Source organism: Budorcas taxicolor, chromosome 4 (genome assembly GCF_023091745.1).
Source record: "Budorcas taxicolor isolate Tak-1 chromosome 4, Takin1.1, whole genome shotgun sequence".
In the NCBI taxonomy this organism is placed as follows: Eukaryota; Metazoa; Chordata; class Mammalia; order Artiodactyla; family Bovidae; genus Budorcas; species Budorcas taxicolor.
Window position 1 is genome coordinate 16327409 of NC_068913.1, and position 144179 is coordinate 16471587.

General features: G+C 40.7%; 1 protein-coding gene across 1 annotated transcript; it reads left to right on the plus strand.

The window, feature by feature from the left end:
* The first annotated feature begins 4906 nt into the window (after nt 1-4906).
* Nucleotides 4907-92733, plus strand: SDHAF3 (succinate dehydrogenase complex assembly factor 3). Its single transcript, XM_052639122.1, has 2 exons — nt 4907-5135; nt 92396-92733. The coding sequence occupies exons 1-2, from the start codon at nt 4962-4964 to the stop codon at nt 92597-92599; spliced, it is 378 nt and encodes a 125-aa protein (XP_052495082.1). The 5' UTR covers nt 4907-4961; the 3' UTR covers nt 92600-92733.
* The last annotated feature ends 51446 nt before the right edge of the window (nt 92734-144179 follow it).

Below are 144179 nucleotides of genomic sequence, written 5' to 3' on the forward strand. Positions count from 1 at the left end.
TGCCTTCCTCCAGGGGATCTTCCGACCCAAGGATCGAACCTAGGTCTCGCAAATTGCAGGGAGATTCTTTACCATCTGAGCCACCAGGGAAGCCCTATCTGCTTCTACTTTTGCAAAAAAATTTGGAGGGGAGTGGGTACAAAACATGATTAGACTAACAGTTGAAACCTGAGAATTAATTAGCCTAACCCCACTTTGACACATGAGAAAATCTAGGCCCAGAGTGGTTGAGTGGCTTGCCACGTAACACAGAGGAAAACAATACATGGAGGAAGGATAAGGAAAGGCTTGCATGAAGTGTACTTATCTGGATTAGTGGCCAGGAACAGAACTCAGATCTTAGTTTTAGTTCATGGCTATTTTGACCACAAAAGGAAAACTGGTCAGCCTAAACTGGAAGGTGAAAGAAACAGAAAATTTTGTCCTCAAAACAAAACTCACTGTCCAGCCCACCATAAAAAATAAAGGTCATATACCATTATTCTCACTGTTATTCTGGATTTTTCTCAAGTCCTAACCACACCATTACGCCTTGGCTTCTCTCTTACCCATCATTTGCCATTTTTGAGCATTGATTGCCCAAAGCTTTCTGGACCTTTTCTGCTCCCTTTATGCTGAATTAATTCTTTTATTTTTTTTTTTATTAATTTATTGGCAGAATTTCCCCCACATTTTTATAAGAGCTTTGGCTCGGATACAAGTATTTATTATACATGTACTTTAACCCCAAAGGAAACCAGAAAAAAAGTAAACTGGAACAATAAATTAATTTTTAATTTACAGGGATATTAGGAGATGAAGTATGGTTAGAAAAAATTTCCTGAAGTAAAATAACCATGCTGCCATTCAGTCCTTGCCATGAATGTGGTTTGTCAAAAAACCAAATTAAATCCATTAAAAAAAAATTCTGTGCTCTTTTAAACAAATATTTTTCCAAAATTTAAGCAAAAGGAAAAAGTCCATTCAAGGTAATAAATGTTAGAGTGCTTACTATTTGTAAGGCACTGCTGCCGTGTGGGGCCTGAAAAGAATACTAAAATGAGTACACCCTTGCCTTTGGAAGAGAGATGTGCGTCTTTTTGTCTTTCAAAAGTCTTTGCATAAACAAAAGTCTGGAATCTGGGAGGGAATCACACAAATTTCCCCCCACTCTTGCCCCTTCATCACCAGCAGGTCATTTAAGTCACTGACACAGGCAGAGTCACAAAATCCCTGCCCTCCTGGAATTTGTAATCTACTGGGGCAAGGGGGAGGGCAGGCAATAAACAAACAAGTGAAATATGTAAGTGTTACAGAGAAAAATAGGGCTTCCCTGGTGGCTCAGTGGTATGAATCTGCCTGCAATGCAGGAGACTGGGGTTCGATCCCTGGGTCGGGAAGATCCCCTGGAGGGGAGGGCATGGCAACCCACTCCAGTATTCTTGCCTGGAGCATCCCCAAGGACAGAGGAGCCTGATGGGCTACAGTTGAACACGACTGAAGTGGCTTAGCAGCAGCAGCAGCATAAAGAAAAATAAAGCCGAGAGGGGCTTAGAGAGTTTTTTGCATGATGTGGTAGCAATATTAAATATAGTTGCCAGGGAGGGTCTCATCAGAACTCGACCTGAAGTAATGAGCTTGTTAGCAGAAGACGATAGAGACCGTTTCTCCTGTGGACTTCACTTCCTGGTAGGGACGAAAAGAAGAAACTAAGGTCTTACCTGTTGCAAGGAAGTTTATTAACCATAAGGAGAGAAAGACCAGGTGGCAAAGAGTTGGATACCACTGAGCAACTTGGGCACACCCAAAGGAGAGAACAACTCAAGAGAGAAGTGGGCCACACCAAGGGGGGGCAAATGGCCCCAGAGGTCTGGAGTCCAGGTTTTAAGGCAGTCATTTGCATAATCCAGAGGCGGTCATTGATTGACAGCCTTGATTGACAACTGCAGGTTATATAAAAAGATGTGCTAGCTACCACGAATGTCCCATAAAGGTCATAATTAGATGTATGTATTCATGGAATACTTATGAGCAGTTAAAGAGTCCAGTGGCCGCCAAAGGTTACTTTAGTACAGGATAGTGTGAGGTGAGCACATGTGCCAAAGCAGGGAAAGTCCCGGCAGTCTCTGGTGAGTTTTTTTTTTTTTTTTACTGGGCCCCTCATGTGGCAAGAGTGGTAAAGAACCTGCCTGCCAGTGCAGGAGAGGTAAGAGACGCAGGTTCAATCCCTGGGTGGGGAAGATCCCCTGGAGGAGGGCACGGCAACCCACTCCAGTATTCTTGCCTGGAGAATCCCACAGACAAAGGAGCCTGGTGTGCTACAGTTCGTGGGGTCACAAGGAGTGGGACACTGAAGCTACTTAGGATGCTTGACTATTTTTGGAGAACTGGTGGGGGCCTAGAAGGGGCCAGGCTGGTAAATGGCTTGGTGAAATTAGGCGGCTGCTGCTGCTGTGAAGTCACTTCAGTCATGTACGACTCTGTGTGACTCCATAGACGGCAGCCCACCAGGCTCCCTTGTCCCTGGGATTCTCCAGGCAAGAACCCTGGAGTGGGTTGCCATTTCTTCTCCAATGCATGAAAGTGAAAAGTGAAAATGAAGTCACCCAGGTGTGTCCCACTCTCAGCGAGCCCCTGGACTGCACCCTACCAGGCTCCTCCATCCATGGGATTTTCCAGGCAAGAGTACTGGAGTGTGCTGCCATTGCCTTCTCTGATTAGGCAGCTATTAGACTACTAATTGAAGGCGCCGGTTCTCTGCCGCCCAGCTAACTTCCTGCCTATCAAGTTGAATGAAGTAAAGGTGCTTGCCAAGAAGATACCTGTGGCAGAATGTTCCAAGCAGGCGAAAGAGCAAATATCAAGACACTCAGTTGGAATTATGCCTGGACTGTTCAAAGATGAATTGGAGGTGTAAAGACTGTGTGGCTGGAATTGGCCGACTAGGGAGAGAGCAGCAGGAGAAAATTTAGAGAGCTAAGAAATGCAGAGACTTGAGGTTTTACTCTGATGAGAAGCCACTAGAGGATTTTGGTGAGCAGAGGAGTGACATGATTTTTTTTCTTTAACTTAGAAATAATGTAATAAAAAGCTGTGTGAAAAGGTGTGGTCAGAGTGATGGGAACCAGAAAGGGACAGTCAGGTACTACCCGTAGCAGAGGCCATTACCATTTAGGTGGGTTATGACCAAAGATCCAACCAGTCCATCCTAAAGGAAATCAGTCCTGACTATTTATTGGAAGGACTGATGCTGAAGCTGAAACTCCAATACTTTGGCCACCTGATGCAAAGAATTGACTCATTGGAAAAGACCCTGATGCTGGGAAAGATTGAAAGCAGGAGAAGGGGATGACAGAGGATGAGATGGTTGGATAGCATCACCAACTCGATGGACATGAGTTTGAGCAAGCTCCAGGAGTTGGTGATGGACAGGGAAGCCTGGCATGCTGCGGTCCATGGGGTCACAAAGAGTCAGACATGACTGAGCAGCTGAACTGAACTGACTGATGACCAAAGTTGATCATGGGAGAAGCAGAAACACAAAAAGCTACTATCCCCATCCAATAAACAGAGACGATAGTGGTGGAGGGACTAGTGAGAAGTGATCAAATTCTGCATACATTTTGTTGGGGGAGCCATCAGAGTTTGTTGAAGGACCAAACATGTGATGGGACAGAAAGAACGAGGCCAAATTGCTGCCAACTTTCATTGGTCACACTCTATCGCCTTTGTAAAAGGTTAAGATTAGTGTACGTCCCAATTCTACATTTTCCTCTCAGACTATTTAATCATAATCTCCAGTTTCATGGCCTTGGAAACCATACATTTAAAAGGTTCCCTAATGATTCTTCTTCAGCCAACCCGACTTCAGCTAAGGGTTGCTACCTGCTGGCTCAGGTTTCACTTGAGTTACAGGAAAGAATCCACTCCTTCGGGGCACAAATTAGGAGCACAACACTGTGCAAGGTACCTAGGTGGTTGGGCTTGTGGATGAAGAGATTCATCTCATTGCCTGAAGGCAGGAACACTCTGCTGCTGCTGCTAAGTCGCTTCAGTCGTGTCCGACTCTGTGCGACCCCAGAGACTGCAGCCCACCGGGCTCCCCCGTCCCTGGGATTCTCCAGGCAAGAACACTGGAGTGGGTTGCCATTTCCTTCTCCAATGCATGAAAGTGAAAAGTGAAAGTGAAGTCGCTCAGTCGTGTCCGACTCCTAGTGACCCCATGGACTGCAGCCCACCAGGCTCCTCCGTCCATTGGATTTTCCAGGCAAGAGTACTGGAGTGGGGTGCCATTGCCTTCTCCGCAAGAACACTCTAAGACATCTTGAAGGTGAAAGTGAAGGTGAAGTCGCTCAGTCGTGTCCGACTCTTTGCGACCCTGTGGACTGTAGCCTACCAGGCTCCTCCGTCCATGGGATTCTCCAGGCAAGAATACTGGAGTGGGTTGCCATTTCCTTCTCCAGGGGATCTTCCCGACCCAGGGATCGAACCCAGGTCTCCCTCATTGGAGGCAGAGTCTTTAACCTGTGAGCCACCAGGGAAGCCCTCTAAGAGATCTTAAATGGCTTGAACTTAGGCATGGGAGGCTTCCTGGAGGAGCCCGATTTTGACGACGGCTTTTAGAGAAAGGCGTAAGATTAATGGACAAGATGATGGCGTGTAACTGAGGTCAGGTAACTGACAAGCGGTCCAGGTCAGACTCTTGGTGGAGGACCCCCTCGGCCCGGGACTCAGTCCTAGAGTGGTAGCATCCCAAGCTCTCCGCGAAAGCCACGCCCCATTGGAAGGAGGACCGGCCCGTATCCCGCCTGCCGCTCCCGCTCGTGTTTCAGGAAGGTCCTCATATTAGAACGGACCAAACCGGATGAAGGTCGCGTGCCGTCTTCCGCTTGTGTTCGGGTTACTTATATCCGGCTTGAAAAGAGAGGCAAGCGGGTGCTGACCTTCTGCGCAGGCGCGGCCTGGGGTCCACGCGCGGCGTTATGTCTGCCCCGCACGTCTCGCGTGTCCGGGCCTTGTATCGGCGCATTTTGCTGCTGCACCGGGTTCTGCCCCCAGACCTCAAAGACCTTGGCGACCAGTACGTGAAGGACGAATTTAGGAGACACAAGACCGCCGGTTCTAAAGAGGCCGAGCGATTCCTGCAGGAATGGGAGGCAAGTAACTCTGGTTTTCATCGCCCCAGACCTTTGGGGTCCCTCAGAGGTGTCCCGGTTTGTAGTTAGGAGAGACCACCTGACCTGGCTGGTCTCCTGGGCCCCACGCAAGCTCGGACGGAGCGGCAGCCTGTTCCGTTTGAACTGAACAGCGCAGAGCCGTTTAAACAATACCTCCCAAAGTTACATGCAAGCCGGTCTCTATCCCACGGGTCCTCGCCTCAGCACATCCCGTACACCAGCGCGTCAAACTCAGTTGACTTTTGCCTGGCGCTGGAGGGGTGAGGATGGAGGTTACAGAATTGACCAAGTCACCGTTAAGTTTTTAAAGAGCTTCCCGTTTGGCAGTTTTTTGGCCCCTCCAGTGCCTTGCACTTAGCAAGCGCCTGTTGATAATAGTTTTCTCCTTACTAGTTTTCAGAGTTTTAGAGGCTTGTTTCTATAATCACCATTTTAAAAAATCCCAGTGCTCTTTGTTGGGTCTTAATATTCTCATATTATGTCATGACTGATAACAGAAATGGGAAAAGCCTGGGGTTTATTACAAGCGGTGGGCAAAAATGCTCGTCAGAGTTAAGTTAGGTGAAAGCTGGTTTCTTCGTAATCATGTACTTCGTTTCACGTAGTCACGTTTTTTTAATTTGCATCATTGCACTAGATCTTAAGCAGAGGCATTAGCTCCTTTGATTTCCCTTCCTTTTTCTGAGTGAAGTCAGAAGATATTCAGAGTATATATTTTTAAGTAACTGGGTTTTTTTTGCCATGCTGGGTCTTCGTTGCTGCGCGGGTGTTTCTGTAGTTGTGGCCAGCGAGAGCTACTCTCTAGTTGCAGTGCGTCGGCTTGATTGCTGTGGCTTCTCTTGTCGCGGAGCTCGGGCTCTAGGCACGCGGGCTTGGTAGTTGCCCGCAGGTGGGGTCAATAGTTCCGGCTCCTGGGCTCTATCTAGAGCACAGGCTCAGTGGTTGTGGCCCACGGGCTTAGATGCTCCCTGGCATGTGGGATCTTACCCAATCAGAGATTGAACCGTGTCTCCTGTATTAGTTGGCGGATTCTTTACCACTGAGCCACCAGGGAAGCCCCCAGAGTATTTAGAGTATTTCGTGGGGTTGGGAGCCATGCAGGATTACCCCCAGATATGATTTCCAAATAGCAGGAAAGGAATGGAATTGACAATTAAAGGGACAGGTATTTGAAAGCACGTAGTGGTGTTGGTTGAAGAACCGAGTTAAGCAATTTCTTACCCTAAAAAGTTGATGACTACAGAAACTACTGAAGGCTGTTTAAAAAAAAATGCCCAAAGGATGAATATTAGGGTGAACACAGAACTTTTTAACTGAGTCGCAGAATTTTTTATTGTACAAGCCTCATTGATGCTTTCAAGAAGGACATTTAGAACGAGGGTGAAATGTAGAATTTGCCTAAAAAGTATATTTATTAGATGCAATAAGGTCGCCTAGAGCCAGGGAAGTTGAATCTTTGTAAATGCAGACTGCTTTCTTTTAATATGGTAACTTGATCTTGAAGTCAGAAGAACTGGATTCAAATTAAAGTACTGGCATTTATTAAATGTTATATCACTTTTCCTAGTTTTATTATCTCATCTGCAGAATAATAACAGTATTTACAATATGCACCTCTAAATTAGGGCCTCCCAAGTGGCTCAGTGGTTAAAAAAAAAACAGCAACCCACCTGCCAGTGCATGAGAGATGAACTGGATACCTGGGTGGGGAAGATCCCCTAGAAGAGGAAATGGCAACCTCCAGTATTCTTGTCTGGAGAACGCCGTGGACAGAGGAGCCTGGCGGGCTACAGTACATCGCGTTGTAAAGACTGGGACCCGACTGAGCACACACTCACACAGCTCTAAATTAGTGTATGTAAATGTAAGTGACATCTTTTAAGCTAGATCAGTTTGTGGCAGGACCAGGAGTTTAGCTCTATGTTGGAAAGAAATAAGGGCGTTTTGGGAGATCCTAAAAACGAAACTTTTTAGGGAAAGAATAGGAACCCAGAATATCATAGGCTGAAAGTGAAAGTTGCTCAGAAGTGTGGACTCTTTGCAACCACATGAACTATACAGTCTGGGGAATTCTCCAGGCCAGTGCACTGGAGTTGATAGCCTTTCCCCTGTTCAGCAGATCTTCCCAACCCAGGGATCAAACGGGGGTCTCCTGCATTGCAGGTGGATGTTCTTCTGTTTTTTGTGTTTTTTTTTTTTTAACCAACTGAGCTATCAGGGAAGCCCGATAATAGCCTAGAGACATTAATAAGAATAGACATTTTTAAAAAACTGAAGTAAAAAAAACACCACTGTTGATCAACCCATTAGACTTGGTGTCAGGTATTCAGCTTTAAAAAAAAAATTATTCCAGTGCTGTGTGACATTTGGTCTCTGGGATTCTTTCACACACTTCTAAAATTACTTATGAACTTGAATTTGTTTTACTTTAAAGAGCAAAGTTGCATGTGGGTACTAAAGAGAAAGGGGGAGGATCAGGAATGATAGGGGGCTCAGTATTGGCAGGAGAGTTCTCTATTCCCTTTTGTGATCCCAGAAAAATGTTATAAATATTAGGATGAGTTCAACTGGGCAAATTTCTATTCACGGACCGTTTGAGGGATGGTAAGAGGAAAGTATTTCATTTTATCTTAAGGATAAAAATGTAAATGCATATTTGCAAAGTAGTGAATTTATGTTAATTCCTTACCATAAAAGAAAAAAATGTTAAGTTCAGGAAAATATTTTGGGATTCTATGAAGAATGATAACTGGTTAGTAAAATACCCATTGTAATCTTACTCCCAAGTCTTTTAAGAGACAACTCTATAAAGAGTGGAATTGGGGTTGGGTGGATCAGGCGGGGTTCTTACTTATTACGGAACTTTAAAAATTCTAACTCTGCTCAGTTTTGCAGAATACCTCCCATTTTTCTTTCTGTGCTGACCCAGTTGCAGAGAGAACAACTTTTTACCACTTATTTTCTTGGAAATCAGAATAAGCACTGAAAATTAAATAGCAAGTATGACATGTTTGTGTTAGAATGTGAGACATTTCTCAGGAACAGCTTTGAAAAGTGCATTTAATTTTTCATTTTTTGGGCCCTACTTACTGCTTTCTTGCCTGGTTTCAGTTGTTTTCCTTAAGTAGCTGCTTTGTTCTGTGTCTCTGGGCAAGGCTGATAGTGAAAGTTTCTGGAAAAAGCAAAAATTCTTCAGCGTTCTTTAGTTATTGATCACTTACTGCGAGGCAGAGTGCTAGCATTGTGGGACACAAAAATGAATAATACATGTATTTCACGTTTATGGTGTCCAAGTTTCAAGTTAATAGACATTTATAGTATGGAAGGGTGTTTGTTAAAATGCTGTGGGACCAAAGAAGGAATGGAAATCGAGGCCACATGTAATGTATGAGAGGACATTTGGGCAAGTCAGAGTTGCCTTGTCAAGAAAAAGACCCTGGGAAAGGGGAAATAAAACATATGCAGAGGTATTGAGGTAAGAAACAGTGAAAGTTTTTCCAGGATCTGCAGTGATCAGAATTTAGTGTATTATATGGGAGATTAGAAAGTGATTAAAGCTAAAGAGATGACAAGAAACAGGATATTTTTCTAAGGATTTTATGTCTTTATTTTGAGTCATTGAAAGATTTTAAGCAGTGGTGATGAAAATGACTCAAGTTATATTCTAGAAAGATCATTTCAACAGGAGTAGAAAGGAATGATTGAAGAATTAAGCCAGATTGAAAGCAGGGAGAGCTTTTAGGAGAGATGCAGTGATCCCAAATATGAGTAGGAAAAAAGTTCGCTTGAGTTTTTCTGTAAGATTTTAAAAAAAACAGAAGGTTTTACAGAACTTTATATATATATAAACCCTAATATATATAATATATATAATGTAACTATATATTTATATATAAACTATTCATTTATATATTATATTTTATTTAGATACTGTTATATAATATATAAATATATTTGTAAACAGTTAATTTATATTAAATTAATATAAATACAATATAAATAATATAACAAATTAATTTAAATATATACTTTATATATGATATAAAATGTTCAATTTATATTGATAAATTAATATAAATATTAATACATATTAATTTATGTGTATAATATATATATAAATATATGTTCTATATAAATACATATATAAGATATATATATATAATGTAACTAACAACCCTAATATATTTAACTGAACCAAGACAGAGCTGTTGAGGATGGAGAGTATGGATTTTTGTGTTACTCTTTCTACAGTAGACTAGAACTTGAGTTGGTGACCAATACAAGATTAGTTAGAGGGGAGGAAACAGAATGGATAACTCTTAAGTTTTGGAATATGATACCAGTAGCCAGAATAGGGGTGTGTGTGTGTGTGTGTACAGAAGGAGCAGTGGCAGATGAGTTCAGTATCGTTCATTTTTGTGTTAAAAATTCTGATGGGACAGCCAAGTGACAATGTTCTGAAATATTCCTCTGATACTCAGGTGACAGATTGTGAGTGGAGAGAGCGAGTTAACGTTTATTATTTGTCGTCGGTCGGTAGGCCAACGATGTGAACGCAAGTGCCCGGACTGGAAGGTGGGCAGAGACAGGCCAGTGCCGGTGAAGAGGATGGAGGCGCTGGTGCAGTGCTGGGTGCGCGCCTTCCCTTTCCCTGTATTCTGTTGTTCCTAGCTACTTCTGCAAAGCAACGTTCTCTTTCCTTTCCTGGTTACCTGCTTTTGTGATGGTTTACTGGATGATGGTTGATTGAATGGTGATGTGTTACACGTGTGTTTTCCACATTAAGCTTTACCATTTTAAAAATTTAGCTGGGCTGTGGTCCTTAACTAATGGTTGAAAAAGGGTTAAAGGAGAGGATTTGGAACAGTATATCCTTGGAATATAAAATGTTTCTGTTTTCAATTTCTGAACCATTTGGAAGTTTTTAAGATATTGTTTGTTTAGAGAAATAACTTTTAATTGGTGTCATGAGATGTGTTATAACAGTACTTATGAAGTAGCTAAAGATGTTTTTAAAAAATAATAGTTTGATCAACATTGCATATATTATCGACTTTATATTATATTATTGGAACATAGAGGTATGTCTTTTTATTTAAGTGATTTTAAATGTATTTGAATTTATAGATTTAAAATAATGATAATAGCATGATAATGTTAATATGCTAGTGGTTATGGTTCTAAAACAAGACTTTATGTGTTTGTAGAGGTGTGTGTATCTGTATACCACACAGAGTTAAGAATTTGAAAGTTTTGCCTAGAATTTAAAGATTTTGTATGCATAATATTAATCTTACTGGTTTACTTATGACATAATTATGTTTTACAGTTGCTTAGTAAGAGCAAACGTCTGAAATTTTACATAGGGAGAGTATTATAATTGATTGAAAGGACTTCAGTAAATTTTTTTTTCAGTTAATGCACTTAAGCTTTTTTGAAAAACCAAAGTATGTATGCGTGTAGTTAAAAAAACTAAGTTGTGTAGAAGGGCTTATAATAAATACCTATATTCTTTTTTATTCCTTAATTTATCTCTTCTGGGGACAGTTTTTATTTTACTTTGGTATCTTGTTTTCAGTTTTCCAATATCTTGTGAATTTTGGTTATCTGTCCAAATTTATAAGTAAAGCAATAATAAACTAAGAACTCTGCATAGAGTGAGGTGTGGTGATTAGAAAGTTAACATTTATTTATTCTTGGAGAATAATTTTTTGAATTACAGAGTTTCGGTTAATCTCCCTTGCGTTTGCTTCTGACTCCTCCTCCTCTTTACCTCCCTGGTGTTCGCGTTCAGTTGATTCTAGCAGTTTGGCTGTATCCTCAGATCTTTTCTGTTTGAAGCTGTGACTGCTTTTATTGAGGCTATTTTATTAATTACACTCCTCCACCTGGTTTCCATCTTGAGAAATTTATTGAACTCTGGCTTCTAATGGCTCCTTTCTTAATTATTATGGATTGCTCCTTTAAAAGTGTCTTTATTATCAGATCAGTGGAATTTTGGAAGGGTGAAGAAGAAATAAGCTGCTGTGATTTCTCTAGTCTGCCGTCTCGAATGGGGCTCCTTAGATTTTTCATTTTAAAGATGAAGAAACTAAGGCTTGTAGAAGTGAAATGACCTGTGTGCTAGAACACAACTAGTTGCAATGAAAACCTTGTGTTCTTAGCGCATGATCATGTTATTTTTGAAATGTTTCCAAAAAACTCTTCAACTTTTGTTTAATATAGAATGATTACATATTTTTTTCTTTGAATTTTTCTTACAATTTATTTGTATATTTGGTTTGTTTTCCATTTTGGGTATTTTTCTTAAGGGACAGGGAAGTTTCTTAAAATTAGATTTCTATCAAATACACCTCTAGCTTAATAGGGAAATGTTTAGGTAATAATTTAATGTTTATTAACCCAGGGTGCTAACTGGGACACATCTCTCTCTCAAAGATTGTTTTCATTAACAAAATGAGGATGGAAGTTACTGCAGTGCCAGACAAATGTCTCCTGTGGGATTTTTGGGAATTTTCTTTGGACTTCAGTTGTCTTAGTAGGGGAAGTAATATTTTACCCTTGAGATTAAGGATGGACCGAGTTCTCTTTTACCTAAGATATGATTATATTACGAGATGAGTTAAAACTATATCAAATGGCTTAACCTACTTTACACTTCTCATCGGCACCACTGATTTTTCTCTTTACTCTTTTAGTTTCAAGGCTTTGTATTGCTATAGTGATAGAATGGATAATAGAGACGAAATATATTTTATTTGTCTTTGTAATAGTTACCATTAACATAAAATTACTAATTCCTGAATTAAAAAATAAAAAGGCAAATGAAATATATTTGGGATTAATGTGATAGATGATTGATAGCATTAGTATAAGAAGAGCTTGGATTAGGAAAACACTGGTAGCTTTAATAAAGGAATGGGCAAAAGGGACTCTAATAAGAGGTTGTTCTGATTTATATACAAATTTAACTGCTGTGCTTAATGTGTATGGTAATAGTGAAGACTTTAAAGCATTGTGGTATCCAGTGATGGGAGAAGAATGAAATTATAACATAGCTATATGATGGATGGGTTAGTATGGAGCTCTTAGTAGCGGTGCTTTAGAAGAATTAATGCTGTAGAAAACTGCTCATGATACAATTAAACATAAACAGTGTTTATCTTTGGGTGATAGGATTAAGGATAATTATAATTTTCTTCCTAGTATCTCAAAATTCCAGATCATGTGCTACTTTAGTAATTATAGGAAAGCCAATAAATGTGATTTTTTAAAAAATGCAGTTGAATATGCTCATTGTTTCTGTTTCTGATTATATCACAAAGCACAGGCAATCTCATTCAGTGAGTCAACCAGCACATTATAAATATATTTTGTAATTTTACCCTTAAATTATTTAGGGTAAACTTAGACTTCTTCATGTTTAATGAATCTCAGTGATATATTTTATTATTTCTTGCTGAGCATTGTAAAATTAAACAATCAAATGTGTAGACTTTTAGTATTGTAAATAACCACTGAAATAAGACAAGAGAAGAAATGAAAGGCATCCAGATTGAAAAGAAAAAAATAAAACTGCCTTTATTTACAGGTGATAAGATTATGTAGACAATTTGATGTAATCTACAAAGAATCTTCTGGAATTTAGTAAGTCAGTTTAGCAATGTTGTATGGTAACATGACTAATATATAAGAATTAACTGTACTTTTTTATACTAGCAGTGAAAACTTGGAAAATAAAATTTTAAAATACCATTTACCATAAAAAACTATGAAATATGAAGGGAAACTTCAGATAAAGGATGTACACTGCAAACCTGTACACTGAAAACTATAAACTGTTACTGGAAAAGAATAAATATGTGTGGATTAAAAATTAAACTTTAGTTATTACTCTTTTTTCCCTAACCACCAGAAGATATATTAAGAATTTAGAACCTTTAGAGCTGTAAATTGAGATTAGAAAAGAGTCAGCAGGGCTATCTACCTGGTATAGTGTTAAGTCTTTTTAAGCAACGTGAAGAATCTTCTCATGTTAATTTCTTAGCGATCATGTTTAAATAGTGATAATTCTCCAATAACTTAATTTGATCAAAATTGTTACTTAGAAATCCATTTTAATTTTTCACCTTTTCTTTTTCTACTATTGTAGAAAGTTGCATGAAGGCTGACAGTGTATTATAACTGGCAGAGGAGATTGGTTAATTGTTAGTTTGTCTTCTGGCAGGTCAGACAGAGGATGGAAGGTGGCTTGGGAGACAGTAGGCTTAGGATGGTGATTCTAGACAGATTTGTGCCACCTGGGCTTGTCAGCATAAACCTGGGTAATTGATCTTGTAGATTTGGAATTTGACGTTTATCAGTATACCCAGAGATGGTAACATATTCACACTAACTTCAGTTCAGTTGCTCAGTCGTGTCTGACTCTGTGACCCCATGGACTGCAGCATGTCCGGCCTCCCTGTCCATCACCAACTCCCAGAGTTTACTCAAACTCATGTCAGTCGAGTAGGTGAAGCCATCCAACCATCTCATCCTCTGTCGTCCCCTTCTCCTCTTGCCTTCAGTCTTTCCCAGCACCAGGGTCTTTTCCACTGAATCAGTTTTTCGCATTAGGTGGCCAAAGTATTGGAATTTCAGCTTCAGCATTAGTCCTTCCAATGAATATTCAGGACTGATCTTCTTTAGGATGGACTGGTTGGATCTCCTTGCAGTCCAAGGGACTCTCAAGAGTCTTCTCCAACACCACAGTTCAAAAGCACCAATTCTTTGGCACTCAGCTTTCTTTATAGTCCAACTTTCACATCCATACATGACTACTGGAAAAACCATAGCTTTGACTAGACAGACATTTGTTGACAAAGTAATGTCTCTGCTTTTTAGTATGCTGTCTAGGTTGGTCATAACTTATCTTCCAAGGAGCAAGTGTTTCTTAATTTCATGGCTGCAGTCACCATCTGCACTGATTTTGGAGCCCCCCAAAATAGTCTGTCACTGTTTCCATTGTTTCCCCATCTATTTGCCATGAAGTAATGGGACCAGATGTCATGATCTTAGTTTTCTGAATGTTGAGTTTTAAGCCAACTTTTTCACTCTCCTCTTTCGCTTTCATCAAGAGGCTCTTTAGTTCTTCTTTGCCTTCTGCCATAAAGGTGATGTCATTTGCATATCTGAGGATATTGATATTTCTCCTGGCAGTCTTGATTCCAGCTTGTGCTTCATTCAGCCCAGTGTTTCTCATGATGTACTCTGTGTATAAGTCAAATAAGCAGGGTGACAATATACAGCCTTGACGTACTCCTTTTCCTATTTGGAACCAGTCTGTTGTTCCATGTCCAGTTCTAACTGTTGCTTCCTGACCTGCATATAGATTTCTCAGGAGGCTGGTCAGATGGTCTGGTATTCGTGTCTCTTTAAGAATTCTCCATAGTTTGTTATGATCCACACAGCCAAAGGCTTTGGCATAGTCACTAAAGCAGAAATAGATGTTTTTCTGGAACTCTCTTGCTTTCTCTGTGATCCAGTGGATGTTGGCAGTTTGATCTCTGGTTCCTCTGCCTCTTCTAAATCCAGCTTGAACATCTGGAAGTTCACGGTTCATGTACTATTGAAGCCTGGCTTGGAAAATTTTGACCATTACTTTGCTAGCATATGAGTTGAGCTCAACTGTGTGGTAGTTTGAGCATTCTTTGGCATTGCCTTTCTTTGGGATTGGAATGAAAACTGACCTTTTCCAGTCCTGTGGCCACTGCTGAGTTTTCCAAATTTGCTGGCATATTGAGTGCAGCACTTTCACAGCATCATCTTTCAGGATTTGAAATAGCTCAACTGGAATTCCATCACCTCCACTAGCTTTGTTCGTAGTGATGCTTCCTGAGGCCCAGTTGACTTCACATTCCAGGATGTCTGGTTCTAGGTGAGTGATCACACCATTGTGTTTATCTGGGTTGTGAAGATCTTTTTTGTACAGTTCTTCCATGTATTCTTGCCACCTCTTCTTAATATCTTCTGCTTCTGTTTGGTCCATACCATTTCTGTCCTTTATCACACTAACTAAATTTATATAATACTGAACTGTATGGTAGAATACTGATTTCTCTGGGTAGGGGAATGGGCTGGTGAAGCCCAGGAGTCAGAATATTTATATTTAGATCTAGGGACACTTCTTTCAGAGGTTCCTCAGAATTTAGAATTTTTAGATTTTAGAAAGGTAAGGAGTGTGATTGGATTGTAAGAAACACTCCAGTGGGATCTGGAGTGGCACCCTATAATCAAGTACATTCATATTTCTGCTTAAGCTTTTGACTTTTCATATTAAGTGGAGTAAATAAAAGCTGCATGGCCATTTAGGGCAGGATTTGCCACCAGATGAGTTCTAAAAGGAGCTTTTGTATTTTGAAACTTCTTTGACTTCAGAATTGTGAGTCAGGGATGGTGGACCTCTGTTCAGCTTTCTGGGAAACTGAATTAGTGTTTAGAAGGTTGCCTGGTAAACATGGAATTAAAATAATGGGAAGCAAGTCCGCATGAGAGATTGCTCACCAGGCGTCACTGTGCTTGTAGTAGAAAACATCCATTTAGTTTACAGCGGAAAACATTGTGGGACCTCCTGCAGGACTCCCCTTTTCTCCTGGACAGTGCAGAACACATATTTAGGAAGTTTGCCCCCTCTTTTTACTTTATTTTAAGCACCTTTTTCTTCTATCAAAGCATTATTATTATTATTAGTGTGTGTTAATAGATTAAGCTACCTGATGTGTCTTCGGGGCCTGAGAGAATTCAGGTATTTCCCACTGCATGTTGATTTAATTAGCTCAGTTCCCAAGGGAGGATCATATTTATCTTATTTACAAGTCTTTGGTCTTCTTTGGTCCTGAATCAGTAGAACTTGAAGCATTTCAACATAAATTGAATTTTGGCTTTCAAGCACTAAAATATTTTTGCTTTATCTGAATAGATTTTAAACATGTACACGGTCTTTTTTTTTTTCTTCTTAAAAAAAAAAAACACATTATAACCATACAAAAAAGTGACTATTGTTTGCTGTATGGTTAAGTTGCAAAGGATTCTGGACTTTGCTTTAGTGACGCTTTGGTGAAGACGTAGCTGTCCACAGTTTGTTTAAAACTATTCCATTGAATGAAAAAATCGCGCACTTCTCATAGGAACTTCTCCCTTTTCAAACTAAGATTAGTAGCTTATCACATGGCAAATACATACATGTATGTATGTGTTTATATATATGTATATATAAACAACTGCAGCAACATCAGCACACAGCATCAGTGGGTACAGCTTCACAGCACATGCCCAAAGCTCTGACACCTCCCAAAGGCACCTTGTTCACTGCCTCACACTTCCCAACCTGGCTGGCTGAGTTACTTATTCTGTAAGGTACAGATATGTGCAGGATAATGCAGGATTTCTAGCCAGTAACCGTATTTAACACCATTTAACACCATTCAGAAACACCATGAGGGTTCCTAGGTGGCGCTAGTGGTAAAGAGCTCACCTGCCAGTGCAGGAGACAAGAAGCATTCCCTGGGTGGGGCAGATCCCCTGGAGGAGGGCATGGCAACCCACTCCAGTATTCTTGCCTTGCCTGGAGAATCCCATGGACCGAGGAGCCTGGCGGGCTACAGTCCATAGGGTTGCAAAGAGTTGAACAAAAGTGAGGTAACATAGCACACATGCAAAAATATCACAAACATTTAAATGCCTTTACAAAGCTAGTATAAGCAAGATGCACAGAGTGAGCAAAACTTCTTATTTTAAAATGTTTGGAAATATGTGCAATTTTGATACAGTTTCAGGCTGTTCATAACACCCTTGGCTACTTCATGTAAACTGCTTAAAATTTCCGGTGCACTTGTAGAAACTGCAGTAGGATCATAATCTAATTCAGTCTAATGCAGGCAGAGCCACCTCAGAGAGGTTTGTTATGGGGTTTTCCCGGCTCTGGAATTCTTGTGGCATTAGATGCTCAGTTTTATTTCCCTGGCCTTTTCCTAGCCCTCTCTTCCTCTTGTCCTCCGGTCATCCTCTTCATCTTTCTTTTTTTCAGGCAGCAGCTGTCTCTTTTGCACCATCAGATTTTCCTCAGTTGTTTAAATCTTTCTCCTTTTTCCTGTTTCTCCTCTGGCCTCACTGCCTTATTATTGGAAGGCTGCTTTTTTGCTGTCCAGTTATTCCGTGTCTGTCTGGTCTTCAGTGGAGGTACGGGGCTCGTGGGCGTGGCCTCAGGGTGGAGCATGGAACAGGGAATACACCCAGTAGTTGGCCACTTGGGAGCGTTAGGAGTCCTTCCTGCTTCCTTCAGTTGTTCCAAAATGCTCCATGTCTAGATCATCAGATTTGGATTTCCTTTTCCCAGACCTTGTCTTCCGTATCTCGGAGCACTTCTTTAGTTCAGTTCAGTCGCTCAGTCGTGTCCGACTCTTTGCAACCCCATGAACCGCAGCAGCCAGGCCTCCCTGTTCATCACCAACTCCCGGAGTTCACTCAGACTCACGTCCATCGAGTCCGTGATGCCATCCAGCCATCTCATCTTCGGTTGTCCCCTTCTCCTCCTGCTCCCAATCCCTCCCAGCATCACAGTCTTTTCCAATGAGTCAACTCTTCGCATGAGGTGGCCAAAGTACTGGAGTTTCAGCTTTAGCATCATTCCTTCCAAAGAACACCCAGGACTGATCTCCTTTAGAGTGGACTGATTGAATCTCCTTGCAGTCCAAGGGACTCTCGAGAGTCTCCTCAGAACACTGCAAAAGCAAAGCAACAGCTGCAGTGCGGATGGGATCCCTGGATATTTCTTCGTTTTGTACCTCTGGCTTGCCTGCGCAATGAAGGCAGAGAAGCCCCGTTGCTCTTTGGTTTCTTAGGTTACCTTTAGCCATATTGACTCATTGTTTGCTCGCCTCTGGATAAAATGTTAAAGAAGAATTGGGTAGTTTCTTGATGATTAGGATAGTCATGCACTTAGGCATTTACAAACTATAGTATGTGGGAGACGGAGAGGGTGGGATGATTTGGGAGACTGGCATTGAAACATGTATAATATCATATAAGAAACAAATCGCCAGTCTAGGTTCGATGCAGGATACAGGATGCTTGGGGCTGGTGCACTGGGATGACCCAGAGGGATGGTACGGGGAGGAAGAGGGAGGGGGTTCAGGATGGGGAACGCGTGTACACCCATGGCGGATTCATCTTGATGTATGGCAAAACCAATACAATAATGTAAAGTATTAGCCTCCAATTAAAATAAATAAATAAAAAAACTATAGTAAATATACCTTTCTGTGCCATTTTAAGCAGTTGTATTTAATCTTTTTGTGTCCCAGGCTAGATTAGTCAAGCAATTGAGACACAGTTTGTAATAATAACATATTGGAAGCTTGATACTTTTGTAACTACTTTTATGCTATGAGTACATTTCTGAAAAGTTGTTTATAAGTTGATTTTTAAAAATTTTAACTGTATTTTAAGTATACTGGCGGGAATAACTATTTAAAGAAATTCTTTTGTTAATCCTTTTGTAAAATGAATAATCAGCCCATAATTTCTTTCTCTGTGTAAACCTGCATTTGCCTACATCAAATTTCTTTTCAATAGGGTATGTCTACAAATGTCAAGACATATGTCTAAAAAGAAGAAAATTTAATTTCTGTTTGATGTGAAGAACAAAATTTGGATTTGGCACTTTTGATAAATGAGACATATCAGATTCTTTTAGTTCTTTTCTTTTCAACTAAGTGCTATCAAAATATGCTCAACACCTTTAATTAAGAGGTGGCAAAAAGTTCATATATTAAGATTGAACTGCAGTGTATTTTTAAACTATTTTCTTAAATAGTAATAGGGCTAGTATGAAGTTATATAAAGTTTAAAAAGTTATTTAGTAGTTTTGTCTTTTCTTAAAGCATAACTGGAATCACATCTTAATGATTCTTTTCCTTTAAAAATTTTGCTTTGTCTTAGTTACAGAAGATGTATTTGTTGGTTTTAATTATATTTGTTAGCTTTCTACTTAACTGTAGTTTGGTGATAATACTCAAAAGTTTATTGCTCTGCTTAATACTTGGATGGGAAATGGCCACCCACTCCAGTATTCTTGCCTGGAAAATCCCATGGACAGAGGAGCCTGGCCAGGCTACAGTCCACGGGGTCACAAAGAGTTGGACACAACTAAGCGACTTCACTTCACTGAAGTGTTATTAACCAGTATTAACCATAAACAGCTATTTAGTCCACAATGTAGCATAAATACAGTAGATTTATCATGAAAAAAAATGTAGTTGCCATTGTGTAATACTTTAACTGTGCTGTGGTTCAATAGACTTTTTCTTCAGGGCTGTCTGGAAGCCTAATTACCAGTTGTTACACTGTTTCTCTGGGAAAGTATATACAAATTAAACTCGAGAGTATTGGAAGCTTGACCCCATCTCCCAGACCCTCTGCACAGCCTATTGGATAGTCAGTCGAAAGAGAATCCTCTCCTGATTTTAGACGGGTACCGTTTGATTCCACGGAAAGTAAAGCCTTCCCTCCATAACTGAGGAAGAACACAGTGGGTTAGAGAACCCTTGGAGATGTTCTGGGACCCAGTACAGACATCTCCCAGCACACCAATAAATAAGGCCAAGCATTTGTTTGTTCTTGGCCTGAACAATTTGAGTGTCAGGGGTAATCTAGAAGACATTGGTAAGGACAAAAGCTGGAAAGCAGAGAAGCAGGAGCAGAGGCTTCAGCAACGAGTTCATGGAGAAACTGTTCCAAACGTTCGGTCTGGAATTGTCTGAGGATGTTGGTCACACTCTGCCAGGGGGAACTAGACAGAAGGAATTCAACCGAGTTTGTTTGTTCCCTCAGTCATTCAGTACCTACTGTTTTTCAGGGGATACAGAGGATTAGTGTGTGGTCAGTATATTTTAGGAGTTCGTAAGTCTGGTACAGGTCTGTATAAGATAGCATAAGGCTCATTGTATTCTAAAGAATAGTAGTTTAGAATGTTGGTCTTTTGGCATCGGGGCAAACTGATATGAGAACAGGAGGAAACTTCTCTTTCCCTTAGCCATCCAATTTATGATTATTAGATAGTTCTCTGCTCAGTATATCTACCTTGTCACTTGCTGTTCTTCATCTGACTGTGTTCTTTAGATTTTGAAGATCTTTTTATCTTTGAGTTTCTTTTTAAAATATAACTGTCCTGTGAGAAATTTCATTTTAAATTATTGTCAACTAATACTTTGATGATAAACAGTGACACTGATTAACATCTAACTCTTTACCATGTGACTCAGAGGTAAAGCCTCTGTCTGCAATGTGGGAGACCCAGGTTTGATCCCTGGGTCAGCAAGATCCCCTGGAGAAAGAAGTGGCAACCCACTCCAGTGCTCTTGCCTGGAAAATTCCATGGGCTACAATCCGTGGGGTCGCAAAGAGTCGGGCACAACTGAGTGACTTCACTTTCACGTACTGTGTGAACTTGGATAGTGAAGCCTCAGTTTCCTTACCAGTAAAATGAGAATACCAACAGTACTTACTTCAGAAGTTAAGGACTGAATCGGATAATAAATACATGCACAGTAGTTGCCTTGCGCATAGTAAGTTCTCAGTAAATGTTAGCTGTTTCAGCTCTAGTGTGTGGTAGGAAGGAGATTGCTAGGAAGAAATCTCAAAGGTACTGAAAACAAAGTTTGTAATTTCATTATTCTTAATTCTTCCTTCTCTCCTGTCTCCCATATCCAGTTAGTTGTCAAACCTGTTGAGTCCTTTTACAATATCAGAACTCTGACCTGTTGGCTCCATTTTCATTGCCTCTGGATGTTTGTAGTAATTTCATGAATAATTTTGCCTTTAGTCCCTTTTACCTAGCAGCTTGTAAAACACAACTTTGATCACATTATTACCCTTGTCAAAAGCCATCACTGTTCTCCTGTTGACATCTCTTTAACGTGGAGTTCAAAACTATGCAAAATCTGACTTGAGTATGTTTTTTCCTGCCGTACATCTCAAAATTCTTTGTCAGGTCTCCTCAGTTTCAGTCATATTCAACTGAGCGTTGTCTCTACATGTGGCCTTATGTTGTCTTGGCCTCACTGTTCATTCGGCCTAAAAGTTTTCCTGTCTTTTTCTGTATAGCCAAATCCAAAATGTCTTTCTAAACAGCTCCAGTCCTTTGCTATCAACTTTTCTTGATTAATTCTCCCAATTAAAAGCAAAATTCTGTATTTTGTCTTTGTTTTCTTGCTGTTTACAGTAAAAATGCTGTTTACAGTGTATTATGGTTATTTGCTGTACATCTTTTTCTTGTGTTAGTAGAGGGTAAATTCCTTGAGAACAGAAATGATGTTTTAACTATCTTTGTGTGCTTTAAAGCTCCTAGGACAGTATTTTGCTTATAACAGATGCTCAGTAGATCTTGTTTTCCTTCCTCCAAAAGAAAAAATGTAATTTTTCAGGTGAAGAACAACAACCTGTTGGATTAAAAACTTAACCATTCAAATATGTGAATTATAGTTTGTAAAATTAATAATTTAAGGAATTTTATCCTGATTACGGGAATTCTTAAGTTATATTTTGTAAATACATGAGAATTCAGTGTTATATTTCATAGCATACTAAGCTTATTCCAAGCACTTTAATCCGTGTTTTTATCTAGATATACTTTCAAGTCATCAGGCATATGAATGTATGAATAGCTGGTTCCTTTTAAAATATGTATATATATATGGGTTTTTTTTTTTTTTTTTGCTATGTGTAAAACTTGTATCAAGCATCTGTGGTTACTAATGATTCAAGATAAAGTAGCTTACTCTGTTTTTTTTTTTTCCCCCATTTAATATGGTGTTTTAAGTGCCTAAGGTTGGAGAAAGATAAGTAAAGAGTGAAAAATTTACGATCATAAACTGCGAGAGTCCTAGGATGGCCGTAATTGCGAAGAGTCTTGGAAACAGAAAAAGAGGCGGCGTGTCAGTCATGCAGTTTCCTTAAGCTACAGTGAACATCATCTTCTCTCCGGAAGAAGAGAGAAGATAGTAACAACTGTGCCTGGTCATTTTCACTAAGTTTTTCTAAGAATACTTATCTTGTTTACAAGTGGAGTCATTCTTACTGGTATTGACTGGAATACTCCAGTCAGATACAGGAATTTTTGTGTAACTGTAATTTCAAAAATTTCCACACGATGGCAGAAGATCCTTTTATCTAGAAACAATGAGTGAAAGTCAGAAAACTTTGTATTTCAACTTTATCTAAAACAGTATGTGTCTTTTCATATCTCTACTAGTAATTCTCATACTTGTATTATCTGATAGAGATATGTTATTGCCATTAAAACATTTTAAATGTCTTCACTGATTTAAAATTTTAAAAATAATTTTTTTCCCTGATTTCTTGTGTATAATTTTATTTTTGAAGGTTTCGTGGGTTTCCCCTGAATAGTGTTTTAAATACTTGTTTTTGTAAATGTCTTTTTTTCAGTAAGACACTTTGAGAAAATTGAGTGCAGTTATATACTCTTTATAGATAAATGTATGAAACTGAACACATGTACTTTTATTTGACTTTGTTTTAGAAATTAAGGAACTGACTCAGCATACATTCTTCTGTGTGAATGGCCGCCTCATGCTGTCTTGACTGTTTTGTTTTTTGCTCCCTTCTCCATCACTGTCAGGTCTTCTCTGAAATCATCCCTGTCTTAATTTAAGAAATTCATTCATTCTGGGGATGAATGGGGGTCCAGTGGTGAAGACGTTGTGCTTGAAATGCAGTGTTTGACTGGCTTCCCTGGTGGCTCAGACGGTAAAGAACCTGCCTGCAGTGCAGGAAACCCAGCTTCAGTCCCTGGGTTGGGAAGATCCCCTGGAGCAGGGAATGGCAACCCACTCCATTGTCATTTCCTTCTTTCATCATTTTCTCTCTCATCCCCTGGAGAAGGGAATGACAACCCGCTCCAGTGTCATTTTTTCCTGGAGAAAACCAGGGACAGGGGAGCCTGGCAGGCTACAGTTCATGGGGTCCCAAAGAGTCAGACAGGACTGAGTGAAAAACACTTTCAGTTTCACTTTGGGAACTAAGATCCTGTACATTGCACAGTGTGGCTAAAATTAAAAAAAATTCATTCATTCTATAAATGTTTATTAAATATTTGGTGTTTCATATACTGCCCTCAACATTAATAATTCATAGTTTTTAAAAAAGTCACCAGATATAATCCTCATTTTTTGGAGTTCACATCTTACAAGGCAGATAACTACCAATTAGATTACTGTGTTTGAGTTAATTTTTGTGATTCTTAGTAAAACAATTATTTTTTGGTTTAGTTGCTAAGTTGTGTCTGATTCTTTGCGGGCCCATGGACTGTAGCCCATCAGGCTTCTCTGTCTGTGGGATTCTCCAGGCAAGAATACTGGAGTGTGTTGCCGTGCCCTCCCCCAGGGGATCTTCCTGACCCAGGGATCGAACCCGCGTCTCCTTCTGCTTCTGCATTGCCGGCGGATTCTGTACCCGTTGAGCCAGCTGGGTAGCCACCTAAAACAATATACTTTGCTTAGAATTTTAAGGAGTATTCAGCTTTTACATAGATATGGTAAATTAATTGTGAAAGCATGAGTTAGATGAAATGATGACATGAGAAAGATCAAAGTAAAGATTTGGAAATTTTGTGAAAGCTTGCTGCTGCTGCTAAGTCGCTTCAGTCGTGTCCAACTCTGTGCGACCCCATAGACGGCAGCCCACCGGGCTCCCCCATCCCTGGGATTCTCCAGGCAAGAGTACTGGAGTGGGGTGCCATTGCCTTCTCCAATGCATGAAAGTGAAAAGTGAAAGTGAAGTCGCTCAGTCGTGTCCGACTCTTAGTGACCCCGTGGACTGCAGCCCACCGGGCTCCTCCATCCATGGGATTTTCCAGGCAAGAGTACTGGAGTGGGGTGCCATTGCCTTCTCCGTTTGTGAAAGCTTAGACCAAAGTGTTTTGTTTTTTGAACACTTGATGATAGATTATCTAGTTTGAAAAGTGAGGGGGGATTACATGGCATTTTTTGTTTTGGTTAGTAACTTTCTGTCCCCCACACCTTTTTTTAAATGATGTATATCAAGAAACTTCTATTTTTATTTTTTGGTGTTCATTAAACTTTATTTTTTATTGTAGTTGATCTGGCCTTTTTAATGTGCAGATGTTTTATATTTGAATTTGATTGTGTAATTTGTTAAAATTAGGACACAAGAGTTTAGAAATACTAAAATGAAATCATAAACATATCTGAAATGTTTATTTATTTACTTATAAATTTGGTTGATTGATGGAACTATAAAATAGTTTTTCATGAAAATTGTTCTCAAAAATAAGTTTTTAAAATATAAAAACTATATATATATATATATCTGTTTAAGGCCAAAAATAATTGCCTTTTATAATGACTATATAATCATTACAAAAAGTACATAAATAGAACAGTTACTCTTGGGATATATTACTTTCTTTTTAGCTGTTTTTTCCCATAATATTGTCAGGTTTTCCTGATTTTGCAATATGGTTTTATTTAAATTTTTTTCTTAAAATTGCCTGCCAGCTTTATCAGAGTTATATTTTAAAATGAATACATTTGAATTGTTGACTTCTTTAATTGAGAAAACCATCTTTCTGTAAGTGTTGAGATACCACAGGAGCTCAGGGCAAATTCTTCTTGATGAAGGATATTTTAGAATCAGTATTTTTTGTATTGGAATTGTGTAACTATTTAAGCCCCAGTATTTTGACAAGTACTTTTCAGTCTTCGTTTATGGTAGCTTTCAAATTTCTCAGGTGGTCCAGTCGTTAAGACTCTCCACTTGCACTGCAGTGGGCATGGGCTTGATCCCTGGTCAAGGAATTGAGATCCCATGTGCTGTGCAGCCTGGCCAAAAAAAAAAAAAAAGAGATTGTTGTATGTAGTAGCTTTCACAACAAAAAACATTTTTTGGCTGTGCCTTGTAGCATAACAGGATCTTGTTCCCTGACAAGGAATTGAACCCGTGCCCTCTGCAGTGGGAGCTCAGAGCCTTAACTACTGGACTGCCAGGGAGGTCAGGACAAATAATTTTATGAGACAAAACTTGTCAGGTAAATTGTCTTTTTTATTGGTTGTTTTGAATGTTTTGTCAAAGTCAGATGATCCAAAATCATATGCCTTTTACATTTTCATCCATTTTTGTGTGAATATTGTTCCATTGCTATGCCGTGTCTAACTCCTTGTGAGCCCACGCAGCATGCCAGGCTCCTCTGTTCTCCACTATCTCCTCGAGCTTGCTCAAATTCATGTCCATCAAGTCAGTGATGCTATCTTAACCGTCTCATCCTCTGCTGCCCCCTTCTCCTTTTGCCTTCGATCTCTCCTAGCATCAGGGTCTTTTCCTGTGAGTGGGCTCTTCACATCAGGTGACCAGAGTATTGGAGTTTCAGCTTCAGTATCAGTCCTTCCAATGAGTATTCAGGGTTGATTTCCTTGAGGATTGTCTGGTTTGATCTCCTTGCAGTCCAAGGGACTCTCAAGTCTTCTCCAACACCACAGATCAAAAGTGTCAGTTCTTTGGCACTCAACCTTCTTTCTGGTCTGACTCTCACATCTGTACATGACTACTGGAAAAACCATAGCTTTGACTATACGAACCTTGGACAGCAAAGTGATGTCTCTGCTTTTTCAAATGGTATCAATATAAATACATCCAACTATGAATATTGGCACTCCTTTAAAAGATTGTTCCTGTGAGTTGAGATACATAGGCAATGATAAAATTTCAAGGTTAAATCTTGTATACCATTTGTGCCCTTAAAATTTAATTTTATTGTTTCTTTCTTGCCTTTTAAATTTAATTGGAGGATAATTAATTTACAATATGGTGATGGATACATCAACATGAATTGGCCACAGGTATACATGTGTCTCCCCCCATCTTAAACCCCCTTCCACCTCCCTCCCCACCCTATCCCTCTGGGTTGTCCCAGACAACTGGCTTTGGGTGCCCTGCTTCTTGCATTGAACTTGCACTGGTCATCTGTTTTACATATGGTAATGTACATGTTTCAATGCTGTTCTCTCAAATCATCCCACCCTCCCCTTCTCCCACTGAGACCAAAAGTCCGTTCTTTTTTTAAAAAATTAATTTATTTAAATGAAACAAAGATGAATAGTTTTAATGATAAAAGGTACAATTCACAAAGAAGATAGACATCATAAACCATTAGACACTTCAACAACAAAGAAAGCAAAAATCAGAAGAAATATAAAGGAAAAGAAAAATATATAATCATAGACATATTGACATTTCTCTGAGAATATTTTATCAAGCTCAGAAAAAAAAAGAATAGGAGCATCTTGAATTTTGTCATTAACAATTTAAATTAATAGTTTTATATTTAATTTACATTAATCATATCCTACATAAATGTATGTAAAATTTTGTATCTCATACATTGTTATTAGATGTCCATAGGACATTTGGAAAAACTGGCAAAAAGATAAACATTACTAAATTTCAAAAAGTAGAGTTCTTTTTTTGGTGTGTGATTCAGTTATACTCATATTCTTTTCCTTTAAAAGTTATTACAAGATATTGACTGTAGTTCCCTGTTCTATACAGTAAACCTTTGTTGCATATCTATTTTTTTAAATTAGAAATCTAGCATTCTATTCATACTAAGTCACATAAGATAAAAATGTCATAAAGTTTTTAGTTAGGCAAGAATTTGTAAGTTGTCTAAAATATATATTTTATATGTATTATATATGTATACAAAAGCTTTTCTACTATGCTTGATAAAAGTTTGAGAAAGAACATTTCTAAAAAGGAGATGGAGAAATTGGAAAACATAAACTAAATGAAAAGGGAGCCCTGAATATGAAATAGAAAAAGTGAAACTAGATAAAAGTAAAAGATCCTCATATAGTCCAGTTGTTTTTAAACATGGCTGCTCATTAGAAATATATCTGGAGCTTTGACAAAAAAAAATAAAGCAGTACCTGGGCATTTGTATTTTTCAAAAAATTCTGAGATAATTCTGGTATGCATCTGGATTTTAAAAAGTCATTACAGGTTTTTATTAAATGGTAGTTTTGGTGATATAGAGGGCTTCCCTGATAGCTCAGTTGGTAAAGAATTCACCTGCAATGCAGGAGACCCTGGTTCAATTCGTGGGTTGGGAACATCCCCTGGAGAAGGGATAGGCTACCCACTCCAGTATTTTAGGGGTTCCCTGTGACTCAGCTGGTAAAGAATTGCCTGCAATGCAGGAGACCTGGGTTCAATCCCTGGGTTGGGAAGATCCTGTGGAGAAGGGAAAGGCTACCCACTCCAATATTCTGGCCTGGAGAATTCCATGGACTGTATAGTCCTTGGGGTTGCAAAGAGTCAGACATGACTGAGCAGCTTTTACTTTCACTTTCAATTTGGTGATACAGAATTCTATAATTTTTCTATTGACAGCAATCATGATACAGTAATAGTAACATAATCACAATAGTAAAAAAGACGTTTATCAGTTTTCACAATCAATAACCAGATGAAAAATAAAAGGTAATTACAAACAATATAAAGTAATTACAATGTGAGGGGTTAAGCAGAGTGATGTGGTAAGTGGAAGTGCATGCATGCATGTGTTTTCAGCCAGTCTGTGTCTTTTTAGTTGGTGCATTTAATCCATTTACATTTAAGGAAACTATATAATATATATGTCCAAGATATGTATGATCCTGTTACCGTTTTCTTAATTGTTTTGGGTTTATTTTCTGTAGGTAGGGCTCTTCATTTTCTTGTTGTCTGCCTAGAGAATTTCCTTAAGCATTCGTTGTAAAGCTGGTATGGTGGTGCTGAATTCTCTTAACTTTTGATCTTCCATCAAATCTGAAGGAGAGTTTTGCTGGCTGGAATATTCTTGGTTGTAGGTTCTTCCCTTTCAGCACTTAAAATATGTCATGCCATTCCCTTCTGGCATATAGAGTTTCAGTTTGAGAAATCAGCTGATAGCCTGATGGAATTTCCCTTGTATGTTATTTGCCGTTTTCCCCTTGTTGTTTTTAATTTTATCTCTGTCTTTAATTTTTGTCAGTTTGATTTCTGTGTGTCTGTGTGTTCCTCCTTGGGTTTATCCTTCCTGGGATTTTCTGGGCTTCCTGGACTTGGTTGACTGTTTCCTTTCCCATGTTTTCAGCTGTTATCTCTTCAAATGTTTTCTCAGTTCCTTTTTCTGTCTCTTCTCCTTCTGGGGCCCCTGTAATGCAAATATTCGTATGTTTAATGTTGTTCCAGAGGTCTCTTGGGCTGTCTTCATTTCTTTTCATTCTATTTTCTGTATTCTGTTCTGCAACAATGATTTCCACCATTCTGTCCTCCAGGTCATTTATCCGTGTTTCTGCCTCAGTTACTCTGCTGTGGATTTCTTCTAGTGTACTATTCATCTCTGCTTGTTCTTTAGTTCCTGTAGGTCTTTGGTGAACATTTCTTGCATTTTCTCAATCTTTGCCTTCATTCTTTTTCTAAGATCCTGAATCATATTCACTATCATTATTCTGATTTCTTTGTCTGGAAGATTGCTTATCTCCACTTCATTTAGTTTTTTTTCTGGGGTTTTATCTTGTCCCTTTTTCTGGGAGGTAACTTTCTGCTTTTTCATGCTGATTAATTTTCTGTAATGTGGTTTTGTTTTAGTTGCTGTGGGATTGTGGTTCCTGCTTCTTCTGTCTGCCCGCTGATGGAGGAAGCTAAGAGGCTTGTGTAAGCTTCCTGATGGGAGGGAGTGGTGGTGGAAAAAACTGGGAGTTGGCTCTGGTGGGCAGGGCCTTGCTCAGTTCAGTTCAGTTCAGTTCAGTCACTCAGTTGTGTCCTACTCTTTGCGACCCCATGAATCGCTGCACGCCAGGCCTCCCTGTCCATCAGCAACTCCGGGAGTTCACTCAGACTCACGTCCATCGAGTCCGTGATGCCATCCAGCCATCTCATCCTCTTGTCGTCCCCTTCTCCTCCTGCCCCCAATCCCTCCCAGCATCAGAGTCTTTTACAATGAGTCAACTCTTCACATGAGGTGGCCAAAGTACTGGAGTTTCAGCTTTAGCATCACTCCTTCCAAAGAAGTCCCAGGGCTGATCTCCTTCAGAGTGGACTGGTTGGATCTCCTTGCAGTCCAAGGGACTCTCAAGAGTCTTCTCCAACACCACAGTTCAAAAGCATCAATTCTTTGGCGCTCTGCCTTTTTCACAGTCCAACTCTCACATCCATACATGACCACAGGAAAAACCATAGCCTTGACTAAACGGACCTTAGTCAGCAAAGAAATGTCTCTGCTTTTGAATATGCTGTCTAGGTGGGTCATAACTTTTCTTCCAAGGAGTAAGCGTCTTTTAATTTCATGACTGCAATCACCATCTGCAGTGATTTTGGAGCCCCCCAAAAGAAAGTCTGACACTGTTTCCACTGTTTCCCCATCTATTTCCCATGAAGTGATGGGACCGGATGCCGTGATCTTCGTTTTCTGAATGTTGAGCTTTAAGCCAACTTTTTCACTCTCCTCTCTCACTTTCATCAAGAGGCTCTTTAGTTCCTCTTCACTTTCTGCCATAAGGGTGGTGTCATCTGCATATCTGAGGTTATTGATATTTCTCCCGGCAATCTTGATTCCAGCTTGTGTTTCTTCCAGTCCAGCATTTCTCATGATGTACTCTGCATAGAAGTTAAATAAGCAGGGTGACAATATACAGCCTTGACGTTCTCCTTTTCCTATTTGGAACCAGTCTGTAAAGCTTTCATCCAATTAGCTGCTGATTGGTGGGGTTGTGCTCTCTCCCTGGTAGTTTTTGGCCTGAGGTGGCTCATCGGTATGGTTGGGTTAATGGCGACCCATGGTGCTGCAGTCCATGGTTTTGCAAAGAGCTGGACAGGATTGAGTGAGTGAACAACAACAAGAGTGTTTACACCAAGGGTAAGTTTCTTAGACAGCTGCCGCCAGGCCCCCCCATCCCCCCACCCCCTGGAAGTCTTGTGATCAAATCCCTCTGGGCTTCACGGTCAGATTCCCTGGAGATTCCCATTTGGTTCTATCATGATTGTGCTCCTCCTGCCATCTCCCTGTGGCTTCCTCTTTGTCTTTGGACGTGGGATACTTTCTTTTGGTAGGTTCCAGTGTCCTGTCAGCGGTTGTTCAAGAGCTAGTGGTGATTTTGGTCTCTTGCAGAACAAGGTGAGTGCACATTCTTCTACTCCGCCATCTTGAACTGGAAGGAAAACCCCCAATTCTGTGCTTTACATCTGTGTCTCCTTTGCATGTAGAATTGCCGGTACCATTTATATGCATTCATATACTGTATTTGTCTTTCTAACTTACTTCACTCTGTATAATAGGCTCCAGGTTCATCCACCTTATTAGAACTGACTCAAATGCATCTCTTTTTATAGCTGAGTAATATTCCATTGTGTATATTCACCACAACTTCCTTATCCATTCATCTGCCAGTGGACATCTAGGCTGCTTCCATGTCCTGGCTATTGTAAATAGTGCTGCGGTGAACGTTGGGGCCGTGTTTCTCTTTCAGTTCTGATTTCCTCAGGGTATATGCCCAGCAGTGGGATTGCTGGGTTGTATGGCAGTTCTGTTCTCAGTTTTTCAAGGAGTCTGCACACCACTCTCCGTAGTGGCTGTACCAGTTTGCGTTTCCACCAGCTGTGTAAGAGGGTTCCCTCTTCTCCACACCCTTTCCAGCATTTATTGTTTATGGAGTTTTTGATGGTGGCCGTTCTGACCATTGTGAGATGATGCCTCAGTGTGGTTTTGGTTTGCAGTTATAATAATGAGTGGTGTTGAGCATCTTTCATGCGTTTATTAGCCCTCTGTGTGTGTTCTTTGGAGAAATGCCTGTTTAGGTCTTTGCCCACTCTTTGATTGGGTTGTTCATTTTTCTGGTATTGAGCTGCATGTATATTTTGGATTTTAATTCTTTGTCAGTTGTTTTATTTGCTGTTATTTTCTCCCATTCTGAGGGCTGTCTTTTCACCTTGCTTTAGTTTCCTTCATTGTGCAAAAGCTTCTTTCTTGTTTTTGTAGCAGTAAATTTCAGTCTTTCGGTTTATAAGCTTTACTTTTAAAAAATGCCATTTAAGAGTTAAAAGCTTAAGCTTTTTGCCTGTATCTCATATTTTAAGAATTTCTACTGATTTGAACAAATGCAACCAAAATGTAAGAAATCCCTTTACAAAAATTCAGTATCACTGTGGGACACTTAGGTTAATTTACAAATTAGTTTTTTAAAAGCTCCAGTGTTTCTAAAATTTGTTCATGATAGGCAGCACAGAGAGAAAGTTCCACAGCCATGCTGAATAATTGTGTTCAGTGTCAGCCTTGTCATTAACTTTTGTAGATTATTCTTTCTGTATAAAAAGAATTTTTTTTCAAATGTCAGTTTTGACAACAGATTTTTTTTTTAATAGTAGAATGCATAAATTTGACATAGCTATAAATTAGGAACAAAACACAGTCAATGCCAAGTACCTTCCTTCTCTAAGGGTCTCTAAATTTAATAATAATATTTCTTGTCATTCTGTTCTACCAAGATTTATATTCCTGTTACCACTTTAAAAACAAATAATTTTTCCTTTCATGCTGAACTTTTAAACAGAATTTATAGTAGCACTCAATAATGTCAGATGTGCCACCTTTAAGGATGAAATTTCTAATAGCTTTACTTTGATTCCATGAACTGGATAAAGAAATAAAGCGGTTATTCGATTCGGTGTAATTGCTTTTCTGTTTGAAGCATCTGGTATCACTGATACCAAGCTGATATCATTTAACTTTTGGCAAAGTTGTTGTTTTGTAAACAATTTCACAATTGCTTTATATTTAAGCATAAGATAATCTAGGATAAAAATGAGTAAAATTAATTTAGACGATTAGGGATTTGAGCTAATTGAGACAAATGCTCTTAGTATAATGTATAAACATTCTGTCTGTAGCTATGTGTGTTAGATTGTTTCCATGTACAGCCTTCTTAAAATAATTTAAAATATCTTTAAATAGATACTGGTGCCGAATCACTGAATTTGTATCGTCTGCTTTTCATGTGGTCAGTGATACTACAATAGTGTCTATGTTACATATTTATTATCAAATTATTTTAGAAATGGAAATTCCATACTTAATTTTTTATTTAAGATGCATTTTTAAACACTGGTGTCAAAAGTTTATGGCAAAATGAAAAAGCATTCAGTTCAGTCACTCAGTCGTATCCAACTCTTTGCAACCCCATGAAGTGCAGCACGCCAGGCCTCCCTGTCCATTACCAACTCCTGGAGTCCACCCAAACCCATGTCCATTGTGTCGGTGATGCCATCCAGCCATCTCATCCTCTGTCGTCCCCTTCTCTTCCTGCCCTCAATCTTTCCCAACATTAGGGTCTTTCCAAATGAGTCCGCTCTTCCCATCAGGTGGCCAAAGTATTGGAGTTTCAGCTTCAACATCAGTCCTTCCAATGAACACCCAGGACTGATCTCCTTAAGGATGGACTGGTTGGATCTCCTTGCAGTCCAAGGGACTCTCAAGAGTCTTCTCCAACACCACAGTTCAAAAGCATCAATTCTTCAGTGCTCAGCTTTCTTTATAGTCCAACTCTCATATCCATACATGACCACTGGAAAAACTATAGCCTTCGCTATATAGACCTTTGTTGGCAGAGTAATGTCTCTGCTTTTGAATATGCTGTCTAGGTAGGTCATAACTTTCCTGCCAAGGAGTAAGTGTCTTTTAATTTCATGGCTGCAGTCGCCATCTGCAGTGATTTTAGAGCCCAGAAAAATAAAGTCAGCCACTGTTTCCCTACCTATTTGCCCTGAAATGATGGAACTGGATGCCATCATCTTCGTTTTCTGAATGTTGAGCTTTAAGCCAACTTTTTCACTCTCCTCTTTCACTTTCATCAAGAGGCTCTTTAGTTCTTCTTCACTTTCTGCCCTAAGGGTGGTGTCACTGGCGTATCTGAGGTTATTGATATTTCTCCTGGAGATATGCAGGTCAGGAAGCAACAGTTAGAACTGGACATGGAACAACAGACTGGTTCCAAATAGGAAAAGGAGTACGTCAAGGTTGTATATTGTCACCCTGCTTATTTAAGTTATATGCAGAGTACATCATGAGAAACGCTGGACTGGAAGAAACACAAGCTGGAATCAAGATTGCCAGGAGAAACATCAATAACCTCAGATATGCAGATGACACCACCAGTATGGCAGAAAGTGAAGAGGAACTAAAAAGCCTCTTGATGAAAGTGAAAGAGGAGAGTGAAAAAGTTGGCTTAAAGCTCAACATTCAGAAAACGAAGATCATGGCATCCGGTCCCATCACTTCATGGGAAATAGATGGGGAAACAGTGGCTAACTTTATTATTTGGGGCTCCAAAATCACTGCAGATGGTGATTGCAGCCATGAAATAAAAAGACGCTGGCTCCTTGGAAGAAAAGTTATGACCAACCTAGATAGCATATTCAAAAGCAGAGATATTACTTTGTCAACAAAGGTCCGTCTAGTCAAGGCTGCGGTTTTTCCAGTGTGAGAGTTGGGCTGTAAAGAAAGCTGAGCGCCTAAGAACTGATGCTTTTGAACTGTGGTGTTGGAGAAGACTCTTGAGAGTCCCTTGGACTGCAAGGAGATCCAACCAGTCCATTCTAAAGGAGATCAGTCCTGGGTGTTCTTTCGAAGGAATGATGCTAAAGCTGAAACTCCAGTACTTTGGCCACCTCATGCGAAGAGTTGACTCATTGGAAAAGACTCTGATGCTGGGAGGGATTGGGGGCAGGAGGAGAAGGGGACGACAGAGGATGAGATGGCTGGATGGCATCACCGACTCAATGGACGTGAGTCTGAGTGAACTCCGGGAGATGGTGATGGACAGGGAGGCCTGGCGTGCTGCAGTTCATGGGGTCGCAAAGAGTCGGACATGACTGAGCGACTCAACTGAACTGGCAATCTTGATTCTAGTTTGTGCTTCTTCTAGCCCAGCGTTTCTCATGATGTACTCTGCATATAAGTTAAATAAGCAGGGTGACAATATACAGCCTTGATGTACTCCTTTCCCAATTTGGAACCAGTCTGTTGTTCCATGTCCAGTTCTAACTGTTGCCTCCTGACCTGCATACGGGTTTCTCAAGAGGGAGGTCAGGTGCTCTGGTATTCCTATCTCTTTCAGAATTTTCCAGTTTATTGTGATCCACACAGTCAAAGGCTTTGGCATAGTCAATCAAGCAGAAATAGATGTTTTTCTGGAAGTCTCTTGCTTTTTCAGTGATCTGGCGGATGCTGGCAATTTGCTCTCTGGTTCCTCTGCCTTTTCTAAAACCAGCTTGAACATCTGGAAGTTCATGGTTCACGTATTAGTGAAGCCTGGCTTGGAGAATTTTGAGCATCACTTTATTAGTGTGTGAGATGAGTGCAATTGTGCGGTAGTTTGAGCATTCTTTGGCATTGCCTTTCTTTGGGGTTGGAATGAAAACTGACCTTTTCCAGTCCTGTGGCCACTGCTGAGTTTTCCAAATTTGCTGGCATATTGAGTGCAGCACTTTCACAGCATCGTCTTTCAGGATTTGAAATGGCTCAACTGGAATTCCATCACCTCCCCTAGCTTTGTTCATAGTGATGCTTTCTAAGGCCCACTTGACTTCGCATTCCAGGATGTCTGGCTCTAGGTGAGTGTGAATGACCACACCATCGTTATTATCTGGGTCGTGAAGATCCTTTTTGTACAGTTCTTCTGTGTATTCTTGCCACTTTTTCTTAATATCTTCTGCTTCTGTTAGGTCCATTCCATTTCTGTCCTTTATTACCAGAAAAAGCATTACCAGACAACATACATAAGTAGTTGTAAACAGAGATTCGTGCTGTATGTTAAATGACAAAACTGCTCTGGTAGGATGGAACTCTGGTATACTTTTCCCTTACATATTTCACATGTACCTAACCTATAATTTCCCATATTTCCTGATGAGCCTGCAGAAATGCTGCTTTGTATTTGGCTGAAGCACAAACCGGAGGAGAACTGCCTGATAGATTAAGTATCTGGTGAGGGAAGTAGAGTCAAAAACTTATTTGACTGTTCTAGTCCAGACCAGAAGGAGTTGTATCTCTGGACCAGTGTACTTGCTTTTATTTGTTACATAGCTGGCCAAAGATACAAGCTCATGTCTTGTTAAAAATTGCTTACATATTTTTTATTTGACATATAATTGATTTAAGGTAACTGGTTTTATCAGTTCTTTAACTTTTGAGAGGAATCTTATCAAAATCACTGTTTACTAAAATATCTCTTCAGATTTTCTGTTACCTTTAAAATACTTTTTTACAGGACTGGGACCAGTCAGGAGGGGAAACCACCCAGGACTTCGAATAGGAAAGAGTAATATAAAGCATTAGTAATTACAACAGGGGATGGGCATAACAGAGGGATTGGCCAGGAAGAAGTGAAGAGACTAGGATCAACATAAATGGAACCACCACTCCCTTCAGGACTGAGAGTGGACGCAGCTGAGATCCAGACCTTGTTGGAGAGGGCACAGCCATGGTTGTCAGGATAGCAGAGAAGCTGCTGTGGTACCGTGCTGGCGGAACTTGCCAGAAATGAACACCTAGGCGTGCTAGGAAAGCGTTTACAGGGATGTGTCTCACCGCGGACATCTGAGGGGGCTGACTAGAGGAGTGTGGGTTGCTGGTTGCTCTTGGCCACTGGTACCGCAGGAGATGCGAGGGCCACAGGAGAGGGTCTGGAGAACACTGTGCTCCAGATAAGGAGCGAAATCTTCCTCCTGCGCTCTCAGCTGTGCCCCGTCCTGACTAAGCTCTTTGTTAAGCCTGCTGGTAAAGGAAACATAGTCAGAGGGCCCAAATTCATTTCACAGAGCTGCCTTTGGGTGAATTTGGAGCTGTGGCTATAAACTAATAACTGGCACAAAAACAAACACCCTTCTCATTGTGTTGTGCTCTAGTAAATTTTAGTTTCAGATTTCAATGTGAAGTTTGTAATGCCTTCTTCCGTTTTTTTATTTTTTTAAAATATTTTGGTCATAGTACTCGTTTTTATATCTACTCAATTCTGCATCAATATGTCTGTCTATTAAATTTAAAAAGTTATCCATACTATTTTTGAAGCTTAAAAATTATATTTTAACTTCACAAGTATTTTGACTTAATTACCAGTTAATAGATATCATATGTCATTCTGTCTTGCATAAAATATTCTAATATACCTTACATTGTTACCTATGAAAATACCACTTGAGCTGAACCAGTCCACTCACGCTAACTGGATTGGAGGCATGCTTGTGTTTAGTACTAGAAGTAATGGTTGTATTCCCCTCTCCTTAGTATAATGCAATAGTGATATCTTACACAAAGCAACTGTTACACTGAAATTGAAACAAAGTTGTATTTACTGGAAGATATTTTATGCAGGTTGTTTTTTCTAAAAACTTTATTTTGAATTCATTGTAGATTCATAGGAAGTTGCAAAGAAGTGTACAGAGGTCTTGACTTGTTTTTGCCTAGTGTTAACATTATGTATAACTTGCAGTACCATGCCAAAACCAAGTCACTGGCATTGTTCACAATCCAGAGAACTTATTCATATTTCCCTAGTTATAAATGCGCTTGTGTGTGTGTGTGTAGATCTATGCGATTTTAAATGGATAGGTAAGTATCACCACAGTGAAGATACAGATCTTCACCATCACTATAGGGCTTTTTTGTACTATCCCTTTGTAGCCACGTTTGTGAAAGTGAAAAGTGAAGTCGCTCATTTGTGCCTGACTCTTTGTGACCCCATGGACTGTAGCCTACCAGGCTCCTCTGTCGATGGGATTTTCCAGGCAATAGTACTGGAGTGGATTGCCATTTCCTTCTCCAGGGAATCTTCCCGACCCAGGGATTGAACCCAGGTCTCCCGCATTGTAGACAGACGCTTTACTGTCTGAGCCACCAGGGAAGTCACATTTACCCCATCCCTAATTTCTGGCCACTAATCTGGATTCCATTTTCATAATTTTGTTATTCAAAAATGTTATATAGATGGAATCCTGTAACTTTTTGAGGTTTATCTTTTTACTTCGCACAGTTCTCTTGAGGTTCATCCAAACTGCTTTGTTTATTGCCAGTTCTTTTTTATTGCTGAGTAATATTCCATGGTATAGCTGTACCACAGGTGGTTTAATCATTATTAAACCACTGTTCATTGAAAGACATTTAGGTAGTTTGCAGTTTTTAGCTATTCTGAGTAAAACTGTTATGAATACTTGTATATAAGCTCCTATATGAAATGTCTTGATTTTTCAGAGCTAAATCCCCAAGAAGACAATTGTTGGGATGTATGGTAAGTCTATTTGAAAGGAATTTCCAGGCTATATTCCAGAGTGACTACCATTTTATATCTCTACCTGCAATATATAATTGTCCAATTTCTCTATATCCCCATTAGTATCTATTGTCACTGTTTTTAATTTTAGCCATTTTGATAGGTGTGCGGTGATATCTCATTGTGTTTTAATTTGCAATTTCCTAGAGACTAAGATGGTGAATATCTTTTCATGTGCTTATCTGCCATTTGGTAAAATGTCTGTTCATGCCTTTTGCCCATTTTCTTTCTCTTGAGTTTTGAGAATTCTTTTTATATTCTAGTTCTAGGCTTTTGTCAGACACATGGGTTGTACATATTTCTTCTGTAGTATCTTTTTTTAAAATTGGGATATAGTTGCTTTACAATATTTTGTTAGTTTTTGCTGTACAGTGAAGTGAACCAGCTGTATGTATACATCTGTCCCCTCACTCTTAGACCTCCCTCCCACCCCCACTTCCATCCCACCCCTCTAGATCGGCACAGAGCGTGGAGCCGAGCTCCCTGCGCTGTGCAGCAGGTTCACACTAGCTCTCTGCTTTATCTGTCGCAGTGTATCTGTGTCAATCCCAATTGATGCCACCGCTTCCCCCTCACCTCCCAAGTCTACACATCTGTTCTCTACATCTGCATCTCTGTTCCTGCCCTGCAGATAGGTTCAACTGTAACGTTTTTCTAGATTCCACATACATGCATTAACGTACGATACTTGTTTTCTCTTTCTGACTTCACGCTCTATGACACACACTACGCTCATCCACCTCACTGCAACTCACCCAGTTTTGTTCCTTTTAAGGCTGAAGAATATTCCGTTGTGGACATGCACCACATCCTTATCCATCCATCTAACCAGTGGACGCTTCGATTGCCTCCACGTCCTGGCTGCTGGAATAGTGCTGCAGTGAACATTGGGATGCATGTCTTTTTGAATTATGGTTGTCTCTGGGTATATACCAGTAGTGGGATTGCTACAACATACAGAGTTCTATTTTTAGTTTTTAAGGAACCTCCATACGGTTTTCCATAGTGGCTGTATCAATTTATATCCCCAGCAATGGTGCAAATACTGCTGTGCTGAGTCTCTTCAGTCGTGTCCGACTCTTTGTGACCCTATGGACTGTAGCCCACCAGGCTCCTCTGTCTGTGGGATTCTCCAGGCACGCATACTGGAGTGGGTTGCCATGCCCTCCTCCAGGGGCTCTTCCCAATCCAGGGATGGAACCGGCATCTCTTATGTCTCCTGCATTGGCAAGTGGGCTCTTTACCACTGGCACCACCTGGGAAGCCCAGTAGTGCAAGAGAGTTCCCTATTCCCCTCTCCAGCATTTATTCATAAAACCTTTTTTCTGAACTCACCTCTAGATTGGAGGATAATTACTTCACAGCGTTGTGCGTCAGCGTGAATCGGCTGTGAGTGTACACATATGTCCTCTCTCTTGAGCCTCCCTCCCACCCTTCTGCACCACCTTTCTAGGTCACCTTTCTAGGTCATCCCAGAGCACCAAGCTGCGCTCCCTCGTTACGCAGCAGCCCCCCACTTGCTGCTGTTTTGCGCCGCAGTGTGTGTGTCAGTGCTGCTCGCTGTATCTGTCCCACCCTCTCCTTCCCCTGCTGCACCCGTGAGTCCATTCTCTACGTCTGCATCTCTGTGCATGCCCTGCAAGTAGGTTCATCAGTACCATTTTTCTAGATTCTACATATATGCGTTAGTACAAGGTATTTTTTTTTTTCTCTTTCTGACTTCACTCTGTATGACACACACTGGATTCATCCACCTCATTCCACCTGGCTCACTTTTGTTTCTTTGTATGACTAATATTCCGTTGTATATATGTACCACGACTTCTTTATCCATTCATCTGTTGATGGACATGTAGGTTGCTTCCATGTCCTGGCTGTTGTACATGGTGCTGCATTAAACACTGGAGTACATGTGTCTTTTTATGGTTTTTTCAGGGTATATGCCCAGAAGTCGAGTTGCTGGGTCATACGGTAATTTTATTCCTGTTTTTTAAAAGAATCTCCATACTGTTCTCCATAGTTGCTGTATCAATTTACATTCCCACCAGCAGTGCAAGAGGGTTCTCTTTTCTCTATATCCTCTCCAGCATTTATTGTTTGTAGATTTTTAAAAATAATTTTATTTATTTGGCTGTGCTGGGTCTTCGTTGCTTTAAGGCCATTCCCTAGTTGCGGTGAGCAGGGGCCACGCTATCCGTGGCGGCGAGCAGGGGCCACGCTATCCATGGCGGCGAGCAGGGGCCACGCTATCCATGGTGGCGAGCAGGGGCCACGCTATCCGTGGTACTTACGCTTCCTGTAGCGGTGGCCTCTTGTTGCGGAGCACAGGTTCTAGAGCATTTGGACTTCAATATCTGCGGGTCCCAGGCTCTGGAGCACAGGCTCAGTAGTTGTGGCTCACAGCTGAGCACACTGGCTTAGTGCCCTGTGGCGTGTGGGGTCTTCCAGCGATTGAATCTGAGTCTCCCTCAGTGGCAGGCAGGTTCTCTATCTCTGAGCCGCCAGGGAAGCCCTGTTGTTTGTAGATTTTTTGATAATGGCCTTTCTGACCAGCGTGAAGTGACACCTCACTGAGGTTTTGATTTGCACTTCTCTAAGAATGGGTGATGGTGAGTGTCTTTGCATGTTTGTTGGCCATATCTGTTCGTCCTCTTTGGAGAAATGTCTGTTTAGGTCTTCCACCCATGTTTTGATTTGGGTCGTTTTTCTGATATTGAGCTGCATGAACTGCTTGTATATTTTGGAGAGTAATCCTTTGTCAGTTGCGATTATTTTCTTCTATTCAGAGGGTTGTCCTTTCATCTTGTTTATGGTTTCCTTTGCTTTGCTAAAGCTTTCAAGTTTAATTAGGTCCTCTTTGTTTTTATTCTCTTTAGGAGATAGGTCAAAAAAGGTCTTGCTGTGATTTATGTCAGAGCTTTCTTCCTGTGTTTGCTGTAAGAGTTTTATAGTGTCCAGTTTCACATTCAGCCATTTGGAGTTTATCTTTGTGTATGGTGTTAGAAAATGTTCTGATTTCATTCTTTTACATGGAGCTGTCCAGTTTTACCAGCACCACTTATTGAAGAGACTCTTTTTTGCTCCACTGTATATTGTTGCCGCTTTTGCGATAGATTAGGTGACCATAGTTGTATGCATTCATCTGTGGGCTTTCTGTCCAGTTCCATTGATCCTGTATAGATCCTATACAGATCCTGTTCCATTGATATATATTTCTGTTTTTGTGCCAGTATAATACTGTCCTGATCACTGTAGCTTTGTTTGTAATACAGTCTGAAATCGGGAGCCTGATTCCTCCAGCTCCATTTTTCCTTCTCAAGATTGCTTTGGCTATTTGAGGCCTTTTGTGTTTCCATAGAAACTTTAAAAATGTTTTGTCCTAATTTTGTGGAAAATGCCGTTGGTAATTTGATAGGGATTCCATTCATTGAATCTGTAGATTGCTTTGGGTAGTATAGTCATTTTTACAGTTTTGATTCTGCCAATCCAAGAACATGGTTTATCTCTTCATCTAGTTGTGTGGTCTTTGATTTCTTTCATCAGTATCTTAAAGTTCTCTGGGTACAGGTCTTTTGCCTCCTTAGGTAGGTGTATTCCTAGGTATTTTTTTGTTTTTGTTGTGTTTGTACATGAGATTATTTCCTTAATTTCTTTTCCTGATCTTTCATTGTTAGTGTATAGGAATATAAGAGATTTCTGTGCAGTAATTTTGTATCTTGTAACTTTACCAAATTCATTGATTAACTCTAGCAGTTTTCTGGTGGTGCTTTTAGGATTTTCAGTGTATAGTGCCATGTCCTTTTACTTCTTTCCCAATTTGGATTCCTTTTATTTCTTTTGCTCCTCTGATTGCCATGGCTAGGACTTTCAAAACTATGTTAAATTATAGTGGCAAGCATGGACATCCTTGTGTTGTTCTTGATCTTAAATGCTTTCTGTTTCTCTTCATTCAGAATGATCTTTGCTGTGGGTTTGTCTTATATGGCTTTTACTCTGTTGAGATAGGTTCCTTTTAAGCTAACTTTCTGGAGAACTTTGATCATACATTGGTGTTGAGTTTTTGTCAAAAGCTTTTTCTGCGTCTATTGAGATGATCATATGGTTTTTATTCTTCAGTTTGTTAATATATCACATTGATTTGCATATGTTGAATCCCACTTGATCGTGGTGTATGATTTTTTAATGTGTTATTGGATTCTATTTGCTAGTATTTTGTTGAGGATTTTTGCATTATGTTCATCAGTGATATTGGCCTATAGTTTTCTTTTTGTGTGATATCTTTGTTTGGTTTTGGTATCAAGGTGATTTTGGCTTCATAGAATGAACTTGGGAGCATTCCTTACTCTGCAATTGTTTGAAAGCATTTGAGAAGGATGGATGTTGGCTCTTCTCTAAATGTTTCATAGAATTTGCCATCTGGTCCTGGATTTTTGTTCATTGGAAGATTTTTAATCACAGTTTTAATTGCACTACTTGTGATTGGTCTGTTTATGTTTTCTTTTTCTTCCTAGTTCAGTCTTAGGAAGGTTGTACTTTTCTAAGAATTCGTCCATTTCTTCTAGGTTGTCCATTTTATCAGCATGTAGTTGATTGCAGTAGTCTCTTATGATCCTTTGTATTTCTGTAGCATCTGTTGTAATACCTCTTGTTTCATTTCTAATATTATTGACTTGAGTCCTCATTTTCTTGATGAGTCTGGCTAAAGGTTTATTGATTCTGTTTATCTTAAAGAACCAGCTTTTAGTTTCACTAATTTTTGCTATTGTTTTCTTCATTTTTATTTCATCTATTTCTGCTCTGATTTTTATTATTTCTTTCCTTCTACTAACTTTGGGTTTTCTTTTTTCTTTCTCTGGTTGCTTTAGGTGTAAGGTTAGGTTGTTTATTTGAGGTTTTTCTTCTTTCTTAAGGTGGGATCATACCGTTGTATAAACTTCCCTGTTAGAATTGCTTTTGCCACATCCCATAGACTTTGGGTTGTCATGTTTTTGTTGTCATTTCTTATGTATTTTTTTTTATTTCCTCTGATTTCCTCAGTGATCTCGAATTAGATTTTCTGTCTCTTGAGCTTTGAGACTCTTTTATATATTCTAATACTAGACTTCTGTCAGGTATGTGGTTTGTACATATTTCTTCTAGTCTGTAGTTTGTTTTTTATCCTCTTAACACAGTTTTTCTTAGAGCAGAAGTTTTAAATTTTGATGAAGTCCAGTTTATTGTTTTCTTTACTTTTATGGGTCATGTTTTTGATGTCAAGTCTATGCTATGCTAAGTCGCTTCAGTCGTGTTCGACCCTGTGCGACCCCATAGATGGCAGCCCACCAGGCTCCCCCGTCCCTGGGATTCTCCAGGCAAAAACACTGGAGTGGGCTGCCATTTCCTTCTCCAGTGCATGAAAGTGAAAACTGAAAGTGAAGTCGCTCAGTCGTGTCCGACTCTTAGTGACCCCATGGACTGCAGCCCACCAGGCTCCTCTGTCCTTGGGATTTTCTAGGCAAGAGTGCTGGAGTGGCATGCCATCAAGTCTTAAGAACTGCTAATTTACTCACAGGTCTGAAGACTTGCTCCAGTTTTTTTTAATGTAAAGCTTTATAGTTTAAAACTATAGTTTTATAGTTTCAGGCAGTGAATCAGTTTGAACTAACTTTTGCATATGATGTGAGGTTTAACTCAGTGTTCATTTTTTGACCTATGTGTGTCTAGTAGCTTCAGCACCATTGGAATTAACTTCCATTGAAGAACTTTTGCACCTAAAAAATCAAGTAGATATGTCTGTGTGAGTCTGTTTCTGGGTTCTCTGTGTAACATTGATCTTTGTGTATATGCTTCAATACTGTCTTGTTTGCTATGGCTGTAGAGTGAGCCAAAACATCAGGAAGTGTTATTCCTATCACTTTGGCAAAACTTTTTTGGCCATCCTAGGACCTTTCCTTTTCCATATTCATTTTAAGATAAGTTTGTCTGTCTAAAAGAAAAATAATCTGTAGGCTTTTAACAGCAATCTTGTTAAATTTTGGAAAATCATCTTATGGAGTGTTGAAATCTTTACCATGCTGAATTACCTCAGTTTTAAATTTAAATGAAGTAAAATTAAGAATTTAGATTCTCAGTACTCCTGTTTCAGGTATTCAGTAAGGCATGTTGGCTTATGGCTACTCTGTTAACAGTGTAGTTCCAGACTCTTCCCTGTTTCTGGAACACCTTTCTCCTATTCAAGAAGCGTTAATTAACTTCTTACTCTTTTAAACTCAGCTCAGATGGCACCTTGTCCTAGACATGTTCTCTGTCCCATGTCTCATTTCTCAGCCCAAGTCTTCCCATCGAACTCCATGTTCATTTCTATTATGGTGATTATTATGTACTCACTCCTATTCAGGGTTGCATTGTATGCTGATTACCTTTTTACTTGTCTGCTTCATCACTAAATTATAAGCTACTTTGAATCAAATTGTGTGATTATCCTTGTATCTCTAGTACCTCACATATAAATAATTGGGGAGATATGAATAGTAGTATCACATCTAGTTAATTTGCTTACCATTTTCTAGAATTGTGGCCCCTCAGCTTTTGGAGCATGTATTACCTATGGTATATATATGTATTATAAAATCTGAACCTGTGTTATGATTAGCTAATATCTACAGCATATTATAGTTTAGAGTGGGGCATTTATCATTAACAACAGTGGCTGTAAATTTGAGTTTCAAATAGTCTTGATACTTTTGAAAATTTGTGGCTGAGTTTTTTTTTTTTTTTTTTTAGATTTAATTCTATTTCCATTTTTAAAAAGTATGGTACCTCTGTCACAACTAATGAACCAGTATTGATATACTGTTACTTACTGAAGTCCATTCTTTATTAATATCTGCTTAGAGTTTACCTAAGGACCTCTTTCTGATTTAGGATCCCATTCAGGAGACCATATTACATTTAGTTGTCATATCTCTTTAGCCTTTTCTCACTCTGTTGTTGATTAACTTAACAGTTTGAGGAGTCAGAGTATTTTGTGCAGTGTCCTCCAAATGGAATTTAACGTTCTCTTCATGAATAAGTAGGAATTACAGGTTTTAGGGGGAAGGTCACAGAAGAAGTAAATGCCATTAGTGCCGTTGTTTTGCCTCATTAATGTGACTGTCAATGTACTAGTCATTGGGAAAGTGTCCGTTCTCCATCACCTGCTTTGCTTGTGCTTGCATTAATACCGTCGTGAGTGAGAAGTTTCTCTGTGGACATCTTTTAAAGCCATAGTTTGTTTTGTGTTAGTTTACTTAAACTTGGTAATATAAACTATAAATCTGTGTAACTTGCCTGTCACAGTAGAGCACATCCAAATGCAGCATGCCAGGAGCAAATGCACCGGTTGTATGGTGAGGTCTCTGTCAGCTTGGTGACCTGGAGGTACTGGAGAACTAACCTCACGTTATTTTTTTGTTTGAATTTTACATGACTTTTACTGTATTATACAGTTATGAGGATGCCACTGACAGCCTGTAATTTAAATACCACTAAAATAAAATTTCTCTTACATTTTAAATGAGAAACTTAAATAGAAGATCTGACGTTTTCTCCCCTTAACCCCAGTGGATTGTCTTGCTGTAATCCCTGTATCCCTGAAGTGCTCACATCTGACTCTGGAGACCAGTGATCTAGAGAACTGGAAGAATTTCAAAGATCATTTTACTGTCTGCTTAAATTGATTCTTTTCTGCATCCTCCAGACTTCCTCACATTATTATTCCTTTGTGCACTGTATCCTTGTTATGACATTTCTTTCTGTTTTCTGATAACAAGACTGGATGTACATTACTGCATTCCAGTTAGTTAGAACCTGGAATCCATTTAGAAATCCCAGCCATTGCTAGATTACTTGACTTAAAAATTTTCTTTTGGGGAGTGGGTTAATTAGGAGGGCACTTCTAGGAGGCTGACATTTTTATATTCTCTAGGAACATAGAATTTGAATGATTTCACTCTTTTGCTAAAAGTCTTCATTTCTTTTCATCTGATAAACACCTTCCTATTTCCCCAGTGGTTGTGAGTAATTCTTTGAAATGGGAAGATGCATGTGTATAACACTGGGAAAAATTAGAAAATAATACAGGCTAGGATCATTTTAAGGAAATGCAGGACACAGCATATGAACCTAAATCATGATGAATTAGGACTGATTATTTTATCTCCAAAGGGATTTTTTAACATTAACAAAGTATTTAGGAGAGAAACCCATTCATTCCATTCACTGTATAGTTCATCTAATATAATTCAGCTTGTCAAACTTTTTCAGAATTTTCCACTATACAGTGAGGCATATATCTCTAGACATTTATGACTGATTCCTGTTGTTACTGAAAGTTGCTCAGTTGTGTCTGACTCTTTGCAACCCCGAGGACTGTGGCCTGCCAGGCTCCTCTGTCCATGGAATTCTCCAGGCAGGAATACTAGCGTGGGTAGCCTTTCCCTTCTCCAGGGAATCTTCCCAACCCAGGGCTCGAACCCTGGTCTCCCACATTGCAGGCAGATTCTTTACTGTCTGAGCCACCAGGGAAGCCCTGTTGTTAAGAGTTTCCAGTTAATGGATGCTGTATAAGGCAATACTTGGACAATCTATACTACTGTATATTATTATACTTCACAAATGTAATATCAGAAGTTAATGATACACATTTTATTGGGGGGTCTTGATTATTTATAACCTTTTTAAGGAAAATAAGTATAATGTATTCCATTTTACTTTATATAATATTATATATATAATATTTTGATGTGACTTTTACTTATTTTAGCATTTGTGGCCTATGTAATAATCAGAAAATTCAGCTTAACATTAACTACATAATACTAAAACCTAAGTCTGTAAATATGATAGGTAAATTACAAAATTTAGAAACCGGCATTTTGATGCAACAATAAGAAAAAGAAATTCATGATACTTTCTAAGTATGGTGTATGGCAGCATGCTCAAGGAAGTTAGTATTTTATGTCTGTTTTACATTTTTGAGATGCTGCTTCCTGAATTCTTTTGATTTTAGTGCATGTGTGTATGTTTTAACAAATTTTGTGACACTTGTTAAATTTTTTGTTTAAAAATATTTATTCAGGTTAAATGCAGATTTTGGTCATTCCTGGTAAACTGTTAATAATTGCATGTTTTTTCATATGTTACTTTGCCTTCCCATTGTTTCAGATGATTCTCTTTTTATTATTGAGAGCTATTCTCTTGTCATATGTTCCTCATCTGAAGCATCATCATTCAGAAGAATAATTGAATGAATTTGAATACACTCTGAATAGATTCATGTTGACTGTGTTACTCTACAACTTTAGCTCGGAACTAGTCATGGTTATTATTTTTCAGTTGTTTCTCCCAGTTGCTAATACTAAAACTCTGACTCACATAACCCTTTCCTTATAAGATAGATTCTTGCAAAGTTAACTTTGAGCATATATAATTCCATTTACCTAATGATTTATATTACAAAATATAAAATTTGGTGGCAGTGGCCAACATATACTGCAGTAAGTTACTGAAAAGTATATCTATGAACACATTTAAACTGTTGTGTTTTTTTTGGTGTTTTTTTCCTTTTGATGTTTTTGTTAGTGAGCAACAATATAAATAAAATATAATTGCTGAGAGCCTAAATAAACAGAAACATAGTATAAAGAATCAGTCATTTTTCTTTAAGCAAGTTTTTTTCTTTTACAACAGTATAGCATGTATATCTTCCAGGTTCTTTAGATTCTAGGTCTGTATTGCTCATATAATTAACACCAACTTCTGAAGCAAATAATCCCCAGATCTTAGTGGCTTAATATAAAAATTTTTGTCTTGGTCTTGAGAAGTGTATGTAGATGTTTCTGTTCAGACAGCTTTCCCAGAAGGATCTCCTGTAAGCAGTGACTCTGGAGTCTAAACTCCTTCAGCATTTTACACTTGTGGCCAATTGTGTGACCTTTTAAAGTCTCAGAAATATGTGGGTATTTTTCAAAACTCTTTTTTTTTTTTGAACATGGAAACATTTTGTATTTGGGTATAGCCGATTAACAATGTTGTGATAGCTTCAGGTGAACTATGAAGGGACTCAGCCATACATATATATGTATCCATTCTCCCCCAAACTTCTCTACCATCCAGGCTGGCACATAACATTGAGCAGAGTTCCATGTGCTATACAATGGGTTTTTGTTGGTTATCCATTTTAAATATACCACTGTGTACGTGACTTTCCCAAAGTCCTTAACTGTCCCTTCCCCACGGCAACTGTGAGTTCGTTTTCTCAGTCTGTGAATCTCTTTCTGTTTTGAAAGTAAGTTCATTTGTATCATTTCTTTTTAGATTCCAGATATAAGGGATGCCATATGATATTTCTCTTTCTCTGACTTACTTCCCTCAGGATGACACTCTCTGGGTCCATCCATGTTTCTGCAGATGGCCTTATTTCCTCCTTTTTACTGGCTGGGTAATATTTCATTGTTAGTCCCCAAGGCATGTCATTCAGCAGCCTCTCCTTCTTGGGCTTTCGGGTATTCTGTTGTTTGCCTCAGCTGTTATCCCTTGTCCCAGGTATCAGTGTGCATTTATCTGACATGTTTCTGACAAATGCGTCTTGGAGGTCCCCCAGCACTGGGCAGGTTCCAAGTAGGAGGAGATAAAGGAATGCTGCTCCTCCAGGGAGTCACCAAGCAGGTCACAGCAATCCCAGTTCAAGGATAAGATCTGTTCTGTTCTCTCTGATCCCGGGTACCTGTGCTGGGACCAGGAACTGTTGTCTTCAAGGACAGCCCTTCATCTGAGAGCGTGGGGCAGAACCAGACTTAGTTAAAACACACAGAGCTCTCTGACTGGGATTCACCTTTTTTCCCTTGAGTTTGGTAACATTTACCTGATTATCACAAAGTTTTAAGTTTCTAGAGTTCTGAAAAAGTTGGTTTTGACAGTTTTTGCCAGTGTATCTGTTACTTTTGTGGAGGAGTTAATGATTGGGGAGTTCCCTATTCCACCCTTTTTGCTGACATCTGGTTCTACAATTTTTAATGTTCAAGAATGGTTCTATCCTAGGACATTAGGAAGCAAGAGGTGATGATGACAAGGAGATGTTACACACTGGATACTAATGGAAGAGTACCCGAATGGAGACATACTGTAGGCAGTTGTGAACGTGGGACTGTAGTGAAAGGCAGAGGTGTCAGGGTGTGAGGTCAGACTTTGGATTTGGTGATGTTGAACCCTTGGAACTTGGAAGTTAATTTGTAGAAAGAATACTAAAGGGCTGCTGAGGCCTTAGATTGGAGAATGGCCTACAGCATAGCTGTGTAAAAGGAAATAAATTAGTGTGGTGCAGTAGAACTTCTTCTTTTTCAAAAAATTATTTTTGGGAACATTATTTTTGGCATTTGATTTAAACTAGCACATCAGTTCTAACTGAGTCAATATCTGTCATTTCTGAAAAAGAGAGTTAGTGTACATAGTCTTTGGGACTCCACAATTAACTGCTATTGGTTGGGATTGGAAGAAGGAATTATTCCAACTCTAGTATATCTCTGCTTAGTTTTGAATCAGAGGACTGCTAATTTGTTATTTTTCTTTCACTTTGTCAATTCCTTACCCCCTTTCAAACTCAGGTAGATTATTTGTAGTTACCATTAATGCCGTAACTTTTAAAATCTCTGCTGAATCATTTTGAACAACCAATTTAATGAAACTAACAATGGAAATCCACTCCAGTATTCTTGCTGGGAAAATCCCATGGACAGAAGAGCCTAGCATGGGGTCACAAAGAGTCAGACACAACTGAGCATACTCACACAACTTTCTGTTATCTAGCCAGTCCTGCAAGTATTCAAACCAACCTTACCCTGTTTTCCACTTCTTCCTATTCTCCTTTCCCTTCCAGTCTTTATTTCTCTCATATTTAATTACAGGCATTTATGAAAAGGCAATGAGATGAAGTTGATAAAAATTCCAGTATACTTCATCAATTTCCAGAATAAAATACTGGAGGCTTTAATTATTTGCAGTTGCCAAAAATCTCATTAAATTTCAAGATTGTAGTTCATAAATATAATATAGACTGAATCATAACCTCTTGGGAGTTTCAAAGTAATTTCTCTCTAGTGACTTGTAAGTTATTTGTCTTTTAAAAATCAATCCATAATTAGACTGTAAGAGAAAGGATATGATCAGGGAAGTTTTAATTGCTCCCTAGGTGTATTTTACCAAAGTAGTAACATTTTAGAAAAATTGGAATAGGATAGTATACTATAGAGACGAGGTTTTAGAAACACCAAAAGCATTTCCCCTTGCGTATTGGTTTAGATCATGTTAACAATTTGTAAATGGACTAATAAAGCGTACAGGTTTTAAGGAAAATTCTGTTTATAGCTGAATATTCGCTTTTGTGAATATGTAGTCTTTATTCTTACACTGGTCTGTAGGAGTACTATAAAAACTTATGTTGTCTCTATGGACTGGAGGCCATGTGCACGCCTTGGAAGCTGGTCTCAAGGCCGGGGCCTAGCCCACTGAAATGGGGAAGCTTGTAAAGGGACTTACGGACGGGAGTCCTGTGGCCTGCAATGCAGCGTCTCCACTTTCTGTGTTTTCTTACCGTCTTAATAGGACCTTACAGAACTGGGGAATGAGGATGGTGACAGTTAGAAGGCGGGGTTCCCCTTCGCTCACTTGGCAGCACGGGAGACAGGTCCCACCTACTCAGTCATTGTCTCATTCTTCTTGGAATGTGTAGGGACTGAGATTTTTAGTAGCTCTCGGGATTGTGATCTCAGCCTGTTTAAAACTGTGGTCGAGCAGGGCAGACCACCTTTGGAAAAAGATATTAAGAGAAGTGTACATCAAACTGAGTGCAGTATACATCAGATTTAACCCTGTGTGATCTGTATGTCTCTTCAGTACTATGATAATTGAGAATTGCTTGTTATGGAAATTAATAATGTTTACATTTTACTGGGATTTTGTAGTTAAGTTATATTTGAGTCTTTTAAAAGATAAGTTAATTCTGTTTAAGTATTTTTTTAAAAAAAGATTGGATAAGACTGTATGAAATGGCACATTTGTTTTGTAAAAGAATTATTTTTCTTAAGCTGATTTTACTACAGTACGTAAGCCAGAACTTACAGTTGAACTTGTAACGTAGAGTAGGCACATGCATTATAAATGATCAGAAACTTTTTCATGTTTTTTATTTTGAGTCATTGTAATCATTGACCATCATTCAGACGTGTCTAGTTTCTCCTTATGATTTAAGCCTAGAATTTTAACTTAATAATGGTGGGATTATTTGGTATATATAACATAACCTGCACTACTTAGTTTCTCATAAGTCTAGGCTAATGTGTTTATGTCCATGAATATCCCAGAAGCTCTCCTGTGCAAAATGATAGTTCAGTTCAGTCGCTCAGTCGTATCAGACTCTTTGCGACCCCATGAATCTCAGCACACCAGGCCTCCTTGTCCATCACCGTCTCCCAGAGTTCACTCAAACTCACGTCCATCGAGTCAGTGATGCCATCCAGCCATGTCATTCTCTGTCGTCCCATTCTGCTCCTGCCCCCAATCCCTCCCAGCATAAGAATCAACTCTTCGCATGAGGTGGCCGAAGTACTGGAGTTTCAGCTTTAGCATCATTCCTTCCAAGGAAATCCCACGGCTGATCTCCTTCAGAATGGACTGGTTGGATCTCCTTGCAGTCCAAGGGACTCTCAAGAGTCTTCTCCAACACCACAGTTCTAAAGCAGCAATTCTTCGGCGCTCAGCCTTCTTCACAGTCCAACTCTCACATCCATATATGACCACTGGAAAAACCATAGCCTTGACTAGATGGACCTTAATTGGCAAAGTAATGTCTCTGCTTTTGAATATGCTATCTAGGTTGGTCATAACTTTCCTTCCAAAGAGTAAGCGTCTTTTAAATTGATGGCTGCAATCACCATCTGCAGTGATTTTGGAGCCCCCCAAAAGAAAGTCTGACACTGTTTCCACTGTTTCTCCATCTATTTCCCATGAAGTGATGGGACCAGATGCCATGATGTTCGTTTTCTGAATGTTGAGCTTTAAGCCAACTTTTTCACTCTCCACTTTCACTTTCATCAAGAGGCTTTTTAGTTCCTCTTCACTTGCTGCCATAAGGTTGTGTCATCTGCATATCTGAGGTTATTGATATTTCTCCCGGCAATCTTGATTCCAGCTTGTGCTTCATTCAGCTCAGTGTCTCTCCTGATGTACTCTGCATATAAGTTAAATAAGCAGAGTGACAATATACAGCCTTGACGTACTCCTTTTCCTATTTGGAACCAGTCTGTTGTTCCATGTCCAGTTTTAACTGTTGCTTCCTGACCTGCATATAGGTTTCTCAAGAGGCAGGTCAGGTGGTCTGGTATTCCCATCTCTTTCAGGATTTTCCACAGTTTATTGTGATCTGCACAGTCAAAGGCTTTGGCACAGTCCATAAAGCTGTATATTGTAGAATATTTTTCTTCAGTTAATAATCAAGTATAAGTCTCTTACTTTCATCCTGAGATCATATTGAATATGTTAAATTTCCATTTCCATTGAATGAAGATTTTATTGAAGAAAGTAACCCCCCTCTAAGCCCTTGATAGCATCTGAATGTTAATATTTTTGTGTTTGTTTAAAATTTGAAATTTAAGATATACCAGAGTAGAATAAAATTACAAAAAATTTTACTAAGTAAAACTCTGGCCTTTATAGTCATTTTAATTTTATACTGATAATTTTTTAGAAACTAAAACTAGTGAAAAATTATGATTTCAGTACCTCTATTGAAATTTACTTTGGTATTGAGTTAAACTCCATTTAAACTCTATTACTTTCTTTTCCAACAGACATTCAGTTGTTTCAGTAACATTCCAGGGTCCATGTTAGCTTTTTATCTTTAGAATGGGAGTTGATTTTTACAAGCATTTATTGGTGTGACGTATTTAAGACACGTGATGTGACTTTAAAAATAGTAGTATTTTTATTTGGATAAGCTTTGCTATTATAAAGTTTTTAAAGTTTAAAAATAATCCTTAGAAGATATATCTTGATTTATTAGCATTTATGAACATGTGCTACAGAATATGTTCTGTGGTTTTATTTGATTATAAGAATTAGAAGATAAGTCAAAGTGGTAAAAAGTGTGATGTTTAAAGTAAACCCACTTTTTTAGTGTTAGAGTATTGATAGTTATCTTTATACCTTATGGTTAAGGAGGGTACTTTTATTTAGTGAAAAGATCTCTAAGGCATCCTTTTTGTACTAATTCTTTACATTAAACAATTAAAGACATTACAAATTTGTGACTAAATGCCTGTCAGTTCCTGGATATTAGAGGGCAGAATAAAGAGCAGTATTTATCACAATTGGTGCCTTCTCCCTTTCTCCCTAGGTATTTATGTTAAGCAGAACTGAGCTTCTGTGTGGACTGTGCACTTACATATATGTTGTGTGGAAATTGACAGGATGCGGCCTTTGTGAAGGAAGGAGTCAGGAAAAGAAAGTGTCAAGCCATTAGAGCAGTTGTTCTCAAACTTTAGGGTACCTAAGAATCATCTGGAGGGCTTCTTAAACACACACGTTGCTGCTGCTGCTGCTGCTGCTAAGTCACTTCAGTGGTGTCCGACTCTGTGCGACCCCATAGACGGCAGCCCACCAGGCTCCCCCGTCCCTGGGATTCTCCAGGCAAGAACACTAGAGTGGGTTGCCATTTCCTTCTCCAATGCATGAAAGTGAAAGGTGAAAGTGAAGTTGCTCAGTCGTGTCTGACTCTTAGCATTGCTGGATCCCAATTGAAGTTTCTGATTTTGAAGATCTGGGATGAGATATGAATATTTGTGTATTTAACAAGTTTTCAGGTGATGCCAACACTGTTTTCTGTTTCAGAAGCTTAAGACAGATAAGGCTGACAGGGAAATCAGAAGGAAGACTTCACTCTAAAAATGATGGCAGGTTGGAAATCTAAGAGGCAGTTAGGTAACAGGGTTATGGAAAAATTGGTTCTAATTCACAAACACCTACCCTACCTGCCAGAGAGACAATGTTATCAAATGTTCTCTTAAATTTTTTTTAAAGATTTTAGGCTTGCATAGTTTCAGAAGTCAATTTTATCAAAACATTTATTTAGTAAGTCAAAACATATATAATTTTAAAAAATCATTACCCTGTCCTCTCCTTTTTCATTCCTGCATTTTTGCTTCCTAAAGGCAGCAATGTTTCACGTCCCTGGGATTCTCCAGGCAAGAACTCTGGAGTGGGTTGCCATTTCCTTCTCCACTTAAGTCCTAAGTCACATAATTATTAATGTTCAGCTGATAGATCTCACTCATGAACACAAAAATGCCTTTTTACTATATGTATATTACCTATACTGAAGAATTGATAAGCATATGGTTGAAGTACAGAAAAGGGAAAGCATAAACATTTCTAATATTACAAATAAATAGAATTGAATAAATAATACTGATTTAATATGTATACAGTATCATTGATACTGACCTTACTTTGCTGTCTAGGATTGTCATTCTTTTTATAATATGAACCCCAAAATATGAAGGGCTTTTATAGCTACAGTTTCAGCTTTGGTCTCCCTATCATCCCTATAAAGTTTTAGATTAATAAACATGGAATAAAAGAGCATTTTATGTGGAGAGAATAGCTGGAGTAGAAGTTTAGAGGCAGGAACACAAGCTGGAATCAAGATTGCCGGGAGAAATATCAATAACCTCAGATATGCAGATGACACTACCCTTATGGCAGAAAGTGAAGAGGAACTAAAAAGCCTCTTGATGAAAGTGAAAGTGGAGAGTGAAAAAGTTGGCTTAAAGCTCAACATTCAGAAAACGAAGATCATGGCATCTGGTCCCATCAGTTCCTGGCAAATAGATGGGGAAACAGTGGAAACAGTGTCAGACTTTATTTTTCTGGGCTCCAAAATCACTGCAGATGGTGATTGCAGTCATGAAATTAAAAGACGCTTACTCCTTGGAAGAAAAGTTATGACCCACCTAGACAGCATATTCAAAAGCAGAGACATTACTTTGCCAACTAAGGTCCGTCTAGTCAAGGTGATGATTTTTCCTGTGGTCATGTATGGATGTGAGAGTTGGACTGTGAAGAAGGCTGAGCACCGAAGAATCGATGTTTTTGAACTGTGGTGTTGGAGAAGACTCTTGAGAGTCCCTTGGACTGCAAGGAGATCCAACCAGTCCATTCTGAAGGAGATCAGCCCTGGGACTTCTTTGGAAGGAATGATGCTAAAGCTGAACCTCCAGTACTTTGGCCACCTCATGCAAAGAGTTGACTCATTGGAAAAGTCACTGATGCTGGGAGGGATTGGGGGCAGGAGAAGAAGGGGACAACAGAGGATGAGATGGCTGGATGGCATCACTGACTTGATGGACGTGAGTCTGAGTGAACTCCGGGAGTTGGTGATGGACAGGGAGGCCTGGCGTGCTGCGACTCATGGGGTTGCAAAGAGTCGGACACGACTGAGCGACTGAACTGAACTGAAAGCAGGTAGAGAGACTGCTCCATTGAGAAAGGTGATTTGGTATTTATTTGCTTGCTTAGTTCATTTATTTATGGTTCATTGTCTATTATTAGAATAAAAAAACATCTTTCCTCCCAAGGAGGAGATTTAGGCTCAATAGCTGTGATAGATATAGAAATGAAAAATGAATAAAACTATGATAAAAGCCAGAGTAGAGTTGGAGATATATATATATGTATGTATATGTATTACATTACTGTGGGAATAGAGAATACCGATTAAGTTGAAAATAATTTTGGATTGGTTGTCTAGGGTTGGTTGGTAGAATTTAAATTTGATCCAGTGGGAACTGGAACACCATTGTGGTTTCTAACATAAAAGAATGACTATGTTAATGTCATTGTTTCTGAATGCGTTGTGGCAAAGTAATAATTACCTCCAAACTAAACACAAGGTTATTGATGGTTCTTTTACATTGCTCTAACTATTAACGCCATCAGCCATCTTATGAACTGTTTGAGCTGTTCACAGTGAATCTCTAGGGGTGAAGTTTCAGAGTGAAACTAGCCTATAATTTGGGGAAGGGGAGAGGATAGGATAGACTAACATAATTTCTCATAATTTTGCTGCATACTGAAGCCAATATATTATCATCATATAATAACTAGATAGTGAACTTAAACTATAGGGAAGATAGCAAAATAAGTTTTTTAGGAACATAGTTTAAAATGATGCATCATGGTATGAAGAAATTCTAGTGGAAGGTAGTAGCTTCAGTTCAGTTCAGTCAGGTAGCTTGGAGTTCCCTTGATCAGTGGAGTAACTCACTTTTTGAAAGATTAAATAGTAGCTGTGAAAAGCAAAGAGACAGTGTCTTCATGAGAATCACCTCTGAAAACAATGGTTTTTGTTAAGCAGTCAAAGATTTATTATCAATTGAAAAACTTACACATAAATAAAGTAGCTACATTGATAAAGTGAAATCGCTCAGTCTTGTCTGACTTTGCAACCCCATGGTCTGTATAGCCTGCCAGGCTTCTCTGTCCATGGAATTTTCTAGGCAAGAACACTGGAGTGGATTAACATTGCCTTCTCCAGGGAATCTTCCCGACCCAGGGATGGAACCTGGGTCTCCCGCATTGCAGGCAGATTCTTTACTGTCTGAGCCACAAGGGAAGCCTCACTGATGCTAACTACCCTTTAAATAAAAATAAAACAAAAGCTAAAGGAAACTGATGTGATAAATTATTTACTACAGAGACTATTATTTTTAGTGATGCAGGTTTCACATGTATAGAGAGAAAAGAGAAAGGCATGGACATTCTTAGAAATGTTTCGAGGTTGAATTTTTAAGAGGTCAAGCTACAATTGTTTTATACAATTGTATAAATGTATATACAGTTGTATAAGTGGCAAAATTAATTTCTTGACTTCAATTAGAATATCTGAAACTTTTTTCCTGTTTTTGTTTTGTAGCTTGTTTTGCTTTTATTTTGGTTGCTGTTTAGTATTTTATTAATATGTTTTTTAAGTATTTTATTTATTTGAAAGTTAACAGTTGACTTTCAAATATAGGATTAAAGAGACCTTTCTGCCTCTTTAATAATATTTGTGATTAAAAAATAAAGTGATCTTAGGGGAGATTTTGTAAAATAGTATAAAGGGAAATTTAAAACCACCCTCAAATAATCATGTTTATATTAATCTTCACTGAATAGCCTTTTTATTGGGATAAGTCAGGGTCTGAAGTCTGATTTTAAATTTGCAAGTTTATTCAGATTGATATGTCAAGTTCCCTGTGTTCTTGTGGTAATTTAGACTACAGTGCTGAATTGGCAGTTTCCTTCGTGAAGCCTTCAAAGTCTGACACAGACAACATAATAACATAAATGAACTGCCTGCCCTAAGATGAGTGCTGTAAGGAGTATGTACAGAGTGCCCACAGAGCACTAGAGCAAACCTAGGGCGAGGATTCAGTCATCGCAGAAAAGAGAGTGACATTTGAGCTGAGTCTCAAAGTTTCCTGCCACGAAGTATAAGGACAGTCCACACAGAGGGAATATGTGGCTGTTGATGCATGAGTGAGCCACAACATACTAGGAACTACAGGCAGTTTGTTATGAGGCTGGTGACGTCAGCAGGGGCCAGATGATGAAGGATCTTATTAGTAGATTAGTAGGTAGATAGAATAGTTACCATCCTCGAAGTTTGAAGAAACAAATGCATATCTGATAGTTATTCATTAAGCATACTCACTTTCTTGGGCTCCAGAATCAATGCAGATAGTGACAGCAGCCATGAAATTAAAAGATGCTTGCTCCTTGAAAGAACAGCTATGTCAAAACAGTGTTTTAAAAAGCAGAGATATCACTTTGCCAACAGAGGTCCCTATAGTCAAAGCTATGGTTTTTCCAGTAGTCACGTGCAGATGTGAAAGTTGGACCAGAAAGAAAGCAGAGTGCCGAAAAATTGATGCTTTTTAACTGTGGTGCTCAGAGAAGGCAATGGCACCCCACTCCAGTACTCTTGCCTGGAAAATCCCATGGATGGAGGAGCTTGGTAGGCTGCAGTCCATGGGGTCGCTAAGAGTCAGACATGACTGAACGACTTCACTTTCACTTTTCACTTTCATGCACTGGAGAAGGAAATGGCAGCCCACTCCAGTATTCTTGCCTGGAGAACCCCAGGGACAGGGGAGCGTGGTGGGCTGCTGTCTATGGGGTCGCACAGAGTCGGACACGACTGAGGTGACTTACAGCAGCAGCAACTGTGGTGCTGGAGAAGACTCTTGAGAGTCCCTTGGGCAACAAGGAGATCAAACCAGTCAATCCTAAAGGAAATCAACCTTGAATATTCATTGGAAGGACTGATGCTAAAGCTGAAGCTCGAATACTTTGGCCACCTGAGGCAAAGAACCAACTCCTTTGAAAAAACTCTGATGCTGGGAAAACTTGAGGGCAGGAGGAGAAGGGGGTGATAGAGAATGAGATGGTTGAAGGACATCACCGACTCAATGGACATGAGTTTTGAGGAACCTTTGGGAGACAGTGAAGGACAAAGAAGTCTGGCATGCTGCAGCTCATTGGGTTTCAGAGAGTCAGACACGGCTTGGTAACTCAACAGCAGCAGCAGCAACTGTCTAAGGGCTTTTACAACTAAGCTTTTACAGTGATAGACCTTTTCTACTCTAAGGTTGTGCTCAACGATCAAAACACTCACTTCTAGTTTCTCACTTGAAAATGCTTGATAACATCTTAAAACATTCAGTGCCTTTTTTCACGCCAGGGCAATGACAAAGGGCTGTATTCAGATGGATTTAAATTTGAGCTTTTTGTTTTCCTCATGCCTTTTGCAAGTTTTAAAATCATTGCTCTATAAACTGATTTTCGTTTCCTCGTCCTGTTGTTTTTCTTTTTAAACCTATGAAGAAATGTCCTAAAGTTCATGTTTTGTATGCTTCATCACACAGTCCTCTTTAGTGATTGAGGTATTTTTTGTTTGCTTGTTTCTGTTTTAGTTACAGATACGTGTTTTCTGGGTAGCTTGTGTAACATAATTGTCATGATGATAATGCTACATTCCCTCATCTGGTTCGTTCAAATAATATTTAAGTGTAGAAAAATAGCTTAAGACATAGTATATTTTAATTTTCTGTTAAAATTTGTCTTTCAGAAACAAAGTAGTATTTAATGTAATAATAGTCTGTTTTGGATCGTGGCATACAACCCAACATTGAAGTGTGAAATTACTGCCAATTTCATATGTGATCTTTAAAATACATTTTTAACTTGATAAAGTTACTCACTTGATCTTTTAATAGATATCTTTGGAGAGTGTCTGAGAATTTTGTGGGTTAATATGGGTTTTTTTCATGCACCTCAGAATATTAAACAGTAATTAGTTAGAAAACATACTGCTCATTTTATTTTCTTGATAAAATCTCAAAGATTTTCTGAAAAAGATTACATGAAAGTATGATTTGAATGCATCATTTTTCTTAGTTTATGTAATAGTTTTATTTATTCTTTCTTTTTTAAAATACAGAATTATCCTGTGTTGTAGATAAACAGGTAACAGTAAAAAAAAATTTCTCTATTGGTAAATGAAATAAATTGAGTTTAGGAAAACATGTAGAATTTACAAGCTTTTCATCTACAAAATATGTGGCTGTAGAGTGAAAAAGAAAAAGTGAATTATAAAAATTTTACCATTTTATTTCTAGTATGTTTTTGTGATTTTTCCCCCCTTGTGTAAATGAAATAAAGGGGGGTGGGGTGGTGTGTGGTGGTTATATCAATTTGAAAAGAAAAATGAAAGTATAATGTTGAATTCTGTGTAGTATTATCTTCCCTTTTTCCTCCCTATTTTCTTGTTTATTATTAAACTAGTTGTTTTTGATGCTTAAAAATTCTGATGGTTAATATGTATTTGATAAGGAAAGAGGATTTTTTTTAATGCCTTTTGAATTTTGTCTTTGATCAGTATATCAGAAATGAAAGCTAATTTATTATATCAATTACATATATGCATTTTTGTTTCACTGTATTCTTGCCATCTTTAGCTATTATAGCTAATTTCATTTCCTAGCTAATTTTCTGGTCTCTCCTCCCCTTCAGTGGCATCAAGTTGTGAATAGGGAGTAGGTAAGGAGGGAGTTGGCTAGTTCCTTTTTCTTAAAAGCTTTATTGTGGTACCATTGATGTATGGTGAGTTGCACATATTAAAAGTTTAAAATGGAGTGAATTTTGGCCTGTGTAGATGCCCGTGATACTATCACCACTACCACAGTAACAAAATACCACCACTCCAAAAAGATTCCATGAGCCTTACTTTATTCTGTTCTCTATTGCACCCCTCCCCTTACTCATGGGCCCAAGACAGCACTATTTGTTTCTCTCTCTTTTTTTTTTATATAACTAGTACTATTCAGTAAGTACTTGTTTTTGTCTGACTCTCATTCACTATACTTATTTTGGGGATTTGTCAGTGTTGACAGAGAAGGCAATGGCAACCCTCTCCAGTACTCTTGCCTGGAAAATCCCATGGTCAGAGGAGCCTGATGGGCTGCAGTCTATGGGGTTGCTAGGAGTCAGACATGACTGAGCGACTGCACTTTCACTTTTCCCTTTCATGCATTGGAGAAGGAAATGGCAACCCACTCCAGTGTTCTTGCCTGGAGAGTCCAGGGACGGGGGAGCCTGGTGGGCTGCCGTCTGTGGGGTTACACAGACTTGGACACAACTGAAGAGATTTAGCAGCAGCAACAGTGTCGAAGCTGACTAATGTGCTGTGTGTGCTCAGTCATGTCTGACTCTCTGAAACCCCATGGACTATAGCTTGCCAGGCTCCTCTGTCCATGGAATTTTCCAGGCAAGAATACTGGGGCAGAGTGACATTTCTTACTCTAAGGGATCTTCCTGACCTAGGGATTGAACCCCTAGCTGAGTAATAATGCACTGTGTGGCCCTAATAGGATTTCTTTAGTCATTTATCCCTTGTTGAACAATTTGGGTTGTTTCTAATTTGGGTTATTATAAAGAAATCTGCTATGAGCATATGCTCTCAGGTCTTTGTATGGGCATATGCTTTTATTTTTCCAGTCCTGTGGCCACTGCTGAGTTTTCCAAATTTTCTGGCATATTGAGTGCATCACTTTCACAGCATCATCTTTCAGGATTTGAAATAGCTTAACTGGAATTCCATCACCTCCACTAGCTTTGTCCATAGTGATGCTTTCTAAGGCCCACTTGACTTCACATTCCAGGATGTCTGGCTCTAGGTGAGTGATCACACCATCGTGATTATCTTGGTCGTGAAGATCTTTTTTGTACAGTTCTTCTGTGTATTCTTGTCACCTCTTCTTAATATCTTCTGCTTCTGTTAGGTCCCTACCATTTCTGTCCTTTATTGAGCCCATCTTTGCATGAAATGTTCCCTTGGTATCTCTAATTTTCTTGAAGAGATCTCTAGTTTTTCCCAATCTGTTGTTTTCCTCTATTTCTTTGCATTGATCACTGAGGAAGACTTTCTTATCTCTTCTTGCTATTCTTTGGGACTCTGCATTCAAATGCTTATATCTTTCCTTTTCTTGTTTCCTTTTCGCTTCTCTTCTTTTCACAGCTATTTGTAAGGCCTTCTCAGACAGCCGTTTTGCTTTTTTGCATTTCTTTTCCATGGGGATGGTCTTGATCCCTGTCTCCTGTACAATGTCACGAACCTCCATCCGTGGTTCATCAGGCGCTGTATCTATCAGATCTAGTCCCTTAAATCTATTTCTCACTTCCACTGTATAATCATAAGGGATTTGATTTAGGTCATACCTGAATGGTCTAGTGGTTTTCCCTTCTTTCTTCAATTTAAGTCTGAATTTGGCAATAAGGAGTTCATGATCTGAGCCACAGTCAGCTCCTGGTCTTGTTTTTGCTGACTGTATAGAGCTTCTCCATCTTTGGCTGCATAGAATATAATCAATCTGATTTCGGTGTTGACCATCTGGTAATGTCCATGTGTAGAGTCTTCTCTTGTGTTGTTGAAAGAGGGTGTTTGTTATGACCAGTGCATTTTTTTGGCAAAACTCTATTAGTCTTTGCCCTGCTTCATTCCGCATTCCAAGGCCAAATTTGCCTGTTACTCCAGGTGTTTCTTGACTTCCTACTTTTGCATTCCAGTCCCCTATCATGAAAAGGACATCTTTTTTGGATGTTAGTTCTAAAAGGTCTTGTAGGTCTTCATAGAACTGTTCAACTTCAGCTTCTTCAGCATTACTGGTTGGGGCATACGCTTGGATTACTGTGATATTGAATGGTTTGCCTTGGAAACGAAGAGAGACCATTCTGTCGTTTTTGAGATTGCATCCAAGTACTGCATTTCAGATTCTTTTGTTGACCATGATGGCTACTCCATTTCTTCTAAGGGATTCTAAGGACTGGTAAAAGTCAGTTTTCATTCCAATCCCAAAGAAAGACAATGCCAAAGAATGGTCAAACTACCACACAATTGCGCTCATCTCACACGCTAGTGAAATAATGCTCAAAATTCTCCAAGCCAGGCTTCAGCAGTACGTGAACCGTGAACTTCTAGATGTTCAAGCTGGTTTTAGAAAAGGCAGAGGAAGCAGAGATCAAATTGCCAACATCTGCTGGATCATGGAAAAAGCAAGAGAGTTCCAGAAAAACATCTATTTCTGCTTTATTGACTATGCTAAAGCCTTTGACTGTGTAGATCACAATCAGCTGTGAGAAATTCTGAAAGAGATGGGAATACCAGAGGACCTGACCTGCCTCTTGAGAAACCTGTATGCAGGTCAGGAAGCAACAGTTAGAACTGGACATGGAACAACAGACTGGTTCCAAATAGGAAAAGGAGTATGTCAAGGCTGTATATTGTCACCCTGCTTATTTAACTTATATGCAGAGTACATCATGATAAACCCTGGACTGGAAGAAGCACAAGCAGGATCAAGATTGCCGGGAGAAATATCAATAACCTCAGATATGCAGATGGCACCACCCTTATGGCAGAAAGTGAAGAGGAACTAAAGAGCCTGTTGATGAAAGTGAAAGAGGAGAGTGGAAAAATTTGGCTTAAAGCTCAACATTCAGAAAACGAAGGTCATGGCATCCGGTCCCATCACTTCATGGGAAATAGATGGAGAAACAGTGGAAACAGTGTCAGACTTTATTTTGAGGGGTTCCAAAATCACTGCAGATGGTGATTGCAGCCATGAAATTAAAAGACGCTTACTCCTTGGAAGGAAAGTTATGACCCACCTAGACAGCATATTCAAAAGCAGAGACGTTACTTTGCCGACTAAGGTCCGTCTAGTGAAGGCGATGATTTTTCTTGTGGTCATGTATGGATGTGAGAGTTGGAGTGTGAAGAAAGCTGAGCGCTGAAGAATTCATGCTTTTGAACTGTGGTGTTGGAGAAGACACTTGAGAGTCCCTTGGACTGCAAGGAGATCCAACCAGTCCATTTTGAAGATCAGCCGTGGGATTTCTTTGGAAGGAATGATGCTAAAGCTGAAGAGTTAACTCATTGGAAAAGATGCTGATGCTGGGAGGGATTGGGGGCAGGAGGAGAAGGGGATGACAGAGGATGAGATGGCTGGATGGCATCACTGACTCGATGGACGTGAGTCTCAGAGAACTCTGGGAGTTGGTGATGGACAGAGAGGCCTGGTGTGCTGCGATTCATGGGATCACAAAGAGTCGGAACTGAACTGAACTGATGCTTTTATTTCTCTTGAGTAAATATCTAAGACTGAAATAGCTGGGTCATTTTTTTCTTTCATATTTTAAGAAACTGCCCTACTGTTTTCCAAATTGGCTGTACCATTTTACGTTGTCACCAGCTGTTTTTGAGAGTTTTAGTTTCTCTGCATCCTTAGGAACACTTCATATGGTAAGTCCTTTTAATTTTAGCCATTCTATAGGTGTGTTAATACGGCTCCCTGTGGTTTTAATTTGCATTTCTTTAAATTTTTTTAAAGGAATTTGTGGCTGCACTGGTCTTTGGCACTGCACCCAGGCTTTCTCCAGTGGTGGTGCAGCTGCGGCTTGCTGTGGTGCGTTTGGGCTTCTCATTGCAGTGGTTTCTTTTGCTGCAGAGCACAGGCTCCAGAGCTCGTGGTCTTCAGTAATTGTGGCGCATAGGCTTAGTTGCTCTGACCACTGGAAGTTGCTCTGACCACCAAGGAAGTTCTGCATTTTCTTGATAACTACTAAAGCTGAAACTCTAGTACTTTGGCCACCTCATGCGAAGAGTTGACTCATTGGAAAAGACTCTGATGCTGGGAGGGATTGGGGCCAGGAGGAGAAGGGAACGACAAAGGATGAGATGGCTGGGTGGCATCACTGACTCGATGGACACGAGTCTGAGTGAACTCTGGGAGTTGGTGATGGACAGGGAGGCCTGGCGTGCTGCGATTCATGGGATCACAAAGAGTCGGACACAACTGAGCGACTGAACTAAACTGAATGATTTTGAGCATCTTTTCATGTGTTTATTGTGATCCCTATATTTTTGGTGAAGTATCTGTTCAAATTTTTTGCCTTCTTTCACTCCTTTTAAAATTGAAGTATTGTTAACTTACAGTATTGTGTTAGTTCAGGTATATAGCACAGTGATTCCGTTATATATATTCTTTTTTAGATTATTTTCCCCTTGTAGGTTATTACAACATCTTGAATATCATTGCCTGTGTTACATAATAAATCCTTGCTGCTTATCTGTTTCGTATAGAATACTGTATATCTATTAATCCCATAGTGCTATTTATCCCTGCCCACCATCTGCTTTGGTAACCATACATTTGTTTTCTATGTCTGTGAGTCTGTTTGTGTTTTGTAAATAGACTAATTTGTGTTAATTTTTTTAGATTTCACATGTAAGTGATAATCATAACAATACTTGTCTTTGTCTAACTTCACTCAGGATATACACTAGGTTTATCCATGTTGCTGAAAATGGCGCTCTTCTTTTTTGTGGCTAATATTCTATTGTAGATATGTACCACGTCATCTTTATTCATTCATCTATTGATGGACACTTCAGTTGCTTCCATGTCTTGGCTGTTGTAAACAGTGCTGCTATGAACATTGGAGTGTATGTATCTTTTCAAGTTAGAGTTTTTGTCCTTTCAGGATATATGCCTAGGGGTGGAATTACTAGATCATATGGTAGCTCGATTTTTAGTTTTTTAAGGAACCTCCATACTGTTCTCCATAGGGGGGGACTGTACCAATTTACATTCCCACCAGCTGTCGCAGAGAGTTGCTTTCCAGCACACCCTCTCCAGCATTTATTGTTTGTAGAGTCTTTGATGATGACCATTCTGATCTGTGTGAAGTGATACCTCATTGTGGTTTTGATTTTCATCTCTAATAATTGTCGATGTTGAGCATCTTTTCATGTGCCTGTTGGCCAGCTTCTTTGGCGAAATGTCTGTTTAGGTCTTTTGTCCATTTTTTGATTGGGTGCTTTGTTTTTCTGGTACTGAGTTGTATGAGCTATTTGTCAATTAACCCTTGTCAGTCTCAAGGGTTTCTTTGAATTGCTTGTCTCTTTGTTGAATTGGTTGTCTCTTTATTGAGTTATTAGCATAAGTCCTTTGTCAGATATGCTTTGATAAATATATTCATCCAACCTATGCCTTGCCTTTTCATTTTTCTAACAGTGTCTTTAGAAAAGCAAATGCTTAAAATGTTTACTAAATCCAGTCTACCAATTTTTTTCTATATGGATTTTCTAGTGTCATGTTTAAGAAAGTTTTGTATACCTGAAGGTCACAAAAATCTTTCCTTGATTTTTTTTTTTCCCTAGAGGTTTTAACTTTTGGATATGTGATCAATTTTGAGTTAATTTTTGTTAATTGTGTACTGTATGGATTGAGTTTCACTTTTTTGCATATGAATCTCCAGTTGTCCTAGTACATTTTATTGGAAAGATGATCCTTTTTCCACTGAGTTGTTTTTGTACCTTATAAAAAGCCATTTGGCTGTGGGGGCTAGACCTGGGTTCTCTGGTACATTTTGTTCTTTGTGTCTGCCTTGTTTTACAAGTACCACACTATCTGGATTATTGTAGTTTTACAGTAAAATCTTTAAATCAAGTAAGCAAATCTTTCAGCTTTGTTATTGTTTTCCAAAACTGTACTCTTCTAGTTCCTTTGGCTTTACATAGATGTTTTAGAATCAACATGTCAGTTCCTGTACAAACATCATGCTGTTGTTCTGATTGTGACTACACTGAATCTGTGAATCAGTTTGGGCAGAATTGACATAGGTTTATTTTAATTTTGCTGTGCATTTTGATTCTGACTCCTTTTTCCTGAGTGCCCATATTTATCCTAATAGTTTTAGTCAGTTTTTAAAAGTTTTGTTAATAACTGTTATATGCAAATAATTTTCCTCTTTCCCAGGAGTTTTATCCCACTTATTTTATATCTTACTGAGTTGCCCATACATCTCATTTTGACTTGAGTTTTCTCCTAAATAGAAGTCAAAAAGATTTGTGTTTTTTAATAGATAGTATTTTTGTTAAATCCTTTCATCAGATAGATAATTGACAACTGAAGTAAGCATTTAATGAAAGAAAAATGCAGAATCAGGAAAGAATAGTGTCTCTTCTCTGAGGCAAGGTGGAATCTTCATTTCAGAGTTTCTAATCATAGTGATGTGTTTGCAGGTGTGTTCTTTGAGATCTTTTTAATCTCTTCATTAGAGAGGTTCTGTAGACATGTTTTTGGAACATTGTATTAAGCAATTTTATAGTTTTTATTACTATTATTTTTTTACTTTGGTACTTTTCAAACCCTTAATAATGGCATGTAATGTGCAGCATTTTCCAGATACATCTAAACAGAGAATTCTGTTTTCTAAGGAAGAGTGGTATTAGAGATCCATGGAAGACACTTTGGGAAAGAGTGTAATTGATGGTGCAAAACCAGTGTTAGGTGGAACTACTGGCACCTGAGCAGAACTGAGGCATGGCACAGGTAGTATTCTGTTCATCTCTGCCTTGCACTTGCACTTTTTAAAAGCCAGTTTTGTTTAATACTTGCCTTAACAAAACAGTAAACATTAACAATTTTATTAAACCCTGACCTTTGAGTACATGTCTTTTTAATTTTCTCTGTAAAGAAATGGGAAGCACTCATGAAGCAGTTTGGTTTTGTTAGGTGGTTAGAATAGAAAAAAGGAGTCCAGAATGGTGGTGGCTAAAAGACAAGGAAGGGAAAAGCCCGCGAAAATAGAACAAAGGAAGGTCCGAGGACCGGAGTGAGGACCTCAGGTAGAACAAACGGCACTCCTGGCTAGCCGAACTTACACAGGGCGGGCCCGGGGGAGGAAAACCACATAAAAGAGGGGCCCAAGGGGTGGAGCGCTCCCTCTCTTCTCTTTGGGTTGGCATGCCCTTGTGCCTCAAGGATGTATTTCCCTGCTATTTTCTAAATAAAACTGAGCTGTAATACAGAGTTGTAACACTGATCTGTCTACGAGCTATAACACAGTCTATTCAAGACCCCAGAGCTATAACACGGTCTGTCTGAGAACTGTGACACGCTGAGGGCTTTAATGTCCGTCACTTTAAATTTTTGTTGAGACGAAATAGAACCGAGAAGATTACACTTGCCTGACAGTTTCATACCAAAGTATCATGATTGTCATGAGTAAAAGCATTTGTGCATATATTTGAATTGCATGTCAGTCACTTTTTAACTTGTGCAACATTTTTATCTAAAAAATACAACTGGCAAATAATCATTATTCAAACTTAGGTATTTGCATTTTCTCAAAAACTAGTGGAATCATGGAAAATAACTGACATTTACTGCCAAAGATAAAATTTGAGCTTTCAAGGAAAAAGATTAGGACTTTTTTTTAGCTTATATTTACCATTGTAAGCTTGACAGTTCCCACACTTAAAGATTTCTCTCATTTTTATCAGCGGTGATATTAACAAGTATAAATTATATTGTATAATGTCAGGATTTGAGAGATCAGCATAACCCAGTGAGCCAATGGTTTTCAAATGACCAATGCATGATATTAGAGAATTATGTATGGATTAAAAAATTTATTCAGAAGGTGAAATACAGCAATGAGTTTTTATGCAATAGAGTAAAAAATGTTCATTGATGTGATATATTGCAACTAACATTTCAGAAACTGGCATTGTCCAGTGTAGTGTCAAGAAATTCTATCTTCAGTTATCAGAAAAAAGTATTAAAATACTCCCTTTTCCAATCCTTATGTCAGTGTGAGGTGCTCTTTATATATACTTCAACCAAAATTATGTGTATCCCAACAGATAAGCGAATCCAGCTGTCTTTTAATAAGCCAGACATTGTATTTGCAGAACTAGAAAACAGTGCCATTCTTCTAAGAAGTTTTTTCTTTTTGAAAATTTTTAAAAATAAAAATGTGCTGTTACTTTGGGAGTATATTTGTCAAGCTTATGAAGTCATGGATAATACCTATATTATTTTTAATGAATTAATTTAAAATCTGTTTTAATTTCTAATACAATAAATATTGATAAATGTTTAAATAAAATAGGTAAAATCCACGTAACAAAAACTCTTCGCTTTTTTAGGAGCGTACAAAGGAATTCTGAGACCAAAACATTTGAGAACCACTGAGCGGAGAAGGCAACCTTTGAAAATGTCATCAGTAAGAAATAGGATATTTAAGGGTAGTATCACTGTTTCCATAAAGGGAAAATATCAAAATCTTATATTATGAGTTCTTTAAAAAAACTAGAGTGTATTTGAAGATTAGACATTTGACATTGTACCTGGAAGAGTAGTTTCTAGTAGATGTTTGGACAGCAGTCATTTATTCATCTTTAAGATGATAATTACTGAACAGTTTTTTTTTTTTTTTTTAATCCAGGCACCATGTAAGATCAAGGAAATTCAGTAGTGAGAAAGACAGATGTGTTCCTATTTTTTGTGGATTTTTTCATTTCAGTGGGGGAAGTAAAATAATATATTAGGGTTAGTGCCAAGCAGGAAATTTAGTGTACTGAGAAAGAGCGTAATGGTTCCATAAGGTGAATAAGGAAGCCCTTTCTGAGGAAGTGACATTTAAGCTGTGACCTGAGGGAGAGGCAGCAGCCAGTTACAAGAAGAGCATTTCAAGCAAGAGTACTCCCAAAGACGCATGACCACCAAGAGGATCCTATAGTATTTTGCAGCCTGGATACAAACACCTTTAAAAAAATAGTTTGTCATTTAATTCTCACAGTGGTATTGTACAGTACACATTTGGTGGGTCTAATAAGAATGTCCAGTTAATTGGACTGCTTGGTAACATTTTAAAATCATTCTTCAATATCCTGTGTTAATGGGTCACAGTATTACTGGTTGATTTTATTATCTATAACATAATTGAATATTGTAAAACTTCGTTGTTGTTTAGTTGCTAAGTTGTGTCCAACTCTTCTACCCTATGGACTATATCCCTCCAGGCTCCTCTGTCCTTGGGATTCTCCAGGCAAGAACACTGGAGTGGGTTGCCATTTCCTTCTCCAGGGGATCTTCCCGACCCAGGGACAGAACCACATCTCCTGCGTTAACAGGAGGATTCTTTAGTGCTGAACCACCAGGGAAGCCCCTATTGTAAAACTTAGGCAAATTATATAAAGTTACAAAAAGAATAAAGTTACTATATAAAGCATAAAATGTACATATAATCCATTTAATTTCATAGTTCTCTAAATGATCAGTAAAATGATCATCAAATTACTTTTATGAATGTATTTTTCGGTGGTGGGGGGCTTCCCTAGTGTCTCAGACAGTAAAGAATCTGCCTGCAATGCAGGAGACCTAGGTTTGATCATCATCAAAGCACTTTAATGAATATATTTTTAGGTGGTGAAGAGTTGGCTTTAAGTAAAATGCTACATAGTAATGTTCACCTTAAGTACAGTCTGTTGTTAATAGGCTTCTAGGAACTTTAGATGAATTTCATAAACAGGAATGTGCTTATTTGTTCTGACTTCCCACTTCTGCCATCATGACGTGTTTGATTTCTATATGTCTATAGAATTCATAGTAAACAAGTGTACAGAGCATTTGTGAACTAGATGCTCTACATTTCCTTACTGTTGCCCTAACCGAGAACTCTGACTGCTCTTGTTTTTAGTCTTTTTTCCTGCTTTAAGTACAGTTGCAACTAATACCCTTTTTTGTTCCTCTCTGGAGTCGCAAGGTGAGTCCTCAGTCTGGTTTACTGCGCTGGGCAGGCGAGCCTGGGGAACTCGATTCCAGAGGGGCCCAACTTCATGGCCACCTGAGAAATACACTGGCGACACAATGCTACTTTCTATTCTTGTTTGTGTTCTGTGAGTCAGCGTGACGTGTTACGAGTGTTTGGGGCCTAAGAGATTGCATCGTTGGCTATTTGATTTGTGTGTGTGTGTGTGTGTGTGTGTGTGTGTGTGTGTGTGTGTGTGTGGTGTAAAAATGGATAATCTGTCATCTTTGACTTGAAAATCATAAAACCTAAATAGAGAGAGCCAAGAAATCAAATTTATTATCATTGTCAACATAGATTCCCTTTTCCTGTAATGTAAAATATTCTGTATTAATGACTTGGGCAGCTGTGCCTCAGATCCCCAAGGTGCCTTTGAATTTAGTCATTGTAATTCAGGTAACTTAAAGGTTTCTTACAGGGTGGGTGTTTTTGTTACTTTGTTCCGTGAGGACGAGGCATGGCATTTTTAATCAGTTCTCTGGGGGAAAGCTTGACTACATGCTCCAAACTTAAGTTTGTTGATTCAGTGTTGCTAAATAAAATTTTAAAATAATTGAATAACTTGGGCAGAAAGAACTTTGTCCTTTTAGATCTAATAGTTGTCATCCAGTTTGTGAGTTTACATTAAGGAATATAAGTAATTTAGGTCTCCAAGACTGAAAAATTACTGTCATTTTAGCCTTTCAGGAAATTGTGAGTATGGCAGCACTATATATGTCTTATAGTGGAACTAATAATAACAATGTATGTAGTTCAAAAGCAAGATAGGCATCTTAAACCATTTGGTTTCATTAAAGGGATCTATGATAAATGCATTTCTAAGTATGAATATTTTGGGGGGATACAATTGTCCTTTTATTTACAGAGTTTGACAGTTTCAATTTTCATGTGTCAAGGTTTCTTACAGGTTCCAAAGTGTTTCTGACTGTACTTTTGGGATAGTTAGTTGTAATTTTCTTTAAGGAAAAAGAAGGACAAATGTGATTAAAGACAATAATGGAATTTGAATTTCCTTTCGTTAATCTTTATTGCCAAGTTAATTAAGTACAGTAGGCAACTTGTACAAGTGATGAAAAAGCAGTTATAAACTTCCTCCATTCTAAAATTTCTCCTACAAGCTTCTGTCCTCTTTGCTTTCTTTCCTTCCCATTTAACTACTTAAATAATGTTAACTATTGAAATAATGTTCATTTGTAAAAGATCAAAATGATACAGAGATGAAATGTTCAGAAAAAATGTGAAAGACCACACCCCAAACTTTTGTGGGCATTCTGTCAGCTTCTCTATTTACATAAATAAATATATACACATCTAGCACTTAAATTTGTACATATTTAAAAATAAACATAGAAATGGCATCACATTTATATAGTATTCTGCAAGTTGCCTTTTTCACTTGTCTTGGAAAACTATGTTGGTACATTTTTTTTATTTTATTCTTAACTGTTGCATACTATTCTATAGTATAGATGTACCATAGTTAATTTGACCAATCCTTGTATCTTTTTCTATATACATATATTTCTTCAAGATACAAATATATCCGTAGCTTTTCTGCCCTAATGTTCCTGTTGTTGTTGTGGTTTAGTTGCTAAGTCTTGTTTGACTCTTTTGCAACCCTAAAGACTATAGCCCACCAGGCTCCTCTGTCCGTGGGGTTTCACAGGCAAGAATACTAGAGTGACTTGCCGTTTTCTTCTCATGAGGCTCTTCTGGGTCTCCTGCATTGCAGGAGGTTTCTTACTACTCAGCCACCAGGGAAGCCAGTCTTCCTATTGCTTGCACTTAAAATCTCTGTTCTCTTATATCTGTAGATTATTGGTGTTCTGAGACTCCGTCACCATCTTATATTCAATTTCATTCTCTTCTCTTCTTGCCAGTGGTGTTTCTTATTGGCGTCTTAAAAAGTCGTGGCCCAGATATGTTTGTAAGAACCAATCAGTCTCAAGTTTACATGTCAGATGTATAAGGAATTTTATTGCACTTGGATGCTAGCCTGTGGGATCAGGTAGCACAAATCCAGTGATTCACACTAATTATAAATACAGATGGTAATTAAATGGTGCACACAGTGAATTTATTCAGCAGTCAAAATTGTGTGTTAAAGTAACTATTAAAAATTCTGTTCTTTGGATGAGGATATTGTTGTGAAATCTATTTTTAAATGATTTTGATATGTTTTACTGAGATTTAAAAATGTCTGTCTTAAAAAATACTATTTCTAAGCTATTTAAGAATATTTCCAGAAACAAAAAATAGAAAAACTGATGGTAAGTGTAGGATTTTTTTAAACTAAAGAACCTTATGTGCTCTCTAATGAACACTTAATAGAGAAGAAGGACAAGCCTAAAGAAACAGTAAATTGGCAGCAGGAGAGAATGAGGCTCAAGTAAGAGTAACAGCAAGAACTGAAAGGGACTAAACTTTGTTACCCAGGTAATCACTATGGCCTCATTGGAAACAGAGTTCTCAAGATTGAGAAAAGATACCCTCAAAGCTAACTAGTTTTCTTATTTGAACCCTGACGAATTCACAAACAAACCAAAAAACCCTGAAGAGTTTTAGAAGTTGAGATAGCAGAGAATAAATAATATTTGAATCTGAATAAAAGTTTGCTTTTTTTCTGTGGTGATTCATAAAAATTAAATTTAGTATTGAAAACACTTAATCTCTCTCACTCATTGAAATGAGAAGAATTGAGGGCTATGATTTGTGGTTTGAGAAGTTAAAGCAGTATGAGAGAACTCTCTAGCGTCCTGGGGTTAGATTAGGCCAAAGGTAGCATTTCAGTGTTTGGGAAGCTTTGTTAGGCAAGTTAAATTTCAAGCTCATAGTTTAAATTTACAAGTGATTCAGATAGTTTTAGTTGAATGCTATTTATACATAGTTAATTCCATTTAGGTGTATACATACACATACATTTTTTTGGTTAATGGAAAACTTTTCGGACATTGACAAGTGTAGAGAGAATATCATGAACCACCGTCACGTACCTGTCACTTGGTTTCCAACATTTATCAGTTTAAAGCCAATCTTGTCTCCTCTGTACTCCCTCCTACTTTTCCTCTCAGTCCTGGGTTATTTTAAAACAAATCACAAGCGTATAATTTTAATCACAAATATTTCAGTATTTCTCTAGGAGACTTTAAAATAATGGCCATAATACCATGGTCATTAATAATCAGTTCAGTTCAGTCTCTCAGTTGTGTCCGACTCTTTGCGACCCCATGAATTGAAGCAGGCCAGGCCTCCCTGTCCATCACCAACTCCCGGAGTTCACTCAAACTCATAACTCAGTGATGTCATTCAACCATCTCATCCTCTGTCGCCCCTTTCTCCTCCTGCCCCCAATCCCTCCCACCATCAGAGTCTTTTCCAATGAGGCAACTGTTCGCATGAGGTGGCCAAAGTACTGGAGTTTCAGCTTTAGCATCATACCTTCCAAAGAACACCCAGGACGGATCTCCTTTAGAATGGACTGGTTGGATCTCCTTGCAGTCCACGGGACTCTCAACAGTCTTCTCCAACACGACAGTTCAAAAGCATCAATTCTTTGGCACTCAGCTTTCTTCACAGTCCAACTCTCACATCCATGCACGACCACAGGAAAAACCATAGCCTTGACTAGACGGACCTTTGTTGACAAAGTAATGTCTCTGCTTTTGAATATGCTGTCTAGGTTGGTCATAACTTTCCTTCCAAGGAGTAAGTGTCTTTTAGTTTCATGGCTGCAATCACCATCTGCAGTGATTTTGGAGCCCCCCAAAATAGTGTCTGACACTGTTTCCACTGTTTCTCCATCTATTTGCCATGAAGTAATGGGACCAGATGCCATGATCTTCGTTTTCTGAATGTTGAGCTTTAAGCCAACTTTTTCACTCTCCTCTTTCAGTTTCATCAAGAGGCTTTTTAGTTCCTCTTCACTTTCTGCCATAAGGGTAGTGTCATCTGCATATCTGAGGTTATTTATATTTCTCCCAGCAATCTTGATTCCAGCTTGTGCTTCTTCCAGCCCAGCGTTTCTCATGATGTACTCTGCATATAAGTTAAATAAGCAGGGTGACAATATACAGCCTTGATGTACTCCTTTTCCTATTTGGAACCAGTCTGTTGTTCCATGTCCAGTTCTAACTGTTGCTTCCTGACCTGCATACAGGTTTCTCAAGAGGCAGGTCAGATGGTCTGCTATTCCCATCTCTTTCAGAATTTTCCACAGTTTCTTGTGATCCACACAGTCAAAGGCTTTGGCATACTCAATAAAGCAGAAATAGATGTTTTTCTGAAATTCTCTTGCTTGTTTCATGATCCAGCGGATGTTAGTAATTTGATCTCTGGTTCCTCTGTGTTTTCTAAAACCAACTTGAACATCTGAAAGTTCACGATTTACGTATTGCTGAAGCCTGGCTTGGAGAATTTTGAACATTACTTTATTAGCGTGTGAGATGAGTACAATTGTGTAGTAGTTTGAGTATTCTCTGGCATTGCCTTTCTTTGGAATTGGAGTGAAAACTGACCTTTTCCAGTCCTGTGACCACTGCTGAGTTTTCCATATTTGCTGGCACATTGAGTGCAGCACTTTCACAGCATCATCTTTCAGGATTTGAAATAGCTCCACTGGAATTCCATCATCTCCACTAGCTTTGTTCGTAGTGATGCTTTCTAAGGCCCACTTGACTTCACATTCCGGGATGTCTGGCTCTAGATGAGTGATCACACCATCGTGATTATCTTGGTTGTGAAGATCTTTTTTGTACAGTTCTTCTGTGTATTCTTGTCACCTCTTCTTAATATCTTCTGCTTCTGTTAGGTCCCTACCATTTCTGTCCTTTATTGAGCCCATCTTTGCATGAAATGTTCCCTTGGTATCTCTAATTTTCTTGGAAGAGATCTCTAGTCTTTCCCATTCTGTTGTTTTCCTCTATTTCTTTGCATGGATCGCTGAGGAAGGCTTTCTTATCTCTCCTTGATATTCTTTGGAACTCTGCATTCAGATGCTTATATCTTTCCTTTTCTCCTTGGCTTTTTGCTTCTCTTCTTCTCACAGCTAGTTGTAAGGCCTCCCCAGACAGCCATTTTGCTTTTTTGCATTTCTTTTCCATAGGGATGGTCTTGATCCCTGTCTCCTGTACAATGTCACAAACCTCTGTCCATAGTTCATCAGGCACTGTATCAGATCTATTCCTTAAATCTTTTTCTCACTTCCACTGTATAATCGTTAGGGATTTGATTTAGGTCATACCTGAATGATCTAGTGGTTTCCCCTACTTCCTTGGATTTAATCTGAATTTGGCAATAAGGAGTTCATGATCTGAGCCACAGTCAGCTCCTGGTCTTGTTTTTGTTGACTGTATAGAGCTTCTCCATCTTTGGCTGCAAAGAATATAATCAGTCTGATTTTGGTGTTGACCATCTGGTGATGTCCATGTGTAGAGTCTTCTCTTGTGTTGTTGGAAGAGGGTGTTTGCTATGACCAGTGCATTTTTTTGGCAAAACTCTGTTAGCCTTTGCCCAGCTTCATTCCGCATTCCAAGGCAAAATTTACCTGTTACTCCAGGTGTTTCTTGACTTCCTACTTCTGCATTTCAGTCCGCTATAATGAAAAGGACATCTTTTTTGGGTGTTACTTCTATAAAGTCTTGTAGGTCTTCATAGAACCATTCAACTTCAGCTCCTTCAGCGTTACTGGTTGGGGCATAGACTTGGATTACCGTGATATTGAATGGTTTGCCTTGGAAACGAACAGAGATCATTCTGTCATTTTTGAGATTGCATCCAAGTACTGCATTTTGGACTCTTCTGTTGATCACGATGGCTACCCCATTTCTTCTGAGGGATTCCTGCCTGTAGTAGTAGATATAATGGTCACCTGCATTAAATTCACCCATTCCAGTCCATTTTAGTTCGCTGATTCCTAGAATATCAACGTTCACTCTTGTCATCTCCTGTTTGACCACTTCCAATTTGCCTTGATTCATGGACCTGACATTCCAGGTTCCTATGCAATATTGGTCTTTATAGCATCAGACCTTACTTCTGTCACCAGTCACACCCACAACTGGGTATTGTTTTTGCTTTGGCTCCATCCCTTCATTCTTTCTGGAGTTATTTCTTTACTGATCTCCAGTAGCATATTGGGCACCTACCAACCTGGGGAGTTCCTCTTTCAGTATCGTATCAATTTGCCTTTTCATAGTGTTCATGGGGTTCTAAAGGCAAGAATACTGAAGTGGTTTGCCATTCCCTTCTCCAGTGGACCACATTCTGTCAGACCTCTCCACCATGACCCGCCCATCTTGGGTTGCCCCATGGGCATGGCTTAGTTTCATTGAGTTAGACGAGGCTGTGGTCTGTGTGATTAGATTGACTAGTTTTCTGTGATTATGGTTTCAGTGTGTCTGCCCTCTCACACCCTCATTAATAATAATGACCAGAATACCTGCAAAACTAGAAATAATTCCTAATAACATGCATCATCAAACATCTATTCAGATTTTTAAATTTCCTGGTTGTCTTTTTGTCATGTTTGACTCTGCAGCCCCATGGATTGTAGGCTGCCAGGCTCCTCTGTCCATGGGATTTCCCAGACAAGAATAGTGGAGTGGGGTGCCATTTCCTTCTCCAGGGGATCTTCCCAACCCAGGGATTGAACCTGCGCCTCCTGCATTGGCAGGCAGATTCTTTATCACTGCACCACCTGGGAATCCTTGTTTCAGTAAGAATCCAGATAAACTGATGCATTGTAATTTGTTGATATATCCATTAAATCTCTTTTTGAAAAAAAAAAATTGTTTTTTTAGCTTTGTATTTTCAGTTAATGTTTTGTGGGGTTTTTTTATTTGGGCCATGTTGCTTGGCATGAGGGGTCTTAGTTTCCCAAGAAGAGATTGAACCTGTGCCCCTTGCAGTAGAAGCATGGAGTCCTAATCACTGGACCATCAGGGAATTCCCTTGAGTTAGTTTTACAGAAGGGTTGCAAAAATAGTACAGCTTCCCTACCTGTTAACATGTTACATAGTTATAGTACAGTTATCAGAACTAAGAAATTAACATTGGTGCAATATTAGTTACTAAGTGTATTATATTTCCCCAGTTTTTACCCTGATAACTCCTTTTCAGTTCCAGGACCTGATCTCATGTTCCACATTGCATTTGGTTGTCGTGCTGCCTTAGACCTAATCTGATTGTTCTCTAGTTCTTTCTTATCTTTAGGGACATTAAAACTTGTGAAGGCTCCTGGCCTGTTATTTTATAGTGTGTCTATTTTGATTAGATTGAGGTTGTACATTATTGTGAGGAATATTACAGAACCAATAATCCCATCTCAGTGTGTACCAATCTGAGGGCACGTATTAGTATCACCTGCTGTTTTTATTTTTCTTTATTGAGGTCGCATTGGTTTATAACCTTGTTTTACATATACCTTATAATTTTACCTCTGTATACAGTGCAGCGTGCTCACCACCGGAACTTTAATGTCCACTGTCTCCATACAGTCCATCCTCTTTGCCCATTTTACTCTGCCCTGCTCACCCTTCCCCCTCTGGCAACTACTACTCTGTTCTCTGTGCCTATTTGTTTATTTCTGTGTTTTTGTTTGGTTGGTCTTGTTCACTTATTTTGTTTTTTATATTCCACACGAGTGAATCCTATGGTGTTCATCTTTCTCTGACTTATTTCACTTAGAATAATACCCTCAAGGTCTATCTCTTCTGTCACAAGGCAAGATTTCATCTCTTTTGTGACCGAGTGGTTATAGACACACACAGACACACACAGTAGACACACAAACACACACACACACACACACACACACACACACACACACACAGACCATACCACCTCCCAATTCTTCTTTAGCTATTCATCTGATAATGGGCATTTTTTCCCCCATCTTCTGGCTGTTGTATAATATGCTGCCATTAATATAGGGAAGCACCTATCTTTTTGAATTAGTGTTTTCGTATTCTTCGGATAAATTCCCAGAAGAGGAATAGCTGGATCATTTGTCATTATTCAGTTACTGAGTCCTGCCTGACTCTTTGCGACCCCACGGACTGCAGCGTGCCAGGCTTTCCTGTCCTCCACTGTCGTCCAGAGTTTGCTCAAAGTCGCGTCCATTGAGTCAGTGATGCTGTCGAACCATTGCATTCTGTGCTGCTCCCTTCTCCTGTTGCCTTCAGTCATTCCCAGCATCAGGGTCTTTTCCAACGACTGAACTCTTCACATCAGTGGCCAGAGTATTGGAGCTTCAGTTTCAGCAGCAGTCCTTCCAGTGAATATTCAGGGTTGATTTCCTTAAGGATTGACTGGTTGGATCTCCTTGCAGTCCAAGGGACTCTCAGGAGTCTTCCCCAACACCACAGTTCAAAAGCATCAGTTCTTTCGCTTTCAGCCTTCTTTATGGTCCAACTCTCACATCCATACATGACTGCTGGAAAAACCATAGCTTTATGCACCTTTTTCAGCAAAGTGATATCTCTGCTTTTTAATACACTGTCTAAGTTTGTCATAACTTTTCTTCCAAAGAGCAAGCCTCTTTTAATTTCATGGCTGCAGTCACTATCTACAGTGATTTTGGAACCCCAGAAAATAAAATCTGCCATTGCCTCCACTTTTCCCCCTTCTATTTGCCATGAAGTGATGGGACCAGATGCCATGATCTTAGTTTTTTTGAATACTGAGTTTTAAGCCAGCATTTTCACTCTCCTCTTCAGCTGGATTATATTGTAGTTCTGTTTTTTTGTTGTTGTTGAGGAGTCTCCATACTGTTTGCCAAAGTGCCTGTGCCAACCTGCATACTGCCAGTAGTGTAGTGTTTTCTCCAGATCCTTGCCCATGCTTGGTTTTGACAATAGCTATTCTGACGTGTAAAAGGTAATGTCTCACTGTGGGTTTGATTTGCCTATCCCTAATAGTTAGTGATGTTGAACATCTTTTCATATGTCTATTGACCATCTGTATGTCTTCTTTGGAAAAATGTCTATTCAGTTCCTGTGCCTATTATTTAATCAGGTTGTTTGAGTTGTATGCATTCTTTATGTATTTTGAATATTGATCCCTTATCAAATATATGATTTGCAAATATCTTCTTCCATTTGATAGACTGTGTTTTATTTTGCTGGTGGTTTTCTTTGCTGTGCTGAAACTTTTTAGTTTGATGTCCCATTCTGTCGTTTTTTACTTTTGTTTCTTCTTGCTTGAGGAGACATATCCAGAAATATGTTACTCAGACTCATGTCACAGTGTACTACCTATAGTTTTTGTTTAGGAGTTTTATGGTTTCAGGCCTTACATTCAAGTCCTTAATCCAGTTTGAGTTAATTTTGTGTATGGTATAAGATGAGGGTCTAGTTTCATTCTTTGGCGTGTGACTGTCCAGTTTTGCCAGCACCATCTGTTGAAGAGACCGTCCTGTTTCTGTTATATAGTTTTGACTCCTTTGTCATAAATGAGTTGAGCACAAATAAGTGTGTTTAGCTCTGGGCTCTCATTTCTGTTCCATTGATCTGTGTATCTGTGTTTTTTTTTCCTCAGTTTCCTTTTTTTTTTTTTTTTAATTCCCCTGTAGTTTTTGCCTCTGCTCTGGATTTGTGCTTTATAGTTACGATGAGGTTTGTATAGAATGTCTCATGGGTTAAAATAGTCCTTTCTCAGGTGATAGCTTCTTGTCTTCATCTGCCTGTATGGGTTCTGTCCTTTTCCTCTCCTCTGCCACCCTTAATTTTGTTGTGTCAAATTATCCTTTTTTATGTTGTGAGTTTATTACCAAATTGAAGTAGCTATAGTTACTGTTACTGCTTTTTTTTTTCCCCCTCTTTAACATTTATGCTTTAGTGTTTTTTATTCTGTGGAAAAAACCTATTTTGAGGCTTGAAACTTCTAATCCAATTCTGAGAATATAAAGAAATATTATATTGTTTTTTAAAAAAGCAAACAGGAGTGTAGTATGTAATACAGTATTATTAACTAAAGTATAGATTTTGTTCAGATTTCACAAAATGTTATGCATTGTGTCCATTATTTGTTTTCATACCTTATTCAAAATTCTGCACTATAGTAAGTTGCATTGAGCAACTCAGTTGTATGGAGCAAGTTCTGATAAATTCTCTTTTCGCTTTCATTCTGTTACAGCTATTTTCTAATTTTATTTGTTATGGCTTCTTAGAGATACCCATCATTTAAAAATGGACATTTAATTTCCAAATACATGGGGTTTTTAAAGTATCTTTCTTAATTTTTCATTTAAATACATTCTTCTTGGCAATCACCTGCTGTGTTTTTTCAGTCTTTTAACTTGATTGAGGCTTCCAGTGGCTAAGTCAAAGATCTCTCTTGGTAAGTGTCACATTGCACTTGAAAATATGTAAGTTACTTTTGAGTATCTTTTGATATTGATTTCTAACATAATTCAGTGATAAGACAGCAGACTAAAAATGATTTAAATACCTCTAGACCATGGAATTTTTGCACCTTGCGTTATGTCCCTGGATATGTTCCAGTGTCTCCTGATTTATAGTCTCTTGAATAGAATTTATATCATGCTATTGTGTGAAAATCGTAGAAATCTTAATTGTGTTGAATTAGTTCATAGTGCTTTTCAGGTTTATATCCTCCTCCTCCTCTGTATGTTCGTTCTATTAGTTTTTGAAAGTTTGATACTGAAACTCCAACTAAAAATCTTAATTTTCTACTTAAAAATAATTATATTGTAGACCTATATGTAACTTTGTTCTGTATTTTCCAAGTCCCCTATAAGTGTGTTCTCATACTTTCACAATTTAAAAGAGAAAAAAGTAAAAAACACCTGATAGAGAGTTGAAGGTTCTGATTTCTGCCTACTCATCACTTTGTTCAGAGTCTTCTGTACTCTTGTCTTTTGCTTCTTGCAGAAGAGCTCCTTCTACATTTCTTGTAAGGCAGGTCTGATGTTGAACTTCCTCAGCTTTTGTTTGATGGGAAAGCATTTGTCCTTCATACCTGCATAACTTTGCTGGCTAGAGGGTCTTTGGCTGACAGTGCTTATCTTTGAGAGTTTTGAGCTTTTCATTTCACTGTTGCCTGGGCGGTAGCATCTGCTCATTTCCTAGTGGTGGTGCGTTTGTCGGTTACCATATGTTTTTTTCCTGGCTGCCTCTAAATTTCATCATTGACTTTTGAGAGTTTTAATATAGTGTGTTTTGGAGAAGTATTTTTGCACAGAGGTGATTTTGTGTTCTTGTAGGTTATGGACTTGTATATCCCATTCCTTTTGGGGATTGGGAAGTTCTCAGCTATTATTTCTTTAGACAAACTATGCTTCCTTCTCAGATGCTTGCTATCCTAATGTTGCCTTTCCTAAAAGAGTCAGATAGTTCTTACAGAATTTCTTCTTTTTAAAAAATATTTTACTTATTTATTGCTAAAGAGTATTTGATTTATAGTGTTAGTTTCTGCTGTACAGCATTGTGAATCAGCTATACATATGTCCACACTTTTTCGGATTATTTCCTCTTATTAGGTCATTACAGAGTATCAAGTACACTTGCCTGTGCTCTCTATTACAGTCGGGTCCTTATTAGTGATCTACTTTATATGTAGTGGTGTGTAGATGTCAGTCCCAATCTCCCATTTATCCCTGCCCTCCCACTTTCTCTCTTGGCAAGTCATAAGTTTGTTTTTTACATCTGTGACTCTCTTTCTGTTTTGTGAATAAGTTCATTTATACTTTTTTTTAGATTCCACGTATAAGCAACATCATGGTATTTGTCTTTCTCTGACCTTACTCAGTATGACAGTCTCTAGGTCCATCTATGTTGCTGCAAAGGGCATTATTTCTTTTTTTCTCTTTTCTTTTTTTGATGGCCTGTTCCTCTGCTGGTCCATTTGAAGTAGCAGACGTCTGTCTTCTTCAGGTAGTTTTTGGTTTGGGTTTTTGTTGTTGTTTTTAATTTGATTCTAAGGATTCAACAGTTTAGAAATTGGAGTCCTTTCTTTTGTTTGCCAGTGGGTGGTACTATAACACAAACTTTTTGTTTTCCTTAACCTTAGCCGCCTCTGGTTATGTTTGAGCCTTGGCACTTTGCACTTCAGTCATAGGTGTTGCCCATTGACATTGTTGGTGTGTTGCTGCTGTGGGATTGCTGGCATTGCCACCTGGGATGCTGGGCTGGTGACTGCTTCTGCTGTGTCCAGGATCTCTGAAGCCACAGGCCCTGCTGCAGGTGGGGAGGAGCTGGAGCAGGGTTGCCCTTGCTGTGTCTGGGATTGTTGTCTTTGCAGGCAGCACAGCTCTGGGCAAGGGGTCAGAGTTGTGGGTGCCTCCGTACCTGAAGGAATGGCGTCATAGGCGCCTCTGCCGCTGCTGTCCGGTTATCTGTGACCACGAGAGCCACTGTGGCCAGGAGGCTGGGGTCACATGTGCTTCCTCCTCTGCTGCTACTGGCTTCCCTAGCACTGTGGGCGCAGCTGCTGCGACCAGGTCGCTGGAATGGCAGGCACTGCCTTTGGATTCTTCTGCTCTGTTTCCTCTGTGTGTTCCAGTCTGCCCACCTTTAGGCGTACAGATGTGTGAAACTCTGGCATCGCAGTGTGTTGGGCAGAGGTACCTTTGTTGAGTGCAGATGTGTAGTGGTTGCAGATTAAAGGGGAGAGACAAAGGGAGCATCTCACTTCATCACGATGCTTTCAGTATCACTTACTACCGGTGGTGTTAATCCTGACCATTCTGTTAGTCTTCCAGCTTTCTCCACTGCTACGTTGTTTTTTCTTTATTGATTCTAAGACTGGGGTTGTTTGTTTTTGTCTTTTCAGAGTCTCGATTTCTCTAATGGAATTTCAGAGTGATATTTCACATAGTCTGTAAGCTGTCTTAAAAGTAGAGGCTTATTCCGTACAGACTGATTTTCAGTGTAGGTGGTCAAGTACTTCCATCAGGTGGTGGTGGTTTAGTCACTAAGTTGTGTCCTACTCTTGTGACCCCGTGAACTATAGTCTGCCAACCTCTCCTGTCCATGGCATCTTCCAGGCAAGAACCGTTTCGTTTGTCGTTTCATTTAGTCACTTGGTCTTGCCGACTCTCTGTGACCCCATGGTCGATAGCCCTCCAGACTTCTCTGTCCATGGGATTCTCCAGGCAAGAATACTGAAGTGGGTGGCCATTTCCCACGCCTCTACAAGGCAGGGATAAGGCTGCTAAGTCACTGCTATGTCGCATGCGACCCCATAGACGGCAGCCCACTAGTCTCCAGGCAAGAACACTGGAGTGGGTTGCCATTTCCTTCTCCAGTGCATGAAAGTGAAAAGTGAAAGTGAAGTCACTCAGTCGTGTCCAACTCTTAGTGACCCCATGGACTGCAGCCCACCAGGCTCCTCCATCCATGGGATTTTCCAGGCAAGAGTACTGGAGTGGGGTGCCATTGCCTTCTCCAGAACTTGCATGTCAGAATGCAAGTTCTAGTTTTCCTAACTATTGAAAATTAGTAGTTTTTTTTTCTTTTCTTTCTTTCCTGTTTGTAGTAAAGCACAGTTAAATTTGCATAAATGAAAAAGTGTCTCCAAACCTGTGTAGAGATTTAAGTTATCGAAAGTTATGTGGCCTTGAATGCTGGATGAATTTAGATTTGGTCCCGCTGGCCAACTGTGAGTAAACTCTTGCTGAATTGGGTATGGTTTGTTTTTGTAAGCTTATTTTCATCTACAGTTCTTCACCTTACGTGAGACACACCCAGATGTTAGTATGGCATGTGTGCGTGCTAAGTCTCCTCAGTTGTGTCTGACTCTCGTGCCCCTATGGACTTGTAGCCTGTCAGGCTTGTCTGCCTTTGGGATTCTCCAGGCAAGAATACTGGAGTGGGTTGCCATTCCCTTCTTCAGGGGATCTTTCTGACCCAGGGATTGAACCCGTCTCTTTATGTCTCCTGCATTGGCAGGCAAGTTTTTTATACCACTAGCACCACCTGGGAAGCCCCAGCAGAGTTACTCAAACTAATCCATATACCAAATCCTCCAACCCCTTCAACGGTACTTCCCCAAATCTGCTTCAGTGGAAGGCACAACCATCTCCTCAGTTCCTTAACTCAGAAACACCTAGGAGTGACCCTTGACCCACAACCCCTCTCGTGACCTACTTACCCTGAACCACCAGATCCAGCTGTGCCACCAACAAATGTTACAAAGCCACCTGCTCCTCCCCAGCCCCACTGCCACCCCTCTGCAAGCACTGCCTGCCTGGACTAACGCAACAGCCTCCTGACCAGTCTCCTTACGTCCACAGTCCTGCCCCATGCCAAGTCCTCCTCTGAATCCACCCTCCATTCACTGCCCAGTGGCATATATATATAATATATATTTTCTGGCTGGGCCTTGTGGGTCGTGGGATCTTAGTTCCCTAGGGATTGAACCTGTGCCCTTTGCAGTGAAAGTGCAAGAGTCCTAACCACAGGACTGCCAGGGACTTCCCCCCAGTGGCTTTTAAAGACACAGATCGGGGCGCGTCACACTCTTCCTTAAAACCTCCCGATGGCTCAGTATCTAAAGTGCCTCACGCCCATCATAGTGACAGGTAAACCTGACTTCTCACGCAGGCCCACACAATGCTCACACCCTCCCGAAGCCAGCAAGCACTAGGCCCCCTGCTGGCCATAGGACACACCAAGCTCCTTCAACCGGCAGGCCTCTGCCCTGCCTGTTCAGTACAGAAAGCTCCTTCCTGCCCTGCTCATCTTCATAAATGGCCACTGATTCTGCTGATTAAATCTCAACCCCAGCTGTCTCCTCTCAGCAGCCCTCCCTGACCACCCACGTAGTTGGCCCTTAGACACATATCTGATGGCGAGGACACATTAAATGTTTCCTCTCCAAAGTCTGAGAGTTTGAATACTGGAGTGCATTCCCATTTCCTTCTCCAGGGGATCTTCCCGACCCAGGATCAAGCCCAGGTCTATGATGGGATAGACTGACTGAGCCAGAAACTGGGTCTTACTCTGATGGATGGGGCCATGCTTAGTAAATCTTCAATCCAATTTTCTGTTCATGGGTGGAGCTGTGTTCCCTCCTTGCTATTTACCTGGGGCCAAACTATGGTTTGGCCAGCTTCCCAAGTGGCTCAGACAAAAGCATCTGTCTACAATGGCTCAGTAAATCATCTGTCTACAATGCGGGAGACCTGGGTTTGATCCCTGGGTTGGGAAGATCCCCTGGAGGAGGAAATGGCAATCCACTCCAGGACTATTGCCTGGAAAATCCCATGGACAGAGGAGCCTGGTAGGCTATAGGCCATGGGGTCGCAAAGAGTCAGACACAACTGAGTGACTTCACTTTCACTTTCAAACTGTGGGGCATCAGAGGGCAGACACGTGGAAACCATAATCACAGTACGTGCCCAATATGTTACTGGAGATCAGTAGAGAAATAACTCCAGATAGAGTAAAGAGAAGGAACCAAAGTAAAAACAACACACAGTTGTGGATGTGACTGGTGATTGAAAACAAGGTTCGATGTGGTAAAGAGCAATATTGCATAGGAACCTGGAATGTTAGGTCCCTGAATCAAGGCAAATTGGAAGTGGTCAAATAGGAGATGGCAAGAGTGAACGTCAACATTTTAGGAATCAACAAAATAAAATGGACTGGAATGGGTGAATTTAACTCAAGATGACCATTATATCTACTACTGTGGGCAGGAATCCTTTAGAAGAAATGGGGTAGCCATCATGGTCAACAGAAGAGTCCAAAATGCAGTACTTGGGTGCAGTCGGTAATCCAAGTCTATGCCCCAACCAGTAATGCTGAAGAAGCTGAAGTTGAATGGTTCTATGAAGACCTACAAGGTGTTCTAGAATTAACACCCAAAAAAGATGTCCTTTTCATTATAGGGAACTGGAATGCAAAAGTAGGAAGTCAAGAAACACCTGGGGTAACAGGCAAATTTGGCCTTCGAATATGGAATGAAGCAGGGCAAAGGCTAAGAGAGTTTTGCCAAGAAAACGCACTGGTCATAGCAAACACCCTCTTCCAACAACACAAGAGAAGACTCTACACATGGACATCACCAGATGGTCAACACTGAAATCAGATTGATTATATTCTTTGCAGCCAAAGATGGAGAAGCTCTATACAGTCAGCAAAAACAAGATTGGGAGCTGACTGTGGCTCAGATCATGAACTCCTTATTGTCAAATTCAGACTTAAATTGAAGAAAGTAGGGAAAACCACTAAACCATTCAGGTATGACCTAAATCAGATCCCTTATGATTATACAGTAGAAGTGAGAAATAGATTTAAGGGACTAGATCTGATAGAGTGCCTGATAAATTATGGACAGAGGTTCGTGACATTGTACAGGAGACAGGGATCAAGATCATCCCCAAGAAAAAGAAATGTAAAAACGCAAAATGGTTGTCTGAGGAGGCCTTACAAATAGCTGTGAAAAGAAGAGAAGCCAAAAGCAAAGGAGAAAGTGAAAGATATACCCATTTGAATGCAGAGTTCCAAAGAACAGCAAGGAGACATAAGAAAGCCTTCCTCAATGATCAGTGCAAAGAAATAGAGGAAAACAACAAAACGGGAAAGACTAGAGATCTCTTCAAGAAATTAGAGATACTGAGGGAACATTTCACACAAAGATGGGCTCAATAGAGGACAGAAATGGTCGGGACCTAACAGAAGCAGAAGATATTAAGAAGAGGTGGCAAGAATACACAGAAGAGGTGTACAAAAAAGATCTTCACAACCCAGATAATCACGATGGTGTGGTCATTCACACTCACCTAGAGCCAGACATCTGGAATGTGAAGTCAAGTGGGCCTTAGAAAGCATCACTCTGAACAAAGCTAGTGGAGGTGATGGAATTCCAATTGAGCTGTTTCAAATCCTGGAAGATGATGCTGTGCAAGTGCTGCACTCAATATGCCAGAAAATTTGGAAAACTCAGCAGTGGCCACAGGACTGGAAAAGGTCAGTTTTCATTCCATTCCCTAAGAAAGGCAATGCCAAAGAATGCTCAAACTATCACGCAATTGCACTCATCTTACACGCTCTCAAAGTAATGCTCAAAATTCTCCAAGCCAGGCTTCAGCGATACGTGACCCGTGAACTTCCAGATGTTCAAGCTGGTTTTAGAAAAGGCAGAGAAACCAGAGATCAAATTGCCAACGTCTGCTGGATCATCGAAAAAGCAAAAGAGTTCCAGAAAAACATCTACTTCTGCTTTATTGACTATGCCAAACCCTTTGTGTAGATCATAACAAACTATGGAAAATTCTGAAAGAGATGGGAATACCAGACCATCTGACCTGCCTCTTGAAAAATCTGTATGCAGGTCAGGAAACAACAGTTAGAACCGGACGTGGAATAACAGTTGGTTCCAAATAGGCAAAGGAGTACGTCAAGTCTGTATATGGTCACCCCGCTTATTTAACTTATATGCCGAATACATCATGAGAAATGCTGGGCTGGATGAAGCACAGGCTGGAATCAAGATTGCCGGGAGAAATATCAATAACCTCAGATATGCAGATGATACCATCTTTATGGCAGAAAGTGAAGAAGAACTAAAGAGCCTCTTGATGAAAGTGAAAGAGGAGAGTGAAAAAGTTGGCTTAAAGCTCAACATTCAGAAAACAAATATCATTGCATCTGGTCCCATTACTTCATGGCAAATAGATGGAGAAACAGTGGAAACAGTGTCAGACTTTATTTTTTCGGGCTCCAAAATCACTGCAGATGGTGACTGCAGCTAAGAAATTAAAAGATGCTTACTCCTTGGAAGGAAAGTTATGACCAACCTAGATAGCATATTCAAAAGCAGAGCCATCAACAAAGGTCCGTCTAGTCAAGGCTATGGTATTTCCAGTAGTCCTGTATGGATGTGAGAGGTGGATTATAAAGAGAGCTGAGCACCGAAGAATTGATGCTTTTGAACTGTGGTGTTGGAGAAGACTCTTGAGAGTCCCTTGGACTGCAAGGAGATCCAACCAGTCCATCCTAAAGGAAATCAGTCCTGAATGTTCATTGATGCTGAAGCTGGAACTCCAATACTTGCCACGTCATGTGAAATGCTGACTCATTTGAAAAGACCCTGATGCTGGGAAAGATTGAAGGTGAGAGGAGAAGGGAACAACAGAGGATGAGATGGTTGGATGGCGTCACTACTCAATGGACATGAGTTTGAGTAATCTCCAGGAGTTGGTGATGGACAGGGAGGCCTGGCGTGCTGCAGTCCATGGGATCACAAAGATTTGGACGTGACTGAGCGACTGAACTGAACAGTCAGTGAAGATTTTTAAATTTCAGACAGTACATTTAAGAGTTCTAGAGTTTTCACTTGGTTCTTATAGTTTTTTACTTTGTGCTGAGACTTCTCATCTGTGCATTTGTTTTGACCATATTTTCTTTTATGTATCTAAACATATTCATAATGGCTACTTTAGAATCCTTTGCTGCTAATTTCAATGTCTGAATCATTTCAGGCATTGTCTTTTCTCTTGATTTATCGGTCACATTGTCTGTTTCTTCATGTTTCTTGTGATTTTGTTTTTTTTTTTCTGGACACTGTCGATCATAAATACATTGTAGAGACGTTCTTCCACTGTATTCTTTCAAAGTGTATTGAATTTTGTTCCATCAAGCAGTTGACTTGGTATACTTAATCTCTAAATTCTGTGCTCACCTTGACAAGAACCGGCAGAAGAGTTAATGTATTAGTTCGTTCTGTCTCAGCTGAGCTTTGTCCTGAGCATACGTAGTTAAGGGGTTAACTAGAGATTTTGGCAGTTTACTTACAGAATTTGGGGATCCTCTTCTGCAGTTCTTTTTCTGAGATTTCCCTTTCTTATGTTTCAATTCCTCCTGTTCTCCCACACTGCTGTGAGTCCTCAGTCACCTTGCAGTAGCAACTGGTATCTTCCCTCCGTAAAACAGTCATAAAAATGGCAATCTGACCCAGTGTTCTCTGCCATTCTCCATTCCATCAAATCCTTTCTGCTTTCTGACTGGTTGCTCTCCAGTGTCTTTGGATTGCTGTGTGGTTTATGTTTTGGATTATGTTTCGTCTGGACTTCATGTTACCTGTAGAAGAGTCTGATAGAAGGCACTCCTCACATAACTTTTCTTTTTAGTGTGGTAAAAATATATTTAAAGTTTGCCTTTTAGCCTTTTAAGGGTACATTCAGGGGCATTAATTGCATTTACAGTCTTGTTCATCAATTCCCACTGTCTTTACCCCAAATGTTTTCTCCAAATAGAGACTCTGTGTCCCAGAAGCAGTGCATCCCCAGACCCTCTCCCCCACCCTCTGGTAACCTCTAATGTACTTTCTGTCTCAGTAAAATTGCCTATTTTACATATTTCCCATGAGCGGAATCCTACAATATTTGTTCTTTTGTGTCTGGCTTATTTCAGTTTTAGCATGATGTTTTCAAGTTTCATCCATGTTGTAGAATGTATCAGAACTCTTTTTAAGCTTGAACACTGTTCCATCGTACGGATACGTTTTATGTATCCATTTGTCTGTTGATATCCACTTGGGTGGTTGCCACATACTTGCTGTTGTAAGTAATGGATGCTGTAATGAATATGGATGTAAAAGTGTCTGTCTGAGTTCTTGCTTTCATTTATTTAGGATATATACCTATAAGTAATCCCTGGGTCAGGAAGATCCCCTGGAGAAGGAAATGGCAACCCACTCCAGTATTCTTGCCTGGAGAATCCCATGGACTGAGAGCCTGTTGGGCTACAGTCCACAGGGTTGCAAAGAGTCAGACATGACTGAGCGACTCCACTTTCACTTTCACCTATAAGTAGCGCTGGATTATATGGTAATTCTTTAACTTCTTGAGGAACTGCCAAACTGTTTTCCACAGTGGCTATACTCTTTTATATTCCTACTAGTAATTGCAAGTTTGCAGTTTCTTCAGATTCTCTCCCACATGTATTTTCCTTATTTATTTATTTATTATTATAGTCATCCTAGTGGGTATGAAGTGGTGTCTCATTGTGATTTTGATTTTTGTGTCTCTAATGACTATGTTGAGTGTCTTTTCACATTCTTGTTGATGGTTTATATATGTTTGGAGAAATGTGTATTCAAGTTTTCTGCCCATTTTTTGAGTGGTCTTTTTTATTGTTGTCGGAATTCTTTATATATTCTGGTTATTAAATGCTTATCAGACATGGTTTGCAAATATTTTTTCCCGTTCTGTAGTTTTTCCACTTTGAGTGTCTTCTGATGCACAAAAGTTTTTAATTTTGATGAATCCAATTTATCTAGTTTTTCTTTTTTCGTTTATGCTTTTGGTATATTTTAGACTCCTCTGCCAAATCCAAGTCATGAGAATTTACCCATTTTTTTCTAGGAGTTTTGTGGTTTTAGCTCATTATTTGTGTCTTTCATCCATCTTACAGCATTGATTTCTGTATATTGTGGGAGGTAGGGATGCAGCTTTTCTCCTTTGCATGTGGAAATCCAGTTTTCCCAGCAGTATCTGTTGAGGAGATATTCTTTCCCCCATTGATGGACTCGATGCTTTGTCAAAAGTCAGTTTGCCATATGTATATGGGTTTATTTCTGAACTCTCAGTTCTATTCCCTTGGTGTATATATCTACCCTAAAAGCCAGTATCATGCTATTTTGATTATTTAGTGTAACTTTGTAGTAAGTTTTAAAATTGAGAACTGAATACTCCAACAGATTGTCTTGGCTATTCAAGGCTTCACATTTTCATATGAATTTGAGTTTTGGTTTTTCCATTTTTACAAATGAATAACCTCTTAAAAAACTTGCTCATTGGATTCTGATTACTTTAGAGATTTAATCAGGTCAATACAGACATTTAATTCACATAGTGGATTATAAAGAAGTGTCTAAACACTTGTCCTTTCTTCTGTTGAAGTACAGTTGAATTCTTTTCAGTGTTTTGCTTTTATAAACAACGCCATAATGAACATGCTCTGCTTGATACTTGTCCACGTGTTGGAAAGTTTCGTTCGGACAGTAGTTCTCAACCTGGGCAGTTTTGTCTGCAGGAGAACATTTGGCAGTGTTTGGAGATGGTTTTGACTGTCAAGACTGAGGAGGAGTGCTACAGGCACGGAGCAGATGGCGAGACCAGAAAGTGAAGTCACTCAGTCGTGTCCGACTCTTTGCGACCCCGTGGCCTGCAGCCTGCCAGGCGCCTCTGTCCATGGGATTTTGCAGGCAAGAATACTGGAGTGGGCTGCCATTTCCTTCTCCAGGGGATCTTCCCGACCCAGGGATTGAACCCAGGTCTCCCGCATTGTAGGCAGATGCGTTTACCGTCTGAGCCACTAGGGAGAGACCAGAGGTGCTGCTCAACATGCCACTGTGGTGGAGCAGATTCCCACCCACCCAACTACAAAGCATGACCCAAATTATACAACTTGTAAATAGAGCCGAGGTTGAGAAACGCTGCTCTGGGGCATATACTCAGAAGTGGGATTTATAAAGCCCTAGAATGCTTCCCTGGTGGCTCAGGTGGTAAGAAGCTGCCTGCAAAGTTTGAGACCCGGGTTTGATCCCTGGGTTGGGAAGATCCCCTGGAGAAGGAAATGGCAACCCACTCCAGTGTTCTTGCCTGGAGAATCCCACGGACAGGGGAGCCTGGTGGGCTGTGGTCCGTGGGGTCACAAAGAGTCGGACACAACTGAATGACTAACACTTTGACTTTCAGGATGTGTACAGTTTTTTTGTTATTATATTAATAGATTTCTATAAAACATGAAGATATTATTTCTGATTCAAGCAAAGGTTTTATTTGGAATACCTGGAATTAAAATGAAGGTTTCTTTGGTGATGCTGGTAATCCAGCAGTTGTAAGCAATTTAATTGTCTTAAACCAGATAAAATAGCAGCATTATCCAGAGTTCACTAATTTGTTTACTTGCCCAGAGGGGGCACATCAGTTTTTACCTTTGTGAGCTGTACTTCCTGCCTGATTACAATATTGATTTTAGAGTGAGACTCTGCTGCTAATTAATCTGCGCTGAACAATGGTAGTTGTAATATCAAGTTGACTAAATGAGAGAAAAATTACAGTGTGAAAAATGTAGAATTTTTTTTCTGACAAAGATGTTAAATATTGAAAGCTTAAAGTTTGAAAGTTTCTCTCTGTGATTTAAATTGGTTTTTAAATTGAAGACAGACGAATAAACCTTTTAAGAATTTCAAGACTCACTTTTAAGCCTATAAGACCCATAGTTCTCCATCTGAAAATGTGATGAAATTTATGCCTGGGAACTGTGTGTGTTTTTGTGTACGTGCCATTTTGCATATCATTTGGGGTAGTTTATGCGTGTTCCTGAAGCCTGTTCGTGGACCACTCCTGCTCCATTTGAGCCTTCTAGATTTTTCAGATTCAGGACTTTGGTGAAATTCTTAAAATGCTAATAATAAGATACAGGGTATTTGAAATGATCACTGAGTAGTGAAGACACAGTTCAAGTCTGATTTGCCAAATGCATAAGACTCGGTGATAAAATTAAGTCCTTCAATGTTAAATGAATGAATACAGATCTTATTTTAATATCTATAACCTTCATTTTTTGTTGTTGTTGTTCTTTTTACTAGGCATATGCAGCAGTGCTGTGGCAACAAGCTAATGAAAGCAAACAAAATTCAACTGAAAAACCATGTTTTGGAATCTCCCTACCAGAAGAAAAACTTAATGACTTTCGTGATGAACAGATCGGACAATTGCAGGAACTGATGGAAGAAGCCACGAAACCCAACAGGCAATTTAATATTACTGAGTCTAGGAAACCAAAGTTTTAGTCTATATAATAAAGTTTTAAAAAGCATTTCAAGTTCAGAGCCTTTTAACTAATTGGGTTTTAAAATTTGTTTCTTAAGCTTTTAGGTTTTGAGAATGCCTGGTGTTAATGAACTGTTCTTTTATTTGGGGATATTTTGAATGTTGTAATATATAAATCAGGATCATGAGTGGATGAAACTACATTTTTTGAAGTAGTAACAGTTGCTGGATAGGATTTGTGTTTTGGACTACATAAGAAAGCTTGTCTAAAGCTTGTCTAAACTGGACAAGCTTGTGAAATTTTCCCCAAAATTTTATATGTAAATTTGTTTTAGTGCTATTCATGTTCAAGCATTAATCTTGTGGCTCTAGCTGTATCAGATTAGCATATCATGATCATGATAGATCCAGAATTCCAAGGTCATTCTTTAATTCCTCTTTGCATGGAATACCTTTTTCTGTCCTCTCACTTTCGTTCAGTATCCCTAGATCTGAAGTGGGTCTCTTGTAAACAGCATTTATAGGGATCTTGTTTTTGTGTCCATTCAGCCAGTCTGTTTTTTGGTTGGAGCATTTAATCCATTAAGATTTAAGGTAATTATCAATATGTATGTTCTTACTGCCATTTTGGTAATTATTTTGAATTTGTTTTTGTAGGTCTTTTTGTTTGTTTATGGTTACCATAAAGTTTTAATATAGCAGTCTATATTTTAAGTTGCTGGTCTCAAATGTGTTTCCAGTGTCCTGCGTTTGTACTCTCTTCTCTTCTCACAGTCACTGGTTTTGATATATTTGTGTGTGGATGATTGCCTACTTTTACTGTATGTTTGCCTTTATGGGTGAGCTTTCCCATTTGTAATTTTCTTATTTCTAGTTGTAGCCTTTTTCTTTTCTGTCTATAGAGTTCTTTAGTATTTGTTGTAAAACTGGTTTAGTGGTCCTGAATTCTCTTAGGTCTTGCTTGTCTATAAAACTTCTGATTTCTCTGTCAAGTCTGAATGAGAGCTTTGCTGGGTAGAATATCATTAGTTGTAGGTTTTTCCCTTTCATTACTTTAGATAAATATATCATGCCACTCCCTTCTGGCCTGCAGAGTTTCCCCTGAAAAATCGACTGATGACTTTATGGGGATTCCCTTATGTGTTAACTGTTGCTTTCCCCTTGTTGCTTTTAATGTTCTCACTTTGTCTTTAACTTTTAATCAGATATTAATATGTGTCTTGGTGTGTTCCTCCTGTGTTTATCCTCTTGGGTGGGGCCAGGTCTCAGTGTCAAAATGACGGCCTCCAGGAGAGCGCATACCAACACGTATTTCCTGGGACCCCCCCACCTGAGCCACAAGAGACCCTCCAGGAGCTGCAGGTGGGTCTGGCCCAGGCTCCTGTGGAGTCACTGCTTTGTCCTGGGTCCCCTGGGTCCCAGTGCCTGTGAAACCTTGTGCGCGCTTCCAGAGGGGAGTCTGTTCCGTGCAGTCCTGTGGCGCTCCTGCATTCAAGCCCTGCTGGCCTTCAGAACTCCAGGGGCTCCTCCCCTCAATGACAGACCCCGAAGGCCGAGGAGCCTGCCGTGGGCTCAGAACCCTCACTCCTGTGGGAGAACATCTGTGATGTAATTGTTTTCCAGATACGGGTTGCCCACCAGCAGGTCTGGGATTTGATTATGTTGTGAAAGTGCCCCTCCTCGTCTCACTGTGACTTCTTTTTTCGTCTGTGGGTATAGAAAGTCTTTGCAGGTAGATTCAAGTCTAATTTGTCAGTGGTTGTTCAGCAGTCAGTTGTGATTTTGGTGTTTTCATGACAGGTGGTGACCTGAAGTCCTGCAAGGTTATTATTTAAATACATTGTTACCCTGAAAACTTCATCATTTCTGCTTTTAATAATACATAAGATTACTCTTTTAAGTGTTCCTTCTTCCTGAGTCATTTTTTATTTACAATGAAAGGTTAAAAAGTAGCTTTAGAATTCACTATTATACATATATTATCGTTTGTCTAATAGATTATACAATGTATAATACATTTCTGTGGTGTTTGTTAGTAACAGATGACCCCTTAAATAATTTGTAGTTACCTGGAGAATCGCATGGGCTAGCTCATGGAGAGATAAAAACACTTTCATTATTTTTTTTTCTTACACTTTAAGTTGACTTATAAACTGAAAAAAATCAAATGAAAATCCCATTCATATTCTAAAATGCTTATGAATTTTAAAAAATATTATACACTAAAATGACTTGGATATTTAATTATGTATGTTTACTCTGAGATTGATCATTTTCAGATTCAGTTGTTTATATCAGCTTTTTAAAAAATTAATTCATATTTGCTCTGTTTTGCTGTCTTGTCTTCTTTAGTCCAAACTCTCATCTCTCTTACTTAGACTATTAAGAACTTACTGCTAATCATTTTCTCTGTATCCTCTGTGACCACCTACAATCTATCTCATATACAAATATCAGAGTAATATTTTTAAAATGTTCATTTATGGCCGCCAGGTCCCTCAGTCCTTTCTTCCATCTCTCTTGGAGTCAGTCTGTAGATGGATGGGTGAGGTTTTCCTCATAAGCTAAGCGGTCAGTAATTACTCTTTACATTATAACAGGCTCTAGGAATAAACAGTGAACAAGATAAGACTGTTACCCTGAAGTTTAAAATCTTAACTACATTCAGGAATGCTGTTTCATCATAAACAGATACACTACTTCCTCAGAACTTTATAGTACTGTTTTCAATTTGGTTATACTTTGTTTTTCTTGTTCTTTGGTTCCTGACTCATACCTCTTCATCTCATGTCTTGCCATCGTTTTGGTGACCTTAGTAGTAATCCATGTGGCTGACTTAACCTAGTAATCAGATGATTCTCTCTTGGTTTCACTAATGCAGCCACCCATTTTCTTGGCTACACTTAAAACTGCTTTATTCAAAACTGAATAAGGCTTCAGTTTTGAAATTACTAATTGTAGCATTCCATGCTTTTGTCATTGCTTTTTTAATGTGATCAGATTTTCACTCCTAGTGTGCATGGTCTTTCCTTCAACAAATCCGTGTTGTCTTGATGAACCTGTCTGCAGAGCAGCAGTGGAGATAAGACATTGAGAACAGACTTCTGGACGTGGTTGGCAGGGAGGAGGGAGAGGGTGAGAGGCTCGGAGAGAGGAACCAGGAAGCATGCATTACCACATGTAAAATAGACAGCCAATGGGAACTTGCGGTGTGACTCAGGGAACTCAACTGGGGCTCGATAACAAAGAGGGGTGGGATGGCGAGGGATGTTCAGGTGGGAGGGGACACGGGTAGCCCTATGACTGATTCATGTTGATGTTTGGTAGAAACCAACACAATACTGAAAAGCAATGATCCTTCAATTAAAAATGAATAAATAAATAAAATACCTATGGAGAACCTTCATACGCCAGGCGTCATTTTAGAGATGAATACAACACTTGTCAAGGACAAAATGTCTGTCCCTACGGAATTTACATCCTAAAGGAGAGGAACAAAATGCACAAAATAGGTAGGTGGTAAGAATAATGAAGAAAAATAAAGCAGGGGTGGGGGGCAGAGCTGTGGTTCCCACATTATGCACTCTGATCCCCCAGGGCACCACAGAGAACCTGCAGTGTGTTACTGGGTATGTCAGATTTTCCAGGAAATCGCAGCTGTTTATTGCATATCACACAGTTACTTGCTTGAGGTAGTTCACAGTTTTACTGTTCTATTGCAATGTTCTTTTGGATGACGTATCTTATGTAAACCTGGGCTTTAGCAATTGATGTGAGAAAAGCAAATAGCACACAAAAATTAGTGACAGAAAATGTTTGGTATGATCACAATATTTGAGAAGCTGTGGTGTCCAACAGGTGCTAAATTGTTAGGCCCTTAATACCTACTGAGATGTTTGAACTGTGTTCTGAAACTGTTGTGGAATTCTGTTTCACATAGGTGTACCGTGCAAACGGATGAAATCAGCAGTGTTGGAGAATGGTGTGTAGCTGAACTCATTACCTTCCTTTCCATCCCAGCCCTGATTTCTGTGATCTTTCACTTCGGCCATGTAGCAATACCCTTGATGTCACTGTCTGCTCTTCCCTCATCTGCTCCACCAAGGTAACTGCTCACTTGGCAAAATTAATGGTGTATTCCTCAGTATAAGGTCGATATGTTACCCTGTGAGACTGGAGAATGTGACTTACTGTCTCCTGCTTTTAAGTCACTGCTGCCTGGTTTGTATACTGCCTAACTCTCCTCTAGGTTATAGTTTTTCTCTTTTTTAAAATAGTGGTATTCTCTGGGATTTCATGTTTAGGACTTCCACTTTATACATCCATTACTTCAGATATTAGCTATACTCAGATCTGTAACACCAACCTCAACCTCATTTCTGAGCTCCAGATCTGTGTTTGGCATTTCCAACTCATATTTAAAATGAAACTTATTTTTCTTCCCTCCTCAGGGAATGAATGATATTAACATGTACTCAGTCCAGAATTCTGTAACTTAGCCTAGATCGTCACGATTTGCCTGGAGGCCTCCTCCTCATTATTCAGGTCTAACAACTCCAGGTGATGAATTGCAAAATAACCGTGTTCTCTGTCGTTCCTGGTACCCATGGCCTTTGCTCTATGACTTTGCAGCTCCTCCCATTGGCAATACCATTCATTTTACAATTCCCTAAACCTGGACTGGTCTTGTTTCTTGATTTGCTAGAAAGAATGTGGGCAGTGTGACATGAGGGAAGCTTAGGCTCTAGGCTGTGGAGCTGTGTCCTTTTCCACCTGTGCTGCTGCAAACCTGCCCAGCTGCCATGTGAACAAACCCACCCCTGTGGAGAATGTGGAGCAGAGGCAAAGCCATCCTGCAGTAGCCAGCTCACAGCCAAGGACAGACACACCAAGCACCCCAGCCGAGCTCTGAAGGACTGCCTGGCTGATCCCACCAGCCCAGACTGCCAAGGGTAAGTTAAGTAAAGGAGAGTTCTTTTAAATCCCTGTGCTTTGTTATGTAGAAAAAATAACTGATTTTAAAATCATTACTTTTTCTTTACCCGAGATTTTAGACTTAGAATTTTTTTTCCCCTGTAGTAACTTACATGTGGTTTCCTTATCTTTGGCATACTTCTTAATATATTCTCTGTGTGGCTGTAAATGTTGCCTTATTGACATGCAAGTCTGATCTGGAAATGGTACAGTTAGCATCCTACCATGGTGGTGATAGCTTAGGGGAAGCTAACAGTTCAGCTCAGTCGCTGTCGTGTCCGACTCTTTGCGACCCCATGAACCACAGCACGCCAGGCCTCCCTGTCCATCACCAACTCCCGGAGTCCACCCAAACGTGTCCATTGAGTCGGTGATGCCACCAGCCATCTCATCCTCTGTCCCCCCCTTCTCCTCCTGCCTTCAATCTTTCCCAGCATCAGGGTCTTTTCAAATGAGTCAGCTCTTCGCATCAGATGGCCCAAGTATTGTAGTTTCAGCTTCAACATCAGTCCTTCCAATGAACACCCAGGACTGATCTCCTTTAGGATGGACTGGTTGGATCTCCTTGCAGTCCAAGGGACTCTCAAGAATCTTCTCCAACACCACAGTTCAAAAGCATCAATTCTTCGGTGCTCAGCTTTCTTCACAGTCCAACTCTCACATCCATACATGACCACTGGAAAAACCATAGTCTTGACTAGACAGACCTTTGTTGGCAAAACTCTCACATCCATACATGACCACTGGAAAAACCATAGTCTTGACTAGACAGACCTTTGTTGGCAAAGTTAATGTCTCTGCTTTTGAATATGCTGTCTAGGTTGGTCATAACTTTCCTTCCAAAGAGTAAGCATCTTGTAATTTCGTGGCTTCAATCACCAACTGCAGTGATCTTGGAGGCCAGAAAAATAAAATCTGACACTGTTTCCACTGTTTCCCCATCTATTTCCCATGAAGTGATGGGACCGGATGCCATGATCTTAGTTTTCTGAATGTTGAGCTTTAAGCCAACTTTTTCACTCTCCTCTTTCACTTTCATCAAGAGGCTCTTTAGTTCCTCTTCACTTTCTGCCATAAGGGAGGTGTCATCTGCATATCTGAGGTTATTGATACTTCTCCCGGCAATCTTGATTCCAGCTTGTGCTTCTTCTAGTCCAGCGTTTCTCATGATGTACTCTGCATATAAGTTAAATAAACAGGGTGACAATATACAGCCTTGACGCGCTCCTTTTCCTATTTGGAACCAATCTGTTGTTCCATGTCCAGTTCTAACTGTTGCTTCCTGACCTGCATACAGGTTTCTCAAGAGGCAGGTCAGGTGGTCTGGTATGCCCATCTCTTTCAGAATTTTCCACAGTTTATTGTGATCCACACAGTCAAAGGTTTTGGCATAGTCAATAAAGCAGAAATAGATGTTTTCCTGGAAATCTCTTGCTTTTTCAATGATTCAGTGGATGCTGGCAATTTAATCTCTAGTTCCTCTGCCTTTTCTAAAACCAGCTTGAACATCTAGAGTTCAAGGTTCACCTACTGCTGAAGTCTGGCTTGGAGAATTTTGAGTATTACTTTACTAGCACGTGAGATGAGTGCAATTGTGTGGTAGTTTGAGCATTCTTTAGCATTGCCTTTCTCTGGGATTGGAATGAAAACTGACCTTTTCCAGTCCTGTGGCCACTGCTGAGTTTTCCAAATTTGCTGGCATATTGAGTGCAGCACTTTCACTGCATCATCTTTCAGGATTTGAAATAGCTCAACTGGAATTCCCTCACCTCCACTAGCTTTGTTCACAGTGATGCTTTCTAAGGCCCACTTGACTTCACATTCCAGGATGTCTGGCTCTAGGTGAGTGATCACACCATCGTGATTATCTGGGTCGTGAACATCTTTTTTTGTACAGTTCTTCTGTGTGTTCTTGCCACCTCTTCTTAATAGCTTCTGTTAGGTCCATACCATTTCTGTCCTTTATCGAGCCCATCTTTGCATGAAATGTTCCCTTGGTGTCTCTAATTATCTTGAAGAGATCTGTAGTCTTTCCCATTCTTTCGTTTTCCTCTATTTCTTTGCATTGATCACTGAGGAAGGCTTTCTTATCTCTCCTTGTTATTCTTTGGAACTCTGCATTCAAATGGGTATATCTTTCCTTTTCTCCTTTGCTTTCACTTCCCTTCTTTTCACAGCTATTTATAAGGCCTCCTCATACAGCCATTTTGCGTTTTTGCATTTCTTTTTCTTGGGGATGATCTTGATCCCTGTCTCCTCTACAATGTCACAAGCCTCCATCCATAGTTCATCAGGCACTCTGTCTATCAGATCAAGTCCCTTAAATCTATTTCTCACTTCCACTGTATAGTCATAAGGGATTTGATTTAGGTCATACCTGAATGGTTTAGTGGTTTTCTCCAATCAGTCTCAATTTGGCAATAAGGAATTCATGATCTGAGCCATAGTCAGCTCCCGATCTTGTTTTTGCTGACTGTATAGCTTCTCCATCTTTGGCTGCAAAGAATATAATCAATCTGACTTCAGTGTTGACCATCTGGTGATGTCCATGTGTAGAGCCTTGTCTTATGTTGTTGGAAGAGGATGTTTGCTATGACCAGTGCATTCTTTTGGCAGAACTCTTATTAGCCTTTACCCTGCTTCATTCTGTTCCCCAAGGCCAAATTTACCTGTTACTCCAGGTGTTTCTTGACTTCCTATTTTTGCATTCCAGTCCCCTGTAATAAAAAGAACATCTTTTTAGGGTGTTAGTTCTAGAAGGTCTTGTAGGTCTTCATAGATCTGTTCAGCCTCTTCAGCATTACTGTTCGGGGCATAGAGCTGGATTACCGTGATAGTGAATGGTTTGCCTTGGAAACGAACAGATCGTCTTGTCATTTTTGAGATTGCATCCAAGTACTGCATTTCAGACTCTTCTGTTGACCATGACGACTACTCCATTTCTTTAAGAGATTCCTGCCCACAGTAGTAGATATAATGGTCATCTGAGTTAATTTCTGCCTCTTGAGAAATCTGTATGCAGGTCAGGAGGCAACAGTTAGAACTAGACATGGAACAACAGACTGGTTGGCTTAAAGCTCAACATTCAGAAAACGAAGATCATGGCATCCGGTCCCATCACTTCATGGGAAATAGATGGGGAAACAGTAGAAATAGTGTCAGACTTTATTTTTTGGGGCTCCAAAATCACTGCAGATGGTGACTGCAGCCATGAAATTAAAAGACGCTTACTCCTTGGAAGAAAAGTTATGACCAACCTAGATAGCATATTCAAGAGCAGAGACGTTACTTTGCCAACTAAGGTCCATCTAGTCAAGGCTGTGGTTTTTCCAGTGGTCATGTATGAATATGAGAGTTGGACTGTGAAGAAGGCTGAGCGTCGAAGAATTGATGCTTTTGAACTGTGGTGTTGGAGAAGACTCTTGAGAGTCCCTTGGACTGCAAGGAGATACAACCGGTCCATTCTGAAGGAGATCAGCCCTGGGATTTCAAGGAATGATGCTAAAGCTGAAGTTCCAGTACTTTGGACACCTCATGCGAAGAGCTGATTCATTGGAAAAGACTCTGATGCTGGGAGAGATTGGGAGCAGGAGGAGAAGGGGACGACTGAGGATGAGATGGCTGGATGGCATCAAAGACTCGATGGACGCTGAGTCTGAGTGAACTCTGGGAGATGGTGATGGACAGGGAGGCCTGGCGTGCTGCAATTCATGGTGTCGCAAAGAGTCGGACACGACTGAGAGACTGAACTGAGCTGAACTGAGTTAAATTCACCCATTCCAGTCCATTTTAGTTCGCTGATTCCTAGATTGTCGACGTTCACTCTTACCATCTCCTGTTTGACCACTTCCAATTTGCCTTGATTCATGGACCTGACATTCCAGGTTCCTATGCAATATTGCTCTTTACAGCATTGGACCATGCTTCTATCACCATTCTATCCACAGCTGTGTATTGTTTTTGCTTTGGCTCCATCCCTTCATTCTTTCTGGAGTTATTTCTCCACTGATCTCCAGTAGCATATTGGGCACCTACCGACCTGGGGAGTTCCTCTTTCAGTATCCTATCATTTTGCCTTTTCATGCTGTTCATGGTGTTCTCAAGGCAAGCATACTGAAGTGGTTTGCCATTCCCATCTCCAGTGGACCACATTCTGTCAGACCTCTCCACCATGACCTGTCTATGTTGGGTGGCCCCACTCGGCATGGCTTAGTTTTGTTGAGTTAGACAAGGCTGTGGTCCATGTGATCAGACTGGCTAGTTATCTGTGATTGTGGTTTCACTGTGTCTGCCCTCTGATGCCCTCTCAGAACACCTACCATCTTCCTTGGGTTTCTCTTACCTTAGATATGGGGTATCTCTTCACGGCTGCTCCTGCAAAGCACAGCCGCCACTCCTTACCTTGGACGTGGGGTAGCTCCTTTCCACCATGGAAATCAGTTGGCAATGTGTGTTGATAACTTTAAAAATTATCATACCTTTTTGGACCTAGTAACTCCTTCTAGAATCCTGTCCTAAGGAAAAATAATGAGAAGTGTAGACAAAGCTTTTGATATAAACATGTTACTAGAATTGGTGTTTAAAAGAGTCAAAATTTGAGAACAAAAATTTCCCACATGTCAGAAAGATTGAGTTGTAATTACTTGATAATCGAAAAATTTAAATTTAGGTTTACAAAGGGTTTTTAAGGACATGGGCAATTTCTTGACATTAATAAGCATGGAAAGGATGCTATGAAATAGACAACATTTTCAACAAAGATGTTAGATTTCCTTTTCAGTACTGTGGCAGACTTTGTTAACAGTTCTCATGAAAATGAACTTTTCAGTTCAGTTCAGTCACTCAGTCGTGTTTGACTCTTTGCGACCCCCTGTATCGCAGCACGCCAGGCCTCCCTGTCCATCACCAGCTCCCAGAGTTCACTCAGACTCACGTCCATCGAGTCAGTGATGCCATCCAGCCATCTCATCCTCTGTCATCCCCTTCTCCTCCTGCCCCCAATCCCTCCTTTTAGGCAGAATATAAAAGCATTTTTGAGAAGCATTTAGAGTTGGTAATATCCTAAGAGATTATGTAATTATAAGGCCAACATCTCAGTGAAACTGCTGAAGCCTCTTTTGCCCGAAGGGTGAATTTCAGCTTTGGTTTTGATGGTCCTTTTGAACCCAGTAAGCAGAAGACAAAATGTACAGCCCACCAGAGGTGGGGAAAGCCAGCCCCTAAGGACTACACCCTCAAGGTAAGAGTGAGCCAGAAGTGAACCAGCTCCACTGTTGCTGCAGAAATGGTCACCCCAAATTCAAATTGGGTGCTAAAACAACTTAAGCTGTGAATTTAGTGGCCCCAGAATGAATACCTGGCAGATGTAATCAAATCTTTGGAAGATACTAGGTTCACAAACAGTTTTCCTAGGAAATGAATGCCTTTTAAGTTTAAATTAACAAAGTCCATAAGGAAGAGACTAGCATCATAAATGAAAGGCAACAAAGACCACAAGAGAACAACTTTGAAATTAGCACACGTATAATACAAAACGTCTGTGTTTATATGTTTAAAAAATAAAAATCAAGTTGTAAAATATCTACAGGGAACAAGGCATTATAAAAACTGACTTAGCATATGTGAAAAAGAACCAAGTAGAAATTCTAGAAATGGAAAACAGAAGAATTAAAATTAAAAATAAGCCAATGAGGAGGTTTAACTCAGGATTAGGTGGGCCCGAAAAGAGACCCAGCGGGTACAGAATAGAACAGGATGTAACACTGAAGAGAAACTTGAAAATGAGCATGGAGAATAAAACTAAAGGGTCTAAGGTCTAGCTGGTAATAGTCTCAAATAGATAAATGGGGCAGAAGCAATATTTGAAGAAATAACTGGTGAGGATTTTTAAATCAATGAAAAATACCAGTCCACAGATTTATCCCAAGTAGGATAAAGATGAAATGCTCAGCTGGGTAAACAATAGTGAAACAGTAGGATGCTAAAGACAAAAAGTCGTGAAAGCAGCTAACAGAAGTGGTGTGATAACCTTCAGAGCAGCGTCAGCTAGACTTTTCTTTAGCTGACTTCTCAACAGCAGCAGTGGAAGCCAAAAACCAGTTGGATAACTGTCTGCAATGTATGAGAGAAAAATAATTTTCAACTTAAAATTCTACACTCAGCAAATTTATCTCAAGAATGATGGTTGAATACAGTTTGAGATGGCAAAGCGTGAGCATGGTTGCCCCCTGCAGGTTCGTCCTTATTCAAGGAAATGCTTTATATAGTATGTAGAAAAATAATGAAAGAAGGAATAAAGGACCAAGATTGTTACATAGATTGATCTAAAGGAACATTTACCATATGGAACCGTAATGATGTTTCTTGAGGTTAAGAAGTGAGGGATTTAAATACCCAAGAATAATATATAAGTTGGTAGAATAGCGATTGGAACAAAATCCATGTTACTTTTTTTCATTAAAAGGAGTACAGAGTGCAAATGCAAGCCTCAGAGTATGAAGAAATGGTTGCACCTCAGATAATGGCCAAAGAAATAATATTCAGAACGTCTAAATTCCTACATATTGCGAGAAAAATGTAAAATCAAATAGAAAATAGGCAAAAAAACTTGAACCAGAAATTCACAAATGGGAAACCCACATGATCAGTAAACATAAAAGATATCCTTTGCCTCATTTGTAATGGAGAAATGAAAATATAAATCAGCGGTACTGCATCACACAACTTCCAGATTAAAATGAGGACGCTGACAAATAACAAATGCTGTCAAAGATAGGAAGTAATGGAAACTCTCTTATTCTACTAATGCGGTTATAACCTCTTTGGAAAACATTTTGACATTCTCTGACAAATTTGAAGGTGTTTATAGTAAACCCACTCAAGCACTCTGGCCTGGAAAATTCCATGGATGGAGAAACCTGGTAGGCTACAGCCCATGGAGTCGCAAAGAGTTGGACACAACTGAGCGACTTTCCTTTCCTTTCCTTTCCATAGCCTCCTTACTGTTGCATTATGATGTGGCAATTGAGTACAGACTTTGCTGCCCACTATATGGACTTGATTCCCATCTTTCTAGCTGTGTGACCTTGAGTATATGACTTTATACATAAAAGAGTAAGACTTTGTCTCTCCTCCCCTAGCCCCTTCCTGCAAGAATCAGTTTTTGCCCTCTGAAGATTTTTGTGAGGGTTAAGTGGGTTAATCTATGTGAACTACTCAGAACAGTACCTGGAAAATAATCAACACTGTAAAGTATTTGCTATCATTTTTACTTGCTAATCCTATTGTTACTAATATTACTTTACCACCAACAAAACCACTCCTGCATATACTTGTGGAAGATTAGGATGCTATACAAGAATGTTCATGTGAAGTGAGAATTATTTTAGCAGCTACAAGTTGGAAACAGTCCTAATGTCTTCATCAGTAGAATGGATAAGAAGTTATGGTATAGTCATGTAGAAATGAAACTGAACTGTATCCCTTCTCATAATACTAATTGAAAGAAGTCAAACACATGTAGTATGAATTCATTTGTACAAGTTCAAAAACAGGCCAAATGAAACAAAGTTGTAAGAGATGCAGATATTAATGGTAAACTTGTCAAGAAAAGCAAGTAAATAACAGTCATAAACACTGGGAGGGTGGTATTTGCATGGGAACAAGGTCGTGTGACTGGGAATGGACACATGGGGTCTTCTGTGGTCTGGGAGGCAGTGTTTTATATTTTGACTGTGAGATGTTTGTGTGAATATCATTATTCTTTAATTATGTTTTATACATTTTCCTGTATATGTGGTATACCTCACTGTTTCATTTTTTAAACTAGTAAAAACTTTGGAAGTGGGAAAGATAGCTATTGTTCAAAATAACAGCAAAGGAAACAGAGAAATAATGAAAATCTCTAAGTATACTGGAAGACTTTTGGAGACATTTGCTTAAGGTCATAGAAAAAAGGTGAGATCGTTGAAGAAGATACCAATAACCTCCTGCCCTGTCCAATACCCAGCGTAGTGGGCCTTGTTTAAAGACCATCTCACCGTTGACTATGGTGTTGGATTTTTAAAACCACAAATTACTGGGTAATTATTTTCCTTCTTTATTGGTATGGGATAGATTACCAGTTTAGAGGGTTAGAGTTTTTAAAAGCTCTCTAGGAAATTTTGACGAATTTCTGAGATTGAGTTTTACTGCTTTACAAAAACAAGAGTCCATCATTAAACGAATAAAGCAGGGAAATATTTTATTTCAATTAAGGAGCAACCACAAGTTTTCTTTCTGTCAGCTTAGTTAGCTCCCCTCTTCCTTTTAGCATAAATCAACTCTGCACAATTTTGATGTATTCATAACATTTCATGAAGTTGGTCAAAATGGTGATGTAAGAACTTACCCATTTGTGAGAGAAATAAAAGTGTTAGTTCTGTGTCTGCATTTGTTACTTTAACTCATCTGTTATAAAGGTCTTTGCTTTCTAGCCCTGGCACCATTTTATACTGATATGTTTCAAATAAACTTGGCTTTGCAGTGAACACGGCATTGTTTGCATTTTCTCCTTGGTTTGTATTTTTGTTCTTTCATTGAGAGACCTGGTAGAAAAAAGACTAGAGGATCTTTGTAATGTCAGTTAGATTCATACAAAATTATTGACTTTGAAGATGGTAAGTTTATATAGCCTAATGTCATTTTTTACCCTTTCATTCTCAGAAATGATTGAGAAATGCATTTTGACTCTCAAGATTAGTGAATTTGAAAGAGAAATTCACTTGTTCAAATTAATTTTGTGTTCTGGATTTCTGACAAACACAGAAATGCTGGGTTCGGTTGGCAATTATCATGAGCTTTAACAGATATTTCATTTCTGTACAAATTTTAAGATTAACTCGTGCTATTTTAGCAAAGAAATAATAGAATTCAGTGCTATATACCTGAAATAGTACACTGTCTTCAGGGTTTAAAACATCTTAGGGCAAAAGCTGATAAAAGTTGAATAAGTTGCTAAGCAACTTTGAAATGATTATCTGCATATGAGTGGCATATCTAATGATACTGCCACTCACGCTAGATGACTGAAAGGGGAACCAACCACCAGGATAGTAAAGAATAGTAAAATTTTAAACTTAAAAATATATTGTTAATGAACTTATAAGACAAGCTCACTCAAAAGCATTTTGATTTTTAAATATGATTAAACAAAAAGATTATGGTAAAAACAGTTGAATGAACTGGATTTGAATTTGTCAGTATTTTAAACCAACTTTTCTAAAGTATTTGGAGGAGATGAGCCTCCAGGTCAAATCTATTTTTCTTGAGCCCTATATCTCTGAATCCAACCACCCCCCAATGTCCTAAGACCTAAAGACCACAGTTCAAAACTGAATTGATGCAACCGCCCCGAACCTGATTACCCTTCAGGGTTGGGGCTTCTTTTTCTGAACTGACTCACCAGCTGTCATCACCAGAGTCTGCACATCATCCTCGATGGTGCCCTTTCTCACCTCCAAGTGAAATAAATTCCTTTTCCTCCTTCCCACTTTGGTGCCATTCATGACCAATTCCTATTGATTCTAACAGCACTTACATTCATTCGTTTTTTTTTTCTGTTAACACTTTCACTTCACTCAAGCCAGTGTCTCATCTGTATTTCGGCCCTACCTGCTTAACTGTCTCTAGTCTTGACCCCTCCAACCTCTTCTGAGCGTGGCCAGGACAGTTTTTCTCAAATTTAAATCTGATTATGTCACTTTCCTGCTTTAAAAACTCTTAAACCATTTTATTGGGGAGAAGTCCAAACTTCTTACCAGGTTTTGTAGGATTCTTTATGATCCAGTCTGTGTCTTTTGAATCAGGGGCCATGCAGGAGATAGAAACCATACCAGGCACTTTTACTGGGCTAATTTAATATAAAGACTTGTTAAGTAGTTACTGAAGAGCTGAGAAAGCAAAAAGAGAACACCAAAATATCAGAGAGATTCCAGAAAGCAGCTCTCAGTTCTACGGCTGGGAGTAAAAATGGAGAGGTTGAAATGATTAAGCTTTTGAAGCTTAGAGATAGTGATCTGAGCAACTGAAACCCAGACCTTTGAGGAGAGGGCAGTGGACAGCTGGTGTTTGTGTCTCTGAGATGGGCTGATGAGGCTAGTTTGCAAATGTCAGAGAAGGAGTTGCCACTTTTAAAGTGAATGAGGCGACATTGATAGGCAAGCAATAAGAGGTGAGAGAGTAGGCCTCTTCCCCACCTGTCTAGTAGTTTTCCTCTGGCGCCCCCTAGTGGCAGAGACTAACAAAGCCTTCTGGCAAAGCAAGGGTCTGCAGAGTTCCAAACCCAACATCACAAAACAGGGTGGGTTTAAAGCGAAGGGACAGTTAATTACCTAATAACTGACGAACTCCATTCCTTCGACTACTCAGCACACATCCATATCCTTTCTATGCCTATCTTTCTTCAAACAATGACAACAACTCATACGTTTTCACCCAGAAATGCAACTATGCTTTGTTCAAATATATTCTCACCCTTTTCTGAAAATAAATGAATTTACCTTCATTGTTAGTCACACTGTTTATCTCTGGGCTGTATTAATTGTTCCAGAACCTCAGTCCCAGTTCTGTCTGAATATTTGGTCACCTATATTGTAAACTTGTATAAAATAATAAGTGGAAGGACATGAAAGAAAAATAAATTTGTATTTACAAATACACAGACATACACCCACTCATACAACAAGCAAAGAGGAAATAACTTAGAGCGATTTTAGCCACTGTTTCTGCAGCTGGTCACAGGCTGTAACTCCCTTCTTCCACTCCCGTCTCATGTTTCCTGGTCTCAGCCATAACTTCAGAAGGTCATGGTTTCATGCCTGGTGGGATGTTCTAAAGCTTCATTCCTGAAGGGTCAGAATCTTAAGGGGACTTGCTTTGGAGAGGGGTAGAAGAATTCCTGGAATCCAAATAGTCCTCTCTGTTCCATGTAGAGCAGCAACCCAGTTTCCTTTCAGCAATCAGGGTCGGTCAGCTCAGCAGTGGACTCAGCCCAACTTTACCTGGAGGAGCAGGAGGAGCATGAGGCCTTCTGCCTCCAAGTCACACGCAGCCAGAACCTTAATGCCTGGTCACCAGAGTGAGTTTCCTGTTTGGATTGTTACCCAGACTGTCGAGGCACAGTAGGCTTACCCAGCACAATGATTGGGCTTCCCAGGTGGTGCTAGTGGTAAAGAAGCAGCCGGCCAATACAGGAGATGTAAGGGACTCGGGTTCGATCCCTGGGTCAGGAAGATCCCCTGGGGGAGGAAACAGCAACCCACTCCAGTATTCCCGCATGGAGAATCCCATGAACAGAGGAGCCTGGCGGGCTGTGGCCTATAGGATCGGGCCACAAAGAGTCAGATGTGATTGAAGTGCTTTAGCACCCAGCACAGCACAATGGTTACTTAGCTTTAAGAAAGGATCCAGGAGAGAGACTTTCATTCACATTCATAATCCTCAGCTTTACAAATTTGAAATCTCTATTTTTAAATTATTCTGGACATGTATGGAAACATTTTTATGAAGAAAATAGCACTACATAAACAATTAGCTGGCATCAGCTGGACAGGCAGAAGCAAAAGTACCTCAATTGAACCTGAATCCATAGTAGAGAGAAATGTCAGATCATTATCTTCTAGGTTAAAATCTCAAAAGGCACTTCTGTATACACACACACACACACACACACACAAAGTGAAGTGACGTGAAAGTCACTCAGTTGTGTCCGACTCTTTGCTACCCCATGGACTGTCCGCTCCATGGAATTCTCCAGGCCAGAATACTGGAGTGGGTAGCCTTTCCCTTCTCCAGGGGATCTTCCCAACCCAGGATTGAACCCATGTCTCCTGCATTGCAAGTGGATTCTTTGCCAGCTGAGCCACAAGGGAAGCCCAAGAATACTGGAGTGGGATCGTCCCAACCCAGAAATCGAACCGGGGTCTCCTGCATTGCAGGCAGATTCTTTACCAACTGAGCCATCAGGGAACACACACACAAAACCACATTTGAGTCAATGGTTGTGTGTCCATGATGTCTATATGTGGCCGTTTATTTACTGCCTTGGGATCTTTCCATCTGACTTAGCTTTCATCACAAATCTGCCGAAATGCTTTTGCCACAGGAATGGTAGAGGTCTATCCATTATCTTTTTAGAATGATAGAACTTCTTATTGAAAGGGCATAATGACTACAGAAGCAGAACTGAGAGAGATGCTATAATAAATTAACTTAGAAATGAAAAATCCTCTCACCACAAGTGATAATGCACCTCACTGCACTGGTCACCAAACCACCTCTCTCTCCCCAAGTTGGTTATTTTTACAAGTTTAATGCACTGAAACCTAATGTGACTATGTGTCCAGTCACTTAGTGCAGATAGTAGGGATAACTAAGCAGATAGGAGAAACATTAACATATTTTGGCAAATGCTTTGAGTACTTCTCAGGGGCATTATCTTTTGCCTTTGAGGATGTGATTGATTTTGGGAAATAGTCAAGTGTAGTAAATACAGTGGATGAGTTATCTGACACTACACCTGGCGTATGATTCAAAAAGTTCATGATAAACAGGCTGATTTCCTGGGCAGATGAGAACCAGTTCTGTTGAGGAATTGGACATATGGTTGACCAGGCTCCTACATGGAGGATTTCGTGTTCTGATATTATGCTCCGAGCCCGTATCTCCGAACCGACCGAGAGAGCAAGTCCACCACAGTATTGCAAACGCAAGAAGGGAGTTTGTTTATTCCTAGCGCGCTAGGGCCCAAGTCTCATCCCACACAAGGGAATCTGACAAGAGCCGCGAACAAAGGAGTATGGCGGCTTATATACAGGCAGTTCTTTGTCTCAGTTACAGGAGTAGCTGGCGTTACATGATTGGCCAGGCAGGATGAGCGCATATCCTGTCTCTTTCTGGTAAACATGACTCAGGTCCTAGAGACCGTCGTTTGGTCCCTAACATTCCCCCCTGTCCTTAGATCATATATAGGAATCTTCCTCTCGGTCCTGAGACACAGTTTGATATTGTTGTCGAAGCACAAACAGCTGTACGGTATTTATGTGTTCCTTTACAAAGGCTACAAGTCTATTGATAATACATGGGCCGAAGGTAAGCATTAGTAAAAGTACTAGCAGGGGTCCTAGCAAGGTGGAGATTAAGGTAGTCAGCCAAGGGGATTGCTGAAACCAAGATTTAAACCATCCCTGTTGAGCCTCACGTTCTCGTTTACATTGGGCTAGTCCTCTCACTTTGGCCATAGATTCTCTAACTATTTCTGTATGATCCGCATAGAAACAGCACTCTTCTCCTAGGGCAGCACAGAGTCCCCCTTGTTGCAGAAAGAGCAGATCTAATCCCCTCCTGTTTTGCAGAACTACTTCAGATGTTAGAGAAGATTTTAAATGACTAATAGATTGCTCTATACGGGTAATGTCTTCATCTATGGCCGCTCTCAGGGAGTTAAATCCTTGGCCTTGCAGGGACAGAGCTGTTATTCTGGTTCCAGCCCCGGCTATTCCAAGACCGAACATAGTTGCTATGGTTATGGCGGTAAGAGGTTCCCTCTTAACTTTATAAGTTTTTTTTGGAGGATTTAGAGTTAATTTCTGGGCGCAATAATCATATATTGCTTTTTCTGGTTGGTACAGAATCTTTGGCATGACAGCCACCATAACACAGAATTTTTCTTCGGGGTCAAAGATTGAGCTATGCAGGCATGGAGTTAGCCCCGTGTGTGAACAGACCCACCATCTCCCCATTTGAGGTATTAACCATTTAGCTACAGGCAAACCATCAGGCTCGACGACATGCACACAAAGTGGAGACTTTGCTGGTAACACCGTGCCCATGCATAAGTCCTTTCCCCATACCTCTTTTATCGTCAGACCCACCTTTCAGTCCCCCCAATGACATTGAGGAGGATCGGTGCTGTTGGCCAAGTCATAAGGCATTGAGGCCTACTGCTTCGTAATAAGGGGGAATTAAGTTGTAACATAACCAACAAGATTTAGTTGCCTCAGGATGGGTTTGATTCAGGGTGGCATAAGCTGCCCTAATCAGCTTCCATAGGGGATCTATTTCAGCGAGCGCTTCTGCTTCGGGACTCACTGCCAAAGATGTTGGCATGGAAGTCGTTAGGCGGGGGGTTACAGCCAGCTTTTTTACTTTGTTGGGCCCGATACTGTGTACAAGAATTGGCTCTAAGACCTGGCTCACTACTATAATCTCTTTCCCATCAACCCCAAACCCTCCTGATTCCCTCGTCTGTAGCCCCCAAGATAGGCCAGAGATCCAGGTCCCCTCTTTTTTGCTTTTTTTTTGGATTGAACCTTATTTTGACTTGTGCATAATTGCAACTTTCACAGCTAAAAGTTGGATCTCCGAGTACCCTAGGAAGGGGCTTGGCGAATGAAAAATTAAGTAAATCTCCATTTCCTACTTCCCAGCCCTGAGGTCCATCATTAGAAGTAACACAATCCCAAGTTTTACAATAAGAGTCTTGTGACCCCCACAGGTCTTTTAGTCATGCCTGGGTGCGCCTGGGCATGCCCAGAACCCTTGTTCTCGGAGATAACCCTTAGCCCAAGGCACATTTACCATTGGCTTAAGGTCAAAGTACAAGTCTGGCCATCATGTGTTTGGTGGATGTATTGCGGTAGTGGAGTTTAGCACCTCTCGTGTTAGTCCATTTTGCAGCTTCCAGGTGATTTTGACGGGTTGATGCGGGTTCACGCTGGCAACTCCGGAGCAGAGTAACTGGGTCATCCACAAGAGGGCCGAGCCGAGTTGTCCTGGTCCTGTTGGCGCCTTCGAAGCTTTAGCCTCAAGGGGTTGGACGGGTGCAGAGATGCTTCCCATTCTTTTTTAGCGTCTTCTTGCTCTGCTGAAGCAGCTGGGTGTACGTGGTTGCAATGCACCCAAGGCCCGATACCGTCAACCTTTAGGGCAGTTGGGGTGGTAAGAAGAACAACATAAGGACCCTTTCATTTGGGTTCTAGTGCCTTGGTTTGGTGCCTTTTGACCCACACCCAGTCTCCTGGGCCAATGTCATGTGAGGGAATAGTTCCCTTATTTTGACCCACATGTATTTCCCGGAGCAGTTTCCAGACACGAGAGTGCTCCTTGCTTAAGGCCATCAAGGCCTCTTGGAATTGCCCCAACGTGGGAGGCGGTAGTTTTTTCCCTTCAAATGTTGGACATACAGGGGGAGGTCTCCCATACAGAATTTCAAATGGGGTCAGATTAAGTTGATAAGGAGTATTACGCGCACGGAAGAGGGCGAAGGGAAGGAGGGTCACCCAGTCCCCGCCAGTCTCTATAGCCAATTTAGTTAAAGTTTCTTTTAGAGTCCGATTCATTCTGTCTACTTGCCCTGAGCTCTGTGGACTGTATTCACAATGTAACTTCCATTTAGTCCCCAGGGCTAGGGCAAGGCTCTGAACTATTTGACTCACAAAGGCAGGTCCATTATTAGAGCCGATGGTCACTGGCAGGCCAAACCTGGGAACTATTTCTTCTAAAATCTTTTTCGCCACTATCATCGCGGTTTCTCCCTTTGTAGGAAAAGCCTCCACCCACCCTGAGAAGGTATCCACCAACACTAACAAGTACCGGTAACCATACTTGCCTGGCCTTACCTTGGTGAAACCTATTTCCCAGTGTTGCCCTGGTCCTTCTCCCCGATACCTCAGTCCTGCATGTTGTCCTTTTCCTGGCCTCATCTGTTGACACGCCTTACAAGCATGCGCTATGTTCTTTACAGTTGTCTGGTGCCGGGGAAATCGCAGGCGCGCAGTTTGAAAGAGCGTCAGAGTCTTCTTTTCTCCCAGATGAGTAGACAAGTGCAAATGCTCACATAGTTGCCGTCCCAGCTGAGCAGGGAGTATCAAGTAGCCGTCTGAGTCTCGGTACCATCCATCTTCACCTTTTTGAAGGTTGGTGTGTTTTTGGATCCAAGCAAGGTCTGTGGATGAATACTCAGGGGGCAGAGTTCCCATACCTGGAGGTGGAAGTCCGATCGCCAACACAGGGGTGATGAAATCTTTATCAGCTACTTTTCGAGCTGCCAGGTCTGCGGCACAATTTCCTCGTGCTGTGGGGCTGTCACCCTTCTGATGTCCAGGTACGTGTACTATTGACACAGCCCGAGGCATCTGTACAGCCTCTAAATGTCTACGGATTTTAGGCAAGTTTTTAATTTCTTTTCCTTCAGCTGTTAAAAACCCCCGTTCCCGATATATCAGGCCCTGGATGTGTACCGTGCCAAAAGCATAGCGACGGTCAGTGAAAATAGTTATTTTTTTTTCCTTTGGCTCTCTCTAATGCTTGAATCAGGGCAATTAACTCTGCCTTTTGTGCTGAGGTATCCGGGGGAAGGACCTCTGCCCATATCGTCTGTCCAGAGTCATCTACTACTGCGGCTCCCGCCCGTCTCTGTCCATCTTTTACATAACTGCTGCCGTCTGTGAACCATTTTAGCTCAGTGTTATCCAGTGGAGTATTGGTTAAGTCCTTTCACATTGCTGTTACCCCGGCCAGTATCTCATCACAATCATTGAGGGGGCTATTTTCCCCCGGATTGGGCGAAAGAGTGGCTGGATTTAGAGTGCAGGGCGTTTGGAAATGAATCCGTGGGGTGTCAAGTAGCAAGGCCTGGTAGTGCGTCAAGCGGGCATTAGAAATCCATTTACCTGGGGGTTGCTTTAAAACTCTCTCTATGGCATGAGGAGTGTAGACCAAGAGTCTCTGTCCATAAGTCAGTTTATCAGCATCATGGACTAAGAGCGCGGTGGCCGCGATGATACGGAGGCAAGGTGGCCATCCGGCTGCCACTGGGTCCAGTCTCTTGGAAAGGTAAGCTACAGGTCGCTTCCATGGTCCCCATCTCTGTGTTAGTACCCCTTTTCCTATCCCCCGCTTTTCATCCACAAATAATTGGAAAGGCTTAGATGGATCAGGGAGGGCAAGGGCAGGAGCTTCTAGCAAGGCTCGCCTGAGCTCTTGGAAGGCCTCTTTCATTGGCTCAGTCCATTTCCAGTCCTTGTTTTTTTTGGTCCCCTCATATAGGGAGGGGCCTGGCCTTTTCTGCAAACCCCAAGATCCATAACCGGCAATATCCCACCGTTCCCAGAAATTCTCTTACTTGTCTAGGGTTAGCCTAGATCCCTTGTCAGGGATCTGGATGATGGTTTCTTTCATAGCCTGTGTTAGCCACCTCTGGCCCTGTTTTATCTTATAACCGAGGTATGTAACCTCTTGCTTGGCAATCTGGGCCTTTTTGGCACTAGCCTGGTAACCTAAAGTCCCCAAGGTTTGGAGAAGGTCACCTGTTGCCTCTTGGCACTCTTTCTCTGTAGCCGCCGCCAGCATAAGGTCATCAACATATTGTAATAAAACAATGGTAGGGTGTTCAACCCGATACTCACGGAGGTCTTCGTCCAGGGCCTCATTAAATAACATGGGTGAGTTTTTGAAACCCTGTGGTAAGCGAGTCTATGTCAGCTGCACAGGGGTCTGACCACCGTCTTTCTGCCATTCGAAGGCAAAGATCTCTTGGCTTGCGGGGGCAAGAGGCAAACTGAAAAAGGCATCTTTTAAATCTAAAACAGTGTACCAAATGTAGTTTGGAGGCAAGTTGCTTAGCAATGTATAAGGGTTAGGAACTGTAGGATGAGTATCACTCACCCATTTGTTGACTTCTCATAGATCTTGAACCAGTCTAAAATCAGTTCCCCCAGACTTTTTCACAGGCAACAGGGGAGTGTTCCATGGGGACCGGCACCTTTTTAGGACCCCAGCATCTATGAGGCGTTGTATATGAGGAGTAATTCCTTGTCGAGCCTCTTGACTCATGGGATACTGTCGTACCCTCACTGGGGAAGCACTGGCTTTCAGTTCCACAATGATAGGGGGCCTCTGTTTGGCTAGTTCCATTCCTGCAGTTTCAGCCCAGGCCTGAGGGTATCTTTGAACCCATGGTTGTACTTCGGGGCTTATTGTCGCTGGGGCCTCTGGCAAGTAGAGTCTGTATTCATCTTTTAATGCCAGAGACAAGACCTGAAGAGGATGCCCGGTCCCATCTAAAACCGACACTTGTCCATGGTCAAAATGAATTTGGGCATTTACTTTAGACAGTAAATCCCTTTCCAACAAGGGCGCTGGACACTCAGGTATCACCAGAAAAGAATGGGTCACCTGGTGGGCCCCCAAGTTCACATGCCGTTTTGTAGTCCATCCATATCGTTTAGTCCCGGTTGCTCCCTGCACCCAGCTACTTTTCTTAGACATGGGTCCATCTCTTTGGTTTAAGACTGAGTATTGAGCTCCCATATCCACCATGAAGCCAACCGGTTTCCCCTCCACATTTATAGTTACCCAGGACTCGGGGAGGGGCTTCGAGCCCTGACCCCCCTAGTCGCTATCCTCACCTGCATAGAGGATATGACTGTCTGGAGAGGGAGTCTCGTTCTTGGGGTTCTTGGGCCCCTCTTTTAGATTTTTCTTGGGGCATTTATCTTTCTAATGTCCAAACCCTTTACAAAACGCACATTGGTTTTTCTCAAGCTTATGCCTTGTCGTTTTTTCTTCAGTTTTTGAGTCCAATTTTTTCCTTTCTGGAACCTGTTTTTGTTTTCAACCCCAGCAAAAAATATCTGGGCCAGCTCTTTTTGATTTTTACGGTTTTCTTCAGCTCTAAATTTTCTTTCTTCTCTTTTAATGCGGTCCTCTCTCTCTTCTGGGGTCTCTCTATGATTAAAAACTCTCTTGGCTGCCCTCACTAGATCTTGCAAGGATTGTTCATTTAACCTCTCTATCTTTTGTAATTTTTTTTTAATATCGGGGGCTGCTTGATTTACAAATGCTAACATAACTGCCGCTTGTGACTCATCTGCCTGTGGGTCCATAGGGGTATACTGTCTAAAAGCTTCCATTATCTTTTCAAGGAAGGCTGCTGGGCTCTCATTTGGTTCCTGCCTCACTGAATTTATTTTGGCCAAATTAGTTGGCTTTCTGGCGGCCGCTCTAAGGCCGGTCATAAGAGTCTGACGGTATACCCGGAGACGCTCCCTACCTTCAGCGCGTTCGAAGTCCCAGTTGGGTCGCACCAAGGGGAATCCCTCTTTAATGAGGTTAGGCTGTATTGTGGGCCTCCCATCCACCCCTGGCACATTTTTTCGAGCTTCTGACAGGATCCGCTCGTGCTCTTCTGTAGTGAAAATCACCTGTAACAGTTGCTGACAATCATCCCAAGTGGGATTATGAGTAAAAAGGATAGACTCTAAAAGATCAATAAGACCCTGCGGTTTTTCAGAGGAGGGAGTCTGGGTTTTCCAATTGTACAAATCACTAGTGGAAAAGGGCCAATACTAATATGTCCGCTCTCCACCCTCTCTGGCTGGTCCCGCCCAGACCAGAAATGCGTGAACAGTGGAGGAGGGGACTTCTGGGTCTTCTTCCGCTACACTGGCCATTTCTCTTGTTTTTCCCCGAGTTCCCTGGGCGGGGCCCCCTTCTCTGGGATGAGCTGAAGGCTCGGTTCTCCTCCTGGCCTCTCCCGATGAAACCTGTGAAAGCAAGGGCGGATGTGGATCCGCATACGGGGGTGGGAACAATTTGGTCTCCAGATCTATCAGATTAGGATACAGAGAAGATTCCTGGAATACCGGCTTTGGTCGATTTTCGTCCTTTTTTTCTTCTTTTTCTTCAGAAGCCTTCATTACTAACACCTGTGGGCTTGGTGAGGTTGGAGTTGGGGAAGAGAGATGGGGAGGTTTAGGAGGAGTGAGAACAAAGGGTTTAAGCCATTCCGGCGGGTTCCTCACTAGATCCTGCCAGACCAGAATGTAGGGAGTCTGATCTGGGTGCCTGGCAGGACTAGGAGTAAGCACCCTCTCTTTAACTGCCTGGATAATTTGGGGATTGAAGGTTCCCTCTTGTGGCCATCCGACGTCAAAGGTGGGCCACTCGGCAGAACAGAAAGTCACCAGTTTGCTCTTCTTTACCAGTAACGAAAGATTCTGAGCTCTAGACTTGAAATCAGAGAAGTGGTTAATCATAAGAGATAAAGGAGTAGAAGTTGGTTGTCCCATGATCACAGAAAAGTACACTGGGAGCCAACAGAGCACACAAAGAGCAGCGCAGACACCACAAATAGACAAACAGATAACAAACACAAGGTGGCCACCGACAATGCACTCAATCTTACCTGCAGGATGCTCACAGAGCTAGCTGCCTCCCCAGCACGAAGCTAGGCCCCGGCCTTACGCTGACTTAATCCAGTATCAGAGCCAGCTGCCTCCCCAGCACGAAACCAGGCCCCGGCCTTACGCTGACTTAATCCAGTAACCAGAGCCAGCTGCCTCCCCAGCACGAAACCAGGCCCCGGCCTTACGCTGACTTGCCTCTGCACTTTACAGCCAGATGCCTCCCCAGTAAGATACCAGGCCCCGGACTTAATCTGGGTTTCTGCAACGTTAGCACCGGTGCTCAGAGCTCTTATCTCCTAACGAGGTTACTCCCTTCTACCAGGAGAGTTGTCCTCCCCGGCGGGACGGAGATCCCGGACGAGCCCCCAGATGTTATGCTCCGAGCCCGTATCTCCGAACCGACCGAGAGAGCAAGTCCACCACAGTATTGCAAACGCGAGAAGGGAGTTTGTTTATTCCTAGCGCGCTAGGGCCCAAGTCTCATCCCACACAAGGGAATCTGACAAGAGCCGCGAACAAAGGAGTATGGCGGCTTATATACAGGCAGTTCTTTGTCTCAGTTACAGGAGTAGCTGGCGTTACATGATTGGCCAGGCAGGATGAGCGCATATCCTGTCTCTTTTTGGTAAACATGACTCAGGTCCTAGAGACCGTCGTTTGGTCCCTAACAATATTCACTTGCACAGTTCTTCATGGTCCACCCTAATTCCCAGCCCTCTCAGTTTTTAAACTTGGAGGCTAGGTTATAGGTCTTAAATTACTTCTCAAAATGACCTTCAACTCTCTCGGCTTTTTCTTCCTGGTTTTAGAGCAAGTCTATAATGGAAGAGACCAGAATGTACTTTTACCTGAAAAGGTCTGAAATCCTTTATTGACTGGGGAGTTTAGAGAGTGGGGAGGCCAGAAGAGCCGCTGGAAAGCTTAGCAGCCTCTGAGGGAAATAAATATAAAATGAGTCCCTTCACTTGTCCACCTCTGTGACATAAAAACAAATCTCCAGGACTTTGTGAGGTCTACATGTCTATCCCTTTTACATTCAAAGTGCTCAGAGATCCACTTGCCATGGCTTTATTAAGTTTAGAGTTGGGGAAATATTTTATATTTTATATCTCTGTCTTTAGAAATGTTTTCATCACAAAAATAATCCTAATATATAAAAGAGCAAGCAAGGACATACTATCCTGTCCCTAATAAAGAACTGAAAGGGGACACTTCAAAATTGGATCAAATAAAAAGAGTGGAGTGAGTAGCAACACATAAAGGTGCCAAATAAAGTTGGGGAAAAAAGGCTTTAAAGTGCAGCCCAAAAATACGAGGTTGTTCCTGGGAAGATGGTGGTGCCAAGGAAGGATTCATAGGAAGAACGTTACCGGTTTATTTCTGTTTCAGGATTGTCCTAGTGTCTGCCTTGGTGACAAGGAAAAGACAGAAAGGAGTGGAAGTTCGTAGAGGTCAACTACTGCGTCAGAAAAGTGTGACAGGACACTTCGTTTTTCAGCTAAGACGTTAGAGTGGAAACGGGCACTGACTGGATAGTGAGTTCACTTGGGCGGGAACGCTGAGCAGGCAGGTCCTAGCAAAAGATGAATCATGGTCTCCGGGAGGAGACGTGAGCAGGCAGGAAGGAGTCTTGGAGGCAGCGCTGACAGATTCAACAAAATGAAACAAAACATGCAGCGCAGGACAAAAGCAACCCGGACACTCGGTCACATTTGAATTCAAAGAGAAAAGCGTGTGTCGTCGTTTCTGTCAGTCCCAGTGGACACACTAGATGATTAATCCATGAATGTACTCAACTCAGATTTAACTGGGCATTTCTTTCATTTCAGAGGAACCTGAGACAGTCTGCTAGAGGAGAGCAGGGGCGCAGGGCTGCACCAGAGACGGGGCCTGACGCTGGTGCTGTTTTTGGCAGGGACGGGAAGGAAGCAGTGGCTGCAAGAGGGCTGCAGGAGGGGCCAGAACTGGGTGCCTTGGGAGCATGCTGGGTTTCCGGAAGTGTCCCTTCCTCCTCTATCATGGCTATCCCACCTGGCTGGAGGCATAAAGGACAAAGCCGCAGGACAGAGTTCCCTACTGAGCATCTCAAACTCGCTGGACTGTACAGGTGGCAGAGGCACGGGAAGCTACGTGATACCCCTCTCATCTGCTTTCTGGAAGCATGAGGCTTTTCCTGCCTCATTTTCTTATGTTTGCTCTAGACATGAGTACCAAAAGGGTTTTTCTTTCATAAGAAAAATGACATAGCACACACACATGATCAGTGGTAGATGTTGGGGAGGCAGAGGGTATGGTGAGGATCACATCCACAGGATCGCCAATGTCTGGGTCCTGAGGGGGCAGAATCCAAACCCAGGGAAGGTACAGCCCAAAGACTGAACCCTAAGGTGAACTGTGACTTCAGTTAATAGTAGTGCATCAATACTGACTCTGCTGTACAGTGACCCACATTGATGCAAGATGTTAAAAGGGAATACTAAGGGTGCGTGTGGGTCTTCCCTGGTGGCTCACTTGGTAAAGAATCTGCCTGCAAGGCAGGAGACCCAGGTTCAATCCCTGGAATGGGAAGATCCCCTGGAGAAGGGAATGGCAACCCACTCCAGTATTCTTGCCTGGAGAATCCCATGGACAGAGGAGCCTGGTGGGCTACAGTCCATGGGGTGATAAAGAGTTGGATATGATTGAGCAATTAACACACACAAGTGTGTGGAGGCAGGAGAGGGTGTATATGGGACTCTACTATGTAAACTTCTGTAGACAAACTGTTCTAAAACATAAAGTAATAATTTTAAAAAATTTTAAAAGCTACAAAAACTTTGAAATTCACTGCATTAAAAAGAAATTAACTTTAGGTGCAATTAGAAACAATCTGAAGATTTAAAATGTAACAAGTAATTTCACCAGTCATTGTGGCCTTTGGAAAAATGGGATTCTCGCTTTCCTGAAGGAATAGATCCCAATGCCAGCAAACAGCCTCAACTTGCTGGGGGGTGGGGAGGGCGGTGGGCACTGACCAGCATCACCCGGAGCTCCTTAGAATTGAGGCCTCCCAGGCCCCTGCTGAAGGGGGAGGAGTCAGAATCTGCATTTTAACAAGATCCTGGAGAGGTTTCCAGGCAGGATAAGAAGCCCTAGCAGAGAGGTCAGAAACAGGGGGTATGGTATCAGGTGGCCTTGGTTCTGAGTTCGATTTATCACATGGTTTCTTCTAAGAAGGCCCCTGTGGTTACCTGAATGTCTTTAAGCCTCAGTTTTTAAATTTCCAGTACAAGGGGAGTGAGAGTACCTATGTCAGTGGGTTATTATGAGGATAAAATGAGGTCATGCTTGTAAAGCGCTTAGCATGGTGCTTAGCAACCCCCTCAAACAGTACAAATGAACATAGTCAGTGAAGGTTAAGGATTGATATTGCTAATAATGTCAATGATAGCAAATGTCGAGGAAGCATTTGAATTTCTTATGTTAGAGTTTTGCCTTTTTAACTTCCAATATAGTTCCCCACCACCACCAAGGAAAGAAGGAAGAAAGAGGGTGACTAAAGGAAAAAAGGAAGAAAAGTTATTTTTTAAAGGAATCATTATGTTAAAGTTACTCCTCAGATAATTGTCTGTCTGTGGACATGATGGGTCTGGTTCTCTTGGTATTCTGCATAAAAAACTAATGAATCACCTAGTCCAAATGACTCCTTGTTAGCTATTCATCTGACTTTCTTTCACACAGAAAGAAATACAAGGGTCCCCTCCTAGTCCTGGGCTCCCCTGATGGCTTAGACGGCAAAGAATCTGCCTGCAATGCAGGAGACCTGGCTTCAATCCCTGGGTGGTAAGATCCCCTGGAGAAGGTAATGGCAACCCACTCCAGTATTCTTGACTGGGAAATCCATGTACAGAGGAGCCTGGCAAGCTACAGACGTTGAGGTCACAAAGAGTCAGACATGACTGAGCTACTAACACACACATGTCCTAGCAAAAGTTCGAATATGTCTCATCTAGAAGACATAGTCCCATGAGATGCCATGCTGGGACAGCCCTGGAACCTGCAACCTGCCACTGGTATTTGTTTTGGATCCTACCATTCCAAAAAAGGTGTTTAATGCTAAAATAATTTCTTTAAGGTGGGCAACTTAGGGAGTAGAATTGCATTTGATCTACACTGGACTCAGTGGTATGAAAGGTGTTCGTCTTCATCACGCCTTTTTATCTTCTGCATTTCGGATGCTTTGATTCTGGGTGCCTTGCTGACCCTAGAGAGTCGGTCCCTCCCCAGGGCTGCCAAGTCCTGGAGGCAGTAAACTCAGGAAAGCCCGGAGTGTGACCTTCATACACAAACTAACCAGCCCAGACAGGGACACCATGTATCCTCTATCTGGCTCTCACACTCTGGACTACTCTTCAGCCACCCTGCTCACCCTGGCACCAGACAACCAGAGACGGCCCTCACTCCCCAGAGCCCTCTGAAATGATCCAAACCAGCCGGCCTGAGCCTGCTTACCTGGCTCCTCCTGTTCCTCCCCACAGAAACCTCAGCAAAGGTCATAAGTGTCATGTTCTCCTCCAACAGCCTCTGCCTCCTGACTAACCCTGCTGCTCCCCCCCATGGCATCCACGGTGTGCTGTGCCCTCCTCTTGGGAAATGAAGCAGACTTTGTGCACCAAACAAAGGGGTGCCTTAGGGTAACTCCTCGCAGTGTCAGGAGGTATACGGTTTGTTTGAATGAATAGGACGTCATCGCTATGTTTGAACATGGACAGTGATTCAGCTATGAAGTGAAGTGTTAGTCGCTTGGTTGTGTCTGACTCTTTGCGACTCCATGGACTATAGCCCGCCAGGGTCCTCTGTCCATGGGATTCTCCAGGCAAGAATACTGGAGTGGGGTGCCATGCACTTCTCCAAGGGATCTTCCCAACCCAGGGATTGAACCTGGGTCTCCTGCATTGCAGGCAGTTTCTTTACTGTCTGAGCCACCAGGGAAGTCCCACAGTAAAATATTACTGTGGGGTCCTTTCCTAATACTATTCCATTTTCAAAAGTCCTTGTTCCTTCCATTTCCTTAGAATTCCTATGTGTTCCTTCCATCTGGCCTAAAAGCACCTCTGTGAAGCCCTCCTCAGCTCCCTTGGGCACAGCTCACGTGTTTGCACTCACTGTCTTTGGTGTTCATTTCTGTCTCGTTCTGGGCAACCCTCTGCTCAGTGTTGGCCTTTGGTGTGTCTGCCTCCCCCAGCCCTGCTCCCCTGGAAACGGGGCTCATGCCATTAATCTCTGAATTCCTAGCACGTGGTATAGAGAGACAGCAGTGGACACCTAAATACTCACTAAGTGAAGTAGTAGCAGAGCTGTTTCTTGGATGGTGCATTAGTTTGCTAGGGCTGCTGTAATGAAGTGACACAAGCTGAGTGGCTTCAAACAGTAGAGATCTATTCTCAGGTCTGAAGGCTGCACGTCTGGAATGAATGTGTCATTGAGCCATACCTGCTACAAAACGTCCAGGAGAGACTCTGTTCCTGCCTCTGCCAGCTTCTGGTAGCCCCAGATGTTTCTTGGCTTAGACAGCGCAACTCCAGTTTGCCTCAGCCTTCACATGGCCCTCTTCCCTTTGTGTCTTTGTCCAAATCTCTCCTTATGCGGACACCAGTCATATTGGATTAAAAGCCCACGCCACTCCAGCACTACCTCATCTTAACTACTGACTTCTGCAACAATCCCATTCCCAAATAAAGCCACGTTGTGAAGTACGCGGGGGCTATGTATCTTTTGTGGGGATGCAATTCAAGCCGTAACAGATAGTAAGGATCTTATGGGAAACTCCTTGGAAGGCATGGTCTATGTCTTCCTCACCGTCTTTCACAGGTGAATTCTGATGCAGAATTAAGATCACAGGCAGCTTTAATAAATAGCATTGTGGAAATTGAATGTTAGAGAAAATCTGTTAAATGAATGAAAATTAATTTATAATGGTCACACGCCTGATCCAGGTATTAGAATCCTAAATATTGTCTGTTATTTTATGCTAACCAAGATACATTTGACAATTTATCAAAGTATTGGCAGCTCAATTTGAATAACTTTAGGCAATGACAAGAGGAAAGCAGGTGAATTACTTCTTGAGGACGGCATCAGGAAAACTGAAACGGACGTCGTGATATTAAACGCCTAAGATGCTAGCAGCACGGGGGTTGGCACCAATGGCAGGTGGCACCCTGGGCAGATGTCAGCACCTTTAACCTTCAGTCACTGGCAGCCTTGCCCTGAGGAGAAGCGATGGTGGGGACGACTTGCACCCCCTGCCACGGGTCCCAACAGGGGCAGAAACCACCACCGTGCTGAGTTGGGACCACCGAGAAAGTGAATGGCCGGTGCCAACAGGCAGCAAAGAGGCCTTGACATAATACACATCAGGTGCCCTCTTCAGGTCCAAGAACCACTGGAGACGAATTAGATGAAGCACTGAGCTCTAAGGTTTCCACAGAACACCGAGGCAAACAGCTGTGGAGTGCTGACAGTCACAGTGACGTCGTTTTACTTTCAGACTTGTCTGGCTTTAAGCTCCTGATTCTACAAAGAAAGCAAGTAACAAAGATCAGAGAGCCTGAGGGGGGCAAAAAAAAGAGCAGAGGGCAAGAGAGAGGGTTGGCATGAAGGGAAGAAGATAGAATGAGAAGAGGGAGAGCAGCAAGGCCTGATGACCCCCAGGCATGCTCTGAACGCAGAGCACACGCGCGGCAGGGCTTGAGGCTGGGAAGGTGCCTCCAGGCTTTCTACCTAAGAGGCATGTTAGAGGCAGGAGAATGATGGGTGAGGAAGCTCTTCATGCACAAGATGGCAAGGGCGTGGAGAGTGTCTAGGGTGACTCTTCAGGGTGCAGTGGTGGGAGAGTAACTGAGGACCTGGGGCAACCGGTGTGCGGAGAAGGGAGCGACAAAAGCAGGGTGAAAGGACTCACGGAAGGGCTATTGTCTGCATACACCGGGGCCGGGCTGTTACGCACTGCTGTGCAGGTGGGGCTGTGTGCACGGCAGATGGCTGTGGGGCCGAGTGGGGTTTACAGGATGGCACCCCTTCAGAGAAGGGGCCACGGTTTTAAAGACTCACAAGCCCTGTGTGGACCAGCACTGCCTTGGCCGCTAGCACTGACTCTGGTCGTTTTTGACACCGGAACCACTAACACAGGAGCTTCTTCCTTCATCATTTCCCCTATTTGGAAACACCTCATGCTAAAGAACCCACCTGCTGATGAAGCAGACATAAGAGAGTTGGGTTCAATCCTTGGGTTGGGAAGATCCCCTGGGGGAGGGAATGGCAGCCCACTCCAGTATTCTTGCCTGGACAATCCCATGGACAGAGGAGCTTGGTGGGCTGCAGTTGATGGGGTCGCACAGAGTTGGACACGACTGAAGTGACTCAGCATGCGTCCATGCTTGCCCCTTTACCTCCCCCCACCCATTCTGTAAACCTTTGGGCGGGTGCTCATTTTCTCAGTTGGCTCTGATGAAAGTCCTGATGCAAACTTGAGAAAGTATTATGCCTCAGCGCCATCTCAAGCTCCTTCATCAGTTGCTCCTGGAAACCTTGCTGCCTCAATACGCCTGTCTCCTTGTCTCCATTGGAAAGAATCTTCATAGAAACTTGCCTGTTCAGCGCTCAATCATTCTTCGGCCTCAACAAGCTCTTCCTACCATTCGCTCAGGGCCGACCTACGTGCCTCCCGGAGAGGGGATGGCATTTCTGTTTGCCTTCCTTTGGCTAAAGCTTTCTCTTTTGGGTCTTGTACCTATTTGAATATTTATAAAGCTATGAATTCTCTCTTCACAAAAGTACACACAATTACATATCAGATGGTAAAGAATCTGCATGCAGTGTAGGAGACGTAGGTTCAGGCCCTGCATTGGGAAGATCCCCTGGAGAAGGAAATGACTGCCCACTCCAGTGTTCTGGCCTGGAGAATCCCATGGACAGAGGAGCCTGGTGGGCCACAGTCCATGGGGTTCCAAAGAGCAGATACACGACTGAGCAACTATCACTAACGCTTTCAGTAGCTTCTGGATTCTGTAAAATTTATTCACAGCACTCATTGAGAATATAAGTCCTAGCTCTAGAGATCATTTCAGGTAATTGTTGACTCCTGTATGCTGTATTTTACTTTATTATTATTTTTTTTTTCGTAGAACTCAATCTCAAATGCAAAACAAAATCCTGACGTAGCCACATGTCTACGGTGCTTAAGGCGTGTGCTTTCACTGGCGCTGCTCCGGGACACCTACATTACTATGATTTTGCTTAGGTCCACTGGCTGGTCTCCAACTTCATTCCTTGTGTTTAGGCCTTAGTAATTTCTCACCTGGTTTATCATGTATGTCCTCCTCACTTATCTTGGTTCTTCCTCATTCCATGTTCCACTCTGGCTTCTAGAGTGCACCTTGTAAAATAAAATTCAGATGTCATTCCCTTGATTAAAACCATTCAAGGGACCATCCCTGGTGGTGCAGTGGCTTAGACTTCCGACCTCCCAATGCAAGGGGCCCAGGTTTGATTCCTCATCAGGGAACCAGATCTTAATATGCCACAACTAAGAGTTCACATGTCGCAGCCACAGAGCCTGCATGCCATAACTAAGAGCCGGTGCAGCCAGATAAATAAACGTTAATAAACCAGTCAAGGATGTATTGTGCACGTGTGACCATCAGTCCTTCATGGATCAAAGTGTAGAGATTTGATCAATGTGTAAAATCTGTTTGTGCTCCAACTGAGAGCACATGGTGGAGCAGTCAGATCGTGGAGCTGAGAGCGTCGTGTGATTCAGTGGAGCTGGCGGAGACCTTGCTGTGACCCTAACATCAAGCCAGGATACATGAAAGGCCATGTGTTTCCTGAAACTGCAGTTCCTCTGAGTGAGGAACTGAGTGAGGAGACATTCTACCTTAATGGGCCACACAGTGCTGATGGATGATCAGAATTAGGCTCTGGTAGAGGAAATCTGGGCTTCCCTTGTAGTTCAGTCGGTAAAGAATCTGCCTGCAGTGCAGGAGACCCGGGTTCGATCCCTGGGTTGGGAAGATCCCCTGGAGAAAGAAATGGCAACCCACTCCAGTATCCTTGCCTGGAAAATCTCATGGACAGAGGAGCCTGGAGGACTGCAGTCCATGGGGTCGCCAAGAGTTGGGCACGACTGAGCGACTAACACACACACGCAGAGGAAATCAACCCTCAGTATTCGCCGGAAGGACTCATGCTGAAGCTGCAATACTTTGACCACCTGATGCAGAGAGCTGACTCATTGGGGAAGACCCTGACGCTGGGAAAGACTGATGGTGGGAGGAGAAGGGGGCCACAGAGGATGAGATGGCTGGATGGCATCACCAATTCAATGGACATGAGCTTGAGTGGACTCCAGTAGATATGAAGGACAGGGAAGCCTGGCATGCTGCAGTCCATGGGGTCACGAAGAGTCTGGACACGACTTATAACTGAACAACAACAAACTCTAAAATAGTTTTCTGTCCAAATCTCTGCACATTGGGATTGTTCATTCTTATAATCTTCTGTACTCTTGTAATAGATGAGAACAAGGAAATACTTGAGTTCTCTTGAAGCAAGGCTTACAGTTTTTTTTCCTCCTAACATTTCTAAAATACACAAAATACATGAATTTCTTAGACCCCAAGACAAGAATTTAAAGCATGACTGGGGAGCAGGAGTGAGGCAGGGAAAGAAAGGACCACTCAGTACATTAGTGAGGGGGTAACTGCTGTGGGCGCCTGGACTGACTGCTGGGGCCTCTTAGTGGGGAACAGAAGCAAACCTGAGAACCGTCTCTCTGAGGGTCTGCGGAAGCAGGAGTATTTTCTCAACAACACCCTTCCTTCACTGTTGCAGAGGTGCCTTGGGGCACTCCTGGGCACTTCTGAGCTGGTGCTTTTGGTCCCTTTGGCAGGCAGAAGATGTTTTCACCACCAGCAAAAGCCCTCGGTTAGACAAAACTCACTTTAAAATGTGAACTAATTTACAATTATGATTTTGAATAATTATGGTACTTATTTCCTTAGAATATGGGCCTCCCAGGTGGCGTTAGTGGTAAAGAACCCACCTGGCAAAGCAGGAAATGTAAGAGACGCGAGTTCGATCCCTGGATTGGGAAGATCCCCTGAAGGAGGAAGTGGCAACCCACTCCAGGATTCTTGCCTGGAGAATCCCATGGACAGAGGAGCTTGGCGGGCTCCAGGCCACAGATAGGGTCACAAAGAGTCGGGCACAATTGAACCGACTTAGCACAGCACCACAGACTATAAATACTGTTTTCTTCGTATATTCGCACACACACTGCTGTATGTCTTCACGTAGTTTTTAAACATGATGTCACCATGTCGTTTTCCATTCAGGTCGCTACCATAGACTCATGGAGTGTTGAAAAGCATTGGCTTGAAGACTGGCAATCAACCCACTAGCATGCCATTCAGGTCCCTCGTGTCTAGCCCCAGCCTGGTCATCCCCCTCTATGACCTGTCCTCCTGTGCTTTATGGCCCAACATAGCGAAACCCGTATGGTGCTGCTTAACGCTCCTGGGCCTTTTAACGTGCTGGCTCCTCTCCCAGGACTGGTTCTCTCTGCTTTGTTGACTTCACCTTCCAGTCCCCTATTTAGTCATCTTATTTTTTGTGCAGTCTTGTCTGGCTGTCTGCCTCCCAACAGTCACTCCCTGCCTCGCCCACAACTCCATCCTGAATGCCCTTTTTTGGCGTGTATCTCGTTTTCCTGTAGCTACTGATTTATATATGTCTCCTCCAACAGACTACACCATTGTCCATATATTACGAACATATATATACCCCCATCACCAGCATGAACTTGACATATGATAAGTACTTAATATTATGTAACCAAGTTGAACTATAATTTGTGCATCTTTGTAACATGTTGCACTGCTGCTTATAAAGTCAAGGGCAAAAGAAATAACATAGGCAAGCAAATCTTTATTTTTTTTCCTTCTCTGTTGAAGAGTTTGGATTTTATTCTAAAAGCAAAGGAATGCCATTGAAGGAGAGGAGGCCCATGATTCAGTTCGCATGTTAAATATATCACTCTGCTATGCTTCTATTTTGATACTAAAGAGAGCATTGTTCATGGGTACTGAACCATTTATACCATACGCATTATGCAAGAACGAGTCCACATCATTAAAATCTCCGAGGATGACTGGAAGGAAATTTAAATTTAAGTCAGACAAAGGGTTTAGCCTGTCACGTTCATATTCTCCCATGTGTGAATTTTCTATTGGGAAATCATAACCTTCCCAAAGTAACATTTCAGCTAAAACAAAGAAGTATGTCTTTTAAGTCTTTGTCAGAAAACCTAATGGAAGTTCACAAGGTAAAAGGTATACAGTGTCCTAATGATGCACTTTCTGGAAGTTAAAAAAGGTCAGCGTTCTTTTTCCTATGTGTCATCATCGGGGCCTCTGGCAGGCTGCACCAGCTGGGGAGCTGAACAGTGCTGCGATGGCTTGATCCAATCCTCCCAGCCCCAGGAAGGCGAACCTCCCTCCACAGTGATCCTGAGGCCAGATGGTGCCTCTTGATCCTCCGTGTCTACCACCACCTGTCCAGCAGTGCCCACTCCAGGACCACCTCTGCGTGGACAGCTTTCTTGAGCTCTTGTCCGCTAGCATTTACCTGGGCTGAGACGTTGTTACTACCACAACGCTTGGACCACGTGACACTGACTGGGATTTCAGAACGAAAACCACTCTTTCAAGAAAACGTACGTTAACAGACTTTTAATATATTTACCAACTGCTCATGTAGCAATGTGAACCTAATTTCAGGGGCCCTGTTTGGGGACTTTCTAAAGCAGCAACAAGGAGAGGGACAGGAGTCAGATCCGCTGCTGTGTGACCCTGGCATGCTCACTTCTCTGACTCCAGTTTTGTTACTAATGTTTATAATGTGAGGATAGTGATACCTGCCATACGGGGTTTTTAAAGACTTTAGAGATGGGGAATATAGAGTGCTTGGCAAGTAACATATGCTAAACTAAAAGTGAAAGTTGCTCAGTCGTGTCTGACTCTTTGGGACCCCATGGCCTATACAGTCCATGGAATTCTCCAGGCCAGAATACTGGAGTGGGTAGCCTTTCCCTTCTCCAGGGGATCTTCCCAACCCAGGGATCGAACCCAGGTCTCCCGCATTGCAGGCGGATTCTTTACCAGCTGAGCCACCAGGGAAGCCCATGGTAAACTAATGATACCTTTTATTGCTTTTTATTTGCCACTTCTGCTTCTGGTCGCACTATTCGTAAGGAACCTGCCTGCCAATGCAGGAGACATAAGAGACACAGGCTCAGTCCCTGGGTCAGGAAGATCCTCTGGAGGAGGAAATGGCAGCCCACTCCAGTATTCTTGCCTGGAGAATCCCATGGACAGAGGAGCCTGGCGGGCTATGGTCCATGGGATTGCAAAGAGTCAGACATGACTGAAGCGATGTCGCATGGTAATGTATGGAGTTAATAATCTTTCTAATCATGAGTGACTTAGTTAGAGCTACAATTTCTTTGTTCTCTTTTGTGTATTTATTCCATCATCCATTTAGTTATTCTTTTTAAATTTTTTTTCCACAAATAAGCCATCCCTCCCCAAAGGGAGATGTCAGAATTCGAGTTGCAAGCTTCCTTTGCAGTTAAGGTATGTGATAGAATACTGTCAAGGGGGCTTCCACTTTTTGCTGGTACAGGTCACAGGAACAGTAGTAGTGGTGCTTTTCTAGTGTGCAAGGTTGAGTTTCTAAGGCAGAAACAGACCTAGTGAAAGAGCTACAGTGGTTGCAGTAAAGTCAAGTTCCTGGTGTTAATAGCATTTAATGGTGTGATTTGAGGCTTTGTTCTTTAACCTTAAGACTCCTCCACTTAGTATCCTACATCTGCTTTATATTCCAGAGAAGATTCTGGTATGTTCTGGGTTATTTGTTTTGTTTTCAAGTGAACATTTTTATTTGAAATTACTTTAGACATATGGAGAAGTTGCAAAGCAATTTGCAAGGTTAGGGAACATTCCACAAAATCATTCTCTTCTTATACCATTTGCAAGCTCAGAGCTCCCCAAGACTATCCTCAGTTTTTATATTCACTAGAAAGAGGCATAGAACTCACTGAAATGACTCTCAGCTACAGTTTGTTACATGACAATGATACAGATTAAAATCAGCCAAAGAAAGATGCATGGAGCTTCCTACTGCCCTCTTGTGGAGTCTTGAATAGTTAACATTCCTGGCAACAATGTATGCCAACACACGGGAAGGACTGCTAACCAGGGAAGCCCACCAGAGCTTTGGTGTCCAGAAGCTCTATTGGCCATGTAGACCTGGTTGGCTGTACATATGGCTGATCTCAGTCCCCAGCTCCTGGAGAGGCTGAGCTAATATCATGGGACCCAAAGCACTGACCCTGAATCACACTGTTAGATTATCTTGGAGACTTGAAACCCCCAGGTAAGCAAAGACATTTTTATTAGGCAGGATATTCTCCAGACCTCTTTGAGCAAGGGTGAATTCTTTACAACACACACATCTAAACAAAAGTTTAAATATACCTCACATCAGTCTGACAAGAAGCCATTCTTTGTAGTAGCTACCATTTAAATACCTTATATATTCCAGGGTATTTACAAGCATGATTTCTAATCATTGCAGCAATATTTTAAAGTAGCTGTTATAATATTTTAGAGATGAAATAGGAATATTTTATAGAGAAGAAGTATAAATATGTCCAAAGTCATCAAGATAATAAAGGATAGAGTCTTTTTTCAGAAACAGCCTTGACGCCAAAGTCTTTTTCTCTTTATTTCATCGTAAGGACTCCTATGAGGCTCTGGGTTTTACTCTGTGATACGAGACATTTACCCTGGACTCTACAAAGTGTAGACAAGACTGATGACTGTTTCTCTCTCCAATAAACTTTGATTAGACGTGCATGTTTGGGGGACCAGACTGCAAATGTGTATTATCCACATGCATATGAGCATTCCTTAAAAGACAAAAAGTAACCAACATGTTATTACAAATAGCACTGGTGCTGTGCTTAGCCACTCAGTCATGTCTGACAATTTGTGACCCCTTGGACTGTAGCCTGCCAGGCTCCTCTGTCCATGGGATTTTCCAGGCAAGGATACTGGAGTGAGCTGCCATCTCCTACTCCAGCAAATAGCATTAGTATATTGCAAGGTCCTACTCCTGTAATTTTTACTACGGCTTTTCTTAAGCTTATCGAAATCTCATTCCTTTCTCCCTTCACAAGCTTCAGTTAAGAGGTTGCTGATAGCACTTAAAATGTTCCATGTTCATCCCTTGTCAATAAATAAATCTGATTTCCTATCTCCTTTGAAAAGGGCATCAACTTTTCAATGTGCTTGTGTGGGATTTGTGTAAGTTCAGAGCTCATTTTTTATTCTTATTTTGTTTCAGAGAGAAGGGAAGTTTGGCCCCTTCTGCACCTCATCCTGCCTCAGGATCTGGAAGTGCAATCTAAGCCCTTCACTCAAAGGAAGGGCAGGCAAGGTGATGCTGCCAAGGCTAGTGCTGCTGGGGAGCCGAGACCTCAGTGTTAGGTGAGTAATTCTAAGTACTGAGCATCAGGCGCTGCAGGGAGCTGGTAATGGGATGAAACAAATACCAGATCAGACAAAAAGAACTCTGTCCTCCACAATTAAAGTAGATTTAAATAAACCTGAGCCAGGAAGGCTGACAGAGAAATATTTACATGCACACATTTCTAAGGAAATAGCATTAAATTAACTCCCAGCCACTGCATTTGAAAATGAGAATGCAGGAGCATGATGTTGTTGGGTAACGATATTAATAACAGCAGTAACAGCAGCTACTACTTACGAAGAGGTTCCTGGGTGGCAAGTGTTGTATGAAACACAGCACATTATATCATTTGCTCCTCAAGGTAACCATGAGACAGAAATGATTACAGTCTTGCTCTGTAAATTGAGGACTGGAGATTTATAGAGATTAAGTAACTTGCCCAAAGTTACACAATTGCTAAATGATGGAAACAGAGTTTGAGTCAAGGAAGTCTATCTCAAAACTCATGCCTTTAACCACTAGTTCCTCTGATGAGGAACCCATAGCCAATAATGGAACCATAAGAAGAATCTGTCCTTCCACCAGAAAAATCAAAATACAACAGACCTTGAACTTTCCAGACTGATTTTCCTTCTCTGTCTCTCTCTTCCCCTCTCTTTCTCCCTTCCTCTCTGCCCTTCAGAACGTCACACTGACTTTGGTTCGGGTTCAGCACATGTCACAGAAATTGGGAGTGAAAAGTGAGATTGATGAGAAAGCGTATCAATACAGGTATCTTCCTGTACAGCCCTGCCCCCAAGTTCCTGAAGGGTAGATGAGAGAGGAGCATAACCCCAGGCCTAAAAAGTGACAGGCTCGTTCTGAAGAAATAGGATGCATCATCTGGGAAAATGGGAAGTCTTACAGCTTGTGTTGATATGCCGTAAGAGAGCCACCTTCCTCATAGCCTTTGGGGACCTCAAACTTAACTGTGTCCTCCTCACACAAGAGCAGATATATTAATGGGAAAAGCCAGACACTGTGGCATCATAACAGTACAATTTAGGAAAACAATTTAATGAATCACACACCCCCAAGTGATAGAGCAGCTAAATGTATAAGGCAACCAGTATTAGATCTGCAAGATAGGTTGGCAGAAGCTCAACCATAGTGAGAGACTTTAATGTACATATTTTCAGAATAAGACAACTGTATTGGGAAAAAAAATAAGCAAGGATGTAGAAAAGTCTCGAAAGTTTTACTTAGTAGATAGGCATGGAATGGCTTGCGAGTGGTATGGCCATAAACTGATTCCAGGATCCAAAGCTGATGCTTTTCCCTTTATATCCTAAAAGCCTGAACTATGAAAGCAGAAAAGGGTGATTGGATATAAGAGAATTTCTGGAAGCAGGAATGGCAGGAGTGGCTTTTTTTTTTCTTCTTCTTCTTTGATTTGTATAATGAAAGAGGAAAACCTGAATAAGCCTTTGAGGTTCACTGCAGAAAATAGTGACTGTCTTCAGTTATTAAGTAGAAACAGATTCAGTAGCAGTAATCAATGCTTTGAAAATCACAGGAAGCCAGGAGACTGGAATCTAGCCTAGGTCTCCAGAAATCACTCCCAGATCCCACATCTGACCTACTAGGGGACTTACTACTACAGAGGTCATCCCTGGAATCCCTGAGTTCAAAGACACAGCACCATCTAGGCTAGGTTCATGCCAGCAATGCTGCGTCCACTGTGGCTGGGCACCAGAATCCAGAGCCTGACTGCTGCGACCACCAGAATTTCTTGTTAATTACACAAGGAGTTGGACACTGGATGCGGGTGTAAGTGTGCAGAAACTCACGTCTCTATAACTTTGATTTGAAAAAATAACATAGCCAAAAAGGGCGTCCTCCAATCCTGGGTGTGTAGCTCCAATTGGCAGAACCTAATCAGTATTCTGAGCCATGGCTCCAAAGGAATCTGAAAAATGTTGTTTTTCCACCTTTGTAGGTAAATTAAAAAACAAAAAGCCATCTGATATGGATGCCTACTGTCATTATCTTTATTCAACATAGTCTTAAAAGTCCTACCCATAGCAATCAGGGAAGAAAAAGAAATAAAAGGAGTCCAAACTGGAAAGGAAGAAGTATAACTCTCACTGTTTGCAGATAACATGATTCTATACTCATGCACTTATGGTCAAGTAATCTATGACAAAGGAGGCAAGAATATATGGTGGTAAAAAGCCAATCTCTTCAACAAGTGGTGCTGGGAAAACTGTACAGCTACATGTGAAAGAAAGAAATTAGAACATTCTGTAACACCATATGCAAAAATAAACCCAAAATGGATTAAAGATCTAAACGTAAAGCCAGATACTATGAAACTTGTAGAGGTAAACATAGGCAGAGCACTCTTTGACATACATCATAGCAATAATATTTTTTTGGATCTGTCTCCTAAAGCAAAAGAAATAAAAGCATAAACAAACAAATGTGACCTAATTAAACTTAAAAGCTTTTGCATAGGAAACCATCAACAAAACAAAACGACAGCCTTCTGAATAGGAGGAAATATTTGCAAATGATGTGACCAATAAGAGATTAGTATTCAACTTATATAAAAAGCTCATATAGCTCAATATCAAATGAACAAAAAATCTGATTAAAAAATGTGTAGAAAATTGAATAGATATTTTTTTCCAAAGAGGAAATGTGAAATGGAAATCAAAACCACAATGAGATATCACCTTACACTTGTCAGAATGGGTATCATGAAAAAGAACACAAAAAACGCATTGTTGGCAGGAATGTGGAGAAGAGGGAGCCCTTGAATACTGTTGGTGGGAATGTAAATTGGTACTGCCGCTGTGGAAAACAGTATGGGAATTTCTCAAGAAACCAAAAATAGAACTGCATTAGTGAGTGAGTGAAGTCGCTCAGTCATGTCCGAGTCTTTGTGACCGGTGGACTGTAGCCCACCAAGCTCCTCCGTCCATGGGATTCTCCAGGCAAGAATACTGGAGTGGATCTAAATGTAAGACCAGAAACTACAAAACTCCTAGAGGAGAAACATAGGCAAAACACTCACCGACATACATCACAGCAGGATCCTCTATGACCCACCTCCCAGAATATTGGAAATAAAAGCAAAAATAAACAAATCGGACCTAATTAAACTTAAAAGCTTCTGCACAACAAAGGAAACTATAAGCAAGGTGAAAAGACAGCCTTCATAATGGGAGAAAATAATAGCAAATGAAGCAACTGACAAACAACTGATCTCAAAAATCGACAAGCCATTATACTTCTATTAAAAAATAAAACTAAAAGAAATAGTCAATAGCAAAGGCACAGATATTTGTTAAAAATTACTTAAATTTCTTTTACTACATGTAACATTTTAGCCTCTGTTAGTGGGGAAAAAGAAACAAAAAAGGACATTATAAACAGATAAAAACATAGATCAGGAGATTTTGCCCAAGGTCTTGTTAATGCACATAATAATATAGATCAAATATATAAAGCAACAATGAATAGATCTATGGGGAGAAAAAATAAATAACCATTCTTGATTAGAGGCTTTATACAGCCTTGTTAGAAAATGATAGAACAGTAAATCATATGAAAAAATTGAAAAAAATTAAATTTTCTGCTAGTTTGCCATCAAATAATTTACACATATCACAAGATTTATAATACACATCAACAGCAAACTGGTTGAATATCACCAATTCAAAGTCTGTCTTAAGACTTGTTAGTTATTGAAATGTCCTAAAAGCTTATACTCCTATGCATAGTTTAAAAAAAAAACTTGAATGAAGTCACAAACTTGGTAACAATTTAAAAAATATATGACTTACAAGGAATGAGACATGAAACTGAAAGAAAAAATTTCTAAACTATCAATAAAAAAAATTTCAGTCTACTATGAAAAGAGACTGAATTAGCATTATATTATTCTATAAAATATTATAAAATTATTTTCATGTGAATATGTGTTCAATGAATGTGAAGTCAAAATGTATAGAGGTGTGCTGTGTAGTTAGCTGATAAAAGCATTGTTATCTTTCTGGATTTGTTTTTACATCATTCATATTGTAAAGTTTAAAACACGTGATTTATTTTTATTTTGTTCTCATTCTAAATCAATTTGCTTGCGTACTTAACTCTTTATGTGTAATCTTATATTCTTTTTCTAAAAGATAGTTCTCTAAGTTAAGCATATGCTTCAGGCCCCACGAAACCTGAATCTGCTCCTTTTTTCCCAAAGAGCACACTAGTCTTAAATGAATAAAGTTTCTAAAATCCTATTGAACTATATCAATCAGTAAATGAAGAGCTGTCATATTTATCTGAGTAAATGAAGAGCTGTCATATTAATATGTGGCCAACTTAATGTTGTTTCCAAATAAATTCTTTCAAAATTAATCTGCACATTTAGAGCAATTGAAATACAAATATTCTGAATGTTCTGTAACATCCTGGATGGGAGAGGAGTCTGGGGGAGAATGGATACATGTATATGTAAGGCTGAGTCCCTTTGCTGTTCACCTCGAACTACCACATCATTGTTAATTGGCTATACCCCGATACAAAATAAAAAGTTTATAAAGTTTGGGGGGAGAAAAAGAAATACAAATATTGTGGAATTTTTCTTTCTGAATTTGACTGATTGATTCTGAACTTGTTATTTGTCTCAGTCAAGATATAGTCGGAAATTTAAAACCACACCAGTTATATAGCAGAGGTAAGTTCAGTTCAGTTCAGTTCAGTACAGTCGCTCAGTCGTGTCCGACTCTCTGCGACCCCATGAATCGCAGCACGCCAGGCCTCCCTGTCCATCACCATCTCCCGGAGTTCACTCAGACTCACGTCCATCAAGTCTGTGATGCCATCCAGCCATCTCATCCTCGGTCGTCCCCTTCTCCTCCTGCCCCCAATCTCTCCCAGCATCTGTCTTTTCCAATGAGTCAGCTCTTCTCATGAGGTGGCCAAAGTACTGGAGCTTCAGCTTTAGCATCATAGAGGTAAATTTATATATATATAATTGTAAGCAGGTATTGCGGAACTAAGAGGCAAAAAGAAAGCAGTGAGTTTCTCTAGGGCTGGAGAATCAAAGGGACAGGGCTAGAGGTCTGGTCTCTTGGAGCTGGGACTCAGACAGTTGGGCGGAGGGCAATTCATGCTCAGAGCGCTGACAATCTCAGCCCAGCCAGCTGATTCCAGCAAACCAAAGGCAGTGTGATGAGGCTGATTTTTGGAGAACAGGAAGCACCGCAAATTGGAGTCAGTTGCTGCTGTTGGGGTGAAGAAGTTGGGCTAGGACAACACAGACAGCAACCAAAAGGCAGACGTTAAGGAACAAGCCCTTGTTCTCCGCCAGCCCTCCAGTTATCCTTTGGTGACAGGTAGCTGCTCAGTAAAGGAGAAATGTGATTTGTTGACCTCAGCTTCAGCATCACAAAGAGACTTGTAAAAGGTAGGCTAGAAGCTGAAAGACGCAGCTTCATAATAAGCACAACATGGAAGAACACAGATCTCTTAACAGTTAAGATAATTTTGAAAATTATCTTGAAGAATAAAGGTGAGGGACTTGCCCTCTCACACTTTAGAACATACGATAAAAAAGAGTTTGGAGCTAACATGAGGATAGAAAAGTAAACCAAAGGTAAAAAGGCCCAGAGATAATCCTTATAAGTGGTCCATCTTGATATTATGATAGAGGTGGCCTCATAAATCAATCGGGAAATTTCTTTGCACTGGAAAAAAACAAATTGTTTTACTGTCCTATAGAAAATAATATACCAGATGTTTTAAAAGCCTAAATAAGAAAGGTAAGATTATAAAGCTTATTAGTAAAGAAAATATAGGGGAATATCTTTGTGGCATACATATGAGAAATGATTGCTTAAACCAGACCTCAAAGCATAAGTCATGTGGCTGAAAGTTGGATTTCTTATGTGATGTCACCAAAGACATAATTAGGAAATGAAAGGGGAAAGATATAATATCTGAAAGTAACAAGAAATAAACATTATTCTAGTACATATAAGCAGCTCCAATGAATCAAGGGGAAAAAAAGAAAACCCAATTAAAAATTGGCAAAATAGATGAATAGGTCTTTTGTAGAAGGGAAAACTGAAATGGAAAAATATATTGGTGATGTCATTTAAAACACGTGAAGGCTAACGGGAATGTATTTTATAAGCTATTATACACTTTTACAATAAAGAAAAAAAAACAAACAGTGACTCTTGACTTTCAGCCCTTCTTTCAGGCTTCGAATTTAAAAAATGCATTGCAGCTATTTAAATACAGTGGGAAAATTTTGACATGATTTATTAATTTTTGCACTAAATAAAGCAAAAACATAGTTAGATTTACTCTTAAATTCACTCAGCACCTTACTTGTCTTAACTCACAGCTCTGTTAACTTTAGTTTCTTCACCCAGACAAAAGACAGCCTTTCAGGGCACACCATCTATTCAAAGCTTTTGTAGGTCCCAAGTACTTTACTTTGGTTATTCACTCTTTTTTTCTTTAATTAATTTTTTGGAGTATATTCCTTTACAATGTTGTGTTAGCTTCTACTGTACAGCAAAATGAATCAGCCGCACATATACACGTATCCCCTCTCTTTTGGACTTCCGCCCCGTTCAGGTCCCCACAGAGCACTGAGCGGCATTCCCTGTGCCAGACAGTGTGGTCATCAGTTATCCATTTTACACACAGTATCAGTAGTGCCCATGTGTCTATCCCAGTCTCCCAGTTCCTTCCTCCCTCCCTTCCCACCTTGCTATTTATATATTTACTCTCAAATGGTTGGTTATTCTTAGTAATGTTTTAATTACACAGTTTGTCCTAAGAAAGGATATATGTATGTATGTGTGTGTGTGTGTGTGTGTGTATGAGAGAGAGAGAGACTTCTTATCCATCAGATTGACCAAAGTTTTAACACTGGATAATGTGCAGTACTGGGGATCATACGGAGAAATAGGACTAGTCATGCATTGCTGGTGGACATTTAAACTGATGCAGCCTTTTCGGAGGTTGGTGAAACTGAACGCGCATTGACCTTTTGACCCCTCATCTGACCGAGTCAGAATAGCTGGGATGTGAACAGGGATCTTTACTTATCACAGCACCGCTGGGAGTTGAAGGCTGCTAGTTGTCAACCCCACTCTAGCACTCTTGCCTGGAGAATCCCATGGACGGAGGAGCCTGGCAGGCTGCAGTCCACGGGGTCGCTAAGAGTCGGACATGACTGAGCGACTTCACTTTCACTTTTCACTTTCATGCATTGGAGAAGGAAATGGCAGCCCACTCCAGTGTTCTTGCCTGGAGAATCCCAGGAAGGGGGGAGCCTGGTGGGCTGCCGTCTATGGGGTCGCACAGAGTCGGACACGACCGAAGCGACTTAGCAGCAGCAGCAGCAGTTGTCCATTTCCAGGGAAAAGATTTAGTGTGTCCTAGAGAATGCAAGCAGGGAGTGCCCTGTGTCAGCTAGCAGAAATCAGCTACACGCATACTAAATGGCAACAAGGATGGGTATTGCAACAGTATTAAATTAAGTAAGAGGGGATGATGTCTGTGGTGCAGATCATTCATGTAGGTCAAGAAAGAACAAGCTCTACAGAGCAAAAGAAAAATCTATTTTATATTTATATAAGATTCAATTGCACACTATAAACAGGGCTATGTCACTGTCTCTATATTTCTACATAAAATCATATCAGTTTCAGAGGTAACGTATATTTCCAAAACACATACAACCATATGGGAGCCACAGTCAAGATGGGAGTAGAAATAAAGTATGATAGGGAAAATAATAAAACAAATGAGAAACAGATCAAAGTTGAAAAGTGTGCCCCCCTACAGTGACAAACTGTTGTTTAGTCGCTGAATTGTGACCAACTCTTTGCAACCCCATGGACCACAGCCTGCCAGGCTCCTCTGTCCATGGGATTCTCTAGGCAAGAATACTGGAGTGGGTTGCCATTTCCTTCTCCAGGGGATCTTTCTGACCCAGGGACTGAACTTGCAGCTCCTGCGGCTTCTTTACCACGGAACCACCTGGGAAGCTCCTGTCAGCTCTGATTTTCCCCTTATTTTCTTCTCTGTAACAATGGGCCCTAAAAATATTTCTTCCTAGCCAGTGGGCATGCTATCAAGCTTTGTCAGGAGAGGCTCTCAGGAGAAAGGAATTTTTTTTCTTCTGGCAGCTGTGTGTTCCTCTGGGAAGGTTCTGCAGAGGGTGCGTTTCTGCAGCCCCAGGCTCTCCTGGCAGCCAGGGGCAGCAGGACATGGAATTTCCCCGTGGGCACTCCCTCAGCACCTCCCCTCACAGCACAGCTCTACCAGTCTGACATCCTCCTTGAGCGGCTTTCCCCACAGCCCCCAGTGAACATGGCCTCAGGGGACTTTTCTGCGGTCCTGGGCTGTGTCCTGTCCAGTGAGGTCTGGGTCCCTGGTGAAGTCCTCTTCCAGGTCTGTCCCTTCCTGATTCTGTGCCTCAGCCCCAGGGCTCGGGGTTCCTCCTGTAACTGCTCTTTCTCTTTACTCCTCATTAGTCACTCCTGTTTCTTCAACTTCCTCTTACAGTGAGGAATTCTCTATATTCAAGTTTGGGTTTCCCAGATGATGCACTGGTAAAGAGTATGCCTGGCCAGTGCAGGAGACGCAAGAGATACAGGTTCGATCCTTGGGTCAGGAAGATCCCCTGGAGGAGGAAATGGCAACCCACTCCAGTATTCTTGCCTGGAGAATCCCAAGGGCAGAGGAGCCTGGCGGGCTACAATCCATGGGGTTGCAAAGAGTCAGAAATGACTGAACAGACGCACGTATTAGATTTTGCTTTAAAGCTTACCTATTCCAATTGCTCTGTGCTTTCTGTGTCTGAACTGGACCCTGACTGATATAACTATGAAACCATAATTATAAGACTCGGCCCCAGAGCTTGATAATTATGAAGGAAAACATCATCTTTTAATATTTTACAAACAGGTCATTTTTTTCACAATTGTTTCTGAACTCTGATACAGCTAACTCAAAACAATCTTTTCCATGTATATTATGCGTTAAACTATTTAAGTGTACAAAAATAAAGCACTTCTCTAAACTCACAAAAAGTTTTGAGTATGAGATGAGAATATTTTCTGATGGTGTCGCCGATTTTCAGATGCTGTGGTAAAAGAGTTTCTGAAAGATGCTAAATCCTCTTCATTAAAACCAGTGACGAGGATTCAGTTTGAATCTGCGTGAAAAATTGCCTGAAAGGTAAAAATGGTTTCTCTCAAATGCTTGCCCTCACTTTGAGAATCTTTATCTATCTGGGGCTAGAAAACCTCCTTAGAAAGAAAGGTTAGGCCCTGGTGGTATCTTCAGCTCTTCAGGTATTTTCAGCTCTTCAGAACACCCAAATGTTATCCAAATAAATAGTCAGAGAGGCACTCGAGTAACTTACTGGGTGGCTGACAGTCTGGAATTCAGTTCCATTCTCAGGAAATTTCATGTAAAGAAAGCTTGGAATTACCACGTATAATTTTCTGGATTTCATGGTTATGCTCTCAAACACTACTATAGATTCCAAAAAATGGTACATATGTGAACATTATTTTTATTTAGACAAAACCAACCAAGACTATAACTGGATATAATTCTTGTGAAGGGTCACAAGTCCAGAGATCAGGACTCTAGCCTTTACGCTGCAGCAAACTGGTTGTATAACCTCGACCTGGTTCAGTTCAGTTCAGTTCGACCTGGTTATTTGAGCCTTTCTAAGCCTCATTTACAGACGCGTGTAAATTGAAAGGGATTGGCTGGTCAAATTTCTGCCAGAGTTAAAGCTTCTGGACTCCGAAGAAAAGAGCTTCTTTTAAGTTCTTTACACGCCTCCAATTTAGACTTTATTGTTTCTACTCATGTTTTCTCTCTCTCTCTCTTTTTTTTTTTAGCTTTTCTTTTACTGTGTTTCAAGTTCTGGACTTTTTCTTTCTAAATCAGACTTGGACTTCTTTCTGAATTGCAGTCTAACTGTTGTACAGTATTATATGTTACAGATGTACAATATAGTGGTTCACAGTTTTTAAAGGTTTACCGCATTTAGGGCTTCCCAGGTGGCGCTAGTGGTGAAGAATCCTCCTGCTGATACAGGAGACACAAGAGACGTGGGTTCAATCCCTGGGTCAGGAAGACCCCCTGTAGGAGGAAATGGCAACCCACTTCAGTATTCGTGCCTGGAAAACTCCATGGAGAGAGGAGCCTGCTGGGCTACAATTCCATAGGGCCACAAAGAGTCGGATGAGACTGAGCAAATACTCCATTTATTGTTATGATAAAATACTGGCTCTATCCCCTATGTTGTATGATATATCCCTTTGTAGCTTATTCTCATCATTCTTTGACTCTCCCACAGCTAATTTTCAAATACTCCGTTGACATGACACACTGAAAAGTTAGTTATCGACTGTGGGTCTGTAGCAAGTGACCTGACCATCTTTCTCCTGGTTCTCTTGATTCCTCTCTCTGACTAATCTGACTAAGTGAGGAATCACCTCACTTCCATGTCTGGTCATTCAATAAATATTACTGCCTGCAGGCATATAACTTTTGCTTTATCTCAGCCAATTTTCACAACACTTCTTTTTCTTTTGGCCTTACTGCATGGCTTGCAGGATCTTCCCTGAGCATGGATTGAACCCTGACTCCACCAGGAAATTCCCTCACTTGCTTCTTGTGTTCAGAGCCTCATCCCTTCAAACTGAAGTTGAACATTTTTTTCCCTCCAGGTTCCTGAGCAGAATGCTATCCACATGCATGTGTATGAAGTCGCTCAGTCATGTCTAACTCTTTCTGACGCCATGGACTGTGGCCGGCCAGGCTCTTCTGTCCATGGGATTCTCCAGGCAAGGATACTGAAGCAGGTTGCCATTTCTTCCTCCAGGGGATCTTCCCAATAGGTGGATTCTTTTTTTCTTGTGGGTACTATTAAAAAAAAAAATTTATTGTAATTGGAGGCCAATTACTTTACAATATTGTAGTGGTTTCTGCCATACACTGACATGAATCACCCATGGGGGTACATGTGTCCCCCATTCTGAACCCCCCTCTCACCTCCCTCCCCATCCCATCCCTCAGGGTTGTCCCAGTACACTGGCTTTGAGTCCCCTGATTTCATGCATCGAACTTGGACTGGTCATCTATTTTACATACGGTGATATACATGTTTCATTGCTATTCTCTCAAATCATCCCACCGTTGCCTTTTCCCACAGAGTCCAAAAGTCTGTTCATTATATCTGTGTCTGTTTTGCTGTCTCGCATATACAGTCATTGTTACCATCTTTCTAAATTCCATATACATGCGTTAATATACTATATTGGTGTTTTTCTTTCTGGCTTACTTCACTCTGTATAATAGGCTCCAGTTTCATCCACCTCATTAGAACTGATTCAAATGTGTTCTTTTTAATGGCTGAGTAATATTCCATGGTGTATATGTACCACAGCTTTCTTACCCATTCATCTGCCGATGGACATCTAGGTTGCTTCCATGTCCTAGCTATTGTAAACAGTGCTGTGATGAACACTGGGGTACAATTCTGGTTTCCTCAGTGTGTATGCCTAGCAGTGGGATTGCTGGGTGGTGTGGCAGTTGTATTTCCAGTTTTTTTAAGGAATCTCCACACTGTTCTCCATAGTGGCTGTACTAGTTTGCATTCCCAGACAGATGGATTCTTTATCACCCAACCACCAGGAAGTCACATTGATTGCTATATACCCTTTGACTAAAGATGGATGAACATAATTAAAGGCTGAAAAGCAACTCTTCATCTTTCTGAGATTCTTCCCCTAAGGAA

Excerpts from the sequence above, each read along its gene's own strand:
- SDHAF3 (XM_052639122.1), top strand. The coding sequence starts at position 4,962 with ATGTCTGCCCCGCACGTCTCGCGTGTCCGGGCCTTGTATCGGCGCATT. Across the intron at positions 5,136-92,395 it reads GATTCCTGCAGGAATGGGAG|GCATATGCAGCAGTGCTGTG; the intron begins GCAAGTAACTCT and ends TCTTTTTACTAG.